Below are 121,896 nucleotides of genomic sequence, written 5' to 3' on the forward strand. Positions count from 1 at the left end.
GTCTAAATCATAGAGCCTAGGACTTGCTGATCAGAAGGTTAGTGGTTCAAATCCCCGCGACGGGGTGAGCTCCAGTTGCTTGGTCCCTGCTCCTGTCAAACTAGCAGTTCGAAAGCACGTCAAGGTGCAAGTAGATAAATAGGTACTGCTCTGGCGGGAAGGTAAATAGCATATCCGTGCACTGTTCTGGTTTGCCAGAAGTGGCTTAGTCATGCTGGCCACATGACCTGGAAGTTGTACGCCGGCTTCCTTGGCCAGTAAAGCAAGATGAGCGCTGCAACCCCAGAGTCGTCCGTGATTGGACCTAATGGTCAGGGCCCCCTTTACCTTTAGGAGAAGGATAGAGAGCACATGGCTCACCTGCCAGTCCCTCCCGCAAGCTACCCACCTCACATATTAACATCACAACAGCACATGAAGAAAAACACTATATGTGGATATTATGGCTTCTCTTAGCTTTCAGGTGACTGCGAAAACTATTTTTTAGAACTACCGTATTTTTGCTCTATAGGACGCACCCGACCATAGGACGCACCTTGTTTTAGAGGGGGAGAACAAGAAAAAAAATTCTTCCCCCCTCTGCTCAGCACCCCTTCAGCGAAGCGGCAGGAGAAATGGAGCCCCTTCCATTTCCTCCTGCCGCTTCGCTGAAGGGGCTCTGCACAGAGAGGAAAAGCTGTGCAGCACCTCTCCAGCGAAACGAAGCCAGGAGAGCAAGAGGGATCGGTGCACACCGATCCCTCTCGCTCTCCTGGCATCAGCGAAGCAACCCGAAGCCTTCGGAGCACAGCGGGAGTTCCCGCTGCGCTCCGGAGGCTTCAGGAGGCTATCCCTGAAGCCTTCGGAGCACAAATTGGGTTGAAGTTGAACAGATGCAAAAAATAAAAATGTGTTTAAATTGTCCTGTGTGGAGTATTCATCTTGTAGCTGTTGTGAAATTCTCCCCGGATAGCTTTTTGCTTCAGATATATTTGAAAAACACTTTAATTGTTATTTTTAATATTAACACCAATTTGCCACTCAAGCTCCTTTTCGGCCAGCCATTCTGTGCTCTTTTCTGTTTGAAAAATTGGGCAGGGACTGGACTCCACTCTTTAACAGAACCCTTTTTAATGTTTCCATGCTTATCACAACATAATATTAACTGAAGTGCAAGAGCTTGGCTGTATGGAATTTTCTCCTTACATGGTGGATGGGAGGCAAGTCAGTCAACCAACAAAGTGTAGACACAACTTGTCTTCATTGGAATCAGTGGGATTTAATGAATGTAACTGCATGTGACACATCCACAGAGAATGACCAGCAATCAGAGACCCTAAAAAAAAAAACCTTGGATAAATATCCTAATATAACTTTCCTGAATGTGAATCTCTTGGGGGTAAACAGCATTATTGTGTCCTGTCCTCAAAATGATTGTGAGCAGTACAGAAATAATATACTTGCAGAAGTATCTAATGCCGTGTGTCAGAACAGTTTATATCGTTTTAATTGTGTGCAACTGAGGTCAATGACAAGACACCCATCACTATAATCGCAGCTGGTTAAATAAACCACCAGATTTGATTGTGATATTAAAGCTGAAGTCAGAACAACCTAGTCAGAACAACTGAATGAGAAGCTTCACATATAAATACATAAAACTATTTCAAAGTATTGTCCATTTTGAAGAAGCAAAAACTGTTACCTTGACGGTCAGGTTAACAAGCGTCAGAGCAGATTGTCCGTTTAGTTTTTATGAGCTGTTAATAATACAACCCTACATTTACACGATATTAAAATTCCCCTCTTTTATGTCTGAATATCATTAAGGGTGTTAATTCATGCAGTCTACTGATTGCATTAATAATAAAACAAACTCCCATAACGAAACAAAAAGAGCACAAACATGTCCAAATTATTTTTTAAACAGCAGCCTTAATAACTTTCAGCATGCGCGTTACAGTATATTTACAGGGGGGAAGAGTTTCCTTGAGTTCCAGTGGGTTGTCTGCGAGCACTCGATGCTGGGATTATTGTTGAAAATAATTACGGATGGACAGGCAAACACCCCTTTCTCTTACTGCATCAGCAAAGTCAAAAGCAAGATGTATGAGTCACACTCTGCACATCCATTGCCAGTGTTTCTGTGTAACATGGCAACCCATGCTCACAAATTTGTATTTTGTAATGTCAGAATGATGCGGAAAGGCTTGTGCGCTGGCCCTGGGCTCTCCCCGTGCACAGCGGGGGCGTAGCAATGCCCCCGTGTCAGAGGGGATTCCTGGCTGTGTCATGCCCCTGGCCGACCAATCCGGTCGCCCGGGGGGGGCGTGGCTTGCTACATTTAAGCAGCTGTGCGACCAGGGATCGCCCTCTTGGTTCCTGCCCCTCCTCTTTAAGGGTATTCCGTTAAAAGGAACCGGGGCTGTGGATCTTGTTCAAAGCCTAGGTATGGAGTAAGGGCCATGCCATGCCCCATCAAGGACCCTGGGGGAGCTCTCAGTTGATGTACATCAGCAGGGTTCCCCCTACTGGTGGTTGACCCTTATTGGACTTCCTGCATGGCGGGCAGGAGTCAGATATAGTCGGTTCAATTCCAGTGCCTAAGTCAATACCACTCACATTCTGTAACCAATAAAGTTGTGGCCTTAATTCACCAATTAACCTAAAATACTGGTGTCCATGTGTTTTATTATTCAACAAATGAGGGAGCTCAGGGCCTTGATGCGCAAGTATATGTTCTGCTGCGGTACACTGATTGGATAATTCCTCCATATCATAATTCATCTTTGCGTTGGAATCACTGACGTTGGACCCAGAAGTAGCCTCAATCTGATATAAACCCCAAGGCTCCTTGCCTACAAACAGCTGCCTCTTATGACTAACATTGTAATTAATTTATATGCATAGAACTCCCATGTTTGCTTAGGTTGTCTTTTAAAAGCTTGGCAACCGTAATTGCCATTTTGATTTAACAATGTTATGTGATAAAAAAAGGGACCATCTAATCACACACAGGTCAGAATCTAATCTCCACTTGACATGTGAGTGTTAAGATTAGAATTGCAAACTTGTGATCCTAACCACAGCCAAATAAAGCCATAATTGCACTGTCTGAATCACTTCTGCATTCATTTGCATAAGATCTCCTCACACTCTGCTGGCGATAGAAAGTTAACTGTGACCCAAAATCATCCCAATGAAAATAGGGGCAAAGTTTGATTGCAATTATCATTACCATTTGACATTATCATTTGTTGTTAATGATTCTTCTAAGTATCTCATTCCCCGCCCCCTTTGCTAGTCCCAAATTTCTGTTCTTTTATAACGTCCTACATTCTCTCGTCACACTATCTGAAGAGACCTCACTAGTGTAGCTTGGGGGTGTGTGCACGCACTGGATGGCCACTTACCACAGCGGCGGCACTTACAGTGGTGCCTGTTGTGCATCTGAGCCACATGTCTCTCCTGGGAGTGACGCGATGGCTTGGGCACCTGCAGGCACCACACTGCCTGAAAAGGCAACGTGGAGCTCATGTCCGGCCACCACATCCCCCTCAGCTGAAAGGTGGCTGAGGGGGAGGCAGGGGACAGATGCGAGCCCCACACTGCCTTTTCGGGCGGTACGGTGCCTGCAATTGAGGGGGAGGCATAGCGGACTGCATGCAGGCCCCGGCTCTGCGCAGCACGCCCTACCCCGGGGCACCCAAGCAGCTAGCTACGCCACTGAGAGTCCTGCTTCCTTAGACTCAGCTCAGGCCAATAAACTTTCCACATCCTCTAGTGTATAAGGGGCACAGGTTGGGAATACTGTACACATAGCTCAGATTTGGGGAGGGGGGCCTTTTGTTTTGCTGTGCGAGATTAATACAGCTAACATGCACTGGCTTCTTGGTGTGAGGAGACAGTGCTCCATAAACAGAGTTGTTGCCTGGCTGAAATGTCTCCTCCAGCTGGTGCATCAACTGTTTAGATTGCTGATTTTTAGTGGTGGAGTTCTGCTCAATGTTTCTCTCTTGCAGAAGCGAGCATTTTTGAAAACAAGCCAGAGAAACAAGAGTGTTTGCACTGAGATACTGATAGGGTTCCACTTGGTTTGAACACACACACATACAGCATTGGAATCACAACTAGTTATGGTGCCACCAGAGAATGGTCTGATCTGGTGATCTTTTACTTTGGCATAAAACAATCCATAAAATGTTTAGACACAGGACTATAGTGTTGGTCTCAAAGAGCCACTATAAAACCAACTGGCTGCTGGCTGCTATTTTAATGAAGCTATCTAAACACAAGCTACCTATTCCAGAAAGTCTACCCACAGAGCCTACAAAATATCAGTATTACAATGTCAAGCTGTGCCATGCTGCCAACTTCACTGCCAAAGCGAGCAGCCCTAGTGAGGTTTTGATGTCTTGTCTAACGTGATAGGTTAATTAACAGCCTGTCTTGGATAAAAGACAACAAGGAAACCTCAAGGCTTTGCTCAAAATGCACAAACTCCTAGCAACGAAACAAAAGCCAAAAGGATGGAAGCTCAAAACTGAAGGATCATAAGGATTTGGGCCAATTTAGGCATCGTTCCAGACGGCCTCCAACATGCAGGCCTTGATCCAAGTAGGATTAGCCAATGATCAGTGAAGAGGGCAAGCAGGGAGGCTAAACCCAGAGAGTAAATTTTGTTTGTTTGTTTACCTTAACTGTTTTCCAGTATGATTGCTCATGAAGCTAAGCGGGTCTGGGTCTCGTCAGTGCTTGGCGCGTTGACTGCTGTGGAACCATGTGCACCCTGCCTTGAATTCCATGATGAAAGAAAAGAGGGATATTAATGTCAGAAAATAAATTCGCCTGAATAAAAATGTCAGATTACAATCTGGGACATGGCTGCACGTTCTGACATCCTAAGGAACCAGCCTCCCCAAGTATACCAATCTCTAGTTCAAACTACACCCTATGTTAAGGGAAGGGTAAGGGTTAAACCACAGAGCCTAGGACTTGCCGATCAGAAGGTCGGCGGTTCTAATCCCTGCGACGGGATGAGCACCCGTTGCTCGGTCCCTGCTCCTGCCAACCTAGCAGTTCAATAGCACGTCAAAGTGCAAGTAGATAAATAGGTACCGCTCTGGCGGGAAGGTAAATGGCGTTTCCGTGCGCTGCTCTGGTTTGCCAGAAGCGGCATAGTCATGATGGCCACATGACCTGGAAGCTGTACGCCGGCTCCCTCGGCCAATAATGCGAGATGAGTGCCGCAACCCCAGAGTCGGTCACAACTGGACCTAATGGTCAGGGGTCCCTTTACCCTTACCTTTTATATTACTCATTGTAATATAATGTCCCTTTACTTTTATCTATGCCACCCATACCACCTGTCTTGTGGTTTTGCCCATTAAAACTTTTAAATATTTCAAAGGTGGTAACAACAACAACAGCTGCATGCATGAGGTCTAGAACTTTGTTGTTGTATTTAATGAATTGATGCTGAATACCCAATTCTCTACTTTTTTTCTGCTAAATCATGAAATATGCAGCGACTCAGTACATTGCAGTGAAGGAAAAGCAATGATAACTGTGTGGTTTTTCCCACCCCACCCTTTTCCTTTTGTGCTGAACTTTCGCTTGCCAGAAATTAAATCTGCCTACAATTCAGTAACCAACAGGAATGTAATTAACAAAATAAATGAAATGTGAAACATCTCTCCTTGTATGGCAATGCCTAGAAATAGATGGAACAACTCAACTGGTATATAGAAAACCGGATTTGATTGTTAATTTTAATCATGCCAGCATGCCTGGAACAATCTTACTGACTGTTTAATTTGTGCGAGTATGCCGGATCCTTCGTCTCATTAATTTATAGTTGCTATAAATTGCACACCACTTACTTGCCATAATGGAATTGCTGTGAGAGTAGATGCTTTGTAAACATTTGAACTCCCGAGCCATCAAGTTGGGGGCATGAAATCAATAATTAGCTGTCTTTTAACCTGATATTGATATGGCTGGGAAATGTAATTTACTTCCTCGTCTTTGCCCGGGAGGGCAGAGGCTGGGATAACTCAAGGACTCCTGACAAAATGAGTCACTTCAAGCAAGATGTCATGATAACATCTGAGACTGCAGCTAGAATGCCAGAGGCAGTGATTCAGCTACCGGTCAGCCACCATGTCAGTGATGGAAACACAAATTTAAAGGGCATACAGGCTTACTGGAGTACACCTAAGATGAATCTGGAAATGGTGTTTGGACGAAAGGGTATCATACAGCTACATTTGCCAGGGAACCATGATTGGCTGGTCTGGGTAAGCACTCAACAGGAAACAGGGATGACACAGAAATCAGAAGGAAACAGTAGAAGGAATTGTTGATATTTCCTTGTAAGTCCCATGTTCAGAATGGAATTCAATCCAGTGAATGCAATCGATATTTGCTGCTGCTGCTCTTGTTTTCAGTCTACAAACAATACGTAATTGATTGTATGCCCTTCACCCCTTTGCTTTGCTTTGCATTGAAATGAATGCAATGTGACGTAATTATTTATGTAAATTCCGCCAATGACACAACTGACCAACAGCCTAAGGGGCAGTTCAAGACAAGAATTTGCACAAAAATGGGATAAATACAAGATATATGTACAAAAATATACCAATGGTTTTTCATCTATGGCAGCATGTGAATAACCCTGGATAAAGAAATATAGGAGAAATAAGATCAACGGTACAAATTGTTGTAAGAATGTATTAGAGAATATATAAAGAATAGATTAATAATGGTAGGTACATTCACTATTAGAATAAAAGCATACAACGGGAATTGACAGGAAGTCCAAAGTTTTTATGATATTTTTTGTTAATAATCTTTGTTAAAAACCGCATAAAAAGTAGCATAAACACAGCTGAAGCTTAAGGTTTATAACTATGTAAGAAAAGACAAGTAGATTTTGTGTGTGAGAGAGTGTGCGTGTATAGGATTGAAATCCCAATTTACTTTACGAGATGTACTATATATATATATGTAATGTATTGTAAGACTATTAATAAAGCTTGTTCCATTGCAAAAAATAAATAAATGTAAATTTCCCCCATGGCAGATAGTGAGACAAATAAGTTTTTTGTCAGAAGCAGAAAAAAATCCAAAGAAGCCTACCCCTTACTCATCTCTCCACCTTTCATGAATAAAAGTGACAGCACACTGAAATCAAGGGCAAAAACTCCTGTTGATTTCAAGCATCTGGTTTGAATATCCTCCTCTCACAATACACAGAGCAATGCCTGTCTTAGAATATTTAGGCCAGTATCCAGAGAAATACTTCTACTAGCACAAGAACTTTTGGGTGTGCAATAGAACTTCCCCTCCCTCTCTTCTTCCAGTGTGCCCCCTTGTGCCCCCCCCCAAATATGATCTGGGTTTACCCCCATCCCATCTGAGGAGAGCATGGGCATGCATGGGGAGAGGAGAGGAAGGGGAAGTCCTGTTGTGCAAAATGTAAATCCTTGAGCTAATGCAACAGTGCAATGTTGAATTCCACCACGTGAGTCTGTACAAAATTAGATGTACAGATGCAAACTGATGTGGGGAGTGAACACTTATTTCTTTTGAGAAGCTACTGAACTTAGATGAAAAACACATTGCAAGGTGCCACCATGCAGTGAGAGCTTCAGTCAAGCTACCATGGAGTAACTTCTGTTATGTGGTGCATACCATAGTTCCTAAGAGTCCAGACTCAGGGTGCTTCCAAGAAGCTGGTTTAAGCTGATATAGCACATTTGACATGCACGACAGACACATGTGACCCCCCCCCATGCTTTTACTCCCAAATCCAAACCAGTCCAGTTTGCTATTCCAATCCCTTGAAAGATGGGGGATTAGTGAGATGGTACAATCCAAACAGGGGGGCGCTGTGGGTTAAACCACAGAGCCCAGGACTTGCTGATCAGAAGGTCGGCGGTTTGAATCCCCGTGACAGGGTGAGCTCCCGTTGCTCGGTCCCTGCTCCTGCCAACCTAGCAGTTTGAAAGCACGAAGTGCAAGTAGATAAATAGGTACCGCTCCGGCGGGAAGGTGAACGGTGTTTCCGGGCGCTGCTCTGGTTCGCCAGAAGCGGCTTAGTCATGCTGGCCACATGACCTGGAAGCTGTACGCCGGCTCCCTTGGCCAATAAAGCGAGATGAGCGCCGCAACCCCAGAGTTGGTCACAACTGGACCTAATGGTCAGGGGTCCCTTTACTTTTACAATCCAAACAATGGATTGGCTAGATGTTGTTGCACAACTTTGCCTTCTATGTTGCTTCTTTCCTACACTTCTTACGCAGTGCAACGTCAACAATGAGCGATGTCTGTTTAGTCTGATTCACTGATATTCCTGCCTTCAAAAACTATAGAGTCCTCTCACTGCTCCTCTTGTTTCTAATGATAAGATCCTTGGAATAAGAATTCCTGTTTTTTCAGTTTTTTTAAAAAAATTGCAAGGTAGCTGAGGCCCCGATCCAACTCTTCTTATGCTTTGTTACATATGTCTAGCAGTCTGAGATGAAAACTGAACATCTCCATTGACATCTGAGGATCTCAGGTTGGCTGGGGAATAGATGTGTCTCTTGGCAGTACATGAAAAGCACCTGTGCATATTGCTAAACAGAGGACGACAATAGCTAAAAATAATTATAAAATTGCTTGTTGATGTTTCTTCGTTCACTGGGCAAACATAACAGCGCAGAAGGAAAAAAGGGGGGTGTTTTAGTAAAGGCAATGAGTTTAATTTGAACCTTCATTCAAACCTTCATTGCTTTAGGGTGCCCTCTACTGACAACTACATTAACTTTAAAGGACTGATTAAAAAAACCAACAACTTTCAAATAGTTGTTGAAGTGAGGTTCACCCTCTGAAGGAACATTTTAAAAAAGGCTTTTTTATGATTATGCTCAGCATTTTTTCCCCTCCCCTTGAAACACTGCTAATTTCCTAACGATCCTGTCAACAGTAATAGTGAGCAGCTGGATCCTGAGCACTGTAGATTATGAGGAAGGCCTTTCGTAGGAAGAGCTGAGCTGCCAGCTTCTTCTGGCAAAGCAGCAGCAGAATTCCACCCATGCAGCAGCTTAGTTTGCTGCCTTTGAAGAGCTTACTAGTGGCGATGGATATGTGCCACCCCACTGAGAGTTATAGTACCCATGAGATCACCACCAGACAGATAATCCAAGCCAGAGCTTCCTTTCACTCTGTGGCAGTCCAAATAGCTATTTCGGATCAGATCCAAAGCAGAAGACCTTATGATGGATAGCCCTGTCTCATTTCCCCAAGGCTGCGAAGGTCACTGATCTGTTTTCTTCAACCTGCCTACTCTCAGAAAAGCATGTTTCCTTGTGACACTTCCATCACAGCAGACCTAAATCATAGGCTGTGTGCACATTACCAGCTTAAAAGGCAGCTGGGTTATTCTTTTCCTCGATTTGGCTCAAACCAAGCCATATGAGGAATGGTTGAAGGAGCTGGAAAAGAGGAGATATAATGTGATGTCACATGGAAGAGGGAAGCTTGATTTCTCCAGCTCTGGAGAGTAGGACTTGAACAAGTTACAGGAAAGGAGATTCTGTCTAAACATCGGGGGAGGGGGACGGGGACTTTCTGACAGCAAGAGCTGTTCAACAGTGGAAAGGACTCCCCCGGGAGGTTTTTAAGCAGACATTGGATGGACATCTGTCAGAGGTGTTCTAGCTGAAATTCCTGCATTGCAGGGGATCTGGACTTGAGGACCCTTGGGGCTGCTTCCAATTCTACAATTCTCTGATTCTGTGATCTATGATTCTATGAACGCTGATTTGTGGGTAAAACAGATCAACATGCAGCATTCCATCAGAAACAACAGGATAGGTACAGTTTGTGGCTAAAGACATGTACACAACGCTTTCCAAACCAGAAGTGAAAGCCCAATGGATGCAGAGCAAACAGGAGCATGTATGATCAGCTTCTGGAGGCAAAGTGTGTTTTGATGCATCACAGGGGAAAGAGAGTTTACCATGCCAACAAAGAACAAGTTCCCTTCTGGAGGGACAGGGCACTTCAGCAGATAAAGGAACAAATAGAGATATGCCTTTGAAGAGGAGTCAGTTACTTGGTTTTTTGTACACCCGGAGGGCCACCACAGGCTCCCCCATTCCCATGTTAAAGTCAGCTCCCTCTGTGTGTGGCAGGGAAGACAATTGAGGTTTTGGCTCTGAGAGTGGGGTCCTCACCCTCCCTTCCACGAAGATTTTTCCAGTTTTAATTCCCAAGCACGCAAATTCCCAAGTTGTTACCTGCCCTATGAAGGAAAATATACAAGCACCAATAAATGTTTGACATCTAATCGCGAACTTGTTTTCTCTCTGAAGGATATTGCCCTGCAGATGGCAAAGCTCTGCTGTGAAAAGAGAAAGAGGCTTGTTGAGAAAGAGGCATAGCCCTAATCACAACCGATCTGTTGCCAAAGCAATCAGAAACGCCACTTGCAAACCTTCTGCAAGTTTTTCAGCCAATGGGAATTTATTTGAACTGTAAATTGAAGCCAAAGTTGCCATGGTGCGCTCTTTGGCCAACAGGCCTGTTGGCTTACGCTAGCAATGTCCATGTGTATACTGTCAGTCACAAAGTTGAAATCAGACAAGCAAAGTAACTTGGCCTGAGGTACCTGCATTGCAGGGGGCTGAACTAGATTACCCTCAGGGACCTTTCCAACTCTGTGATTCTGCGATTCACTATGGCTCTTCAAAGTCCTTTTTCTAAGAAAACGGGTTTGGAACGTCAGTTTCAACCAAGGAGGTATGTAGAACTGTGGATTTTGCAGAAATGTTGTTGGTGACGCTGCTAAAAAACACACACACTGTGAGGTGATGTTCAAAGAAGTAAGATGGAGCCTAGATCTTCCATCGTTAACCTTCCAGTTCTGGTGAAGAAATGGAACGCATGTGGATGGTTCTCACAGTGAAGCTGTCAAAACCATCACCTCTTGAGGGGGTGTTTCTCTATTCCTCAAATGTAGTTCATAGAATTTATTTCTGCCATCTCATGGAGAATAACCATGCCCACATGGATATTCCTGGTGGCTACTGGCAGGGCTTTGGAGAGTCTCCAGCGTTGTCCCACGCTGTATGTGCACTTTAGGTTCCAGCTCGCTGTTTCCACGCAGAATAGTGCCCCAAGTAAGGCTAACCTATGGATCCACTTGGAATAAAAACTTATGGCAGTGTAGCAACACGAAGAGGATTAAGTGAGCAGGTTTCACTTCAGATATTCCTGGTCTATTTGGAAGTGGAGAAATGAATGGCATATTAGGGCTGTCTTCCGAGTTGCACTAAATGTGTTTTCTACATGAAGGCCACAGACATTGCCGGATCCCCCAGCTCCCACCAGTTGCCATCAGATGATTTAGTAAGAGGTCAGGGATGAAGGGAGAGAAGTCCAGCAAGGCTTGGGAGAGCCACAAGTTAGCTACTACTTGCTATAGAGCTATTCCTGCCAAATTCAATGGGGCTGTTGCTGTGGAGGAACTGCTCAGTTTTGTACTAATAGCAACAGAACAGGTAAAATAACTGGTAGAACAGTCCCCAAAGAAGGCAGGACAAATTTCTCTTGCGCAAAGTTTTGCTGACTGGTTGCCAAAGTAAAAGTGTGAGAATAATTACCCCATTTAGACAGTTTTGACTCATAATTTGTGTTTTGAAGAGAAGAATGTTTTTTCTTTTTCTTTAGTTTTAAAAATGGATTTTTATATGGTTGCAAATGTTTTGTTCAGTTTCAATTTGCCATGGATAAGAAAGAGAAATCAAATCAGTGTGGCGGCGGCGGCAGCTTTTTCCCATTGTATACTTTGCCCTATAACACCCTCTTGTGGTTTATATTTGTTTTGTCAGATACATCCCCTCCTGCCTCAGTAAAATAACAGGAAACCCTGCGAATTTCCATTCTGCTTTTGGTATTGGTCTTCACTGACCTTCTGAGGAACCGAATAGCACTGTAAACGCAACATGCTATGTGCATTCAAGCTTCCGCTCATAAATTAGTTCCATTCCGTTTAGTGGTTAACCAAAAAGGTTTTAAGCACTCATTCATAAATCACTGAAAACAAATATCGAAGCCATGATGTTCTTTCCTATAGGACCCATCCATCACCAGCCCTTTGCTGAACCACCTTTGCTGCACCAGAAAACTCATGTTATATGAAATCCCTGATAGCTTCAAACAACAGCCATATAAGGACACCAGATTTAAAAGCAACATACAGAAAGAAGCAAGGAGTTGAATTGGTGCCCCTATCCGGTCCCTTGCACCCTTGGAAATGAGATGTTGGCTGCTCAAAGCAGCACAGGAGTGGTCTGGGGGGTGAGCGAGCTCCTAGCCACTCTGAGCCAGAGTGGAGAGGCGCCACTTTTGTGCCCCCTCCCGGGCTTGCACCCTTGGTGGGGGTCAACCTAGCTAACCCCTAGGTACACCCCTGTAGAAGTGTTAGGGGAGCCATATTTTCAGATGCATTGTCCCTATGCCTTCAGCACCATCTGACCACGCAGAAATCTGGCCAGGTGAAACATCTCCTGGCATGAAGGCAGTGATGGGAAAGGTCTGACCTACTTAACTGCTGTGCATAGGAGTTGGGCCAATAAAATGGGCTGGAGGTTTACGTTGGGTTTATTCAATTTACACCCAAAGTAAAACATACAATAAAAACCTGTGTAAGCATTATTAGAAAATAGACTTTGCAGCACAATATCATATTGCTGTCCAAATGTCCCTGCGGGGGCAGGGGGCGGGAATACCTTTGGCAGACACCAAAATGATGGCAAGGTTAGGAACGTGCAGGACTCCCTAGGAAGAGCACAAACACAAGTAAAACTCACTCTTGTTCAAGAAGATCTGATATTGGTCAAAAAGTAAACACCTTTGCTCTGCATCAGCTTTGCTTTTCGCCTCCAATGGAATAGAGAGGGAAGTATCAAAGACAAGGGGGATTTGCTATGTTTTGTGAAATATACTCAGAGTCGCAAAGTGATTTCATGCTCTTTATTCAGCTCATAGTGGTGAGGAGGAATGAATGAAAGTCCCCTCAAGGTATCTGCTTTATATACATTATTTACACAATGGGCTGCACATGATTGGCTAATTCCGGAATTCTACTGTAAGCCAATCAGGTTGTGGATTCACTTCTATCTGGAGCATGATTGGGTGGTTCCTGCCAACCAATCATATTGCTGCATTGTTCTAGGACCAATCTGACTGCTGCATTCTGAATCCTATTGTTCTAGGACCAATCAGACTGCTGCAGTTTGGATCCTATTCAACTCAGTACATAACACCCCTCCCCTCTAAGTTCCAGTCCTGCCCGGGAGGTCGCATTCATAGTCCTCGAGGTACGCCGGTGGCCTACGTGTGCGTTGCGGCCTGGGGTGTTCCCTGGTCCGGGGTTCAGGTTCTGGCTCATGTTCCAAGGATGCTGGCTGTGATGGGCCTGTCTGGTCAGGTGCAACCGGCTCGCTCAGTCGTGGTTCTGGTTCCGGTGTCCTTTTGGCTTCGCGGGTCCTCTCTGTATTTACTGATTCTGCCTCTCCTGCTGGCCCCTCCTGCTCTATGGGCCTCACTGCCCCTCTGTTCCCTTGGGACTCCTCTGACCTTTCCTCCTCCTGGTTTTCTCCCGGGAATCGTCGCCGTATCTGGTCGCAGTGGCAGCGCCAGCATTGCCCCCCATCTGTTAGCACCTCGTACGACACGGGACCAGTGACCCTGGTGACTGTGGCGGGTACCCATGCTGGGCCTGCCCCAAAATTCTTTGCGTACACTGGGTCCTGGGCCTCGAAGGTCCGGGGGTTCCTGCCTTCCCCCACCACTACCTCATCCTGAGCTCTATCGGGGTGAAGGCGGTCCAATCTGATTGCAAGGCGCCGACCCATTAGTAGTTCAGCGGGGCTCCGGCCAGTCGTTGAGCTGGGGGTGCTGTGTTGTGCTAGGAGGAATGTGGCAAGGCGGTACTCCCAATCCCCTTGCGTCATGCGGCGAAGGGTGTCCTTGGTGGTCCGCACCATGCGTTCTGCTTGGCCATTGGTGGCAGGGTGGAATGGCGCCGAACGGATGTGGCGGATGGCGTTCTGCGCTGTGAAGGTTTGGAATTCTCCTGACGTAAATGCAGTCCCGTTGTCTGAGACGAGAGTGTCAGGGAGCCCGTGGGTTGCAAACAGCCTGCGTAGTACCCGGATGGCTGCGGACGTAGAAGTGGACGGTACCAGTGCGACTTCCAGCCATTTGGTGTAGGAGTCCACCACTATGAAGAATGTTTTCCCCTGAAAGGGGCCAGCGAAGTCCACATGCAGGCGTGACCATGGTGCTCGGGCGGACTCCCAGGACTGGACTGGGGCCCTTGGGGGATCTGGGCGGGATTCTTGGCAGGCCTGGCAGTGTTTGACCCAGGCCTCTATCTCTCCGTCGATCCCCGGCCACCACACATAACTCCTGGCAAGGGCCTTCATTCTTACTACCCCTGGGTGTGTCTCGTGTAGGGCTGTGAGGACCCTTTTGCGGAGGGGCTGGGGAACAACGACCCTGCTTCCCCATAACAGGCACCCCTTGTGGGCCGACAGTTCATGTTTGCGGGTTGTGTAGCCGGCGAATTCTGGCCCGGGGCTGCTGCTGGGCCATCCCCTCCACACCCAGTCCAGGACGCGGGAGATGACCCTATCTTTCTTGGAATGGTGTGCAACTTCTTGTGCCTGAATGGGGCGGTCGGGAAGCAGCTCCAGGCTCATAACCTCTTGTGCAGGTGCTGGGTCGGGGCCTGTTTCCAGTAGTGGTAGCCTGCTGAGGGCGTCCGCATGGCCCATCGCCTTCCCAGGGCGGTGAATCAGTGCATACTGGTAGCTGGCAAGGAAAATTGACCACCTGAGGACACGAGGAGACAGCACTTGGGGGGTCTGCTTTTCGGAGGCAAACAAGCCAAGCAAGGGCTTGTGGTCAGTCACCACGGTGAAGGGCCGCCCGTACAAGAAATCATGGAATTTTTTTACTCCCTTCACGATTGCCAGACCCTCCTTGTCGATTTGCGAGTAGTTCCGCTCGGTTGCGTTGAGTGTCTGGGAAAAGTATGCCACCGGTACCTCTCTTCCATCCGGGAGTTGGTGTCCCAGGACAGCGCCAATGCCATAGGGTGAGGCGTCGCATGCTAGCACCACCGGCAGCCTCTCGTCGAAGTGTGCCAAGACCGAGTTTGAGACAAGCAAGTCCTTGACTGCCTGGAATGCGGCCTCCTGGCGCTGGCCCCACACCCAAGGGGCCCGCTTGTCCAGGAGTCTGTGTAGGGGCTCCGCTACCGCCGCCTTGTGGGGAAGGAAGGAATGGTAAAAGTTCAATAGTCCCAAGAAGGCCTGAAGTTCAGTCTTGTTCTTGGGCGCTGGGGCATCACAAATGGCCCGTACCTTGTCCCCAGTCGGGTGGACCCCTTCTGCGTCCACCATAAATCCCAGAAAGTCCACCTGAGGCACTCCTAGTAGACATTTTTCCCGCTTCACCTTGAGACCCGCCGTCTGGAAACGGTGCAGAACGGTGCGGAGGCGGTCCTCAAACTCCTCTGGTGTGGGCCCGGCAATCAACACATCATCGAAGAAGGGGGTGACGCCAGGAATCCCTTTAAGGAGAGAGTCCATTAGATTCTGGAATATGCCTGGTGCCACGCTGACACCGAATTGCAGCCGCTTTACCCTGAACGCTCCTCTGTGCGTCACAATCGTCTGTGCCTCTGCTGTGGCCTCATCTACTGGCAGTTGTTGATATGCTTGGGCCAAGTCCAGCTTGCCAAAAATTTTCGACCCAGCCAGGGTGGCAAGGACATGGCTGACCACTGGCACTGGGTATGCATGGGCCGTGAGGGCCTTGTTTATGGTACATTTGTAGTCTGCGCAGATGCGGACCGAACCATTCGGCTTGACGGGTGTGACGATTGGGGTTTCCCAGGGGGCATTAGGCACCGGCTCCAGCACGCCTTGCTCCACGAGTCGGTCCAATTCCTCGTCTATACGGGGTTTCAGGGCGAACGGGACCCGGCGGGCCTTGAGCCTGACTGGTCGTACTGCGGGGTCAAGCTGTAGAGCAATGGGGGGGCCCGTATACTGTCCCAATTTCCCATCAAAAACCCCCGGAAATTCCTTGCATATGGCGTCCACGTCCACTTGTAAGCTCGTGTGGTTCACCCCGGTGACGGCTAGCCCCAGTGGTCCAAACCATGCCAATCCCAGTAAGCTAATGTAGGGGCCCTTGACCACAAGCAAGTCCAGTTGCCGCGTCCGCCCTTGGTATTGCACCCTGAAGGTCCCCACCCCCATTGTGGGGACCTTACGTTTCTGGAAGTCCCGGAGGGTGAATGGGGCCGGCCTGAGTTTGGGACCCCCAGTAGGACACAGTTTCCTTAAGGTCCTTGCCGAGATTATGGATAGAGTTGAACCCGTGTCTAGCTCCATGCGGCATGGGGCCCCCTCTATCTGTACCTCTACATAAATTTTCTCTACGTTGGGGTGGGGCAACTGGTATACCTGGAAGTCCGTGAGCTCCGTCGAGTTGCCTTGGTGTGTTGGGCCCCGGGACCTGGGGCTCTTGGATTGGTCATCTGATGCCTGGCGTCGGGTGGGCCGAGCTCGACACACCCGGGCGATGTGTCCCAATTTTCTGCACTGCCTGCACTCTGCGTTGCGGAAACGGCAGGTCCTCCTCTCGTGACTGTCTCCACAGCTTGCGCAGTTCCCTGCTTCTCGTCGAGGCAGCTGTGGTATGTGGGCTGCTTGAGTGCGCTGCTGTACTCGGTGCACCTCCTCCCTGTTGGATCCTGAGTCGTCGGTGAGGTCTTCGTGGTGGACCCTCGGTTGGGACGGCTGGCTCGGCCGTGCCTCTTGCGTCGACCTCTCGGCAGCTTCCGTTGCCAGGGCCTCCTCCAGAGCGACCTGGAACGTTAGGTCCTTCTTAGCGTAGAGGCGTCGTTGCAGCTTCTCATCCTTCAGGCCACCGACGAGGCGGTCACGAAGCATGTTCTCCAGCTCTGAGAAGTTGCAGAACCGGGCAGCTTGGCGGAGAGAGGTCACAAACCCAGTTATGGTTTCCCCAGGGGCTTGCCGCTTTGCATAGAAGGCATTTCGACGAGCCACCACAGAGGGCTGTGGCGAAAAGTGCCCCTTCAGCTGTTCCATTATTGTTTTGTATGGAACAGTAGCGACGTCTTCGGGTGCAAGGAGAGCCCGGGCGATTTCAAACGTCTCCTCTCCGCAGACGCTGAAGAATATCGCCCTCTTCTTGGCGTCTTCTTCATCGGTGACCCCTTTGGCTTCTAGGAGGAAGGTGAAACGGGAGGCATACGCTTCCCAGTCTCCAGATGCTGGGTTGAACGGCGAGAAGCTGCTGTCGGTTGCCATTCTGAGTTCCTTGTGTCCCGGAGCTGAAGCCTGGATACACGGTGCGAGGCAGCGGTGCGGCAGGTGGCGGTGCTGCGGTGCTGTGTGTGGCAGTCAGCTCAGCGGGATCCCACCTTCGTTGCCAGTGAAATATACTCAGAGTCGCAAAGTGATTTCATGCTCTTTATTCAGCTCATAGTGGTGAGGAGGAATGAATGAAAGTCCCCTCAAGGTATCTGCTTTATATACATTATTTACACAATGGGCTGCACATGATTGGCTAATTCCGGAATTCTACTGTAAGCCAATCAGGTTGTGGATTCACTTCTATCTGGAGCATGATTGGGTGGTTCCTGCCAACCAATCATATTGCTGCATTGTTCTAGGACCAATCTGACTGCTGCATTCTGAATCCTATTGTTCTAGGACCAATCAGACTGCTGCAGTTTGGATCCTATTCAACTCAGTACATAACATTTTGTTTCTTAGTTTGATCTTTCTACCTAGTACATCTTTTATACTAGAGGTGGGGAACCTGTGACCCAGATGTCATTGGTCTCCAGTTCCTAACTGCTCTAGTCAGCAAGGCCAATGTTCAAGGATAATGGGAAGTTGGGAGTCCAACACACCTGCAGGGTCACAAGTTCCCCAACGTTGCTTTAGACAAAGCATTTAGCAGTTGCTCATCACTTTGTCCAAAAAGCAGCAAATATACAAATCTCACTTGCCCAAGGCAGAAGATAGTTTGTGCACATGTGTGACCCCAGGACTGATATTTTTGTTTCCAGCCAGGTCTTAAAATACATACCTTTGCAAAACAAACATATAACAGAAGCAGAGGATTGAATACCACTACACTACAGCTAAAAGGGAAATTCCTAACCCACAATCAAATGTCTAGCCAAGCCCTTGAGCAGACAAAAGGTACATGCCCTTTTGTCTGTGATGAATATTCATGACAAAGCCAGTCTGGTTTCCAATGGAGACAGTAAACACACTGGGAAAACCCAAGGCTCTTGGGGTGTTTGGTTTCAGCTGCACCACCAGAACAAAAGCTACCGTAGTACTAAGCTACAACAACAGGCTCTCCTTACACAATCAGTGGGCATTCTGGGGATTCCTGAAGCAATGTGGGTGTTAGAAAGGGCACATCAGTGTGGCTTGAGTTCCAGGAACAAAAGCTTGCTACGGACAACTGATAACTCAGAGCTTCCAACAGCAGCATCTTTAGCTTAGAAAAATATTATCGTATGGAATCTTGCCTCCATGCAGTGCACAGATCTAGCTTCGCAACACAACATTGTTAGGCCATCAAGTAAGTGTGCACAAACCCAAACAGGAAACCTGCAGAACCTCTTCAGACATGTTGCGTGCTGGACACCAGGGTTTTGATTTGTTTTGCTTACCTAATCAAATGCCTAAGGGAAAATGCTGGGTAAGGAAAACTGTGAATGCTTAGGGACTTGCTAGCACTTGCTCAAGCTTCTTGGGGGCTGGTGACCCAGTATTGCTTGGCAGAGAAAAGCTCATACAGGATGGGGAGCAGAGCAAATGGACTCAGGAGGACAACGTCGGCAGGCTTCCGGTCACCGGCTACCAGCCCTGCAGATGTGAATTTAGCCTCATCCTCATCTCCTTCGCTCAGCAGCAGCCAATCTGCAAGGACTCTACTGGCTACCACACAGAGCTCGGTGAAACAATCAAGCAAAAGCCGTGGTGGAGAGGAGCAAGAAGCCCTGAAAGCAGACCAGGTCCGGCAGGACACGGTCTGGAGAGAGTTTGTGGAGGCCGAAAGAAGGGCGACGAAATATTGGTGAGTAACATAATAATAATAATAATAATAATTTATTATTTGTACCCTGCCCATCTGGCTGGGCTTCCCCAGCCACTCTGGGTGGCTTCCAACAAAGATTAAAAATACATTAAAATGTCACGCATTAAAAACTTCCCTGAACAGGGCTGCCTGTATAATAATAATGATGATGATGATGATGATGATGATGATGATGTATTATTTATACCCCGTCCATCTGACTGGGCTTCCCCAGCCACTCTGGGCGGCTTCCAACAAAATATTAAAATACTGTAATGCATCAGACATTAAAAGCTTCCCTAAACTGCCTTCAGATGTCTTCTAAATGTCAGGTAGTTGTTTTTCTCTTTGACATCTAATGGGAGGGCGTTCTACAGGGTGGGCGCCACTACCGAGAAGGCCCTCTGCTAGGTTCCCTGTAACTTGGCTTCTCGCAATGAGGAAACCGCCAGAAGACCCTCAGCGTTGGACCTCAGCGTCCGGGCAGAACAATGGGGGGTGGAGACGCTCCTTCAGGTATACTGGGCCGAGGCTGTTTAGGCACAACCGTACTACCAACTCATGTCTGACCTCGGGCGGGCATCCTGGACTGCCACGACAGATGGGGAGTTCGTCCAGACTTCGGCTCATCCCACAGCTTTCCCCTGGGGAAAACCCACCGTTTGCCGCTGAATCAGAACAAAACATCAATTGGTTTTTCTGCAGATTAATGTTTGCTCTGATTCAGCGGTAAACAGCAGCTTTTCCCCAGGGGAAAGTAGTACAGTGGTACCTCGGGTTAAGTATTTACCGTATTTTTCACTCTATAAGACGCACCAGACCACAAGACGCACCTAGTTTTTGGAGGAGGAAAACAAGAGAAAAAATCTTCTGAATCTCAGAAGCCAGAACAGCAAGAGGGATCGCTGCGCAGTGAAAGCAGCAATCCCTCTTGCTGTTCTGGCTTCTGGGATAGCTGCACAGCTTGCATTCGCTCCATAAGACGCACACACATTTCCCCTTACTTTTTAGGAGGGGAAAAGTGAGTCTTATAGAGCAAAAAATACGGTAATTCGTTCTGGAGGTCCTTTCTTAACCTGAAACTGTTCTTAACCTGAAGCACAACTTTAGCTAATGGGGCCTCCTGCTGCCGCCGTGCCACCGGAGCACGATTTCTGTTCTCATCCTGAAGCAAAGTTCTTAACCCGAGGTACTATTTCTGGGTTAGTGGATTCTGTAACCTGAAGCGTATGTAACCCGAAGTACCACTGTAGTGACAAGGAAAAACACACTCAGAAAGCATGGGATAATTGGGAAATGTCTAGGACTCATGCTTTCTAGGCACAGGACAAGCAGAATTGTGGATGGGTCATTAGGCTGCAGTCCAGCCCCCCTTTGTGCCAGGCAGGGCGTTGGCTTGGGCAGAGGTGCCTCTTTGCCCAGTACAGCCTGTTCGCTGGCCAGCGTGTCTGCAGATGCAGTGATGGCTCAGCTGTTTAGTCACAGCCTCCCACTGCCCAGTTGGCATTTGGACTGTCCTATATTACTCCTTGTGGGTGCCACTGTTATAATCTCCGTCTAGGTGCATTTGCCTGTTGTCTTGTTTCTTAGGGCTGTTGCTTTGCACAAAACATCTTTGCAACGTATCTCTGTAAGAAAGAAAGAAAAAGCAAAGATAGGGGCCAAATGGTTGTATGCACTTTGCCTCATGTGAAGAATATTTTCGTGTTGGGGGAAATGCTTCACAGGAAAGGACCCTTTCATTTGTATCATGAGCACTCTGGTAGAGGAGGCAAAGAGCTTCTTTTTTTCAACAGTACGTTTGCACCAGGGCCAGCAGTATTCTAGGGCTTCGCATGCAATGGCAAATTCAATACTTATTCCATTTCATGGCAAATGAAAGCAGTGGCGTAGCGTGGGGGGTGCAGGGGGGGCCGGCCGCACCGGGTGCAACATCTGGGGGTTAGGGTTAGGGGGCGCAAATCCACGGGTTAGGGGGCACAAATTCATGGGTTAGGGGGCGCAAATTACTTGCCTTGCCCCGGGTGCTGACAACCCACGCTACGCCACTGAATGAAAGCCCTCTGGAAGAAAAAAAACACTTTCTTGTTTTTGCAGGCTTTTAAGAACTGGGGTTACCGATTGTTCCAGCTGCTCAAGCCTTACGCCAATGCTGTGCTGCCTTCAAAAAAAAAAATGCAGTAACAGCATCAGTAATAATAGCATGGTAATAGTTTAATAGAACATAGGCATCTGGGACAGTGGTTTTCCCACCCACCCCTCTTCAAACTCTCCTCTAATTGAAAGGTTTATCCCTGAAAGACAGTGTGACCACAATTACATACATGTTCATGCAATATGAAGAAGAACATCTAAGGCAGGAGAGGGTGGAAAGAAGATTGGGATCCATTAGGAGATGGGTGGATGGTTTTGCAGTAGCTCACCAAGCATTTCTGACTTCCTTGCTTTTTTTTTTAACCAAGTGCAGCAGCAAAAGGACACAACCAAATTGGACTGTATGGCTACCCAATTTGCATCAGATGTAAATGTGTACTTGTATAGCAGGCAATTCCAATGTATGGTCCATGAGGTGCAGCAGGCAACCGGCTCTGCCCCACGAACCACCATTTTGCACCTGTTTCTGGTTAGTAGACCTTGGGGTAGTAGTAAAAAAAAAGCATATTACATAGGCATGCCTTCTAACCGTGCCTATCGTAGAATTAAGGTGAGCAGGTGCAAAAGATGGCAGGGCTCCAGCATCTTTAATATACGTATAGAAGAGGGAATTCCAGCAGGTGCAGCTTGCATGAGACCTGCTGAAATTCCATCTTCTACGCAACCATTAAAGCAGCAGGAGTTCTGTCTTCTTTTGCATCTGCCCACCCTAGGTGTGTGCAGGTTTAGAACACATGGGGGCTGAGATGAGCAGTTTTCAATTCAAGAAGCCAATGGTTGGCCTACTCTCAGCAGCCAGAAACATCATAGTCAGACACTGGAGAGACCTGTCAGGAGTAAGCATGGACCAATGGTACCAAATAGTATGGGAAACAGCCTTATTAGAAAAAACTAATCTATAAGCTGAAACTGACATGGGGACAAATGGAAGAAGATACCTTCACCCCGTTATGGTTCCCCTTTATCACATACACAGCCCAACAAGACAACAACAAGAATCCAAACAGCACATGAATCGATATGGCTAACCCGATTCAAGAACACACACACACCCCACTCACACATGAAAACAAAGTTCACCACAGCCAATCACAAACAAACAACCACACCCTAGGCCAACCCCAACCTCTCTTACCACTAAAGGAGCACAAGCAAATAGCAAAAAGAACCTGCACAAGCAATGCTGATACAAATGTTTAATGTTTAATAGGTTATTGTATTTTAATATTCTGTTGGAAGCCGCCCAGAGTGGATGGGGAAACCCAGCCAAACAGGCGGGGTATAAATATATTATTATTATTATTATATAAAACCCCACACATACATTAAGTAAAATAGAAACATCGCCACCGGACCCCACCCCCACTCACCATGCCCCCCTCCACCTCTTCCCCCCTTTTCTTCCTAATGTAACACTAGTGTCTCAACAAATGAAACTGATCTGTAGAAAATGTAACTTGGAAAAAGAGACACTGCACATACTTTTGTAAACAAAGAAGTCTTTAATAAAAAATACGTTAAAAAAAGAAGAAGCCATTGGTTGGAGCCAGCCCTATAGTTATGTCTTTATTCTAGTCCTTTTAATGCCATCTTTAATTTCGGAACATCTGGCATCGCTATGCTTGGCTAACAAAACTAAAGCACTCTCTCTTTATTATTCCAAAGGTACCGGAACTGGAGTTTCTTAAAGGACTACGATCCATTGGTAAGTCAAAGGCGAACACCCCTGTTACAAAAGGGATGAGGAACTTCAGGGTGGTATAATTAAGATATTCTTGCCTTAATTATGCTTGTTCGTTTCTGTCTTCTGCCCCCGCCACACACACACGCACGCAACAATGGACCCTAGCAGGGGTCCACAAACTTTGGAAGTTTTTGGTAGCCAGGCAAACCTTTGCACACCAATGCTCTTTCCCGCAAAAGGTTGGGGAGTGATATGTTCTCATGCTAAGCTTGGGAGATGCTCCGCCTAAGTGCTGGCAGAGTACAGGAGCAATGCCCACTTCCCAGAAACATGCAGGGATTGCATGCTGAGCACAAGGTCTCAGAGCTTTTCTTGCCTTTCTCTATGCTTGGGTCATGGCTGGAGGACTCACCCAGATCTTTTGTTAGCTTATAGTTCCCAGTCTCCCATCCAAGGAAGATAGGAGGCTGCTTTATAAAATGACAGACCTACTTAGCTTCAGCAGGAAAAAAAACTGCCTACAAGTCTCTATCACTGAGCAATTTTCCTTTCTCTTAAAAAGAGTTTGTTTTACTCTTGTTTGTCTAGGTTTCTTAATTCATACTCATTTTAAATATCATTCAAATTCTATGCAAGGTGCCTTGCTGTCAGAAGAACATCAAAATCTCACTGCTTTCTGAGATGAGGCTGATGAGATTCCTCCACCCTTCTTCCAAGCACAAAAAAAGATATGACTGCAAAGGAAGAATTGTGGTCACGCTTAAGAGGGTGCTACCAATTCTCTCCTTTGCAGCATGGTGACACCAGGTGACTGACAGGTGAGGAGCCCCACTCACACCTGTTCATGTGGCCTGCAGGATGGTGGGGGCAGAAGGAAGAGAATTCTAGATCTGGACCACTAGATGAATTCAGCTGCCCACCCCTGCCTTATTTCTGGGAACTGTAGTACTACAGTATATAGACGCCACGTTAACAGTTATCCAATTTTAGTTCATATGTTGAAAACCACTCTGTAAATACTTGGAAATAAAGGAAGTAAATGCAGTATTTACAGAAGCATTTTCTGTTTGTTTGAGGCAAGCTCACATAACTTGATGTTTCTTTTACCCAGGGCAGGATAAAAGAACCTGAACAGCTTCCTGAATACATGTCAGTTTTCTCAGACAAAATTCCCAACACCAGCGGACATGTTATTGGCAGCAGAATGAACACAGATCTCGGCAAAACACTAGTAAAAATGGATTACTTCCTCAACTATGGCAGAAGAAAAAATAAACTTGGGCAGGAACTCCAGGCTTCCTAGAATCAGAAAAAAGAATTCTACTCCCCTCTTTTAAAAGAGGAACTACTGCTCTAACTACAACCACCTACAACCAAAAACAATAACATGCTTTCTCTGTCTCTCTAGATGCCATATTTCCAAAGGCTAGTTGAAATTCTATCCAAATAAGGCATTTAGTGATTTCAAAGTGGACACCTGAGAACATACGGATCACATTTAATATTTTTAGTTTCAACGTTTTAAGAAGTTTATGGAGCTGAATCACATTCCAAAAGCTTAATCTGTGCAGAGTTATGTTAGAGAACCAAGAGGTCTATCTTTACCAAATCTGTCATATTTTGGCAGCTTATATTTGCTCCACGAAAAACTAAGAGCCGTCTACATTATCTGCCCACAGGCAGTTGCCATCATTATATTATATTCATTGCATCAAAGAGAACCAAAACAACTTTCACAGTGCCATAGTGACCTGTGAAAGGACATGAAATTTAACAGCTATGCAAGTGAGAAATAATTTCATTCAAGGTTACAGTTTGTTCCAAATTTGACCTTGCATTCTGCATAAGTTGTTGTGGGGAACAGAAAGCAGTCGTGACCTCCTAGCAGACAGTGCTGGCCAGAAGGCTGGCTGGCAGCTTCTGAGCAAATTGTTAACAAAGCAATTTGCAACGATTTTGTACAAGATCTTCAGAGCAGGGAGAACCAAAGCTGTCCTTTCGCGATGTTTGCTGGACCGCAAATCCCATCAGCCCCAGGCAGCAAGAATAATGGGAGCTGAAGTCAAACATCATTTGTAGGGGACCCTGATCTAGAGTCCTAGGACATTATTTGAAGGTCCATGAGGCCACCGCTTTGCTGAAGGTAAGCGGATCTGGATCAGCTCAGTGCCTGGATGGGAGACTGATTGGGAAATAAGAGTCATGGAAGATTGGCTGTACAATGAAGGGTGAGTTTCTCTCAAATGAAGACTGCATGGATTGCTTCTACGTATCTGCAGCCTTCAGCACCTATTGACTACAACTTCTCTTTACCCTATAGTTATAGCTCCTTTATGAACTATCACCAGTTCACCATCTTTCTTACGCAAAATGGTCCAGAACATTACATAGCAAAGATCTGGTGGTGCCAAACAGGGGGTGCTTTGAGGGCACAAAGGCAATCCCTCTCACTGAGAAAAAGTTTCAGGACAGGTCTGTGGATGGCCATACCCAATCAAAGACTAGGATAGTCCCTGTTGTGTCCAGTGCTGGAAGTGGGTGTTTAAGACTGAGCTGAAGGCCTGATGTGCAATGGCAGAAGAAACTGACCTGTTGTCCAGATAAGGACAGAAAGTTAAGATCCTGGAATCGATAATGTCAAATTAAGGAGCGTAAGAACTCTGCCCTAAGCAACTTAAAGGAAACTGTGTTGGTCTATGAAGTGGGTGGGGGAATAATACACCATCTTGAAAATGAATCTAAAAGCTGGCCTTATAGCTATAAAACCCAACTTAACTTCTTGTACTTTTTTATTTCTCCTCATCCCTGCCCTGCACTTTGTGTAACGTCTTGACAGATGAAGAGTTCAGGAGAACTTGAAAGCTTGCCGCTATGTTACGGCATTTTGGTTGGTCCCAATGAAGGTAACGCCCAACTGTGGGTTTTGAATTCCATTCTCATTCATCCACTTCTGTTCACACACATGAAAAAGAAGCCTGGGATTCCCCCCTCCCCAAGTATCTAATTGCTGGTAAACTACACAAATTATTGCCTAGGAAACTACTGGAAAGCAGAGGAAAATAGAGAGTCCTAAGGGATCGTTCGGCAGAGGCTTTACGTCCTCCCAGTCCCAGCTGACTAAACTGATTGGACCCACTTGGAAAGAATTGCCACTGGCTTCCTGTTGCTGAAGCCCTTTTGTGGGAACAAATTGTCCCTTATTTAAAATGCTTTTTAAAAGCACACATTTACAGCTGGTCATGTACACTAGAGCTGATAGAATTCAGCATGCGACGGACCATACTTGTCAAAAGAGTAATAGTACAAGAGTGACTCATTCAATTCAAGCTGGATGCTACCATATTGCAACTAGGGAAATCACTGAACTGTTAGGCTGGGGGAACCAGTCTCCTTCTACATCCACCTTTGTAGGTTAGGCTCAAAAGTACACGGTACAGTGGTACCTCGGGTTAAGTATACTTAATTCGTTCTGGAGGTCCATTCTTAACCTGAAGACCGCTTTGGCTAATGGGGCCTCCTGTTGCTGCCGTGCCGCTGCTGCGCGATTTCTGTTCTCATCCTGAAGCAAAGTTCTTAACCCGAGGTAATATTTCTGGGTTAACAGAGTTTGTAACCTGAAGCATATGTAACCTGAAGCGTATGTAACCTGAGGTACCACTGTACTGAGTTAGCACTGAAGGAAAGTCACCATTGTTATTTACAGTGTGTTTCCCATGAAACAGTAAACCTGAATGAAAACCCAGAGCAGATGAACTAAGGTATTTACTCTAGAATAAGCAGGTTGGTGTTTTGTTTTGTTTTGTTAACCAGTGTATTGATGTCTGAATGAAGACATCAAATGGCTTCCTGTGATGAGGAACATCTACATTCGCAATGTGTTGGAAATCCTGGAAACCAGCATTGAAATAAATTTTTCCAGCATCAACTGGCTCTGCCTTCTCTTTATCACTTTGCTGTGGGGTGCAAACCACTTTCCAGTTGCACCTGTGTTGATCACATCATTGGCCTGGGAAGCCAAGTACTGCCTACCTGACTAAGGGTAGCTCTCCAATCTTAGGGAAAATGCCTTTCGCAGCCCTGATAAGCCCTATTACCTGGGGTCCTTGTAAGTGATATGACAGCGGTTGAACCCGTGACTGAAGCTCTGTGCCTCTTATAATGGCTTAATCCCTTTCTGCCAGCCAGGATCTCAGAAAACCCTGAAAACAGTTTTCTATTGGACTCGAAGGCTTGGTGAGACTCTGTGAAGAAAAAGAACAAAACACTTTGGAGGATACGTAATGGTGATGTTTTCTTCCTAATTGGATACAGAATAAATAACACTTTGTTCACAATCCTAAAACCACTTAAGGTAATCACACAGAATTCAGTGATGTTGCTACTGAATGCAGAGACTACAACACAAAATACTTAGCGACCTGCAGATGGCACTCAAGGCTGACTTATTTAAAAATGTAGAGATTTTCTATGTTAAATCGTTTTTATTAATTTTCCAATAAAAAACATCCAGTTAACATATCAACTCATAATCCAATTAAAATAAAAAAACTTAAATAAAAAAGACCAAATTATCATCCAAATTATAATTATAAATTTTTCGGGACTTCCCATAGTCTGGACCTTGAAGCATATCTCCAAATCTTGATCCTGCCTCTCCTTTCCATGCAACACATAGGTAGCAATATAGAGAATGTTCAGGATTTTATTTCTGTTTTCATCTTATAGTCCGGAGGAAATCTATTGTGCTGATAGGTCTTTGAACCTAATCACCTTTGATAACAACACTACTTACTATTTCTGTTCAGTGAACAGGTGCCAAGAAGCATCAAACAAAATTATTCAGAACGTTCTTCTAAGTACCTTTTGGTTCTTCTCCCCACCCCCAAAATAGTTTAAAGAGCAATCCTATATGTGACTTCTCAGAAATAAGTCCCACCGAATGGGGTTTACTCCCAGGTAGACAGGCACAGGACTGCACCCTTAGGCACATTTATAGAGTCAGTTTTTGTTAATATGCAGTTGAATTTGCACCTCTGCACCCCAGTGGGTAAAGCATAACCAGTAACAAGGACCATGAGCTCAAGACTGTAGTTGAAATTAATTGATAGGTTTTCTGACAAAATACAGAACCATCAAATAAATAACAGAACGAACCTGTATTGCCTGTTTCCTACACAGTGAACTTCCTTGACTGGTTTTCCAATATGCTTCTATGCTATCATAATTTAAGTTCAAGTTGTTATTTATTTGATAATTTTGCATTTTTCACTATATGTCCAAAAGCCCATCAATTCATTTCAATATCAATTTATTATGTCAGGCAACAACTCCCCCCCCCCACCATGGCGCTTGGGCCATGCTAGCTAGGGCTGATGGGTCACAGGGTCCACAGGGTCCCCCACCACTATAATAACTTTTTCATGTTAGTCATCTTTTTCTCCTCTTAGTCATCTTTTTCCTAAACTACAAAAAACGGGGCTTCCAACTCTCCCTCATAAGGAAAACAGTTCAGCCTTTGGGTTTCCCTTTTCTGTTAAACTGGGGAAGGTTTTTTATTTCCTTGTTATGGATTAGCAGTCCCTGACCCCTTAAAATACAAAACAATAACCCCCAAACAAACCATCCAAACAACCAACAAACCAAGAGTCATGTTAAGTTGTGGGTGAACATATCAGACGACACAGCGATTCTTCAAACAGCTCGTTTATTCACAGGCCAGAACAGAACTAAACTGAAGGGTTCAGCCAGCCTGCTTATATAGTGCCCCACTAGAATGCAACCGTAACCATTTTCTGTAACTATCCAATCACTGAACGTCACTTTCAATCCCTTATTTGCATATGTGGACCTGAGTGAAAACTATCTACAGTATCCCCCTGCTGGCCCAGGGTGAGAACTTCAGTACATAACAAGTCAGCCACAGGTGGATCTTGCTAGCCTGTTCAGATACAAAATAAGCTATGGAATACGCAGTTGTTAATTTCTTTAGGAAAATAAATGTGACACGTTGGTTATAATTACTGTGCTACACAGGCTGAGGACTGTTCTTGGTAATCTTCCGAAGACAAATGTAAGTGTACCAAACTATTCCATCAGTTATTGGTTTAGGCATTTTTTTAATAAAAGAATAATTTCATTTTAAGTATACTACAGACATGCTCACGCAAACAGGCAATATAAAGCTTGTGGAGAAAGAACAGACTAATCTGAATGAAGATATTTTCATTCCATTCAAAGGATATAGCTCTTAGCTGTAAAGTATTGCGTGGGGGAATCAACAGCAGCAGGAAGTGAAGATTAAATGATGCTAAGGAAAAGCTTTCGCTGCTCTAGCTTTTAAATTACATATAATGTTAGCAGTAATCCAGCTCTGTGACTAATGTGCTTTTAAGTATTGCTAGCTAAAGATCAGCAAGGGAGGAAAAAAAGCACAGAGTACCACCACTGTGCACGTATAGTTTTCCTCAATTGCTATTTGGCCAGTCAAGCTGGGGCTCTGGACCTCGCATGGCTTGTGAGTTGTAAGCTGCTGCATTTTCTTCTTCTTTGACGATCACTCTTAGCCGAGTAAGATTGTCTTCCATGAATATGGTCTTAACAGTGAGTCCGTAAGTGACTGTGGAGGCCAATTCTGGATCCATACATCCTTCCACAGTGGTGACATAGGTTTCCAGGCAGGAGTTGATCATGGTGAGGGTTTGCCAAATGTGCCTTCCTCTTAGCTCATTTCTCCTTTTCGTCCTGAGTTCGTGCTTCTTCAAAGTCCACAACACCTTTTGGTAGAGGCTATTCTCCAATTGGATCGCTTGCAGGCCAATGTTTCCCAGTTGTCGGTATTTATACTACATTTTTAAAGATTTGCCTTGAGAGCACCTTTGGATGATAATAATCAGGCATCTAAACAACATGACCTGCCCAACAAAGTTGATGTTGAAGAATCATGGCTTCAACACTGGCAATCTTTGCTGAACTAGCACATTAGAAACCTGGATGCAGCAGACAGCCATTTGCAATCAAAGGTGGCATCAGGCTGCCCTTCCATTTCAACAAACACATCCATGTCCCAATAGCTGCTTTAGCAAACGTATGTAATCTAAAGCTAAATCTTATGTTTCAAGCCAAGCAAAATGAGATTGGGTAATTGAAACTATGGGAACATCACAACCATGAGTGCTCAGAAGTCCACTAAATTCAATGGGGCTTATTTACAGATCAAGCAGGGTTAGGATCTACAGTCAGATTTGGGGAAAGTGCAGGGCTTACGGTGGGGGCAGTGCAGAGTCACACAATCCTGAGGTTTTGAATTCCAGTCCTAGCACGCGCAAATAAGGGTGGGCTTCTAAGCACGTGAAGTCTACGGTTCTCTCAACCAGCCTCCCCTTGTTTTCCTGAACGTTCCAAACCAGACAGTGAGGATTCCAGACATACTTGAGTCCCAATAAAGCTATGGTGTGTCACTGCAAATTGAAATGTGTCTGGACTGTACTCTAGGGTTGCCAAATAACAAGGTGAAAATACAAGCCCAGTATATTCCCGTCTTCAACAGCAAGGGGGAAGAACCTGTGACCTTTCAGATGTGCTGGTCTATGATTCCAACCATCCTTGACCACGGGCTGTGCTGAGTGGGGCTGATGGGAGTTGTAGTCCACCAACATCTGAAGAACCATAGGATTACCTGGGAAACAAATCAGAGATAGCCAATGTGGCACTCTCTGTAACATTTTTTTGGCCTACAACCCCCATAATTCCTGACCATTAGCTAAGCTGGCTGGCAAGGATGGTAGCTGGAGTCCAACAATATATGGGGGGGCACACCACTGGCTATTTGACAGACAGCGTTAGGTGGAGGCCCTTCACAGCGCAGAAATATAAAACACTGCAAGCCAGCATATACTCATCAAGCTGTTGTTAAACGCTTGAGCTTACAGTGACTAGTTGAGTACAGTGGTACCTCGGGTTAAATACTTAATTCATTCTGGAGGTCCGTTCTTAACCTGAAAAGGTTCTTAACTTGAAGCACCACTTTAGCTAATGGGGCCTCCCGCTGCCGCCACGCCGCTGCTGCGCGATTTCTGTTCTCATCCTGAAGCAAAGTTCTTAACCTGAGGTAATATTTCTGGGTTAGCGGAGTCTGTAACCTGAAGCGTATGTAACCTGAGGTACCACTGTACTCAGTGTTTCTCCTCAGACTTGAGTTGTCTGATCCTATGCAACATGTTCATTTGGGGATTTGAACCCTGAACTCCCAGGTCCTAGTCCGGCACTCTAACCACTACACCACACTGACCTCTTAGAGCACTTCTGCTATGGGCAGCTATATAAATTAAGTAGGTAAACAAATGTGAGAAAAGCAAAATGTCACTTAGAGAAAGATCTGAAATATTTTCCTTGAAGCTTGAATTTGTTTTATTCTGGGTTGTTTTATTTGAAGTTTTAATGTGTTGTAAACCACTTTGAGATTGTTTCTTTAAAATATAAAGTGGTATAGAAATGAAATTATTATTATTATGAATAGTAATAAATGCACATAATAGGCTTGCAACCCAAGTCTGCAACCCCATGCACACTTTCCAAAGCAGTAAGATCACACTGGGACTTCTGCATAAACATACGAATAATTCTGCGAGTTGTGCGTAACTTCCAAAGTTGCCTTCTTTTCCCCCCTCTAGAACTCCTCTGCTGACTGGCAAAAAAGAAAGAAATTCAACAGGTGCAGCTTAACAGGACAATTGGAAAAACATAACCGGTTGGATATTTGATTTGCCGTGAAACACATAAGGGGGGGGGCACGCCCTACCTGTGAGGTGGGGGAAGGAGTAATGCAACTGAAAGAGGGGAAGCCCTGCTTTGCATCAGGTGATGTTGACAACAGTTGTTCCCAGTGCTTTTCTTTATAACGATACTAAGAACGAACCTCTTTTCTTTTGCAACCATTTTGCGCCGCCACGCACGGCGCTTTGATCAAGCACGGCACCTCATTAAAACAACAACAACAAAATGGACTTTAAAAAAATAAATCACTGGGTTTTGCCAACTGAATAACAAACAGCCTGCTTTTTTGCGGCAGGGCGATGCGAAGGAGTTAACTCGTGAGACTTCCCCCCCCTCCTCCTATTGTGGGCGCGGCCTTTGAATCTCGGAATAGGATTTTTCGTTTCCATCTGCGCCCTCGCCAGAATTCATTAAAAACAAAAACTAGGAATACCTCTCGGGGGGAGGGGGAGGTTCACTACTACTGCACTACGATCACTACAACAACTACCACTAGTAATAATAGTGAGGGGGAAAGGGATGGCGGGTGTGTGTGTGTGAGGAATATTAATACCTTTTTGCAAGCGGCGCGCGCCATGCAAGCGGAGAAACAGGCGCCCAGGGCGCGCCGCCTTTCCCCTCATCTCTCCTCCCACTGGGCGTTTTCCTCCCCTCGCTCCAGGGCGGCGGAAGCAGGAGGGAGACGAGCCCGCGGCAGGGGCTGCTGCATCAGCAGCATCCTTTGGGGGGCGGAGGAAAAGGGGCATCGCCATGGGGCCGGAGTCGCTGCTGCTGGACGTGGCCAACTGGAGCACGATCCTGGTTTGCGGGGTGCTCAAAGTGCCGCAGGGAGCCGCCTTGCTGGCTGCCAAGTCCGCCCGGGGAGTCAGCCTGGAGAGTTTGGTGCTGGAGCTGAGTGGGCAAGTAAAGGGATCTTTTAAAGTTCTGGGGCTTCGTTTTTCTCTTGGCTTTCGGAAGAGGGAGAACTCCCGTTTCTTTCTTGAGAGTTTCCTGGCGCTAAAGCACGCGAGGTCTTTCCCAGCTTAGTGTTGGGAGGGGGAAAGCACTCTGAACACGCCCAGAGGCAAGGCACTCCCCGTTATGTTTTCATTTCCTGAGCTGCTTTCAACTCAAGTTGGCATAGGTCGGGTTCCCAGGCGGGTCTCGCCTTCAGGCGCTGTCTACTCTCGGGGTTACTCAACTGCATTCTTGCATTTCACGGGGTCAGACTAGATGACCATTGGTGGACCTTCCAACTCCACAATTCTGGGATTGCTGTATCATGTGTGGCCTGCCTCCTACCAGATGATTCAAAAGTTCCAGGGCTGAGCTCGTTTTTGAAAACGGAAGAGGAATGTGAGCCTTGGCTCCTGTTTTCAAAAGACGTAAACATAGCTTTAATTTGCATGATGGCCTTTTCTTTTCTTTTCCCTTCTTTGGGCAACTTTGAAAAAATAAATAAATGAAGTAACAAGTAGTATCGTTGAGCATATGCAGATTTCATTCCCTGTATCGCAGACTGGCTCCAGGTAGCTTCTTCTATGCAGAATGGGTTGAGCTCCCTGGAGCAGAAGGTGTGGTTTTCCCACAAGCCGTAATGTATGTATTTTATGTACGGTATTTAAAATATATGGTCTGTTTTAATAAATCTCTTCTTTTAAGGTTGGGTGGGTACTTCTAAGGTTGTTTTGCACAGAATAGTCACCTTATTCCAGTGCTGTGGACTTTACAACCACAGCCCTGCTAATAAAACACAGAAAGCAAAAACAGCAATAATAAATCATTAGCTGTGTGTGTGTACACACACTGTACCTATTAACTACATGCGAAACATTCTTCCTCTCAAAGAATTCTGGGTGCTGTAGTTTAAGGGTTGCTGGGAAATAGAACGCTGAAGGTTGGACTACAGTGCCCAGAATTCTTTGAGGGAATGAATGTGCTTTAAAGGTATAGCTTGTACCACATAGCCCTTCTGTGCTCCAGTGCAGTTGTGCTTCGTAACCCACAGATATTACTAGGTTTATTCATGCCCTGTGTTATTAAGGGCTAAGTCATATCTTGCCCTCTGTAACTGACCCCTATCAGAGGTGGATTTAGGAGATCACGAGCGGTTAAGGTGAAAATTGAAATTGTACCTTTCCCTTTCAGCTTCCTCGTATGCCTGCGGTATATGAGTTACTACAATTATCCTCTGCCGACGTATATAGAATATCCTATCATCATTGTTCAAGGTAGTACATTGCTCCTACCCACCAATATTGCAGCATCATTTGTTTCTCTCGCTCACGATCAACTTTTTCGTTTGTTGTGTTTCAGATGTCATTCTTTTGCTATTTGTTCTTCATTACGGTGGCAAAATGAAGCATGCTTTGCCTTACACAGCCATGTATCCTTTTAACTATCTGTTTGCTCATTTCCATTTATATAGCATTTCTGCTGGTTCTTTTTGTATTCCATCTTCTTGAATGAAGCAACTGTTTTCCAGCACACATTCCTGATCTGATGTGCACATTTTCCAGGATCTTATTTAGGTGTTTTCTGGTGGGTTAAGGTGCAGCATTTGCAATTGATTCACTGTAATGGAATATAAGGACTTTGTGGGAAAAGTTCAGGTCCAGCATGAATAGCCTTTATTTTAACTCCTGGGATTCTTTTATTTTTAGCTTATGTGCCATGCTTATAATTAAAATCAAAACTCTGTACCAGGGTAGAGCAACCTGTATACATTGCACATAAGAATATTTACATAATTTGCTTATTTTGCATAAGGGGTAATTAAACCCCATCCCCTCAAATGAGCACCCTGTCCAAATTCCCCTCTGGGTTCTGGCATGATGAGGCATTGCCTATCTTTTACAGCATGATCTCCATCCTTTTTGGGCCTATGGGCACATTGGAATTTTGAGTGTGTTTCGGGGACCAGCGCAAAATGGCTGCCTGGGAGGCGTAGCTCACAAGATGGCTGCCAGAGAGTGGTGTATCCAATCACAAAATTTACAGCCTTGGGGCTAGAAACCCTATGTGGTGATTTTTACAGGCTACCTTTGCAATTTAGTAATTCCTTAATTGGCTTTTAATTCATTCCTTAAGCTACCTTGAGAAGATAGGGTGTAAATGCATTTAACCCAGTGAACTACCAAGTGTCCACCTGATTGCCATCATCCTTATGCAACTTAACCTCAAGATTAGATTTGTGGCAGGATGGTACATGCTAACCCTGCAGAAATGGATAGTGGACCTGGCTATGGTAAGTAGTTGGAAGGAACGCGCCTATTGCCTGGTTTGCACATCACGGTAAGCCAAACTTTGGCTCACCCAGATTGCGTGAATGCGCAGGCTTCCAGAGGAAAGCTTGCAGCCACTTTTGGCTTTTTAAAATCCTGCACCACACTGAGCTAACCCAGGTTGGTTAAGCGCTTTCCTTACTAACCACAAGCTGAATAATAAACAGTGGCTACAGCTCATGGTTAGCAAGGAAAGAGCTGGAACATAAGCCCAGGTTCGGATGACACACTAAGCCAAAGCATGGCACAGCTCAGTGTGGCAGGAAGTAAAAAGAACAGGGAGGGGCAACGTAGCTTTGAATTTCTTGCTGCCAGCCCACAAGTCCTCATGGGCCAGTTGAGTCATAAGCTTGGCATGCACCTCATGCTCAGCAAAGTCTCTTTTGTTTAATGCAGTGTTTCCCAAACTTGGGTCTCCAGCTGTTTTTGGACTACAACTCCCATCATCCCTAGCTAGCAAGACCAGTGGTCGGGGATGATGGGAATTGTAGTCTGAAAACAGACCCCAAATTTGGGAAACAATTGTTGAATGGTTCCAGTTCTTGGTGTAAAGTTTTCATGTGTACTGTGGGAAGGTGGTGGATTGGAAAGCCAGAACCCAGTGACCTGGCTGTTGAATGCCCCTCCCCCCCTTTCACCTGGATTAAGATATACCGTATTTTTCCGTCTATAAGACGTCCCCATGTATAAGATGCCCCCTATTTTGGGGGACTCAAAAATACACAGTCCACCCTCAGCAATATCCGTATATAATATGTCCCTTAATTTTTGACATTATTTTTTAGGGGAAAAACCTAGTCTTATACACGGGAAAATATGGTATATTATAAAACATTTATGCATTGCTGCAGCGTTTCTTACTCCTGAAAATCACTCATAGGCTCATTCTCCTGCTGCTTATGGAAAACGAGGAGGAGCTTAAACTATGACAAGTGAAACCTTTGCTGAGCCAAGCCATTTTAACAAATTCTTTATTCTATTTCTTGCCTCTATGAGTGTTGAAAGAACCATTCAGATTGCAGCTGGCTTTCCTAAATTACCGTATTTTTCGCCCTATAGGACGCACTTTTTCCCCTCCAAAAATGAAGGGGAAATGTGTGTGCGTCCTATGGGGCGAATGCAGGCTTTCGCTGAAGCCTGGAGAGCGAGAGGCGTCGGTGCGCACCGACACCTCTCGCTCTCCAGGCTCCAGGAAGCTATCCGCAAGCCTTGCACGCCCGGGGGGAGTTCCCCCGGGCGCACAAGGCTTGCAGGCGGCAGCCTGCAGCGCGGAGCACGGGGCGCCCTCCGGAGGACGCCCCGTACTTCGCGCAGGTGTCCACAAGCCTTGCGCGCCTGGGGGGAGAAGCAGAGCGCCCTCGAGCCCCACAAGCTCGGGGGACAGCGGGGAGGCGCAGCGCCGCCATCCCACTGTTCCCCGACCTGGTTTTGGGGGGGAAATAAAGGAAAAAATTTTTTCCTTTATTTCCCCCCCAAAAAAGTAGGTGCGTCCTATGGGACGATTTTAAATAAAGAGAGCTGAATCTGTACTACTATAAAGTTATAGGTAGACTTCACAAGATTGGAGAGGGGCTGAGATTGACTATGTTTGTATTTTAAATGTTTGGGATTAAGCAAAATATGCACTCCTGGGTTTGCAATCCTAGCCCCATTTACCTGGGAGTTAGCACCACCGAATTCAGTACAACTTACTTCTGAGTGGATGTGGTTGTGATTGAGCTGTCAAGTCTTCAGAAGTTTAGAGTAGACTTAAATCTCAGCTCAGAGTTAAAACTCTCCAAAGCAGCTGATTTATCCTGAATTGGGGCAGTTTTCCACTACTTTCCACTCTATCCCTTTTCCTTCCCTGCAGAACTTAAGCACTGTAATCAGTGCTGCAAGTAAACTTGTGCAGCTTCGATATCTTTGGCGGACGAGAGATTCCGGGCAAGTGAGTGCCACGACTTGGAGTCTAGCCACATATACCTGTGCAAGTAAGCAGCTTCTCAAACTTTTAGCTTTGTTTACTTAAATACAAATAAAACAAGGATGCCAGCATCAGAACATTTTCTAATGCAAATTACCCAGTGCAAACTCCTGCTTTAGTCCCTGCACACACCGCGCCCCCCAGAAAACACACATCCTTGTTTTGATGGGAGCAGCTCATGCCTGAAATAGAATTGCCTCCAAAAATTGTGTAATGCAAACTTCTGAGTTTCCTGCTCAAAGGAATTCCAAGGGAAATTAAAAGTTTGTCGGCCTAATAACATTTTGGAGACGGTTCCTTATATCCTTATACAGAGAGAAAATGAATGGAAGTTGTGGACGCCATCTGTACTGTGAGTGCCGTCTGCACTGGAAATTCTGCTGGGAGTGGTGTAGAAACTACACACAGTGAAGGAAGTTTGCTTAAACGGGCTGGATTTGCTTGCAGTTTTAATCTGAAACAAAATTTTGAATCGCACATGGAAGGAGAAACATCAGAGGAATGCAGAATTATCAGCGAAACGTCTTGCGTGGGGGGTAAAAGTGGTTCTAAACTGAGCCATTTCACTTATCTTGGGGAAACCACAGGTTTCAAAAGGCCAGTATATTTGCTTGGCGACTCTCCCCTTTTGCCTGTTTAAAGTGTGCTAATATGCTCTCTTTCAATTGCAGCCAGAATATTTACAACAGTAATGACAACAAAGGATGTTACAGGTAATATTGCAATGCCGGGTGATTTGTGTGTGTGTCAATTTAAAATTTGTTTCGCTGAGAACAATAAAATAAGGGGTCCTTAACTGGTCAGCAAATACACTGACACATTTCCATCAATAGCAGTAGTGCAGATGGTTTTATGCTACCTGGCTACATAATTTTTGTTTCACTGGCATATAATAAAACAAAGACATGGTTTTTTTGGGGGGGGGACACAGACTCTTGCAAATATCTGGTTTATGCTGTATCTCTTTAGGGGGAAATGCTTGAATTCTTTTCGACAAGTCAGTCTCTTCAGACCTGTTCTTTGCATTTTAAGCGAAAGGATTAGAAGCATCTACTGTGGGAATTTGACTTAAAATCCTCTGCATATAAATTCTGCAAATGATTTATATTAATACTGTACTTTCAATATTGATATTGACAAGGCAGGTGGAAATGTACATTCCAATCAATCTGCCACTTTGCAGGCGTGGATGGCAACCGTGTGCTTTGCATCCAGCAGTGCATCTCACAGCCGGCACTGCGCATTATGTTGCAGTTAAGGGGATCTGTAGACAGAAGTCTCCTTCCGTGTGTGAATTTTGCCTTGTGGGATGCATGCAAATTAACACAGTTGTCAGGTATTTCAGTAGCTACTGTGAGGTCAGCTTGGCATAGCTGTGATTATACCTGGAAGTTTTCTTTTAGCTTCTGGGCTCAAATATTGGCCTTTTAAAACCTTAAAGCAGGGGTAGTTAACCTGCAGACCTATGTTGCTGAATTAAAACCCGCATCAATCCCAGCCTGTATGGCCCGTGGTCAGGGTAATGATGGGAGTCGTAATTCAGCAGCTTCGAGAAGGCCATGTATTAGCCACACCTGCCCTTAAATGCTTTGGGGCCAGGCTATATGAAAGACTGGCATTTCCCAGGATTGAAGAATTAGCATTCAAAGCCTTGCGCTCTGGTCCACAAGTAAAAGTGGTTAGGTTAGCATCAAGGACAGGGCCTTCTCCATGGTGGCTCTTTATTTCTGGAATGCCCTCTACAGAGAAAATTGTATGGCACAGACCTTTAAGAAAATGCTTTGGGGCTTTAAAAAATATTGTGTGTTGTTGTTGTTGTTTTTAGAACTGTTATCTGTAACTGTTTTTAATACTGACAGTTTTTACTGCTATAAATCGTAGAATGTTAATGTTGTATTCTTACTCATCGATCGTAACCTGTATCGAGAGTGTGTATCCTACGAGAGACTAACTAGAAATATATTAAATATAGTAAATTAAGTTACAGTAAAATGGAGAAAAACAAAGCAATTTTTAACTGAACACTTCCCCCCTCCCACAGTTTTGGTCCGTTTCATAGTCATGATGGCTCTGAATATATGGGTCACAGCAACTATACTGCACTACAGGAAGCCAGCAAAGAAGAGTGATTAAGATGACGTTCTGTCTATTTTGAGTGGTCTGGACCGAAAGAAAGAATGAAACCAATATATGAGACGGTAAATTAGGACCAAAGTTATCACCAAGCTTCAGTAAATCAGCAATCCATTTAATGGGAAACTGCTGATGTTTCACATACTAAAGGAAATTGCCACTATGAATTCAATAAAAGTTTTGATATTTGTTGGCATGCATACACTTTTAAAGTATTTTATAAGAAAATTTTAATGGATTGCCGAATGTGTGCCCATATACAATTATTGAAATACTAAAGCAACTTCTTATGCCTCTCACTCTCCCATCAAATATCTGTTGCCCAACTTAAATGCAGCTGTGGTGTCCCTTTTTGTCAAATTCTAGTTACGTATGATACAAGCATTGTTCCAGGGTATGAGGTTGTAGCACCCTTAAATGTATTAGTTGCTCTTGCATCAGCCCCTTACCATAAAACTTGGTTTTATAGCCGAAGCTTCTGTTTCTTTCTCACACACAACTGGACTCTTAACTCCTCTACTTGCTCAGTAAACCTATTGGTCCTGCCTGCTGCATAGTAAGTTGGTTCTCAAGTTTCATGGACTGCAATAATAGTTTAGAATAGCTAAGTTTCTTTGGATTGGGGTCTTATTTTTTTACACATCCAACTTCCTATTGGTTAGCTGGTTCTCAATATCTAATGGGTGCCTGTAAAAGAAACAACAGCCTACATAAATGCTGTAAGCATTTCCAAAATAACTGCAAGAATGGGTTTGTTTTGGTTGAAATACACATTAAACTCCAGGAATATAAACCCCAATTATCAACTTGCCTAAGCTGGGAAAAACAGCTGCTTAGGCTGGCTACCTAGGATTCAGTGGCATTTTTGAAGGACAGTTGGAAAAGAGCGGCAATGCTTTGTCACAGTTCAGAAAGCATAAATATACAATCCTTTATTTTGAAAGGCACTTTCGGAAATGCTTCCAAATATGTGAAAGCAAGCAGCCATTCTCTACTTCCCTGTGAAGCAAGGAAAAGGCAAAAATGGTGTTTTGAGCTGAATCTGTACAATGCAAATCTATACACCTTTTTGAGCAAGCCAAGCCATGAAAACTTTGTAAGATTAGAACCTATTTTAAGTCATTAAAAGCTTTATATTAAACACAATGCTTCTTACATGGTTTAAATCTATGCTTGGGGAAAATAAACCTTCTATGGCTTTATCTGCTGTAGCAGTTGTACATTACCAAGGAATGAGTAACATCAATTTAGTCTTAGCACAAAGGTAAAGGTACCAGATAGTTAGACGACTCTGGGGTTGTGCGCTCATCTCGCTCTATAGGCTGAGGGAGCTGGCGTTTGTCCTCAGACAGCTTCAAGGTCATGTGGCCATCATGACTAAGCCACTTCTGGTGAACCAGAGCAGCGCACGGAAGCTCCGTTTACCTTCCTGCCAGAGTGGTACCTATTTTATCTACTTGCACTTGACGTGCTTTTGAACTGCTAGATGGGCAGGAGCTGGGACCAAGCAACGGGAGCTCACCCCATGGTGGGGATTCGAACTGCCGAACTTCCAATCAGCAAGCCCTAGGCTCTGTGGTTTAGACCACAGCGCCACCCGCATCCCTTAGCACCAAGGTAGAAGACAGTATTTCAAGGTGTCATTCCTTGGCAAAGTGCCCTGCACTGCATTATGGGGTAAATACTACCTAGGAACTTCTATTGTGTGGAAAGCTTTACAGTGTTTAACATGAAGAGAGAAGACTTACTACAAGCTGGTGTGTGGATGGGGGCTGTTGCCAAGTAGTGCAAATTAAAGAACCGAAGCAATCATAAAACCAATGCATGCTTGCATGATCCAGTCCAAAATGCATACATTATCAATGACTTGTCAATTTGCCTCAAAGGGTTTTCCCAATTATACAGGCAGGGAATCCTCCTGGATTGGTGTAGCAAACAAGCCACTCTGGATATTAAGAGAATTCCCAGCTCTCATCAATTCCTAACTAGCATGGCCAATGGGGATGATACGAGTTGGGAGTCCAGCAATATTTGGAGCTGGTCATTCTTGTTCTGAAGATACTTCAGTACCTCATGCCACATTTCCAGCTAGTTCAAGTGCAAAACCTAGCAGTGCCAATGTTTACTCCCTTGAACCAGGTACAATGTGGAAGTTGCGTCTTAAGCAGCAGCCTGTTCTCAGAACAGTGGGATACAGAAAACTACAAGCTAGGAGCATATATGGCTGTTATCAACTGCATGACAAACTACCTTTTAGTTTGGAGAAAACCGAGCAGAGGGGGACACAAGTGGCATATGAAATTATGCATTGTGTGAAGAAGGCAGACAGATGAGTTGGCAGACTTCCTGTGGCTACTGGATGATGGGCCTTGGGTAGCAGGGGCTCTTAAGGAAGGTATTGCCAGATACCTTCCTATATGAACATCAATCTATTTCTGCCAAACTTGCAGGGAAATTTCCAACGACTTGCTCAATTTGTGGCTTTATCTCCAGAACTATCGGACAGATACTGCATCTCTAAACCAGGAATGGGAAATCTCTGGCCTGGGTAGCCTCACCTTAACCAATGAAGTCTTTAAAAATTTGGAAAATCCAATGGTCTTTCTTTTAAAAAATGCATCCATTCAGGGGACTCCGGTACCATAGGCAGCTTTGGGAAATTAGATTTAAGAATATGGTCCCACTGCTAGAGTCTGAGACTGATTTCCAACTACCATCTTCTGCCAAGAGGGAGCTGGTCCTGGGCCCACCCATTTTCCTTACCTAAGAGTGAGTCCCTGTGAATTAATCAGATCCAAAACGTGATGGTGGCAAAGGATGGTCTACATAGGCAAGAGACAAACAGAACAATCCTGCCAATGTTTACTAAGACCAAAGCTCCATTGTGCTCAATGGGGTTTACTTCCAACAAAATATGCACCAGAATTGTTGTCCAATGCTGTTTTAGGGAACGGATTTGAACTCTTGCTCATGAGGAAATAGGACATGGCCTCCCCTTCTCACCACCACCACCCTTTCCTCAGTGGTCAAATTTGATAGCTGTCCCTTCAACCTTTGGATGTCCCATTATCTTCTGACAGATTGGCTTATACAAACACAAGTCCTGAATGTACCTGCTATTCTTCTGCCAAGCTTCAGTGCTTATGCTATTCTATGGAAAGGACGTGAATTAATGCTTCACTCTCCTTTTAATCAGGCACAGAACATCATCTGATCTTTCAAAAGGTGTTACACAAAGCTACTTTTAAACACAGGGAACATTTTGTCCAGCATTGGTTAGCTGATTCCAAGAACTGTTAAAAATGCATTTCCCTATAAATGTATGTAAGCAACATTTTGTCCTTCAGAATTCTAAAATAACATTTCTATGCAAGATGTTCCATTTGCATACTTCAATTTATAAAAATCAACTTACCAACATCAGGAATTATTTAGACTTACTCAAATAGTTTATTTAAAAATATATATATATTTCTTCCAATTCAGAACTTCCCACAAATAACAATTTTATATAAAATATGTATGCCTTCAGTGAATGGAAACAATTTTTATTGTATACATGTTTTAAAAATAAGTTTTGTATGCAAAATATGCATTTTTAAAAATATGCTATACTCTCACTATTCAAAACAAGCAGGTAAAATGATAAACTCCTGCTGTGCCATTGGGGCTTAAAGATAACTGAAATGATAAAGGTATATTTTAAATTATGGGATGCACAGCTTCTCATACCTAGTGTGTGTATAAACAGTATAACTGAATATATGGTTGGTGAGTCACAGTGGTTTAGTGGAAAGATCTACTTATAGGCCCATGCCAGTGGATCTTCTTTCCATGCGTGACTCAGTAAAACAAATTCTTACTTATTTCAAGGGGGTTTGAATGAGAGAAGATCCCAGTTTGTAGTGAGCTCAAACTTGCTGCATTCTACTGCACAAGCCCTCCTGAAGCAACTGAAAACTAAAGGGGAGTGGGGTCCTGTTTGGTGAATTGTACCTTATGGGTGTCTATTGGGTGGAAATCCAATTTTTTTGGTTGAGATGTTAAATAAATCTTGGTTCTCTCCTTTCAAATATCTACTAAGGAAAACAACCTAGTGAAATGTCTCATTTCCTTCATTCAAATGTTAATTCTGTATTTCATTAGCACTAGCACACAACATATATATGCAAATATATGTAAACATATGAAAAAAAAGAGAGAGAGACCAAGGAGGAGGCTACAATAGTACTTTTTTCTTTTCCTTTTTTTTACTGCCATCATGTTTTAACATTATAGCATACTGTAGTTGTATAAAACATGCATTTTTCTAGATAAATTATGGACATGGCATTAAAAATCTCACATAAATTATATTTTGTACAAAATCAAATTTTTTTATTAAAAAAAATCTGATTAAGTGCCTCTAAGGCCCTTTCCTCACATATGTTCTCAAAAACACACAACTGAAATTATTTTCCTATTCCAAATGCTATGTGCTAAGAGAACAGGATTCAAGAAGTTTAAAATACATCTACAGTATGTTTCAATCGTTAAGGATTGGTGACAGTCCTTAGATATTGTGTGGTGAAAATGTAAAAATAGATAGTATGCAAAAAACAAACAAAGGCAGAACGATGTTTTGCAGCACTTAGTAAGGGTAATATAAAACCAATGACTAATACTGAGGTTTGTACAAAGGGTGGATGGGAAGTTATGCCTAAGCATGAAAGCTATATATTAGTTCTAATACTACCAGATCATTGTTTTTGAAACCATTACTCAACTGACCCCTCCCTCCCCTCCCCTCCCTATTTAGATATACATTCAGAATAGACTGACATTGATATAAACTATTATATTGTAAACATAGTGCACTATATTGTTCTGCCACAAAGCAAAATTGCATCCTAAGAGCTGGCAAACCTCTGCATCCTTTATCTCTCTTAAATATCTAGAATGGGCACAGACTTTAAGGAAATGACATTAATTTAAGGCATTCAAGACTGGTAAAAGAGGACTGCCCATTAAGTAGTAACTGGATATATACTTGGAAGTTATTATTATATGTCGCTGCTGAACACAGACATGCAGCCTTTGATATACAGATAATGAATGGCAAAATTCAACAGTATGGCTTTATACATGTGCATAGTTGCAACTGCAGGTAATGGTATATGAATAATATGTATAAAAAATAAAGTGGAAAGTTTTTTTTTAACCCTCTTGCAGCATTACAGTACAATATACATATTTACACACCAAAACACATACACACACAGTATAATGGTCACTTCTTTAAGATGCTGTCTTCATCAGTGTGTCAGACCCTCCTTATCGCCCTTTTTTCTGGCAAAATTGCTGGTTGCATTTCTCTATAAAAAAAACTGACCAAGAGATGGGTTCATCACGTTTCCCCACTCCTTTTATTCCTCTTGTGACATGTAGTGCGAGTCTTTCCCAGAAAGAATTTGTAGAACAGAATCTGAGAGTATCCTTGTACTATTCACCAACCATTCCTAACTTGCTCAGTCATCCAGAGGGATTACATTAAAAAAACAACACAGGAATTATTAGTATGTTGTATTGCAGCAAAACACACACACACCTCTGTAAACTTCTTATCTATTTATACTTGAACTGTCTTTCAGAAACACCTATATATATATATATTCGTAACCCCAGGAATACGATGGTTCAGTCTTATCGACTCCAATAGTGATAGTATTCATAGGAGGCAGTTAGCTGAAAAAGAATAAAAAATGGATCTGGTCAGTAAAATCTAGAAAACATATTTGAAAACAGTGAAATTAATTCTATGGCCTGCAGGCTCCCCAACAAGATCCAAGCCAAAAGCAGCATTGGGAAATTGCTGGACCTCCCAGCAGCCTGGGACAGCCTAACAAGTCAAGGGTGTCTTCCAACCTGCTTTGAAATCGTTTGATAGGACATCTGTTTGATCTCCTGTTCCCTTCCTGTCTTAGAAGAAGGATGAAGACTCTTTGTTTCTTTCTTCCCTTTAAACAAACAGCAGTGGGCACCAGGCAAAATAAGTTTTCCAAACAGCTCAAGGGCAGCAGGCATACACAGCCCTCCTCTTCCTGGTTTTAAGGTGATTTTGACCACCATTACCCCCTTAAAGGGTTCAAGACGAGACTTCTGTATCTCTTAGTTTTGAGCCCCATTTTGCTTCCAATGTGAATGCAGCTGCTGAGTTGTGGGGAGGGTGTGTCTTTTTTGCTTTTAGCAGTTCCTATTTTCGTATTTAAAAAAACTACTAAAGTAAAGAAAAATACAGGTATTTCACCAAAAAGAAACTCTGGGTTGAAAGTCTTAGCATTTCTTGGCTGACCAGGGTGGAGGAGTGTTCCAACCTCCTCCTCAGGGATGGCCATATTTGCTTTGGGGAAATAGTTTCCAACATGGGTGCTCCAATGCAAAGCAACTTAGAGAGCAATCCTATAGCGAGATCTGCTGGGATGAGTGTGGGTATCCAACTGAGCCAGGAGGTTCTGGATGAAGCCAAGGTATGCCAGCTTAACTTCTTCATATGCGTCTTGGTCAGAAATAAGTTAGCGTATGTCTCTCTTCTTGGCTCAGCTGGGACCCAGCCAGCTAAGCCAAGTCTGGTTGACCGGAAAACAGGTGTAAACCCTGAAATGGGGGGGGGGGTTGTTGTCCCATGGGCATATAGCAGCAGGACCAGAGAGGGGGTACTTTGGCTAGATCATAAAACTCTCCAGCTTGGTCACATGATCTTAGAAGCCAGCATAGGTTAGGCCAGCAAAAAGGGTGATGCAACCCAAACAGTATTTTAAAGGCTTGTTTTCCCTCTGCAAGGCTTGGGGCAGCTTGGCCAGCACTTTACGCTACCTTAACTCACGCTGGGGCTTGCTCTATGCTTGCTCTATGCTAGCTTCTTGTACCGAGGTTTGGTCCCTTCTATCACGAATGAGCTGTTATAAAAATAAAAATGGCACACCGATGCAAAAAAAGCATATCAAGTTCTCACGGCACTACCAAAGAATGCAATACGTATGCAAGTCATCAGCTAAAATAAAAGCTGCACCACACTTCAAAACATATATATGTTGCTGCCCACATTTGAGCCTGGAGCAACATATAAAAAACTTAAACATACATTTTTTAAAATAAAAAAACATTTTTTGCAGAAAGTTAGTAATACACAGTTGAAGAGCATCTTACAACACAGATGGCCATGTGGGTTTTGAGAACTACATTTTCAAAATACTTCAGAAGTTAGATGCATGCATCGTTGAATATTTTTTGCATTTGTCGTAAAATTGTTTTTGGGAGTTTTTAAGCTGGCACACTTTGACTGCTGAGAGAAATCCAAACAGCATGCTTTGTTTTAAGAAAGCCAATCCATTCTCCTACAGATAGGCACCCATTTACCTCTTCAGAACAAACACATCGTTATCATCATCATCGCTATCATCAAGATCGTTATCGTTCCCAGCATCATCAATATTAAAATCAATATCAAAATCAATATCATCAAATGACCAATCCCAGTCTCTACATGCCACATCAATTAATCTGTAAAATGAGGTTTTAAAGTTTGTGAGCCACAGTCCACTAAAAACAATTCTTAATATGGCAATTAGTGCAACTTTCTCCTGATGCAGTAATGGTGACATATTGGCTGCAGTCTAGAATCCATATACACCATTCCTGTGTGCTTTCTTAGCCCTGTCTCATCAATAAAGAATATGCAACTAACAAAGCATAGCTTTGATCTCAAGAATTGCACACACATCCTGGAGTATGTCATGTGGTGCTTTCCCCTCCTAAGAGTGGATTAGTAGTATTCTGACACAATGTAACAATTAGGTGAACAATATTCACCTTAAAACCTGGGCTTTAAGTAAAAACTATGGGCCCTGACCAAGAAAGCCAGACTTAAAACACACACACAATGGATTTATGAGCTCCACGGATTGTAGCTAACTTTATCTAGACTGGATTACAGCAGCTCTTGTACATTTTATATTTGGCATTTCAATAGCCTTTTTGACATGAATATTCCCCATAAAGCTGAAATGTTATTTTATATAGGGCACAGCTGACAAACAAGGCTGAGCATGAAATGCACAAACACTGCATTTCATGCCATTCTAACAAAACAATATTTATTTGTCATTAAATGACTTTTTATTTTTCTGCAAATCAATGCTGTAATGAAATGTGGAATAAAAGATAAAATAGCAGTGTAAACCAATACAAAATCATTTAAATGTTAAGGAAGTGCCTGTTATTGTTTACATCAATTTATTTCCCATACTCCACAAGAAGCTAAATAAATTGTGGGCGGAGTAATAAAATGCTGCCAGGATGTCGTGCTTTAGAGACCGTCAAAGAAAAAACTAAAATTGTCTTATGTGAAGTGTCCAGTGTAGTAATCTAAAAAGCAAGAAGGGAAAACCAAGGATATTAACAATTTCCCACATGCCACTTTTTACCTGGTAGGAAAATCTTTCTTTTCGCTCGGAGGGGAGAGCTGGATTGGTTTAATTGGCCGTCTTAATGATTGGTTTGGCTGTATTTTCATGGAAGTTCTTGGTGATGATCGTGCAAACGGATCTGGTGCTGGAGCCTTTTTGGGAATCTTTTTCCCTAGGCGGCTCACCCATTTCTTCTGTTCCACTGTGGAACTGGCTAACAGTAGTAGATTCTTTGCAGTTGAAATATCATAATTTACTGAAACACATTAAAATCAGCAAAATCAGAATACATACATATGTACTTAAGATCCTCAACTCCCTTGCTGAAATCAGGAGACTCAACTTTGCCTTAACTCTAAAAAGATGAAAAGCTTTGTAGAGCAGTGGTCAAATGAGCGGACAGAGCTAAAGTTCCATCTAGAACAAGTCTAAACACATAGGGCACCTTGTTTGATTCCTTGAAGACAAAGTTTTAAAGCCAAGGGGCACAGAAGTCATGTTAACATTTATCCATGTATTCAGAACATCACAACACATCCTTTTCTCTCAATTATATTTCAGAAGCAAAAGGCTTTGAGTTGTGAAAGACAAAACAGTTCAAAATTACAGAGAAACTTGGTTTATACACAATGCTAAGCCAGTTTAGTAAGATAATTTAATAAGAATAAGAATAACCATGATTCATTTGATCTTCTGAACCCTCCCTAGCCACTTACTATGATTTGTTTAGTATCAACAAATCATAACCTGAGCTCATGGTTTGTTGTTCTTTACAAACCTTGATTTGTTTTAACTATGGTTTCAGTGTTAGGTGAAAACCTAGCACTCTTCTTTAAACCATGGTTTTTTGGTCTTCTCACCCTGGTTGCTCACTAAGCTGCAAAAGACACGAGACAAGAACAACTAGAAAACAAACTGAACTTTGAAGAAACAAGCCATGGTTTGTATGCTCATCTGTGATTTGTTAAACAGACCATAGCTTAGAGTTGTATGTGAACCAGGTCACAAACCATCCACACATCCCAAATGCATAAAGCTGACTAAACTCACTTTTATAAGCAACCTTGTTAGCATTTCACAAGACAGAAGAGTTGCATCTGACTCTTCTAGCAGACCAATCCATTTTATACTATAGTCTTGCTAGGTACCTTTGCAAGGTGCAATAATCTCTTCCTTTTTATCCATGTGATCCTTATGACATTTAATGTGGCAGCGGCGGCATTCCAAAGCAGAAGGAGGCTTGAACATGTGCCATAATGGCTTCATGCATGCTTCACAATTTGTTGGGAAATGATAGAGTGTTGGTATAAATTCATGGCCTTTGTGACAAATATAGTTTGACTTCTCCCCTGCGGAATCCACAGGAAATTCTTGCTCCTTTTTGCTTTCCCCTTCATTATCATACAGGATCTGGAATAAAAAATGGAAAGAACTGTATCAGTAATACTTGGTACACATGCGCCATGTTTTACAAAGGGGAAAAATTGGTTGAACTGCAGCACAAACAAAGACAGCAAAAAACAATGAAAAAGGAAGTGAAATGATGTCAGATGGGCAACACAGTTTGAAGCATCCCGTCTATTATCCACATGGTGGATGTGATGGGCTGAATGCAGAGTGTTCCTTCCGCAAACAGGAGTGCCTGCCTCTACAAGAAGAAGGGACTGAGATCCAGCAGAAGCTCTCACTGGAGGGAGGCATGCTGTGTTCTGGAAGGTCCCAAACCCTCCAGAGAAGCATTTCAAGGGGGGCAGGGAACACGGACGACTGGGTGAAAATCACCTTCCTGATCCTCTCTTCCATGAAAGCATCCTGTTGAGGTAGACATACTCCCCTTTCCAACTTGGGAGCTCACCTGAACCAGCCCAGAGATACATAAACGGGAATGAAATTACAGAAAGGAGCCTCTTGTGGGGCACTCTGATCTCCACCCATTTAGTAATACAAGACTTGAAGAAAAATAGCAACTCCCAATCCCTTTATTTGGTTACACTTCAGAATATATTTCAAGTGAAACCATACCATGTCAGGTGTATTCAGACTATTTAAGGAATGCATGATATCTTCTACTACCCTCTCCCCCCTTTGTTGTTCATAATTTTTAAAAGGCATACCTGGAATATCCTAGGGATATCTTTGGCATCTGCTCTGTATACATCTGTTTGTGTGACAGGCCGAACATGGAACAATTTGCTGTAGAAGCACACATGCAGAAAGTCAGCGGAAATGTAAGTGAGATAGGAAACAGTAATGTAAACAATACTAATCTATGAAAGTCTATGGAAGCTCTCCCTTCAGTAGAGTTCAGTTTGGACATGAAATAAGAATTTAAAATTAAGATGCACCTGTGTTAATAATACAGTATTTTGAAGACTTAGTAGTACAAATTCTACAATCAGTACATTTTTTTAAACTGGCAAACAAATACTACTCCAAGTAATATTTAAACTCTTTGCCTATGTATTCTTTAAACAAACAGCAATCGAGTCAAAATAGGAAGAAATGGATGTCATACTGTATGTATGCCCTCTTTAATTAGAACAAAGGATCGGTTAAGTCTTGACCATTACAAATTTACATAATAAACCTCTGTGATTAGATGGCATAAGGACAGAATTTTATTAATTATTTCTTCATTATAATTATTAAAAAGTCTGCTCTGGCCCACCTTTCTATCACCTGACAGTAAAATGATGTCAGGTGGCCCATTTTTCCTTTGTAGTTATTCAAATTGCAATACAAAGCAAAAAGCAAATCAGGCAGGGCTTGAAGTTTCTGCCCATAGGCAGTGACCAAGCCCTGCTTTGGGCAGGGGTCAGTTGTGCCATAGACTTCCCCATGGGGAACTCTACCATGCAGCCAAGGACCTCTGTAAACCAGCCAACCCTTGTAGGCCTGCTCTATTGCCAATCACTTGACCAGCAGCTACAGGAAGCCTTCCTTGTCAATGAACAACTAGGAGGTCACTTTAAGGGGCAATATTTGGGAGAAATGATCTCATGGGCCAAACTGGGACCCTTGGGGTCTAATTAGGCCCATAGGTATAAAACATTACAAAAAATCAGGGAGGAAAGAATTTTAAAAACACAGCAAAAGCTATGCAATAACCCATAGGAAAGATCTTGTAAAATAGAAGCAAAAAAATAGTGTCACAAAACAATACTTACTCTATGTCCAACACCATGTAAGGATTTGATTGTTCTTTCTCTTGTTCATTGTGATAGAATAGTATTTTCTTGCTGCTCACAATTATATACTGTTTTTTAAATAAATAAAAAATGAAAGTAAACACACAGGTTGGGCAACAAATTTTTACTTTGATATACACATGCCATATTTTTCCCATGACAATACTTTCATAGGATTAAACCACATCACAAAACGAATTACTTAAAAAGTTTGATAACTAAAGCTACTTGCCCAACAAAGTCATCTAACCCTTTAAATGCATTGTTACGATTTATATTGCGATAGTCACATCAAAAACAATGGACAAAACATCATCAAAACTAAATAAGCAAAAGAACAAACTCTTTAAGATATGATGCAGCAAGCATGATAAAAGCTCAACTAAGTTACAGAAACAAAATCCCAATGTACTAAAGCGTCTAGTCTGAGTCAAGTCGTTCATTAGCTTTAAGATTGTAATTGGATTTCATGCTGATGGATAGCCAAAATGTGCATATACAACCCTTCCTCTCTCAACCCACACCCAAATCTGTAGTGGCCTCTACTATATACTAGTGTATGCCTAGTATATAGTACATACCCCCAGTGGAAATTTGTCTTATTGTGAATTTCTGTTTGAGGATCCAGGTGGAAGACATTCTGGAGTGGGGTGACACCTCCTACTGGAGGGATAAGGCAGGGTCCTCTCAAGCCTTTCACCTCTTTTCCAGGGGGGATGACACAGAAGGTCATCCAGTCCACCCCCCTGCAATGCAGGGATCTCAACAGGTGGTCCCCCATCCAATTTGAAACCATACCGGAACCTGCTTAACTCTGCAAATGTGCTTGCAGTTTTATTGCTAAAACACTAGGAGCGGGATAACTCCTCGAGACCAAATCAAATATTGGGCCACTCAACTCACAGGAAGAACATGGGCAACCAAAACGCAAAGAACATAAAACTAAACTGACAGAAGAAAATACAGAACTACCCCTCCCCCCGCCCCAAAGCGACAGGTGATGTCTGAAGATGGGAAAGGAAGCAATCGGGGGCGGGGGCCTAGATTAAGAGGTACTCACCTCAGCAGATGCAACCACAGCCATAGGGAACCAGTCAGCCATGGAGGAACTAGAGTCAGACAGATGTCCACAGAGCAACCACCATGGCACGGAGGCACAGACAGAGGACAGGCCACTATTAAGTCAGCCTCTCCTCACAGGCCCAACAAAAAAGAGAGGGGAGGCCACAGTTGTGCACCAAAGCCCAAAGGCTGTCTGAAGAGGCATGGGGGTCTACCCACACCAATGAAGCTGGGGCTGCATGCTCAAGCCCTCACATGGGCTACAACAAAGCAACAGGAAGGGTGGGGAGCAATGCAGGCAGGTCCCACTGGATGCTTCTTGCACACACACCCCGCCATCAAAGGAAGCAGGACAAGCCACAGCAATGGCTGTGCTCAAGATTAAAAGGTGATTGCATTTATAAGGCTCTTTGTAGGATGTGCCTGGAGCTCTAGCAGTCACCAAGGCCCCCAAACAAAAAGCCCCCACTCCTCCACTGTGAATTCAAGAAAAGGCAGGGAGATACTGGGGGTGGGGAGACGCTGGGGAGGGAACACACAGACTCAACTGAGGAGACTGAAAGAGGGAGGACTCCTCTCCCTGGTGAAGAGGCTAAAGACTTGAAGGGACCCTGCACATTCCTTCCAGTAGGAGGTGTAAGCTCACTCTGGGAATGTCTTCCACCTGGATCTGGCAAATTCCCATTTTCCCTGCTGCTCCTACTTCTAACACTTAAAGGAAAACTATCCACTAAGGAGGAGATATGGGATGATAAGCAGCCAATGACCAATCTTCCACTGTGTGTGTGATTCCTATCCCACTCAGCTTTCTCTTCCTGTTGGTAGAAAAGCCTTCAAAATCCTCAAAAGAAAGTGCTCTTGCATCCCAGACAGGCTCATAATCAATCTCTAGAAAAGCAGCAATGTATCAAAAACTGTAGCGCTCTGTTTTCACGTGCTGAACAGAGCATTAAAATAACTGCATATCACGTCCCAAGTAATAGCTCTAAGAATTGCATGCATTTCTTACCTTTCTAACCCATCCATATTTTTTTGTATTGTTTCGGGCAGGCAATGATAGCCAGCCCTCTAGCCGTGACTCTGAAAAGTATTAAAGTGAGCAAACATCAAAACAATTAATATTGAATAGGTATTGTGCTACTTTTTAAAGTCATGTCAAGTTAAGAAAAATGTTTTCTTGAAAGCTGTGTTCATCTACAAGCAAATACCATATTTCAAAACAGCTGAAATTTAGAAGCAAACACGAGCAAAGCTCTAGTCATAAAATTGTGTCACCACACATTCCTATTAGTAAATGTTTTATGTTCCACAGCAGAAACATATCTAAAGCATTTATTACTATTTAAGGAAATGTCTGTGCCATCCATTCTGATTCCTTTTGGAAAACGTTAACAAAGCACACACAGCAAAGTCTTCTATTTCTAAACCTCCAGAGTATTAAACACAGAAGTTGTACAATGTACTCAGGGGTTCCTGCTCTCGGTGCAGAATTTGGACCCTCTGTACTGCCTTAAACAGCTTCCCTTGTGTAAAGAAATTCTGTTGCTTTAGACTGTGTTTTCATGAGTATTATGTAATGCATTATTTTATTTATATTGTAATGTATGTTGCAATGTGTTTGTTAGGGAGACAGAAGATGAAGAGGACTGTGGAAGAAGAAATGACCTGAAAGGGAGGCAGAGTGGCTTGAAGGTGGAGGTAGCCGAATCACATGGCTTAGGCAAAAGAGATGAGGGAGGCAAGTCAGTATCTAACCCACTAGATTTCACAAAATAGAATGTGAATGTTTGCAAAACTTCTAGCAAGAACAAAAGTTTGAAGTATATTGATGCATAGGGAAAACAAAGATTAACAAAATATGTTTTGTATTGTAGTCTTTACACTGAGACATGCTTTGTTTAACTTTTGGTGGAAAGTCCTTTGAAAAATATAGAAGGATCCCTCTCATTTTCAGTTCCCCTTCCTATAAAATCTAATGTGCTTCCACTGTCAATATCCTGATACACTCTACACACATGCATATGCGTGCGCACACACAAACACACCCTGATTAATTGAACACAGCACTGCAGCAGTTTCTCTATTGTCTTTCCTACTAGCACTGAAAATATATTAGCAGCACCGAGCCACCAATGATTCAACCAACTTCACCTCTTTTAGATTTTAGGGGAAAGGAATGGAGGGAAGATGTATGCTACATTGTATGTCCATATTTCCCTAATAAGAAAATGATACAATGACAAGAACAAATGCCATTTTCCCCTCTATAAACTTCTTATCCTAATATCCTCATTGTTTCAGCAAAAGTCAGTTAATTATTCTTAAGCACTGCAATCTGTGGGATCTGAATACTTCTGAATTCTTCCAGTCCACACACCTGAGTGCCATTTAAATATATTTAGTACAGCTTTCTCAGCTTTGTGTTACCAGTAGTCCCTGCTCTTCCCATAGAAGATATCTGCCTAAGGAAAGTTTTACAAAAAAACAAAACCTAGTCTCTAAATGTCATGTTTCAGATCAGAGTTTTCAGATGTTCAACGTGTAAGGCAGTTGTGACAAGAGGATGGACCAACCCAAAGGTATCTATTACTTTGTTCTCATAATGTTAGAGAATGTATTGTTCCATCACCTCTAGCTGATTACCTTTCTGATTTATTGTACCATTACATGGGAGCTAGGAAGCCCTTGCCTAACATATCATAGAAGAAAGCAGGCTACCGAAACTGAGTGAGAGAAGCAGTGCCAAAGCAGCAGCAAGTACTCAGCTTAGTGTCTTTTGTGTAGAGAGTTGGCAGTGAGACTGTGAATGTATGCTCACATACCTGCACAGTCAGTATGTGAATTTAGAGCAACAGCAAGCCAAAGGTTGGGGCACTGATTTCTGAAATGGGCCTAAGTGACCTAGTTATTTCACTGGCTGATGAGTCATTTTGAATGTGTAACTTAAGATACCTAGATTTGGCATCGTAGATGATCTGGAAGCACACACCCTTTTAAGATCTTCCATATCATTTTTCTTCCTAAATTTAAAAAAAAAATCCAGTGCACTTTCACTAGAGTGGTTAATTCAGGATTGATTCATCATTTGTCTTTTAATAGATAATAATTAAATATAATTGATAACAGTCAATTTCTCAATGTAAGCATCTTCTTTTTTTAGCTTACTGAAGGGAGGAATATATGTGCAATTTGATAAACAGAAGCCACAATTTTCAAAAGTGCAATTTGAGAAACAAAATCCACAAATGAAAAGAATGTCACTCAACTTCCACTTTTAACTAACAATTCCTGTCAATGAATCAACTTAAGTTTGCAAGTGTGGCTTTTGCCTCCTAGGATGGGTCAAGGAAAGGGTTAAAATGGGTGTGATGTGATTGGCCAGTGAGAATGCAAGGGGGGAGTAAAAGATAGAGTGGGAGGTTTTGAAAGTCAGTTGAGGTCTGGGAGTTGGGGTTTGTCAGTTGGGAGTTGAGGCTTGGGTGTTGGAGAAGCAAGAGGAAGGCTTAGGTGTGGGTTGGCAGAGTTGTATTGTGAGAGGGTGAGAGGAATTGTTAGGTTGAGTCAGATAGATGGTTGGGAATAATTCACTTTGAAGTTGTTAGGAACTAAGATTAGGAAACTGACAAGAGAAAAATAAACTGTAACCATACGCTTGTTCCTGCATTTAAAAATAAACTTGATTATTTATGTTCACAACTATCTGGACTCCGTGTGTCCCCATGAGCAGCGGGGTGGTGGCAGCGAAGAAAGCTAACCGCAGTGGTGGCGCAGGGTCAATAGACCATGAAACGTCTGGGGCCCTGTGTGATCACCACAGCAAGCCCTAATTTTCTTAGCAGCAACTTGGAGAAGGGTGGAAGGGGCTGTTGCTAAGGGGAAAGATGCATACTGCATGCATATGCCTCTAGAGTATACTTAATTAGGAATACAATCAGTGGCTACTTTAGATTAAAAGGGCCACTTCATTCTTCACTTAGCAACTTCATTCTTCATGCAACACAACTATATTTGATTTCAACTGCTTGCAATGTTAGTAATGAAAGTTCAGAGGAGCAGCAGCATTCCATCACTAAATGGTTTGCAGGAATGTCACCTGGACTGTCAGGTTCTGAAGGGACTTCTACAGAAGACGCCAATTCCTCCTCTGAGTCAGAATCAGAGTTGATAAACACACGAGAACTGGAAGGCTTAGTGGCAATACTGACAGAGGTAGAAGAGCGTTCGTAGGTAAAAGACATTGACTCCATAGTGTGGGATTGAGTAATATGAACTGAGAACCCAGCATGATAGGGATAAAGTGCACAAAAAGTTAATGACAAAAGAGCTTTAAAAACATTTACTTCTTCAGTTATAATGGAAAGGAATAGCTTTAGGGGGGTAAGAATAACTATATTCTTCACATTTCAGAAGGCGCTAAAAGGTCAAAATGTTAGTGGCAAGAAGATAGGTGAGAAAATTACATTGCTAGCGACTTTTGGAAGCTATGGAAAGGAATCAGTTTAAACACTGGATTTTTTTAACAAAAGATAAGTGTGCTAATGAAGAATGAATCTTACCATCAGCATCTGCTTCCCCTGAGCCACATGGCATACTGGTACTGTCAATGCGTATTGACTGCAGCTGTGAGCGAAGCTGTTCAATGTCACTATCTTTGCTGTCCAGCGCCATCTGCAATTCTATTCGTATCTGGCTCTCTTCCGCTATTTGCTATAAAAGATTCAAGAAGCACAAATCAAACCTCATCTTATTATTAAATATTTCCCACCTTATATAATCTGGCTTACAGGATTTTCTTGGCATGCTTATTGGAAGAGCATTCTTTTAATTTTAATCCCCCTGGATGATGGCAGGGGGAGAATATGTAACCTTATGAAATAGCACATTTGGGCTACAAAAGCTCATGCAATGAGAAGAGCAACAAGAGACTAAGGGCAGTAGGACTGCTGCAAAGGTTTTAGGAATACAAAGGTAGATTCAACGATTGGAAATATTTACAAACTCTACAAGGTCTGTCAACTTTTGAAACATTCTTTCAGATCAAATTCTCTTTCAGCAATTTATTAATCCATTAAGCAATTTATTGTTGCCAGATACATCTGTGTACAGGTACTTACCGCTTGCATCTCATTGATCTCCTTCTGATATTTGATCATCATCTGGGATAAATTTTCACGTTCAGACTTCAGCTCCATGTGCAGTTTCCTGTTCTCCTTTTCTTTTCTTCTAACATCAGTGTCTGCTCCTCGCTGGATAGGATTCTTACGGTTCATCACTTCAGCTAACTTATTTACAGCCTGGTGGAGGGAAATGCACAAGAAGAATAAAAAGTTACCTTAGGATTACAGAATCAGATGTTTCCCCAACCCACAATTACAGCATTTTGTTTGAGTTTTCTGCTTGATCAAAATATAACACATTCTACACTGAGCTTGGAAGCTGTCATTACCAAAAGGTTCAAAGATTTTAAAAATGCTTGTCCTAAGTTTTGATCCACAAAGCCAAATAAACTATAGTTCACCAATAAAGTTTTGAATAGTTTGAACAAGGAAGGGATCAGAGAAATGATATTATATTAGAGTCTAGTGCTATAAACATTTACAGGGCTTATTTTATTTGCATTACCTGTAGTATTTTCTCTCATATATAATGTACAGTGATAACAAAACTCCTTCTCCCACAGTTTTCATACTTTACCTGTGTTTTCATTGTTCGTTCATAAGCTAGCTGTTTCTCATATTGACTCTTAAGCACCCCTATATCATTTTCCTCTGCGTTCATTTGGGACATTCCTGCAAATGAAAACAGACTCACTAATATTTGCAAAGTGAAAAAATAATAGACTCTGATATAAAAGAAGTTACTTAAAAAAAAAACACCCCACAACACTCACGTTCTAGGACTTCTTTAAGCTTGTTGTTAAGTTCTTCTTTTTCATTTGCAAGATTTGCGACATCACTTGTGAGCGTCCTATTTGCCTCTTCAAGCTAAAATGAAGTAGAAATTTGTTACTCTTTGGCTTGAAAAATAAACCAGAAACCTGTTCAATTATGAGTTGATACTGCTGGGATTAGGAGTTTGTAGCTACTAGAAGAGCACATGAAGGAAGTTGCGTAGAAGGAGACAAATATGTTTAAGAATAAAATAGTGAAAAAATCTAGTAAAGGGAGCTTTACACTACAGGAAAAAAAAGGCCAAAAAGCTGCAGAAAGTTTAAAAACAATCAAGGCAAGGTTCAAAAGCAAGACAAATAATAGGTTGGGTTCACAGATGAATACAATTTGCAGTAGTTGAATACTGGTCACCATTCATGAGCCAGAAGAGGAAGAGTATTAGACCAGAAGAATCTTTAAATCTTTAATTCCTATACAATGTAGCTACAATTATGTATTGGGCTACAGAAGAACTGAAAACCAATGTGAGTTGTTTGGTTCAGTTTTTATGTAATGTAAGCCAAAACATTGTACAAACACATGGGCTTCTGAAAGGGAAAATTTGCTCTCCCTCTCATCTTGCTGCTGAGATGGACTTGGTGTTTTGTCCAAACCTGAGCTTATCCTTTTCACACTCTTGATTAACCACAAGCTGTAATCAATGTTTGTTCTATGGGCTTACAGCGGAAAGAACCACATGCCTGGGTTTGGACGGCATGCTAAACCAGGGGTGGGAAACCTTATGCCTCACCATACGGCCTGCAAGGCTGCTTCGGCAAAGCTAATATGGTCAGTTGTGGTGCAGGTAAAAATCTGGCTCAGCCAAAAGGGAGCAACTGTTTTGCAGGCACAAACTGTTCAGCTGATTGCCAAGCACAGCCACAGGGCCAGAGGAAGAACAAATCAACTGCACGTTTGCCCTAAGTCATGTTTTGCTTTAGCGTTACAAGCAAACTGGATCTTATGTAACAAGGTTCAGGACTGCTTATTGCAGCTCATTTTACTATCTTTTATAGCAGCAACCAATACTCCTTAGGAGAGAGAAATCAAGGACCCCAGCTACTGACTAGTCAAATTACACCTTCAAAATATTCAGTACTGAAGTATCCATGATTGCAACATGACAAAATTATACTCTGTGTAATTAGTGGGTACTGTCTGAATAGATTTACTTCTCAGGAGGCTGAAATGAACTGTGGTAACTGCACTTTTCCACCCAGGTGGAAAATCATATTCTGAGAAACATTTTCTCTGAGCAGTAAACATTTGTTATCTTCATTGTGGAACACATATTGCCCAAGAAATATCCAAGTTACTTACTGATGTTTTCTGCATCAACTCAATATGGCTTCGGTTTGCAGGGACTAAATCATCATGCTGAATGAGTTTGTGTCCAAAATCAAGAACCCTTGCGGAAACATCAAACTACTTACGGATAGAAACAACTTACTGATCCTATTGTGGCATCTTTCTCGGCAAGTTCTTGCTTGTGCCTTGCCATCATCTCTTTAATCTCTAACTCTTTCATGATCTTTTCCTTCTCTAAATCAGAGTATTGCTCTTCGGCGATGGAGCGAGCCAACTGTTCTGAGTCAGCTTTCGTTAACGTGATCTCCAGTTGTGCGGCCAAAGAGTCTCTACAAAGAAATGATAAACTATTATTGTGGTTGAAGAAATTATTTCTATCATTTCTGAATGTCAAATAGTGGTATTCTATCGCGCATGGCCAAGAATCAAACAGCCAAATTCTCACCTTTCATCCTGCAAGTCTTGCATTTTTTGTTGTATATCTTTACCAAGTTTGGCCTTCTCCTCGCACTCTTCTTTTAATTCCCGAACTTGCGTTTTATAGAGAGTCTGAAATTTTAAAAAGGGAAACTGATGTAAATACTGTGGGATGGGTTCAGTCGCCTGAACGGAAAAAGTCCCGTTAGAAGGTTCGTTTTGCCTTAACATCTACAGTATTCAAGATGTGGAATCTTGCAAGAACAGGAGCAAGTGTTCACAATGAACAGACACTAATCAGTTGCTGGCATTATCAGGAGTGAGGGCTACGAAAATGCCCTACTCAAACTAGAGCTCTAAATGTAACCAACAAATATTGTAGGTCATATCTCTCTCACATAATTGCCTTGTCACTCCAAGGTAGCAACTCACAATGTGCTATCTCTGCAGTTCACTCAGGGTACAAAGATAAGGCAATTTACTTTGATTCCACAGAAATTGCATAGTGTTAATATGCTACTATGAAGCATATTTAAAATGCAAAACCATGTTAAGTAATAAGAAAACTACCCTCATGGTGGCAAACCTACTAATTTCCATTGGGGAAATATGATATTTACACCTCAGTGAGATGGCTACAAACCCCTAGAAAAATGCCTATGCTACACTTAATGAATGGAATAATAACAATGGCAATGCAGTACATACCGAAAAATATTGTTCTGCTTCAAGTTGATCCTGAAGCTCTTTCATCTGTGCATCCGCATCTTGACGTTCCCTGTTAGAATAACATGTACTTATTTTTAAAATAATATGGTTCTTCTGATTAACGGCGCTCGCACACATGATTAAATTGGATTTTCTACTGCCAGACTGTTCGCCTTTCCTTGTAGTCCAGAATGACAGCAGGGCAGAAGAGAACTGTTAAGAAATCCTGTTTATTTGAATTCAGCTTTAATGATCATTCTGTAATGTGCACTACAACGTATCTGATGTGAGAAGCTTTCTGTCTTATCTACTGAAAGTTGATTTAGTTTTCTTCAGGTTAAGAACAGTTTCAGGTTAAGAACAGACCTCCAGAACAAGTTAAGTTCTTAACCCGAGGTACCACTGTATATATAATACAAGCCAGTAGAAAGCTTGTGTGTACCTTGGATACAGTGTATCCAAAATTGCTCCAAAGGGCATCAAAATTCCCTGGCACTAGTGCACACTCCACCTCAGGTTGGAGGCCATCTTAAATTTGCCTAGCAGCGCTTTTCTACAATTATCTCACTCGCTAATAAAAATACCTAGAAGCAGGAAGAAGCTGGCAGGGAGAAGCAGAAGGGACTAGAGCACAAACCCTGTAGCAAATATCCTTCTCTCAAGAATGAGCTCACTATGAAAAGGTGAAGAGTTCGCAGCAGCTCACCTGTCACTATGGTAATCAGGCCTACCTTCATTTCTTTCTGAAGCCTTTCATCTTTTCCAGAACATTAGAAAATTTATAATTAAAAATAAATTAATTTTCCTTTAGAATGGACAAAATGTTTAAGGCAAGGTGTCCATATATTTATTCCCCCAACATAACTTCCTAAAACTGTTAACAGGAAGATTTTAATGGAAGACTATGTACAGAATTAGCTTATTAGAATTCTTGTACATTGAAGGCTAGCAAGTTCTGAGCTGTACCTTGGGAATACAACTCTCAAACACAAGCGAGATGCATTTCTGCCTCTTGGAAGGCCCTGCCATTGTCACAAGAGAAGCAAGGATTCGGTGCCTTATTTGCTTGTGGCCATCCTCTTGTTGGCAGATCAGCAGAATATAAGTTGTTAGTATTTAAAGTAACAATAACAAGTTAATAGAACATGTACTCATTTAAAGATACAGTACTATTTTAAAGTAATCTGATAAGCCTGTGCCTTTAATGATATTGTAATAACTTAAATACCTTTATTAAATATCTGTATCTGAAGTGGCTTTGTACCACACCTTTACCCCACAGTAACCAGGTGATTAAATTAAAGAGGAGAGATAAAGTGGTACCTCTGGATGCGAATGGGATCCGTTCTGGAGCCCCGTTCGCAACCTGAGCAGAACACAACCCGCATCTGCACGTGAGAAGGTCGCGATTCGCCATTCTGTTCGTGTATGTGACGTCATTTTGAGCGTCTGCGCATGCGCAAGCAGCAAAACCCGGAAGTAACCCGTTCCATTACTTCCTGGTTGCTGCGGGACGCAACCTGAAAAGATTTAACCTGAAGCGTCTTTAACCCGAGGTATGACTGTATGCAAGACTGAATGGTGCAGCGCAGCAGGTTAAGAAGTACCACTGGAGTGGGAGTTGAGTTTTATTATTATAAATACTCTCCCACAAGGACCTTGCTCTATTTCATAAACAATATATCAGGGAGATTATGCCCCATTCATATGCACCCACAGCAGTGTGGCCACTACTGACAACTGCTTTGACAAGGTAAGATCTCCATACTGAAGTGGTTTCTACAGCAACTAAGCTGCTGCATGTACATTCAAAATGGAGAATAAATGAAATGGGGAAAATCTGAATACTAATGCATGTTCTGGTACTTCTTAATCTTTCAGGGTGACCTGAAGAACAGCAAGATTACCTGCCTCCTTGTATCCTCAATTCTTTACCAGCCCTTTGTCAGTTTAGAATCAAGTCTTTGTTACACATTTGATCATGTTATGTGTGGCCCCAAACTCTCCAGTTTAGCCATGTTCATGAAAGTTGTGAATCCTCAGCAACTACAATGGAACAGATCACTAAGATCATCAAGAGGATGACTGTTAGTTGCCTCCCGTGTTTCAGAGGTCTGACTGGTCTCAACTAGAAGTTGGCAGCCATCATTGCTTCTGCAGTTCAGGCATCTCCTGAATGCATTTTTAAGCCACCAAGCCTATGAACCAGCTTAATTTTTCTTCTTTTTTTAATGGCATTTGAACCACCCTGATATTTCATATATTAGTATAGAAATACTCTTATAAATAACATTAAGTAAATATCTGTCTATCTACCTATCTATCTATCTATCTAAAGTGGAAAGAATAAACATTCCAATTGCAGAATTTGCTTACTTTCTAAGTTCATTATTTTGCTTCTCCAAGCTGAGTTTGATTTCCAACAGATGATTGTTTTCCTGCTTTAGTTGTTTTTCCGACATTTTCAGTGCATTGACATTCTGTGTTTGCATCTTCAAGTCATTTTGTGTCAAAGAACGCTTTTGTGTTTCCTGTTCTATTTTTAGTGTCAGGTTTTCAACCTACAAAACAAATGGATTCCTTTTATACATAAGTATGTTTTATGTACAAATATTCATAAAAGTAACAATACCACTTTAAGTGTGTGTTTGAAGGTAAAATGGGGACAAAGTCTGTCTTGCCAAAGCTACTTTGAAGAGCAGGTAAACATTCATTACATGTCACTAGCAGATATTTCTGCATCCACCATGGAAATCACTTTTTAAGACTGACTGAACACCGAAAGATTGAAGAAAAAGAAAATATATATAGCTCAAAACCTTTTCAGAGTAATAACGTCCGGAGAAGGAAGGTATCACCTCTAACACTCTCTCCACAACCAAAGGAAATTAGTTTTGAGAAAATCAACCACACTTAAAAGTTTTCAAAACATCTTGTACAGCCGTAACTTATATTATTAAAAATCATTAAAAGGTTGCTATCCTATGCACACATAACTAGAAATAAGCTCAACTAGACACAGTGGTACTTACTGATGATTAAACATGCATACAATTGGGGCTGTAAGACTACAATTTTAATCACATTCACACGGCAGTAAATTCTACAGGTGAATGGGACTTAACAACGAACACTCTTACTTGTGTCACTGTTTATACCAACACATCTTTACATGGGGTAAATGAGACTGCAATAAATGCCCCATATATATTTCAAGTAACCTACACAGGGGATTAAGAGGTAGATTCAGTACACTTGGTTTGGATAAGGCCAGTGCTTTTCCCCCGAAAAAAATGTTTAGGGGTACTCTCATTTTGACTCAAGAAAATCACCATTTTATAGTTCAAATTGGGAAAAATAAATACAGTAAATGAACAAAAGTATAAAGATTCATGTTTAGGGGTATGCGTACCCGTGTCCCCCCAGAAAAAAGCACTGGATAAGGCGCTTCTAAACATACACTGAGGTGTAAGCCTTCCCGCATCCCTGATTTTTAGTCTTCTCCCAATGCAGCACAACACCTACCCCAGCTTTTCCATGGAGTTCCCTGATCCTCAGGAATGGCTTCTCAGGGCACAATGTTTCATTGGGCAGGAGAGCCAAAGTGAGGGCATATAACGCTGCATGTTAATTATTTGAGTTTAAGCAAGCTATTTGGTTACTATACCTCATCTCACACTTGTTTGTGATAAAGAACTAAGGTAAAGAAGCTAAACAGAAACTTGGTACAAAATACCACTGATGGGTGGGGGAGCCTTATGTAGACCTAACCAGGAACAACACTTAAATATATTGCAAATTTCCTCTTTAATACTTACGTTCTCACTTAATCTATCCTTTTCCTTTAGCAACTCATTTATTTTCTGTTGCGACTGCTTCAAGTCACAATCCAACATGGAGCACCGCTTCTCTACTTCTAATAAGCAGTTTTCCACTTTTAATTTTAAAACTCTTTCTTCCGAAAGCTTCTTTTCCATTTCTGTGAAGCAAAAGAGAAACAAATGTATCACCGCCATTTAATGTAAGAAAGTTAATATACAGCTTGACATTGAAAATACAGCCGACAGTGAAGGACCAGCATAACTGGAATCCTCTAAATTAGACCCCAAAAAAAACACAACAGCTCTGAAGAGCCTATTTGTCAAACACTTTTCAGTTCTACCCAGCCAGCTTGAACAAGAAATTTAAGTTACATAAGCAGATCTCCTCAGCTTCAATTTACTGTCAAATTTCTGCTTCCTACTCAAAGACACGTTCATTTACTGTCTACCCATATTCACTTTTGTGAAAGTGAGATAGACTTTTTGATGCATGACTGCCACCAGTTTTATCTATCTTTTATCTTTGACTAGACAGTTCTGGAAACTTCTGTACATTCCAGTAAAACATCAAATAAATTCATTAGCATTGTTAAGAGCATGAGATTTATTTCTAGCAAAATTTACATGCAAAAAAGTTTTTCCTTTCTTTCCCAAGCTATTCAATTCCTGTCTTAAAAAGTGGCAAGATGACCTAAATTATCTGGGTACGACTGACCTCAATTCTGTCAAAACCGTTTTTAATGCCATCCTTGCTCATTCTTTTGTTGTTATTGTCGTTGTTGACAAAACATAAAACGTCAGACGCATTCAGAGGCACCATTATGCAATTTGTAAGACCCATAACAGCAAATTCTGTGATTGCCTGTTCAGAATTTAAGTCCCATTGGGTCGAATCTGACCAAGTCACTGCATGAGCAAATTACGTCTGCTTGTGCCACAGAACTTCCCTCCCGCTTCTCCACCCACACCTACCTATCTGCCCCAGAGGGTTGGAGGAATCCAGAGAGGAAGTTCTATTGTGCAGGCGTTAGCTGTCCCACGCACACAATGATTTCACGGGATACAACCCGTTGGGATCAATGGAGGTTAGTCTCAGGGATGTGATCACAGAAGTGCACACTAAGACGTATGGATTGCTGAACATATGCACAGTGGTACCTCCAGTTATGAACTTAATTCGTTCCGGAGGTCCGTTCTTAACCCGGAACCGTTGTTAACCCGAGGCACACTTTCGTTAATGGGACCTTCTGCTGCTGCCGCGCCGCAGGCGTGCGACTTCCGCTCGCATCCCGGGGCAAAGTTTGCAACCAGGAGCACCTACTTCCAGGTTAGCAGAGCTCACTACCCGAAGGGTTCGTAAGAAGGACGGTACGTAACCTGAAGTTCCACTGTAAATATGACAGCCACAGTGCCCATGTTGTCCCTGCCTCTGACCAAACCCCCATCACCAAATAGAGTTCTGAAGCTAAACTGTCTTGGTTTATACTATGCCAACAAAACTAACTTGTGCTAATAAAGTTTTAAATTCAGATTAGCCATTGTGGATGGTGGCTAGAGAATTGGACTTATACGGGAAAAATCCAGTTCCATCTCCACTCAAGTATGAAGCTGGCTGGGTAATTATCTCTCACTCTAAGCCACAGTACAGAATTACTGTGAGGCGAAAATGCTGCTGTGATTTCCTTGAAGAAAGGATGTGATATGAATATAATAAATAAATGAAGTTATGAGTGTGTGACATTAAATGCTTACCTTTCATGGCTTCAGATTTGGCTTCCTCAATGGACTTATAGCTATTATTTTTGTCTGCTAGTCGGGCTTTAGTTGCCTTATGTTCATTTTCTTCCTGCTCCAAGTTCTGCTGCATGACCTTAAGCTTGTACGTCATATCTATCTCCATGTTGCTCTTCTCCTGTTAAGTAAACACACAAAAATGTAATTGCTTGACTATAATCCCACTAGTGCCATAAACCAAAAATATGCAATCTGATTGGAATGCCTGTTCAGTCATTACAAGAAAAATATAAGCTTCGATTCACATTTCTGACTTTGTCTTGGTCTTCGCCCAATAAAAGACTAACCTTATGGCACACATTCATTTGGAAACAGGATGTTTATTAGAAGTGCTGTACATCACCCACCCCATCACAGACCAATAGAAACTAGTGTTGCAGCATGAGGAAGATCTTTTGAGATAAAAACTTTCTGATTCTTCAGCATCACTAACTGGCTAGCAAGATTAGCTGACATTCTTGGAACAGAAGCAACATGACAATCTCAACACTCTTCAAACATCCCCAACTCCATATCCCCCATTCCCTCCATTTCTCAGCTTTACATAAAATATATCACAGCTGCCCTAACCTAAAGTTATCATCAACTATTACCACTAGAAGACAAAAGCTGCAAGAGATGGTCCTTAGTAATTGCTTCAGACTTAAAGCCAGCATAGAGGTCACAAACTAAACAGGATATGGTGAAAACAGGGCATGATACATTCACAGAAAAACACTGCCCCACTCTCACTGGGGAAACCCAGCCAGATGGGCGGGTTATAAAGAATGAATTATTACTATTATTACTACTATTGCTGCTGCTGCTATAAAAGGAATTATGAAGATCAGAATGCCACAAGTACTATATTTGCTGCATTAAATCAATAAACAACATTCAAATATCTGAGTTGTTTACCTTTTCCAGATCTGTGAATCTGTCTTGTAATTGTCTTTTCTCAGTCTCCATTTTAGTTAATATAGTCTTTCCATTTTTTACTTCTTCCTCCAAACTAGATACTCGGCCTAAAAAATGTTGGAAGAGGTCAACAAGAAAAAGAACGTTAGCCATGTGTGGCATTAAAATGCAAGGTTTTATGAACTGTGATTTAAACAAGAAAATCTATCTTCCAGATGCTTTGATGGTGTCAGAATAATTAACAAGAAAATGTTACCACTTCTTCATCAATTAAATGGAGGGACAATAGTAATTTTTACTGAGCATGTCAATGAAACCCGAATTAAAACAAGGGCAGTTATGCAACACTGAATATTTCTAGCACACTGGTTCTCATACCCTGTAGATCACTGATAATCTCCGAGCCATGTGTTCGGTCTCTTCTTTCAGATTCTAGAGCTGACTGGAGATTGAGGAAGTCCTTCTCAAGTCTCAGCTTAGTATTCTCCAGCACACAGTTCTTATCCTGCAAATCTCTGTTATTAGCTTCCAGCTGCTGAATCTGCTTTGTACTTTCGGTCTGGTTTTTTCTCAGCCTGGCTGCTGTGTCAGACTCCGTGCGTAGCAAAGCATTGGCTTCATCCAGCTATTGAACCATGAAGAAATTTCAGAGTTAATTCACCAACCATAAACGGTCAGCTTTTAAGCATGTTCAAGATGCAGTATTACTGCAGCAAAGCATTTCATCATCAATTTTTTAAAAAAATAAATATGACAATTATTAATTAATCCCTCAGATTTTGGGCTTAACTTACAAATAGAAATGTAATTTACCTGTCTTTGTAGTTGAATGATTTTTTCATTGGATATTTGAGAGTTCTGATTCCTCTTTTTCAAATCTTCAAGTTGATCCTTTAAACTGTTAACTGTAATAAAGACAGTAAGTAAGTTAAACACAAAACCCTTTTACAAATTCCAAGCACCAATAACACAGTGTTGTTCAACACTGTTCAGCAATGACTCTTCAAGATTCTGGTTCACATACCATCATTTTCTAGATTACGTTTTTTATCTGCCTCATGTTCTGCTTTCCGCTGATATTCTGCATTCTTGTGTTGGAGAAGAGCTCTCTCTCTTTCCAACTGTCTTAAGGCAGATTCTAGGTTTTTTCTTGAGGTTACCTGGTAAGAATAGATGGAATATTTCTCTTTTAAGAAATTGGCTGAAGGATGAAGGCACTTTTCTGAAGTTACAACACAGAGCCTATCAAATCTAATTAATGCTCTAACAACTCAAAATGTTTCTCATTTGGCTACAGTAAATATGCTACATAATGTTCAGCAGATGGGCACACAAATTCACTAACAACCACAAAATTTCCAAACAGCAAAACAGTCATGCAGTTTTGGATCTACAGTGTGGATCCAAAGGCCCTTCAGGCAATCAGAAGGGAACTATCCACAGTAGCCTCTACTGTGGATGGATGTAGCCTCTACATCCATACCATTTCATGGATGGCACAGTGAGCTAAAATGGGGGAAAGGGACTGGGAAAGCCCAACTCTACTGTTACAACTCCATGCTTCAAAACTCTAGTACAAAGTCCCTAAGGAGTCCAAATTTAAAATGCAATTCATATCATATTGAAACCAGCAACAAAATTCCCAAGTCTCATGGATACAAATTAAGGTTTGGTATAGGCCCCTTTATACATGAATTAGATATAACTGATTACCAGAAATTAAGAGCTACACTGCGGGTCACATTACTTCTTCAGTACCCCCATTCCCCAATGTCCACACATTAAGCATAGATTTCTGCAAGCTGGTGGAAATACACATCCTCCAGGAATAAATGGATACTCCTCTGAGACTGGAGATAATATTTATACTGGTTGAATGCACATCCACTCCAAATGAATTGTGATTTCAGACCTCCCCAAAATGCGTATCAGACTCTGAGAAGCACCAAAATGGACTTGTGTGTTGTACTGGCAAGGCTGTTGGGTTCATATGTTGGAAACGTGAGTTCAAACTCCCACTCAGCCATGAAGCTCCGTAAAAGGCCTTAGGGAAAACACTCTTCTTTCAGTATAAGTAACCTCAAAGGTAAGGCATGAAAACCCCATGTAAGCTGCACTAAGTTCCTTAGAGGAAGTGTAAGATATAAATATAGTGAACACAAAAAGCACAACTCTATTCATATCCTCTGGAAACTATTTGCAATGTAATACAAAAACTGATTACATATTAAACCGCTTATTAATATAGCATATGGGTGCGAGAAATGTTATCTCCTATTTTATTCTACTAAATACTGTTGGGGTAGCAACTGCCACCTCTATAGCACAATTCCACTAATTTGTTCAATGGAATACCTTCATCACCTAACATAAAAGATTGGCTAAAACATTCAGAGACACAATGGAAAAATATAAAATAGACAATACTTTACCTCCTCATCCAATTCCTTCATTATCTTCTCTACACGATTAGTAATAGCTCTGGGAAAGTGTTAAAATAAATATTAAGTGGAAAGCACAGAATAATTGACATGAAACAGAATAATTTCCCATTTGCTACTGTAAATCTTCTATATAGGAAAGGTATTCCACCAGTGAGATTGTATGTAACTTAACAGCAACCAGCAAAGTCAAAATTATATATTCTCCTGGTGCCTCCAAAATTTCACATTGACCTGCTTCATTTACAAGGTTAAGCCATGATTTATTAAACCATGGTTTTATTGCCTGAGCCCTGGCCAGTGGTTTAACTATGGTTTGCTTATTGATAACAAATCATACTGAAGTTTTTGCTTCTTATTAGCTTATGTATCTTGGTTTCTTTTAACTATGCCTAGGTGCTACATGCAAATCTTTCCTTAACCATGGTTTGTTTGTCCATCCTATTCCAGTCTTTTGCCAAAGACAAAGGCATAAGGAGGTAGACTGTGGAACATTTCATTTGTTAAAACAAACCATGGCATAGTATTATATGTGGATGATGCCACTAGATTAATAAACTATGGGACATGGTAGTCATGCAAAAACTAACCAGGCAAGGTCAGGTAGCAAGAGGCCTACAAAATAACAGCTGCTTTTTGGTATACGTTTATACAACCATTCAGCCAGAACTATATAAATGAACATGTGTTATAAAACAAAGTGGGGGAAAGACCAAAAAGAACCAATGCATGGTGTGATTCATTTTGTTAGTTTTTTTGTTAAATTGAAAGGATTAGGGTGGCTAGCTGTTGATATGGAAGGCAACCACAGCCCTCACCCTGCCCCCGCAAACAGGGATCTGCTGGGCCCTATGGGAATCCTGCACCCTGCAAGCGAACTGAGCCCTCAGAAATACCAAAGTACCAGGATAAATTAAATGTGTTAGATACAGACTGCTTTTTGATATTATGGTTCTTTATACAAATAATACTCTTCAAACTGATTTCCCATTAACATTTTTGAAGACCATATTTCTGCATAAAACGGGGTGGGATTCTACCTGTATTTCTGCTCAAGTTCATCTTTGGCTTGTATTTCATTACGAATTCGATCTTCCAATTTGTTTACTTTTTCCTGAAATTGTGCAAACTGAAAGGAAAAAAACCCTGGTCTTTAAATGTACACAACTTGAAAAAATAGCTCACGTAAGTAAATATTGAAAGCACCATCGGCCATTTGATTGGACACCAGTTGTTTATTTACTGTGACATACCCACAGCTGGAACTAAACTGTGATTATGAAGATACTCAGTAGTTCATGGAAATATCTAGAGAGCCGCTCTTCATTATGGGAAAAGTAAATTCAACTATCTGTGATGCATTTAATAAAACAAAATCTACAGAAACCTCATAATCGTGATCTTAACACACCCTCCTATCTTACACTGCACATTTCAAAATCTAACTTCAGCAATTGCAAATTTCACAAATATTGTAAGTTGCCATAACAATTTCCAACATGTGAAGTTTCATATTCTAGATGTAAAAACTGCAGCCCATAGGTAAACTGTGCAAATTCAAATTAGCTCATCACAGTCCACACTTTTAGGATTTTCTCTGTAGCTGAAGTTCTGGACTGCCCAACTTACTGGGAAGTGGGGGTAGACACCCTCCAAGTTTTCGAAGTGCCCTGTAAGTGTAAACATATTCTCTATAGTCTTATGTCTACAAACAAAGGCTGCTAAGTGGCACCCAGGATACCCATGGCAAGGGAAAATAACCATCTATCACAGTTATTTTCATGCACTCACATTTTTAAAAAATCAAATAAAAATGACTGGCCATTCACAGAACATTTCTTATCTAATGGGGCTCCCTTCACCATGGACATATGAAATAAATTTATTCTCATCTGTAGCCGACTAACTGGATAATTAATGACACATTCAATCAATGATAGCTACTGCCTAAAAAACTATAACTTTTTTTGAAATATTACCTATTGAAAGAAAAACAATTTAAAATAATGTACTTACCTCTTCACTGTCCTGTAAAAACAAACAAAAAAAATCCAATATAGCTTTTTTAAAAAACAAGCCTCTCCCGTCTGTATTTTCCAACAGTCTCTAAAGCTTCACTATCTTCATTTTAAATAGTTACTTTAATTTTCCTTTTAACAACTCTTGCTTTAAAGCATAAACCATGTATTTTAGTCAACTGCTCTTTTCACAAAAGCAAGACTACTCACAAGTAGTTTCAGATGTGTGCAATTAACGCTAACTACTGAAAAGCAAGTCTACATCGCAAGTATTATTTATCATGCATAACAAACACTTTACATATGTTTAGCCCTTATTAAAAAGAAGAGTACTTGCCTCATTTTTCTTTGCCTCTTTTTTCCTTGCCCCATTGTTCTTGCAGGGTTCAACTTCCCTACAGAGCTCAGAAAAGTCACTTAGCAACCTGTTGAAAACAACTCAAGTTTTCAAAAACTCCACAACTATGCCAATCAACTCATTTTAATCAATTCTCTCAAGTCTTAATCCCCACTAGACTGCTCTCAGAATGAAGGCAGCTTTATTCAGCACCACTTCTCTTCCTTTTAATTTTAATTGACTCAAAGGCGGAAAAGATGGGGTGCTTTTCTCAAACCCATACAAATGTTCTAATTTTTCAAGTACCTATGCAAGTTAAATATATTTATGTGCAGTAATATATTGGTATGCAGAAACTTATTGCAATACCCTAAGATTATTCAGATTCTGCATGTACTGTTTGCTGCCTACCCACCCTGCAAAGAGCCTGTGCTGAATACAGTATTGATGGATACTAGAAAATGCACAGTACAATGCTTAACTTTGAAAACGAATTAAACAATTCTATTATGAAAAGAAGCAAGCATTATTGTTATGTATATCATTAAAAGCATATTACATACAGGTTCTCTCTAAAGTAAGTAAATCCTATGAAAGGCAACTGGTTTCCAACAAAGGCTTTGGGGACTGGAAAGGTTTCAACATCCCCTTTGTCATCTTCGATATCGTCAAAATTGCTGCTGTCTATGTCACTACTCAGCTCAGGTACAACCGGTGCTGCAGCTTAAAAAAAAAGGAAAATAGTTATTTAAATCAAAATTCTTTTTTTCCACTTCCACAAAAGCAATTTGCATGGTATAATTTACTAGCTATCTTCTGCAATGAGCCAGGGTCTTGAAAAGCCCTGTTTTACAAGTCTTGAGAAACAAAAACACAGAAGCTTAGCTTCTGAGAACTGCAAGTGAAAGGGAACTGCCTCTTTGCTAAAGCTTCTCTGGAAGGCTGGGGGATGCTCCTGAACAGCGTGAGCTGGGGCATTACCCAAAGATGAGAAGTAGCTTGCAAAAGCAGAGCTGCAGGAAGGCTTTTCAGGAAGTGCAGGGGACTGCTTGAAAGGGCAGAGAAAGAGATTCTCTTTTGTGAGCTTCATTCTGCTCCCCGTACTTAGGATCCAAGCTAGGGAGTTTGGTGGACAACAACGCAGAGTTGCACTGATGTTTTTTAATAAGCTGGTTGTTTATAAATAAGTAATATCCCAAATAAGAATTTTCAAGAATATTTTCCCAACCGCAGAAAGATTTTTCTCAGATGGAAGCAGAACCAGAGCCATTATTTATACATTTCTATTGAACCAAAACATAATTCAGGCTGCATATTTAGAGTAGTTTGACTAAACAAGCATGATGTGATAGGTGTTAGCAAAACAGAATGAAATTTTTACCCATTCACACTCAATAAAGTAGTGCAGTTGAAAAAAAATTAACTATTGTAAAAGCCTAGACACTTACAGAAAAATGTAACTTACAAATATAAATGCCCATAGAAACCATTTTAGAACCCCTGCATTTTAAATTCGACACTAACCCAAAGTAAGTTTTTTTAAGTAAGAAAGAACATATTTTTCATATTTTAAAAATGATACTTACTGTCTCGAATATTATCCCAATCCCATTGGTCATGCTTAAAGAACGGATGAGATTTAATTTCCTCTACTCCACTCCTTCCAAGACGTACCTCCCTAAACATAGCAATTAAATCAATTCTTGTATTATCATCGATAATTACAAGCTAAAAAATACATTAAGTGCCAAAGATACCTAAACATTCTTGGCATTTCCTCCCATTATAATTAAATGCAATTTGAATCCTCCCATTTTGTAAGCTGTTAGGTTTCTCAGCACTCTCAACATATGCAGAATGAAATGGTTAGAAATCTCAGCCTGCCATGTGTGGAATAAAACATATTTCCAACTGGACTGTGTAGAAAAGGAATGCAGGAAAAAGTTCTTTAAAAAAAAAAAAAGCAAACCTACGAAGTTTGCCAAACCACTGTACAAACATTTGGACGTAAATGACGGAAGACCTGGTTTCCAAACACAGAACAGTTATTCAAACCCTGCTGAAATGAATATTTCAAAAACTGTATCCTTTGCCTCCAATTTAAAAACACCCGCACACATATGCACATTTTTTCCTAAAATGTATAATGAAGCCACTATATACAAAGCAAACTCATTTCTTTTCAAAACAATTTTTGTGTTGTTAAAGGCTCACGTAAGAACATACTTTCGTACGAGAACTAATAAGGCACAGGATAGATACTTGCCCCTTGTCACTTTAAGTGCTTCAGTGGCAATTGTATATATAATAAGATGCTCTGTTTTAAATAAATACACTGAGCACCATGTTTAATATGAACAGGGAAGCACACACAAAAATTGGGGTGGAGGAGAAAAGAAAGCCAGAGTATTCTTAAATAATCCAAAAGCTCTTCTTATATGCCGTATTTTTCGCCCTATAGGACACACTTTTCCCCCTCCAAAAATGAAGGGGAAATGTGTGTGCGTCCTATGGGGCGAATGCAGGCTTTCGCTGAAGCCTGGAGAGCGAGAGGGGTCGGTGCGCATGGACCCCTCTCGCTCTCCAGGCTTCAGGAAGCTATCCGCAAGCCTTGGGAGCTCCGCGGGAGTTCCCGTCAGGCTCCCCAGGCTTGCGGATAGCAGCCTGCATCCTGAAGCCTGGGGTGCGTTGCACAGCGCGCCCTGGGCTTCGTGCAGATATCGGGCAGCCCCACAAGCTCAGGGGACAGCGGGGAGGCGGAGCGCTGCCATCCCGCTATTCCCCGACAAGCTTCTCCCCACCGCCAGCCCCACAAGCTCGGGGGACAGCGGGGCAAGCCGCTGCCCCACGGAGGCTAGGGAGGCTGTCCCTGAAGGCAGAAGAGGGAGACGGAGCGCTCAGTCTCCCTCTTCTAGCTTGGAGATGGCTGCGCAAAGCCTCTGCAGGGCAGCGGGGTGCTTTTTTTCTCCTCTAAAAACTACGGTAGGTGCGTTTTTTAAAGCTCAGGCTTCCCCTGCCCCAGCCCCGCGGCTGGGGGGGGGGGAATAAATCCCCCCCTTGATTTCTCCCCAAAAAAACCAGGTGCGCCCTATGGGCCGGTGCGCCCTATGGGGCGAAAAATACTGTATATCCTTTCCCAATCTTTGGCTTTTCCTTGCATTTAAAGCAGGGGGGAAACTAATGTACCCCCACCCACCCAAATCCTCTTGAGCTGCCTGCGTGATTACTCAGTAGATGGAATCCTTTTTGGAATACTGCTGAGGCCAATAGACAGATATTTATTTCTCTTCTATTTCATTTTGTGTTTTTTTTGTGTTTTGTTTTTTACATCTCTTACGATTTAAGCGAATTACAAGGTGCAAATAATTAAATTTAATATTGACTTGACTGTCAAGAATAGTCCAGAAGAGGGCAACAGAAAGTGAGTTTGTTTGGTTTTCAAATTTTGCATCTTGGTCTGCTTCTGCATGAATGCCTAATAATGCAAACTGGTTGGCCAGAAGGGGAAAGGGAAACTAACTTTCCCAACAGGGGAAAGAAAGCCATAAAGAACAGCCACAGTGATCTCCTCCTGACCCTCCCCTAATTTAACAGGCCACAGAAAGCAGCTGTGGCCAAGGTATGGTGGGCTGATCTGATCAGCCTTCAGCAAATAATGCTTAGGGAACTGTAGAATCAGAGTAATAAGAGAAGCCAAAGGTCACCTAGTCCAACTCCCTGCCGATTCAGGAAATTTATGACTACAGCTTTCCTAGCCAGCCAGCCTCTGCTTAAAAATTTCACATGTAGTACAGTCCACCACCTTCTGAGATAAACAGTGGGACAGAATAATACCTCATACAATCAAGAAATTCTTCATCATGTTGAGTCTAAATCCTTTTTCTTATAGAGTTGCATCCCATGTCTTTGGTCCTAATCCCTGGGAGCAACCGAAAACAAACCCAAGCCAAGCTATCGCCTTCTCCAACCCCCTGCAAAAGCCAGGCAATGTGATGGAGAACGGCAGAGATTATGGCACAAATTTGTTTTCTGTTAGAAAGTGGGGGGTAGCTTACTATACTCACCTGAATGCTGCTACCAAACCTAGTTTAAGGACTTTACTCCCAACACTATGCCACCCATTTCTTTAAATAAGCAAATGAAGGAGGGAAGAACAGATATTCCTCCCTCTCCCCAGCCCTTGAGAGATATGGGGAAGGGATGTGTGGATTCCACTGATCTGTCCCTTTCAAAAGGAAGGGGGGCAAGAGAATTATGATCATGGGGTGTAGGGGAGATATAAGATGCTCAGTAACCCCAATACAATTTCTCAGAGCTTGTATGTGTATGCTAGGCAATAGGTGACTTGCTAAGGTCAAGGATACAGAACATGCTCCCACACTTCACAAAATGTCAAAGATTTCTTCTCTTCAAGGGACAGCAGCGTTCGAAACTCCCATTGTTCTAGGTGCATCTTGTGACAGGGAATTTCATTAGTGCGAGCAGTTTATGAGCTCTGGGCACAGTACTGCATCTAAGATTTCAGTTAAAAACTTCAGTGGAAGGAAAGAGGACCTTTTTCTGCCTCCCCACTTCCAGCTGCTTTCTTAAGACTGGAGAAGAAACACTCCTAGGAATATTAGGGCGGTGGGCAGGGGAAGGACTAGACCATGTGAAAAATGAACATAATATTCAAGCTGTAGTTCATTCATTTTCGGCTTTGTATTCTTGTTATAAAAAAGTGTGCCTAGACACTCTGTTGTTGCACCCATAACCTAGGTTTAAGGTGCCATTTAGCTCCTAGTTTTCATATCTCTGTTTCTAACACTGAGGGACAGAGAAACCTTCAATATAACTGACCAAGAAAAGTCATGAGCTCTATCTGCTATACATCAGTGGTCAATGCTGAGGGTGAAAGGAGAACAGTCCTGAAAAGGAAGGAACATTCTAGCCCTGTAAGAACCAAAAAAGCAGGGAAGCACTTGCAACCCATCTGTCTTTAAACTATCTGAATCCCATGCAGGTCTTTCAGACAGGAAGGCCCTCTATTGAAGAGCAGCTTTATGTTTATGATTCATTTAATGCTCTATGTATATGGTAAAGGATAATGGACCCCTGAACAGTTAAGCCCAGTCGACTTTTGACTATGGGGTGTGGCACTCATCTCCGCATTCATGCTGAAGGAAATGCATTTGTTTGCAGACAGCTTTTCCAGGTCGTGAAGCCAGCATGACTAAACTGCTTCTGGTGCAACAGGACACTGTGACAGAAGATGAGAGCATGAAAACGTCGTTTACATCCCTGCCACGGGAATATGTATGTATATGATTTATGATTATCTCCTCACTCAAAATTTGGCTATGGAAGTTGAATATAGTAAGTGCTGCTTGAACTTCAGAAATTTTTGTTTTTAACATTTTAGTCTGACTTTGTGTGAGGCATGAAATCAGATTGGTTGCACTCACTGTACTGGACCTCAACAAAATTCTCCTGAAAACATATTCTGTTACAGTAATTTAGGGAAAGGATTTTATGGCGAGAAAAATCAATGTTTACATACCTGTCTGTTAAAAAGGCACAAATAAGGTCCTTTGCTTGCTTTGAGATTTCAACATCTTCTGGGAAATGTAATGAATTCTTGTGATCCATTATTTTACTATATGTTCCCACCAATGAATCAGCATAAAATGGAGTATCTCCTGAAATTAAATATGCATAAACATTAGCTAATCCAAGTTGATTACTAAAGGCAAAAACAGTTAAATAAAAATAACTTGAGACAAAAACAGAGACTCCTATGTACAAAGGTTCAAAACAAACACCTACAGCCACACTAAAACTATGGTTTAGAATTATAGGCTCATGTGCTCCAACCCTCCCCACACAAGAGGAGACTGCTTTTGCTTTTAAATGAAGCAGAGTTCCCTGTCAAAGTCTGAAATCAGAACAACTCTGTATACTCTTTTGTTAGTTCAAACAAGCCAAACTCAACCTATGACATATGATACTGGCTTGTTCACCAACCATAACTTCCCTGAGTTTGGGCACAAGAAGGAACCCTGATTAATGTAAAAGCAGAAAATGTGATTCTATTTTTGTTCTCACAGCTGCAGAAAAGAAGGGGAGGGGAGGGAGAAGAGTAAGTTCAAGGTTCATGCAATGCTTTTGCATATAATGCTAACCATAATTTAGTGTTTTGTGCAAAGGAATGTTCTTATTTATTCCTGACAAGCACAAAATATATCGCCTGGTTCTACAGCTTTCTGTACATACAAAATATAAATACAAACTCAACACACCCAACACATAAAAAATTATATCAAGTATTTGATGGGTCTTTCTTCAATTGCACATAGAACTTAATTTTTGTTCTCAGAAACATGTGATTTTTGTTAGAGGTGGGCCTGCTATACAGAAATGGCTCCAGAGCATGTCCTTCACTGTAATTATGCTTCTTAACCCAAGGAAAGAATATATGTGGGGCATAGCTATGAATATTCCCATCATTCAATATCCCTCAAGAAATATAACAACCGGGATGGTAAATGGCTGACCATGTTACCACAACTGATTTGGGGAGCAGCATCACTTTCCATTGCAATAGCAGTTACAAAACTGGAAAGTTGGAAGCCAGGTAGTCTCCATAGCAACTCCCCATGTCTTCCATGGGAGGCCCACCTCATGTTGTGGGAACTCAGGCTCCGATATGAGAAGTGTAACCAGAACTAGATTCACTCAGGGGCCACCGAGCTCTTATTGAATCAATAACCTACATGGTGATGCACAAACTTTTGAAATCAAGGTACTAGAGGGAATACAAGAGGAAATCACTACTTACCAACTAGCATTTCATAGAGAAAAACTCCTACAGACCACCAGTCGCATTCTCTTCCATAATAACCATCACCACCTTGTGATTTTAATACTTCAGGTGATATGTAGTCTGGCGTTCCGACAGCTGTATCACAGCGCACCATCCCTGTCTACATAACCAGATAAAATGCAACAATTAAACAGAACAGCCGCTAGATTTAGGCAAGAATGCTAACTTAATCTATTTTTAAAATATTGTTCTTAAGTAGCTATGAATTTAAGGCTGCTAACTGCACTTACTCTACAACACTGTCATTACCCCTTTATAAGTTCTCTTATGAAATTCATGCCACAAGTATAAAGAAAGCTTGTTAAGGGAGCTGAAGGAGTTAATCTTGGAGCCAGACAAAGTAAGCAAAAGCTGGGAATGTATGTTATGTCCGATTCATGGGCACAGAACCTACTGGAAGTCTCTGCAATAAATTGCAAGAGAGATTTGGAGCTGGTCCTAAATCAGCAGAAGACAATATATAGGCACACCTCTGTTTAGACTGAATAACATAGTCCAGTTTTTATTGCTTTTTCTGTGCTCCAGCAAAGCAGGTCTTAGAAGTTCGCAAGATAAACTATGCAGCAAATACAGAACTTGAAAGCAAGCATGTATTTCTATATGATTTAATACTTCAGTAATATTTCTGTTCAATGCTACTGTAATGTAGTGGCTAAGAGCTTCAGTTGTGAACCAGATATCCTGGGTTTAGTTCTTACCTCTGCCATCAACTCAGCATCTCTCAGCTTCAGCCCCACATATGCAATGGGTATTTTTTTTAAATTACTAGCCCACCTTGGAAAGATTTTTCTAATATTTTCTGATAATAATATCTTCAAATACTAGAAACAAAGTGTTTTGGAACTGTGATATAAATTCTAATTAACAGCACTACAAGGTATTTGCATATTCATCAAAGTTAAACTTCATGGATCTTCCCCACTTCCAGTCTCCTTATGCTCTTTACCCCCTATATTGGCCTAGTTCAGATGCAGCACCAAACCAGGAATCTCCAATCTTTTTTGGAGGTGAATGTCATAGAGACTGCACTGGCCTCCTCAAAATACCAATTTCACGGCAGAAAAACTTGCAATGCTCCAAAATACCCCCACTCCCAAACTACAGGCAACACTCACCCTCACACCCCAAAATGAAAGATAAGCAAAACAAACATTCAGCACGCCTCTAAAAACAGGCAACAAAACTCACACATACCCAAAAAACAACCACTAAACACAAGCAAAGACACACACATCCCAAACAAAAACAACAGGCAAAAGAAGGCAAACAATAAGCTATGCTTCATCAATATGGGCACAAATTTGTGCAAGCTTCAGGCTCCTGTGCTAACACCTTCTCTTATCCTCCAGTATATTTGCAAGAGGAGAGTGCAAGCTTTTGCTTCTGTTTTCAATTAACCACAGCAAGTAGAAGCAGCATTAAGTAATTTGCAAAGCATAGGGAAGAAAGGATTCCTGGGAACACAGGAGGTTCGCACACACCATTCTCCCACATGTAGGTATCATCATGCTGCCCGTATATACCCGCAAGTGGAGAGAGTGAGGAACAGGTGAAGAAAATGAGGAAGCACGATCTTCTGAGCAATGCAAGTGGATTGTGCTCATACTAATTTTATGAAATGCTGTTCTGTTCATAATTGCTAATACTAATACACAGCAAAAGCTCACTTAATTGCCCCAGGGGTAGCAAATAATGAAGTTCTTTACTGTTTAGCGTTTGAGGAGATCTGGGTCATACACAGTGGTGTAGCGTGGGGGGTGCAGGGGGGGCCGGCCGCACCGGGCACAACATCTGGGGGTTAGGGTTAGGGGGCGCAAATCCACGGGTTAGGGGGCGCAAATTACTTGCCTTGCCCCGGGTGCTGACAACCCACGCTACGCCACTGGTCATACAAACAGTGCTATCTTAAGAAATGGGTAGGGAACTTGTCATTCTGCAGATACTGCTGGACTGTAATTTCCATCATCCCTAACCACTGGCCAAGTTGGTTGGAAATGATTTTGTTCAAACCCAGCAATGTCTGAAGGGTCAAAAGTGTGATTCCAATCTGAAGAAAAATGGGAAAATCCACCTTTCAACAGCCTTAGCTCCTTATTTTTTAGTACCACACTTTGTAGAGAGAGTAAAGCATTTAATTTAAGGTTCTAATTCTTTACTTATTTTTCCTCCCAGTTCCTCAGTCAATCTGAACTCCCTACACCTAAGCATGTAAAGTTAGACACCTCCTGGTTCTAGAATTCTTTACTAGAGTCAGCCATGTTTCATGTTACACTATATAGCAGGATGACTTATTACAAGATGGTTAAGCGGCTACACTGGGACAAAAACTTATAGGGCAACCCAGCAAGTAGATCCATGTACTGAAACCTAATACAAATACTCACCAGGTGGTTCAGTAAGATATTCCCTTAGTTATGCAACCCTCAAAATAAAGGGTGCTATGTTGGCGTTGTGTAACTCAAGTAAGTTGTTCTCACAAAATGGCTTATCATGTTGCCCTCCACTGATATGGTTACACTTATTTATTTATTAAATTTCTATACTGCCCTTCATCCGAGAATCACAGGGTGGTTTACAAAACATTAGGAATGGCCATCTACTTGTGAGGCTGCAACTATGAAGCAGGCTCAATGTAAGGGTGTATGAGTGAAATCAAGGGTTTCAAAGGTTTGCTGACCAATAACACAATGTAAGAGCAAATATGCAGTAGTCAAAATTTGTTTTTGAACTGCAGTAACCACTAGAGGTGCTGTTTTTTATTCTTTTATCAGATGGATCATTTTGGGCAAGAAAATAAATGTATTTAAGATGTCAGTGATAAAGGCATACTAATAAGTAACATGTAGTTACAAAAATAATAGACACTAAAAAGAATGCTTTATGGGGAACATCCCATCAAAAGTATTGTATTTACACAGCTGTGATACTTCCCTGTTGTTCAAGAAAACTACACATGATCTGGAGGTGCTCCAGATTCTTACTAGCAGGGTGTCCAATTCTATGCAAAACAAAGTAATTGAATAGGCTGAATTGCTACATCAATTGCATCTTTAGAAGTCATCAATAATGGGATTACAAAATTGGCATCCCACTGTTAACTATGTGTAATTAAGTTTCTTTTCCATATTTAACCCAAGAAAAACAAAATTTGAACACTCCAGACACAGATTCAGAGAAAGAGGTGTGATGCTGTAGTGCAGACAAAGGGTTTGGTGTGTCTCCATCAAGGTTGTGAGTCTACCCAGTTGACAGATTGATCACAGATTTTGTACCATAAGAAATGCAAAGTAAGCTAGTTTTTGCACCGTTAGAAGCAAAGCGATGCCTGGAACCATAGGCCATCTAATGTTTAGCCTAATTTTACCAAGATAGTTGGTAAACAGTTCTTTTATTTAAGTATCATGTTGATTATCATCAAGATTTACCAAAGCAACCATTTTATGCATATATTATTGACATTTATTGCTATAATGTCATTTATTGCTATAATGTCATTTATTGCTATAATGTCATTAAAGAGATATGAGGCTTGAATTATTACACTGAAACAATGGAATAAAGGAACCATCATGTAGTTATGGTTCTCAGAAAAGCCCAGAGTATGCCACATGACATAGTTATATTGCTGGTGCTGAGCAGGGGTGGCTCAGGAAACTGATTCAATAGGAGGCTGCCTGAAAAACATATATAAACCACTCTGAGCAATTCTACAGAAGAACAGGGCATAGGTCTAATTAAGCAGAGGCTGTATGCCCATCTGTTTTGGATGCTTTAGATGAGTTTCCTGCATAGCAAATGGTTGGACTAGATGACCCTTGGGGTTCCTTCCAACTCTACAGTTCTGTGATTCTATAACTTTCCACACTGCAAGAACAGTAGTAAAACTCAAAAATTACAGGGGTGGGAGTAGGGTGGGTGCAAGACCCACTTAGCATCACAAATACTGGTACTGGCCTAATCCACAGATCCAAGTAGACAGTGATTGTTTGCTTTTTCCATCTACACCAGTACCTCATCCCACAATAAGCCAAAATGTCAACTGTATTTTAGATAGACATAAGGAATTTTCACAGAACTTTGTGGACTGCGTGTGGACTGCTAAAGTGCATTAGTAAGTAAAAAATATCTTGTTTGCATGTTAAGAAATCTGTTGTGTCTATTAGCTTTATCCGTACTTTAAAAATATTTATTTGGTGCATTAGTCATAAAAGCATTGCCCTAGCCCACATCTACATTTTTAGAACTGGCTCAAATTTTGCAAATGCCGTTTTGTCAGATTTTTCTCCCCTACTAGCCTTTTGTTGATGATTGCTAATGTCTGATTAAGGACACAGCTGAATAGCATGAAATAAGTAGAATATATTTCGAAATTTATTCCAAATTAGAATCAATGGGAATACACTGGAATAAGCGTGTAAGTGCTTACAAATTAAATGGTGAAAGTGTTTTATTTCAAATAAGTATGCTTGATTTATTTGATCTTAAATTTTAAAGTAAGTCATCTGAAGACCACTAGAGGATGCTATGGGTTTGATAATTATAAGCAGTAAATACATGCAAGTTATTGTGCTCATTAGGAAGCAAACATTAACACAAGAGATAGACACTGAACTCAGGTGCTATCTCGGTTGCTCAATTTTGTACATGTTTGCTATTGAGTTCACACCCACCCTAATAGGCACACTTATTTAGAAGTTAGGTTCCACTATAAAAAAGCTCATTTCCAAATCAAGCACTTAAAATTCAATTGTAACCTGACTCCATACAGCAAGAATAATAAAATATTTTCCATTTCACTAGATAAACAGATCACTCTGCTGAAACATTTTCCTTTTCTTTCACCAGCAACAGTTTTAATCCATTCATGGTCACTATTAAAGCACTAATAGTTAATGAATGAAAATTTATTTCAAAGTAGTTAGCAGGGCTTTAATTGTAAGCATTCCTGAACCTGTAACTCATGAAGTAGAGCAAACTGTAGAGAGGTACTTTCTACTCCATTCTATGTGGTGCTGTAGAACTTGAAAGAGTGCTTTTTCCTGCACTGACCTGTTCATCTACTTAGATCAGAAAATTAGTCCCTCCTAATGGTTCCAGCACTGGTTGATACACAAGGAGTGCCTTAGGAGTGTTAGGATGTTGCTGCTGTTGTAATTTTAATTTGGTATAATTTTTATTATAAGTTTGTTTTCTTTATTTATGTGCACCCCCTGTGATGTAGTCAAATAAATATGCTTCCTTGCAGCCTCTCCAGGTGGCTACCCCTAACTATGTTCTATTAAGGAGATGTCTTGTTCATGCATTTAAAAACCACCAACTCACAAAGATTAGCAAAGCAGCCAGGGAAAGAGAAAAAGAAAAGCTGAAGCAGCAATTGTTTGCAAAGAGGGCAGGCAAGCAAAACAAGAGATTGCTGCTTCTAAAACGGGGTGGGTGGGAAAAAGGAGTGCCTATTATGAAAAGCATCCTATTCTCCTTTCTATACAACTCACACATAGAAGGAAGAATTCCCTGTGTGTAGTTTGTACCATAACTGTGATGGTAAAGAGCTGCACATTGTGAGAGTTTCTAATGCACAATTACTCAGAAATTTATATACCACTTAACACCATTGTTTCTAAAAAGTGCCCAATGAGATTACAAAAGAGATACCAGAGATAAAATCTGTTAAAATTAACAGATTTTTCTGAAAAGCCATGACCTATGTAAGACAACCTGTTGGAAAGATAGGTGCCACATCCACATAATCCCTTACTTTCCCTAAGCCAGTCTCTGGGCTTGTCATCAGACAGCCTTCTATTTTGTAATTAATGTTCCCTAAGGTATTATGAAAACTATCAGCAAATGGTAAAGCAATAGGTCTTTCCTCACAAAGAGTCATTTATAATTTTCTTGCCTTTCTTAAAAAGAGATGGAGGTTTAGACCTGGAGTTCAAACCTGAAAAATAAAACCATATCCTGAATGTGCACACCAACATGCCTTCTTTCTCAATCTTCAAGGTAGATACTACTGAGAGATAGTAGCTTGGCTGAGGTTACCTTGTGAGTTGACAGCAAAGGTTAAGAACTAAACAGGAGACTCGGCACAAATTATCTTAGCCACAGCACCATGCTGTGTCTGTGTCTATGGCACAGTTAAAATTACCTCGATATAGTGCATATTACTTTAGAAGCACACATAATGAACCACATACTTACTTCATCCATTTTCATACAAGTACCAAAATCTGCAAGCTTCAGGTGTCCATATTTATCCAAAAGCATGTTGTCAGGTTTCACGTCTCTATGTATCAAGCCCATGGAATGAATTGCATCAAGAGCAAGGACGACTTCAGCAGTGTAAAATTTGGCCCACTTCTCAGGCACATCGTAATTGCTCATGAGGTTGACAAGATCTCCACCTGGCATGTATTCCATGACCATGTAAAGGTATCGGTCATCTTGAAAGGCACTAAAAAGCTGCACCCAGAAAGATGGACAGATATAAAGACTTCACAAAACCGGGCAACTTGCCACAATCTGTTGAATTCCAGTGAATTTATGGCAACTAGAGCAGCTTTTCCCCCTGCCTTTTAAGAATAGTTTTGGTATGATACAATAATTGTAGCAGATCTTTAAGGAGTTCCAGAATAATTCAGTTTACCCATCATGTGACTGATGAAACACATCTCTTATGGCTCACCGCAACATTTCAAGAGAAAGTCAAGTACAGTACTGTTGAGAAACAAGTAAGTCTCCTTCCTCTGACAAGGCAGCATCAGAACTGACATCTATTCACAGGCACATTAGGAAAGGGCCAGCACCATACTTGCAACTCTTTGGTTCACATACAAGATTTTCTTTTCCACAAGCCCAATTCCCATCCTCCTCCTCCTCCACTTCCATTTCCCACTGCCTCCACTACGTTGGTAGATACAACAGCAAATCCATACAGCAGGAGGGAGAATGCAAGCAATAGTACTCCCTCAAGTTTACCTTCTGACTGCCTCCAATAGTGTAATAATACAAAATGTATGATTGGACAAATATGTTTCTCTAACTCCAAAAACAATCAGAGGTAATTTATGGAGTTGCGGCCTTTGGGTACACTAATTGCTGATAAAACCCTACCGTAAAAGATGTGCAAAGTGCACCCACTATTGGAGAGTGTAGGAAGCTTTGCAAGCTCTCCATGCAACTTATATGGCAAGTGCTGATTAAAATCACAAAGACACTTCAATCCTTATAATAAGCAAAACTGTAACATCACTGAGACTTGATTGTAGTTTACATGCTTTGTTTTGACAATAAACAAGAGAAGCTTCATATGATAGTCTGCCGGTTGTACTATGACTCATTACAAAGGCTTGATTTTTTAAAATTACACTTCCTAATAATATACAGTGGTACCTTTGAAGTCAAATGGAATCCATTCCAGAAGTCCGTTCAACTTCCAAAACGTTCGGAAACCAAGGCGCAGCTTCCGATTGGCTGCAGGAAGCTCCTGCAGCCAATCGGAAGCAGCGGAAGCAGCGTTGGACGTTCGGGTTCCAAAGAACATTCACAGACTGGAACACTCACTTCCAGATTTGCGGCATTCGGGAGCCAAGGTACGACTGTATACCATTTAGTTAGCCTCAAGTGAAGAGAAAGCAGAACCCATTTCCATGGAAGTAGCAAGAGCACTGAGGCTCAAGCACCTGGGCAGAGCCTTCTTTTGCCCAGCAAAAAGTTGCTAATGCCAGTAATTGAATTATATTCCTGAAACCACAACTTTTTCTGTGTAGTAGCCTGTTGATACCAATGGGTGCTTTACTTCCCCAGAGAAAACTGTTAAATGGTACTCTTCCTGCACACCCACTGAAGGTCAATGGTATATACACTGTTGTAACAAAAATTGCCCCTTCCAGATTAAATTTATACCTTCTAACAACTTCACATCTGTAACTACAAGCCAATTTCATATATTCCTGTCAGCTTCTACACAACAAAAACACATATAAGCAATTTTACACTGTGCTGCACATATGACAGAATTAAACTTTCTGATGGGAGGGTGAACCATTTTCAACGAACATAATTTGTTTGAACATCACATTGAACACTGATAGTAGCAGGTATGTTTAAAATCAAAATCAAGTACAGTGGAACCTCAGGTTGCAAATGTGATCTGTGCGGGAGGCACATTCACAACCTGCAGCATTCGCAACCCACAGCATCTGTGCACGTGTGGGTCGCAATTTGGTGCTTCTGCACATGCACGAGCGCCAAAACCCAGAAGTAACCCGTTCCGGTACTTCTGGGTTCAGCACGGTACGCAACCTGAAAACGCGTAACTTGAAGCGTCTGTAACCCGAGGTACCACTGTAATTAAATCTGAAAGAGTCTCGCATTAGCAGTTAATCTTTAAGATGGAGAAAAGAATAAAGTTCTTAAGATTCTAAACTACAAATCCAAAATGTGAAATCAACATAAAGGACACAACACTACCAATTTAAAACTTCTATGCTTATTTAAACGTCACCTCAAACTACCACAGAATTTTAATCACAAAAAACCTTACCTGAACTACCCATGGACTGTTGGCAAAGGCCATTATATCTCTCTCCTCCCAGAAAAAGGCTGAATCTGATCTTTTGAGCATTTCAAATTTACTAAGAAGTTTCATTGCATAAGCCTTCTGAGTTACTTTATGGCGAACCTGTTGATCAAAGAAAAAGAAGTTACTTACTTTATCAAGACCTTACAGGATTTAAATGAAATCCTTTGTATTTTTGTCTGTGTGACTTGGTATCCATAATATAGAAATCTGAATCCACTTCGATCAATAATAAAAATCAGAGTATAGCTATTTCTACTTCTTTGACCATTTATTTCATATATGAGTTGCCTAATAGAAACATTTCACTAAGCAGCATACAAAAATTTTAAAAACAACTATCAGCAATATATTCTGGCTGCATTTGCACCCTGGTTACCATAATGTGCTCAAGCAGGAAAGAGCCATAGTGAGCCACACAGGATGAAGGGAGTCAGAATCTTACTGCAAAGATCAAATCCATTATATTTATTTTAAAATGCTAAAACGCATCTCTTTGCACTGTAACCATGGCAGCTCATATTATATAGGACTGCAATTTTCTGATTTACCATGGCTGCTTTTTAAAAATAGAGGTCTCTGCCTTACAACCCTTTGCTAAGGCACTGGTTTTAAGTTGTAAGTTGCATTAAGACATTGGGATGAATGCTATCTGCCCTGGTGACTTGAGACAGGGGTCACTCCCAGCCTTACTTGGAGATGTGGGGGATTTTCTGCACGGAAAGCAGATGCTCTGTCACTGAGCTATGGTCCTTCCCCTTGCCCTGGTGACTTACCACCTCCTTTTGACAAAGGCAAGTAGTAAGAGGAAGTTTTGAAAAAGACCTCAAACTCACTGCCCAAAAATTAATGGCTGAGGTACAGCTCTCTCTCTCTCTCTCTCCAACCTTTTCTGCTAGTGAAAAATGATGTAAGGGTTATTAGTTTATCAATTAGTTCTTCATACTCCTCTTTGCTTGGCTTGCTGTAGGCTTTATGTTTGTTAAAGACTTTTTATTTGTTTATTAATTTCAGCAAAAATGTTCCCTTTAAAGGGATTTTTTTTTCCTTGCCTTTTACAGCCTCCTTGTTTTTAAGACCCTTTTGGACTTTTCCACATCTTTTCTCATGCATGATATACATGAAACACATTGCAAAGAAAGTTCGCAGGGACATTTTGCTGAGAATTGTATGGGATTGCAATCTAATCATGTAGAACCAACATAGATACTAGGTGAAGCTCTCTTTTGCACTGTTGAAGTCTGAATTAAACCTTTCTGGAAAACCAGAACTGGTCCCTTGAGATGAACTGATTAAATAAAAACCCTGAAGTAGTTTCCATTCACATGCATCATCCAATATTCAGTCGCTTGATTAAGTAGTTGATTGATTCATCAATAACACTCTACGCAAAAAGGAAATGACATTAATTCATTTCATGAAAGCAGCCTAGTTGACTGTGATAGCATTTTTTAAGGTATTACAAGGCAAGTGGCCAAGAGTGTGAATAATGTTTGTTAAGTGCTTTGAACAAGTGAAATGCTGCTATCTGGTGATGATAATTATGATTTATTAAACTCTCCTAGGAAGCAACTTATACTGGGAAGAAGCCCCACTGAAAACAAACAGGATTATGCTGTTAATATCCACAAGTGCTTTCTGCACTATTAATGGAAGTTTCAATTCATGCAATATGTTAAAATAACACTTCATTTTTAAGTGAAAGGGCAAATTTTTTACAAAGCACATATGAGATGTTAACTGGTTCTAGAGTGCCTATTCTGCTGTACCATTAAGTATTGTACTTAAACAAGTTAGAAGCTCTTGCTCAAATGGGATAGAAGAACTCTTTAAAGTTCTTCCACCAGCTTTTTTAAAAGCTTGTTCTCCCCTTCCAACAACCCATCCTGTTCCATGCCAGATCACTCCTATAAAATTAATTACAAAGTCACCTCAAATGGAAATAATGGTTAATTGCTTACTGATTCCTACCCCACACATACAAACAAGTAATACAGACTGACAGAACTTCAAAGCTGCACAATGCTATGAAGATGCTATACGAGCCACAAATCCCTACAGATCATCTCCACATCTCCACTATCACTCCTGGAATATTCACAGTGACAACTATATTAATATTGTTGCAAAGTGTCAAAAATTAGATTAATTGCTTAACTGGTTGGCATTAGGCAAGCCACTGTCTTTCAGCTAAATCTACCTAAGTGGGTGATTGTGCTAAAAATGCCACTTTGCACCTGTTTGGAAGAAGGCAGGATATGAAAATAACTATTCTCATGGGGGATAATCAATTTTCAATGTTTTTCATTTATTTCCCACCCCCTTCCGATTGCAATGAAACCAAATTGGTGTTTGATGACACTAGTACAAGAGTGGGGAAGCTTGTTGTTCCAGTGGATGAAATAGTTATCTTTCCCCACCCTACTGGCCAACTCTTGACAGGTGAGAAGGACAACCCACCTGTCAATTACCTGATCTCATTATTATGTCACACCCAACTGTCAAAGTCCCAAGCACCTGACAGCCAACTAGTTACCAGGCACTTGGGAATTGTAGCACTGAGCAATGGGCTTTGCTTGTCCCATTACTAGTGATTAGTAAATTCTAATTATCGTAGACAATTGTTATTGCGGACACATTCAGAATAAATACAGTGGTACCTCGGGTTAAGTACTTAATTCGTTCCGGAGGCCTGTTCTTAACCTGAAACTGTTCTTAACCTGAAGCACCACTTTAGCTAATGGGGCCTCCTGCTGCTGCCACGCCACCGGAGCACGATTTCTGTTCTCATCCTGAAGCAAATTTCTTAACCTGAAGCACTATTTCTGGGTTAGCGGAGTTTGTAACCTGAAGCGTATGTAACCTGAAGCGTATGTAACCTGAGGTACCACTGTATTCTAGATGGGTGGCAACTAAGAATTGTTCCTCAGTTGCAGCTTAAGCAGCCTTGTATATTGGAAAAGACAAACTGCTAAATATCTTACAAAAGACATACACTGAGAAATATACTATAGATAAGAGATTGTTTTAAGTTTTTCAACATTAGATATATATGGATTAAAGCATATTGTAACCTAACCAGGAAAGGACCAATACCTTTGCAATTTGTTTGTTTAACCTTCTCCTGAAGGCGTATTTCCTCATTTGTTTACCTGCAGAGAGGCATTGCTCAGCTACAGCATTGTACAACTGTATAAGCAACAAGGTATTATAACCATGTACACTGCACAGAAGAAGAAGAAAAGATCTGCACCTCAGAAGCTGATGTGTGAGTAACTGGGCAAACTTGCTCAATTTACATTAAGCAGCAATCACCAAGTTTTTGAAGACTTTGGGTTATTTTGGAAAGCTTATCAAGTAAAAAGAAGAAGAGAGGCACAGTCTTGCATGGTCAGTGGTCTGCTAGCAGGGCAGTGGAAGTACTTGCAACAAATATATTGGCAGTTCTTAACGAGGAGGAGGAATATGCAAGAGTAACACACATGTTCATTTCTTTAAACTGTTTCAATTTCAATTAACTTGTTTCTTAGTAAACACTTTTGAGATTATACAAAGGACCTTCACTGCATAGTTTTCAAGAAAATGTTTGACTTTCCCCTCACATGACTAGTCGGATGTTAACTTTGAATATTCAACAGAGAGGCATACCCAGACAACAGTAAAATAAAAATGCTATTTTTTTGAACCAGTTAAAAGGGCTTTTTTTTAGATTTTCCTACTACACTAATGGAACAACTGGTGAAACAAAATGTGGGGAGAATCACAAAATTGCATGGGTATCAGTGAGCAGCTTTTGCCATGTACAGTGGTACCTCAGGTTAAGTACTTAATGCGTTCCAGAGGTTCATTCTTAACCTGAAACTGTACTTAACCTGAAGCACCACTTTAGCTAATGAGGCCTCCTGCTGCCGCTGCGCCACCGGAGCACAATTTCTGTTCTCATCCTGAAGCAAAGTTCTTAACCTGAAGCACTATTTCTTGGTTAGCGGAGTCTGTAACCTGAAGCGTATGTAACCTGAGGCACCACTGTACAGGGCAATCCTGTGCACACCTACTGAGAAGTAAGCCTCACTGAGTTAAATGGGACATTCCCATGCTTGTACATCATTGGAGACTGTTCAATAATTGTCCCACACCAGCTAGTGCCCATATGCAAGAGTTCATTTCCTAGCCTCCTTTTAAAAATGCTACTTTGCCTAACATGCTCTTGGCTGCAACAACCCTGTATACAAGGAAAAGGTACTCATGTAGCCAACTTGTGAAGATGCCAGCATACATTTGCTGATTTGGAAGCACTGCTGGATTGAGAGGGTGATCTGGGGAAAGACATCTTGCAGATGTACATTTGTTAGGTCTTAATATAAGTCAAAATTTTAAGTAGGACTCAAGATTAATGGTGACACACCTTGTATACACAGGGTCACTTAATACTGTTTATATTATTAAGGCTACAACTTTCAGATGATTAGTTAGACTGACTGAGACTGTGGGAAGCTCTTAGTTTATTATTATTCTCCACGAAGTTAAAACAAACAAGCTATTACAACTAAGTAAATGCCCAAGAATGGGTGGGGTTTACCCCCTACTATCAAGAGACAATGACATATCATTTACCGTATTTTTCCCTCTATTACACGCAGATTTTTTCTCCTAAAAAGTAAGGGGAAATGTCTGTGCGTGTTATTGAGCGAATGTGTGGTCCCTGGAGCTGACAAGCGCGAGTGAAGGCAAAAATCAGGCAAATATCAAATCGTCCGGAGAAGGGAGGAAAGGAGGAAGCTGCTGCTTTCCTGCATTCTGCCTCAGGGTCTTACTGATCACCCGCTTCTGTTTCCTTACTGTGTTTGCTCAAACGGAACAAAGAGCAGAGAAAACCCCTCCCCTCCAGGCAAGCAGAGCGTCCTTCCTTCTAATTCCTCTCCGTGCGTCTGGGACTCGAAGGCAACATGCAGGTTGGGGGGGGGGGAGAGAGAGAGCTGGTTGGCTTGTGGGGGGGGGGACTTTTGCCTTCCTTTCCTCCCTCGGTAAAACCCCTCTCCTGCATTCTTAGCCAGCTGCTTCTCTGCACACCCCTCTCCTTGTCGCTTCTATGTTTTTCCTTCCCTCCCTACTTAAAACGTGGTTCCAATCACGGATCCACATGGATCCTCAGGATCTTTGCATTGAGTCACCCCAAATTCACCATCAGATCACATAGCATGTCCATGGCTACAGCCTGCACCAAAAAAATCACGCACCCACTGTTGCCTGGGGCTGCAATGGTACAAAAACGTGGTTACAAAGCATGGATCCACATGGATCCTCAGGATCTTTGCATTGGGTCACCCCAAATTCACCATCAGATCACATAGCATGTCCATGGCTACAGCCTGCACCAAAAAAATCACGCACCCACTGTTGCCTGGGGCTGCAATGGTACAAAAACGTGGTTACAAAGCATGGATCCACATGGATCCTCAGGATCTTTGCATTGGGTCACCCCAAATTCACCAACAGATCACATAGCATGTCCATGGCTACAGCCTGCACCAAAAAAATCATGCACCCACTGTTGCCTGGGGCTGCAATGGTGCAAAAACGTGGTTACAAAGCATGGATCCACATGGATCCTCAGCATCTTTGCATTGGGCTACCCCAAACTCACCATCAAATCACATGTCTGTGGCCGCAGCATGAAGCACAAAAATGATACATCCACTGTTTCATTCAGAATTTTTTTTTCTTGTTTTCCTCCTCTAAAAACTATGTGCGTGTTATGGTCAGGTGCGTGTTATCGAGCGAAAAATACGGTAACTAATATCTGGGATTGGATTAGATTGTCTGGTCTTGGGTGTGGGTGGGTGGGTATCCCACTTCATGCTTTTGAAAAGAACATTCTCCACTTCCTTTCTTGACGAACCCTGGGGAATTATATATATGTATCCAAATATCATGGTTTCATATCAAAGAAGACCAACATTTAAGAAAAATACAGTTGTCCAGGCAACCCACCAACCCAAACTGGATAAAATGTAAGAGAATATGAAGGACAGCAACACTTCCATGATGCAATGATAATGAACCAATTTGTAAGAGCGAGAGAGATTGGGGGACCTGACTCCTTAGGCTAAAGAAAGGGATGCATAATTGCAATGTTTTTATACTGTAAGCCCATAACTTACTTTATGGTTATTTTCCATGGATCATGCCTAGAACCAAAAACACATACTCAAAATTCACTAGGTTCAATGGCGGATGGGACTGCCAACGTCATTTTCCCTGGAACCCCACCGCCTTTCTAATTTGTATTTATTTATTGCCACACACATAAAGTTGAATGTGCACAAGTTAAATGCACATAACCTGAAGGGCCATTGAGACATATGAACAAGCAATAGTTGTTCAAGTTGACAGCATACACCCTTAAACTTTCTATTGGATACACCTTGGTTGCCCTTGCATAGAAGGAAACTGAGTGAAATAGAAGCACTTTTACTATCGCTGTCCAGTGAAATTATTAGTGAGTAAATTGTGGAAATTTTTGCTGAATATCTTTTTAATATTGATTCCTGGTAACGTATATGATATTGAAATAAATAATTCAAATAAAATAAAATAAAGCAGTTAATTATTCAACTCCCTCATCATGTCCATACAGTTGGGCAGGGGGGATAGGACTTTGAGCTACCAATAAACAGGATGCAAAAGCCCTGTCATTTGATCACTGGAAATCCACTCACCATGCAAACAGAAGCTAGAGTGAGGGGGGGGGGAGAATATCAGGAAGCCAGAATCTGCACACAAAAAATCATATTGTATACTATATGACACCTGTAGTTGAACAAAACATGTTCTTAAATGGTGTGTTCAATAAATATAAAGGAGATTGAGCCTAACTATACCGGGTATTTCAAACAAGTTAAACTTGAACGCAAATTCAAAGGTCTTATAAGGACTGTAAATTCTTACCAGCTGTACTTCACCAAATGCACCTCTTCCAATCACTTTAACAACATCGTAATCTTCTGCTTTCATTTGAAGACCACGGATATTTTCCACAACTTTCTCATCTAACAATTTTAAAGAAGGCATTACAGTGCACACCAACAGTTTATACAAATACAATCAGTCATGTGTTTTGAAAAAGCTGACAAAAGGTTCTGTCCATTTTAAGCCTTTTGTACAGAATAATTACAGGATTCTAGTCAGCTAACTTTTACTTAGAGCAGACCCACTGAAATTGATGAACCTAAGTTAATCATAGTTATTAACCTCCAGAACAATTTTCAGAGGGCACTGGGGGCTGCCAGGGACAATGGAAATCAGCCACCCCCCATCCACAAACAGACACTGTCCACCAGATAACCAAGTGGATATCATCCTCTCTCTCCTCCCCTCTGTCTACATGAAATAGGAAGTATCTGCATGGGTTGTATCCAGTGCTGCAGTCTCATTTGCACAACATACTTCTGTATGCCCAACAGAGTTCTTCCTTCTCCTCTGCCACCTGCAGCCTCTTGCATGCCCTCAAAATTTGCTCCAGAGGGTTGGAAAGCACTCTAGAGCAGATGGAGGGCACAAGGGGGAGGAAAGGGAAGGGAAGTCCAGTTGAGCAAGTGGCAATCCAATTGCTCAGTGTTGGATACAACCTAGATGATATCTATCTAAAATATAAAACTGTTAAGAATGTCATGACACTGCAGGTTGTGTGGCCACAGACTGGTGGTACTAGAAATTTATTGGGTGGCAATAAACTAGTGGTACTAGAAATTTATTGGGTGGCCGACTGGGCAGTAGAGGCCAATGAGGGAGAGAGCAGGTGGCCAGGTAACAGAGGTCAGCACTGGAGAGGCTGGCAGAGGCCACAATGACTGGCAAGAGTTTGGCAGAGTGGGCAGTGCAGCCAGCAAGAGAGTGGTGGGGTGGAAGACTTGCAAAGCACAACCGCTCTCTGAACCAGCATCTGCCCCCTCTTTAAGCATCGCTGGAGTGATGTTAAGGGGGGTGGGGCAGGCACCATTTCAGAGAGCAGTTTGGCTGGAATCTCCCCTGCTGTTGCTGCCACCAGTGCTGTCGTTTTCAGAAGTGGCAATGGTGGCAGAGTTGGGCTGGGGAGAGGAACAAAGCAGAGAGAAAGTTTTCAACACTTCTGAGCACTTTCTGAATGAGAAACATGAGGTGGGGGCATTTGATGGCACACTCCCACCCTATCAACTGAAGGGCACACCTTTCTCAAGGCTTTCAAAAGCTTCAAAGGTCCTGCTCCTAGATGTGCAGGAAGAGGAGAGGGAGAGTACAGTGAATCTAAGACTCAGTGCACCTCATTCATGTTTGTGTGGGTTATACTAAACTATAATTTGGTAAATTGAAGTTGGCAGATTGTATTGTCAAATATGGTTAACAGCACAACTCCTGTTTCAAAATTTTAATATAGCTTGGGCAGACAGGTGAATAAAAAACAGTTTCACCTAACATTAAAAAACAATGACAAGTATTGTATATAAGGGAAACTTACATCTGTTTAAGAAGTTGTCTATGTTCTTGTTCTTCCTCAATGCTGGGTAATCCAAATCAAGAACTAAGGAATTCAAACTATCCTATAAAAAAACACACACATACACATATATAAGGTTAATTGTAATTATATTTTAGAGTAGTTATCCTTTTCCACTCCACACTTACTTGAACAGATATAGCATCATGGAATGTCAAGTACATACTACAAATAGACCTGAATAAATTATACATAAATTTTTGCAGCATCTACATTGCAAATATAACCTCCTTGGGGCAAAGACATCTCACACTTTTCAAAAGCAGACCAGGATATGTAATAATAACTCCTAATTTTACAAGTCATTTAAAAACAAAACTGCAAAGCCAGACAGAGAATGGAAAAGTGAACATAAAATTAAATAATCTTTGGATCAATTTGTAATATTCCTAACAGGACTACACCAGATTAAGCATACGCTGAAACACCATCTAAGTGGAAGAACCACTCTGGCAAAATTGAAACAGGGATGGCATGTTCTTTTGTTTTTCAGTATTGCTAACTGATTACCTCTGAATTGGGAGAGATGGCTGATCTTTATATTTGAATACGATAAATATTTATCTTTACAAGGTAGGTATCAAAAAGTCCCTATAGATGAGCTGAATTGGAGTAATAAACACTTTACACCCTACTTCTGACCATAGAGAAATTGCAGAATTCTGTATTAGGTGCAGCTGTCAATAAAAGGCAGCCCTGCCTGCAACCCAGTGTAGAAGCCTAGATGTGAAGCTGCCAACACAGTCTGATATACGGTTGATTCAGGTTTCACAATGCAATTCATAATGTAACACCACACAGTTAACATGAGGTGACTAAACGGAGCCTTCACATAAAAGGAGCAACATGGTTCTGAATAAAAGTTACTGGGAACACGACATGGGAATAAAAAAGACAGAGGAACAGTAAAGTGACTATAAGCTCCTCTCTGGGGTCCCACACATTTGCTTGTTCTCTCTATTATGTCATACTTAAATTCTATTTAAATACATACTGCCATAAATATTGCACATATGTGTTAACATTAATTTTTTAAAAATCCAATGTTAACTATTGATGTGATATTCTTGTCTTCTGTTGTACAGGGGGAAATTAGGGCTTGAAAAATTAAATTATTTCAGATGTAGGTCCCAAAGTTTTGAGTAAATATATATACTGGCCTCATTTCAAAACATTTGAGGAGCATGGCTTCAGCCATATAACTCTTGCTGAGGAATCTCCAAATAAACACATCCACATCTCAATCCTAAACGTATTTATTTAAAGGTCACAGATTTAAGCAGCCAATTAGCAAGCAAAGATTTTTAAAATTACTCGCTGCTTCTGTACTATAGATATAAACCCTGATGAATGTTTGGGGGGGTCAAGAGATTATGTAGTACAGCAGGCCATCTATACTAAAGATAAGTAATCCAGGAAATGACATATCCTCTGTCTAGGCCTCATAGATTAAAAAAAAAAACCCACTTCAAACAGGAAGTATGTTATTATAGTGATTTCACTGTTCACTTCCGATCTTCCCTTTTTGTCAAAGTTTGAAGTCAACCAAACTAAAAATAGCATTATCTAACAAAACACACCCAAGGCAAAAGCAAGTACAGCACAACTATATGTACAAATATGCATTCATAATAGTTTTCTTTTTTCAATAATTTCTGAACTAGAGTTTCTACTCCTTACTACGGTTGTACTTCTCTCTGGATTTGGAAGGGACATTTTCCAGGCTGATACATTAATGGAAGCCAGTTACACCAATTTAATTGTCTTCACTATTGACATAACAAAACAGGTGGATGACCTAGCTTAGCCATCAAGGCATCCTCAGCAAAAGTCCATCGTTACTCAGAAAGCTCAGCTAGAAATCAGCCAGAAGTCCTGAACCAGCTTTCTAGCAAGCTCTCTCAGGATGTAAGTAAAGAATAATAATATGGAAGCATTACTGATCTCTGGCATGTTGTGAATTTTACAAATATGCTATTAATTAGTAAGTTTATGAAAAATGTGAATTTTGGGTTAAATGGGATGTGACAAGAGACAAGAGATCTGAAATCTCAATCATTGTCAATTAAAAATGTTAATATCCAAATATCTCATTTAGAGAATAATCATTTCAGAACCTGATCTCTTAGAGACAGAAAAGCTAGAAGTTTAAAACCATATTTTAATATTTTTGTTTATAGCAAATTGAACTCGTCAAGTTCTTTTTTAAAAATCAGATTCTTATAAAAGAACTAAGTTACTAATGAAGACTCAAACTTTGCATGTAAGCAGAAATAGTTTCCAACTTTTCATTTTTCTTCATTTGTCACTTCCCACACAGTTCATCTGCTGCTTTTTTCTTCTCACAGTCAAGGAGCGTATCACAAAATCCTCTATTTCTGTTGTGGCACTGTAGTCACGAAGACTCAATTATCTAATGTAATATGTTCTGAGCAGATGCCAATATTCACTTATGGATTCTTCAGCTGGTTTTAGTTTTGAGTTAGCTTACAAGTCAGAAATTGAGGAAAGGAATAAATCCCAAAAGAAAACCACCAACAGTATCCTGAAGTTTAGAATTCGGTAAATTCAACAACACAGATAATAGAAATTCATTATGCTGTTTATGGAGGGTTTGGGCTCTCAGATATTTATTAAGTCTCAAGAGATAACACAAACATCACTCTACTCCCCCCACTGTCAAGGCACATCTCCACAAGGATGTATTTCCTGGTACTCTGGAGCTCTATCTTTAGTAAGATAGAAAAGTAAGACAGTAAAGAAAGTCCTGTATAGATCATGTTTGCACTCCCTCCTTCAATAAAGCAAGATGGACCAAGTGGTTAAGACCCTGGAATAAGGGGGAAATGTGAAACCAACCCAATATTGATGGTTTTCTGCCTATCGTTAGGTGAAGGAGTAGAGATGTTTGGGAGAAAATCCCATGTATACTCTGTATCATCATATCCTCTCTATAGGAGATGTGCTAAAGTGATTTTACACCCCTGCTTTTGAGCTGAACTTAATTCCCACAGGTTCATTCATTCCCTTTCATTTTCTGAGAACACATCTAAAAGCACTTTGTTAATTTTAGCTTCAAGGTTTCCCTCAACATTTGAAGCTTATTCCCATTCCCATCAGCAGGTCAATACCGGGAAAGGTACTTCTTTAAAAAAATAGAATTGCTGCTTCATAACTTGCTTCATAACTTGTAACCTTCCATTACTATTACTATAAATAAGGAACACAAAATAAACATAAAGAAGACTGAATATGCTTTGAAGAGGTTATGTATTTATGAAACATTTGGAGAGGAATAGCAGAGCGCATGATACCTCTGAGAGGGCTGCATCATTTTCCTCACACCTTACCAAGATGGGAAATGCAGTCCTACAATATCTGAGGAGCCACACGTTCCCCAGACCCGTATTGAATAGTGAGACAAGTTACTCACAGGCTTTCATAGTTGTCGGTGATGAACTACAAGAAGAGTTAGGAGGGAGAAAATGAGCTATATAATAATACAGTAGATGCTAAAATATCTAATGCACACCCCTAAATAGAATAGAAAATGACAGTGCTGCCAACTTAAATACTATGACTAATCACCACTTTTATAAATGGCTTGACGTAGTCCTAATTTTAAAATATCACTCCAAGCAGGGACCTACAAGGCAGTCATTGGGAGGTGGGAGGAAGGACAGGGATATTATTACAAATTCCTCTTGTTTCAGGTAAGGAGACACTAAGGCAAAGGAAAAAGGTAATGGGCTGAAAAGCAGGAACCCAAGGAAGCAAATGGAGATAGAATATGACTACTGGGAACTGTGGGCCAGGAATCCAATGGGATTTAGAGTTGAAGAGAGAGAGAAAAAGAGTCAGAGAAGTCCAACAATATCTCCACTATGCTTTTCTCACTCAGTTGTCACTTTATTTTAAGGAAAGTAAATAATTCAAGAAATGAAGGAACACAGAGAGAGCTTGTGTATGAGAACATGGCTACAGTTCATTTGAAAGGTTGTGGAAGCGGCATCATTGTATACTTTAAGCATTCTGGGCACGAGGATGAAGGCATCTGCATTGTCAGCCAGAAACATATCTATGCTTGCAGAATTAAAATAGAGTTTACTACTATATATAAAGTTAATGTACTCATCATTAGCTAAAAATATAAGAGCTGGTACCTTGCAGCATACCTTGATGCTTGAGAGGTCACAGCATATATAGCTGCATTACTTCCAGCTAAGTACGTATTCAATCCTGCATGTTTGACCTAACTGGAAATCCTTTCACTGGATACTTAAATAGGATTTCTAGAAATATTAATCTTTCTTTGAATTGACTCATGATCTGAAAATACAACCCACGCTGCTTTGTGTGCACATATCCATCTCTATCACAGTTGGTCATGGTTGAAGACTTTGATTCTGATGAAGCATAAAGGAGCAGAATATATTTAACACATACACCTCCCATATCTCCAGCTATCAAAATATATAAGGCAATAGTAATATCTAAAGGAGTTCCACCAAATTTGCCAATAATAAGCAATGTACTTGTTATATATTCTTATGGAGTTATTTTGAAGAACAAATATTGCTATATTCTACCATATAAATGCTCCAATCAATTCTAAAGAGGTCCCCAAACTGGCGTCCCTGGGTGTCATAGTACCCATGAAGGCTTCCAGTGGTGCCCCTGGGCAGGTGCCCCAGACTCTGAGTCTTCATGGTTACCAGAAGACTGAAGTATCCTCAAGAGCAGATGATGGGGTTGTGCAGGGGAGTGAAGGGAGATGCGAGAAAGGAGAATCCCCATGGGGCAAGTAATTTTCTGTTGTGAAAGTCTGAATAGCAACACACAAGAACAGCACACAAATATGATGCTATCCTTCCACAAGATTGCTGTCCTATCTGGGTAGACAGCTGCTTGCCCCATCACTCTTTCAAAGTATGCAAGTCATGCATTCTGACCTCCTGGAGATTTGGTGGCGGAGAAAACACCACTGGTAAGGTAAGCATTAAAAACCACCTAATGAAGAAAATCCAGGTCTGGACACAAGGTAACCTTATACAAAGAATGGGACATTATACCACAAAGCACAAAACTCACAATAATGCCTGCCAGGACCTTATGCTAGAGAGGCCATTATGAATAATAATGAATAGGTTGTCATGAGCTTGCACACTAAAGCAGACAGTGTCATAAAAAAGTTGCACAAACAGACCTGAGGCTTTATGGAAGTGTATATAGAGAACTAAATGAGACAACACTTGACATACCCCTTGATACATGCACATATGCTCCATGTCTCTCTCTCTCTCTCCCCTTTTTAGTTGTTTTTAAAGATTTTCTCCATGTCTCTTATTAAAGGAGTTTATAAACACCAACTTTCTGGCTAGAGTTCTACAACATGGGTCTTCAGTTGGTAGATTAAGTTCAGGACCCATTACTGGACTGCTGTCTGACATAAGGCTGGTTGCAACAGCAACAGTAACATCATACAAACATGTAGTAAAAGATTAAGAAGTAGATCCTCAAAATGCATGTTTGAGCTAAAGGTGGGTTCTGGATTGTAAAAAGCTAAAGTTCTATAATATTCCTAAAGCAGGAAGACAAACGCAGAATGGATACCCGGGACTGGACAAGGACCCCAAAAAGGAGCCCTATGCTAAACATATTGCTGCTTATGGCAAAGCAATGGAGTTTACTTTTTAGCACTTTTCCTTATGAGCAAATAAGAAAAGGAGAGTGTGTATGCATGCGGTTACATGCTAATTTGAAGTTATTATTACAGCATCTTGGGAATCTACAAATTAGATCCTGCAGTGTGTGAGAAGAAGCTTGCTCTTGCAATGGGTCTATTGTCATCATAGATAGATCAATTGGTAGAGCATGAGACTCTTAATCTCAGGGAAGTGGGTTCAAGCCCAACGTTGGGCAAAAGATTCATTGATGAAGCCACTGGACTATGTGGGATGAAAAACAGAGAGCTGCAGTAAGAGGTGAACTCACAGAACCAAAGAAAAGCTATGCTGGATCTGACCAGCAAAGGTCGATTTAGTTCAGAATCCTCTTTTCTGCAGTGGCAAATCAGATGCCTTTTGTGAAACTCACTCTCCTGCTGTTATTCCCCAGCAACTGGAATTTAGGGAAATGCTGCCTCTGATAATGGAGGTAACATATAGCAATCATGATTACTAGCCATTGATAGCTTGGGGAAGGGTCACTTTGCAAAAAAAAAAAAATTCAAAAGCAAGCTTGCTGGTATATACTTGCTCAGGAATGAACCGTTAGCATGCCAAGTAAAAACGTCTGATGCAAGAATCTCACATACAATGAGATCTTAAAATTAAAAAAATTCAAACATGTAACCCTGCATGTGAATCTCTGGTGTTTTACAATGCTATCAAGAATAGCATGTGCCCTATTGAACATCTGCATCAGCTCTCAGAACCTAGTCTTCAAAAAAAAAAGTCTAGGGGAGGTCAACTGACATATTTGCAAATAATCACTGAAAACTTTTCTGAACAGAAGGTCTTTTCCCGGGGAAGAGATAGCATGGTGATTATTGCTTTCATTAGTAAATGTTTCCTTTATTTTAGACATAGTAAGTGATATCACTCTTTTATTTATTTGTTAATGTGTATCCCTCCTTTCTGTACATGCTTAAAACTTGAGGCAGCATATAAAACTAAAACACAGTGCAAAAATTAAATACAAATTCCTAAAACATTCAGCAACGAACAGCGGAAATAAAAGCACATAATCGTCAACATAATGGAAGAGGGTGGAGCTCTAGCCTTGAGTGTGCTGAAGGCGGTAGTGATAGGAATATTAGGATTGCTCAATGTTTTCTTTATTCAAAACATTTTACCACCCTTCATCCTGTTTAGTACTTCAGGGCAGTGTACAATCAATTCTTTCACAGTGCAAATACAAAGACAGAATAGATAAAAATCTTTAAGACAACTAAAATTACAAGCTAAAATGAAAAAGACCACTTTTGCCTAGTGCCAATATAGACTGTAATTTTGAAGTGAGGTGATCCACTTTAGGGAGGGCATTCCATAACCAAATTTCCATTGCCAGGAATCCCCCCCTTTTTGCCCTTTCTTATTCAATAATACACCTCTGAAAAAAGAGACAACTGGAGAGGGCCTCACCAGATCATAAAGCCCCAGATTTATTTTCTTGGCTTTTAACTTGATGGATTTTAAACTTGTTGCAAAGGAAGGGGTGCTCTGGGCACATAGGTATGACAAGATGAGATCCCTCAGGTATTTGGGTCCCAAGCCATTTAGAGCTTCAAAGTTAAATACCAGCAGCGTAACTTCCTTCTGGAAGTTATTTTAAAATTGGCAAGATATACATAAATCCAGCTATACCAGTTAAGATTCTGGTTGCTTCCAAATCACCTTCAGGAACAGTCCCACATAAAACGCACCAGAGCTTTAATCACTGTAGTCGAACTGTCCCTGTCCAGAAATGACCACAACTAGTAAATCAGCTGGTGCTTTGTGCCAACAAGGGCAGGTGGGCCTCTAGAAACAAAGCTGGATCTAAGACTATTCTACATGCCCATCGCCTTTTTCAGGGGAAGGAAGAGCAGCCACATCCAAAACAGATCAAATGCCAATTCCTCAGCCCAAAAACCACCTACCCACACCACTGTATTATTAATATTCATTTTCAGTTAACTGCTGAATTCAAATGGCAGCAGTCAGGCTTGATATCATACTGCTTACCTCTGTAGAAAAATATGACCCCTGGAATGAATATTTTAAGAAGCGGCTTAAGATATTATTTTTAAAGTCTAGACAACACCTCCATCTATGGAGAGAACTTGAACTCAAGATCCATGTCTTAAGAGGCTTTAAAATTTACAAAAATATGGTGTGGAAGCACAGAGAGGGGGACTATGAGGGTTTATCTGTTAAACCAGCTTTGCAATTCATCTCACAACAAAAGCTCTTTGCTCCAATCTCTCTAGGACCAAAACAAATTAGGATCCACTCTGGAGTCTTTATAGCACATTCTTAAGATAAAATGTAGCATCTATCAGCAATGTGACAGCAGATGAACATTTTCAGAATCTTCAGAATAAATATTTTTCTGAATAATGCTTTTAATATCCACTTTCAGAAATGGAATCATATATGGAGCGCCTTTAAAGAACTAAACTACCAACTGTTTTCAAAGTCAAGGCAACGATGAATTCCCCCACCTCCCCCCCCCAAAAAAAAGTACTTTAGTGGGAATCAAGTTTGAAGTTCTCTGCTTTTCAGTAATAGATGTAATGGAAAATATTTTTTGAATTAGACACTGAACAAAGTGAACTCATGCTCCAAATTCCAAAAAGGAAGTTTGTCATACCAACACTTTTGACACAAGTTAATAGTTTTGTTTTTTTTAAGAGGCAAACTAATCCTTTTCCATCTTGTTGTTTTTACAGTTACATTTGTGGTTGTGAAAATAAACTCTCTAAGCTTTCATGCTAAGTCTTCAAAAGCCTACATTCAAATCCTAACTAGTATTCTCTGAATTCTGCCTCAATGACTCCAATGGCTCTTTCTATCAAGGATATATGTTTATAACAGCATTTAACTTCCTTACAGCATATATACACAATAAACCCATACCTTTTTCTTGTTCTAGAGCTGCCTTCTCCAGCCTGGTGCCCTCCCCGATAATCACAACTCTCCTCCCCTAACCCCTTCAAATCTAGGAGTTACCCCAACCCCCTAGAGGAGAATTTGGAGACAGGGCATGGGGGGCGGATTCTGCTATGCTCCTGGAAGTTTTTCCATATGCACAGTTATTTAGTTGAATACAATATTTAACTTTTTAAAAAGCAACTCCTAAGAGATTTTATCTACACTGATATTAGTCTACCAACCTGAGATAAAATTCCTTGCAACAAATACAAATGAAAGGGGGGATTCTCTACAAAATATTCTACAGTGCTGAGCTGTGTAATTACGTAGTTTGCACAAAAGTCCTTCACGGCATAGTATTGCATTTCCTGACTAGGCTCAAACTGAAAAGGGTTACATAAACATTGTATTGCTTTTCAACTGGCTTGCTGTCTGTGTCATCCACTCAGCAAAAATTTACATGCAACCCAGGAACCTCTTTAGCTACCTATTAACAGAACATGCAAAGCACTGTTGAAATCTCACAACACAAGAATTTGATCCCTGTCTTGCAGCCTGTGTATATCAATAAAATGCTAGTCATTTCACTATGGGAATGCTGACAATATCAGTACTATCTCCTATTTCCAAGCCAAAGAATACTAACTGATGTTTTGTGGCCATTGCTAACTTAACAAAGCTATGAGTTTGCTATTAAAATGAAGAGGCCCATTTTATCCAGCTTCTAAATTAAACAGTCAGGGAGGTCCAGCCATCAAGATATGTGTCAAAAGCATTAAGTACCTCCATGAAAAGTGCTATGGGAAGTGTCTTCAGGCACAGGATGTCAGAAACAAGGACTGAACATAGGACCACAATTCCCCAGAACTGTTATACATTAAGACAGCCTTTTTACTCTCCATTCATTCAATATTATCATGAAAGCAGATGTTAATACATCTACTATAGAAAAATGACTCCATTTACCTATAGTTTGTGTTCCATATAAACATCCCCCTTAATCACTGGCCAAAACTTCTGCCAAATACAGAAGTAAAGGGGGCAATGTCAAACTCATATACACTGTGAAGGAGACACACTGCAGGTGCAAAAGCGAGAGAGAGAGATAGCCAGAATATTCCTTGCTTTTATGTAGCCCAGCCTACTGTGGAGACAGAACTAGAGGAAATGGAGTAGCTTAAAAAAGGAACTAAAATGTATCTCTGTATTTCCACAATGTTCATTCATAAAATTAAACAGTCTCCCTAAACACAGTAAAGTTGTAAACTATTTTCTTTTTAAACTCTGAACCTTGCAACATATTCACACTCCATGTTAAGTTTGGCAAAACCTGGTGCTTTATGGGAGTGTCCATTACTATTCAATAACTGGTCCCAACTACCTAGGATAAATAGCCCTCTGAACCAGTCCTGCTTTCTGTTTATTTGAACAAACATTTCTAACTCATAGTGCAAACTAACAAACTAATTAGACTTTGAGCCCATATTTTCCCCCAAATGCACACAGAAGAATGCAACTGCAGAGAAGAACTCAACAGCATGATCATGGCAGCCAACCTGCCCACATACCTCCAGTTCACACAATGCTTCTCTAGGGTAACTGCATGCAGGGCTGGGGGAGGGGAGTCAAAAGAATGTCTGAGAACTGGCCTTTAGACAAGAACAAACGTATACCCCTAACTTGGAATCTCAATTTATAGTACAAACTGCAACACAAATTTGATACTGCTTTTAAATGAACTGCATATTTTAAATAGCCCAGAACTGAAAATTATTTTCACTAAAACTGTCACATATTTTCAGTATACATCTCAAGTAACAATCTAGTATCACTAGAAGTGGTATTATTGTCTCATATAAACGTAGCATAATTTGCTGAGTTGCTTAAAAAGAATTCATACAGCATCACCATCACATATCAATAGTTGAGTTTACATAAATTCAAGGGTTATTTTTTTTCCATGGGGAAACAGACTGCAAGAAGTTTATTTTTGTATTTTCCTGCCATAAGAATCAGGAACAAGCACAAGGGAGAGAGAAAGGGCGGGGAGTCACATCCTGATGCAGAATGAACAAATAAGGCTTTCTGGTCCTCTCAGACTTCCTCAGATCACAACTGGAAACAGTCCCATAGTTTGCACATAATCTTAAAGCCAATATCCTTTCCCACACAACACAGCCAGAGTTAACTGGAATAAACAGATGCTTAATTTATACATTTTTTATTGGGGAGGAATCAATACTCTGTATTTAACTTAAAAGAAACATCTAATTTACCTAATGCTAAGGACTGCATCACACAAGACATTTTGCAGTACTGTACATGCAAAACAGTCATTCCACATTGCTTGCACAGACAACTATTACATGTGAATCTGCTAATCAGAGTTAACAGCAGTGATTTCTGCAATCATAGCAGCACTTTTTCAAACTACCACAACACTCATTGAAATTCTTGCCAGTTATATTCATGATTGATTTACACCTTGCAATGACCACAAAATGTATTCTTAAGGCAGTAGAGACCACTTGTATGGGGAGAAAGAGAATCTGGGAACTGATTTAACCAATACTGCTTGAAGTTGACAGTAAACCTTTAAGACAAATATGCAATAAACAGTTTGACTAGGTAATTCAGTCAAGAACTGCAAAACTAAGGTGGACCTAGAGTTTCTGAATATGTGAGTTCTCAGTTTGTATTCTGAGACAAGAGCTATTTGCTAAGTTGTGCAGCAACATCGTCCATTAAAATAAGGATAAATCCCTTCAAAAGTGGAATAGCTGTTAATCATAGACTTCTCTCAACAACCTATGGCTTCTTTAGAAAAATTAACTTTTTGCAGTGTTTTTTTAAAAACATAAATAAAAGCATCCAAACACAATAAAACTGTAGCCACAATTAAACTGGTTAATGAAAAGTGAAAAATTGACAGGACACTTCAAAATTAAGGCCCTACACATTAACACTTCCTACAGAAGGTGGCATTTGTGACATTTAACTATATATTAATTTTAACGTGTGAGCTGTCAAAGTGCCAGTGTTCAAGAAAGTGAGTAACCATGTTCCTTGTGACTCCCTACAAGTATGGTGTGTTTTCAAGTGTACGGAACACTGGTGAGGGTATAGCTCAAACTTTATGTTTCATAATCACCCATAGTTCCCAGGAGAAAAGAAGCAGCATGAGCTATTTAAATAACCACATCAAGATGATACAAGAACAAACTGTCAGCACCTCTCTGCTTTCACAGGAGAATATATGTTATTTTCATTCACCCATTGCACAAACAGTAGGAGAGAAAGAGTCAATAAATTACAAATCTTGTTGATGTGTGAGCAAACCATACTATAACATTGCTTTAGTTAACTAAGTCAGTGTACTGGAAGAAGCGAAGATCACCAGTTTCGAAGCAATGATTCTTCAACATCAACTCTGTTGGACTGTCATGTTGTTCAGATGCCTGATTGTAATAGAAAGTATTCTATTCCCAACTTAAGAATGGAAAGTGAAATATTGATGGACAACAAAGGAAGATCAAAGGCTCTCTCAATGCAAATCTTAAAAAATGTAGTATAAAAACTGATAACTGGGAAACACTGGCCTGTGTGCTCCAATTGGAGAACAGCCTTTACCAAAGGCATTCTGGACTTTGAAGAAGCACAAACTCGGCAAAAAGTAGAAACGAGCTAAGAGGAAGGCACATTTGGCAAACCCTCACCGTGATCAACTCTCACCCAGAAACCTATGTCCCGACTGTGGAAGGATGTGTGAATTCAGAATTGGCCTCCAGTCACTTACAGACTCACCGTTAAGACCATATTCAAGGAAGACAATCTTATCCGGCTACAAGTGATCGCCAAAGTCAGTTAACAATTGACTGCAACAGTGCACCATCAAGTTAACCCTGTTTCAGAATCGGTGCCCAATAACACTTTCCCTTAAATCAAAACACGACCAAATAGTCTCTTACCTAGTACTTACAAAAAAGCACAACATTAAGAAAGCAATACTGGGCAAATTGGGTTTGGCAGAAGAGAACAGCAAGTGGAAGGGGTAGCTCAAGACCCTAACTGGTTGGCAGAGAGGAACACATTGAAGAGGGCAAAGTTGCTGTCCGAAAAGCTGTTTAAAAATGTGATTTTGCATCAAGGATTTATTTTGTGTGCATCTGCTGAAGGATGTAAGCTGTATTTCTGAACAGAGACAGAGAAATGTGAAGTGTAAATCAAACAGATAACACAAAGGAACCACCTGCAAGCAGTCAATTATGCATTTTATATGTATGTTATCTGCTTGATTGTTTCGCAACTTTTTTGTGGGGGGTTTATTGGTTTGCACAGCACAAGGATATTTATGGAAGCATTTTTTTTGCATACTGCTTTTAATCACTAGAGAAGATGGTTCTTTAATAACACACTAACTACAAGGAGACAGGTGAATTAATAGAGGTTATTATCATACTGTATTCCTAGCTCAAGGCAAGATCATTCTCCTTTGGCAGCATAGAGTGCAACTGAATCTCAACTTACCACAAGTTATATCTTCATCAGAATCTAGTGGAAAAGTTGTACTCCACACTACAGATAAGGAATCTTTCAACTCTTTCCCACAAAAAATAAACTTCCCTACATGTTGAAAACTAAGTATCAGAGAGAAATAACCAGCTACTGTAGTTTCTTCCAAATTTGCTACTTGTTTTCAGGGTGGTGGTGTGGCTGTTTTGTATGCAACTAAATTTTACTCAAAACAGATCCAGTGAAATTAATAGATCAATGTTACATCATGTCTATTCATTTAAATGGGTGTACTCTATGACTAACATTGGATACAACTCATAGGTGCTGTTGAATGAATGACAGCTCCACAATTTTTAAATTACAAGGCCAAAGACACTTTGAGACCAATTAAAGCATTTGTCTGGATATGTGAGGGTTTAAATCTGAAGGCAGCCCTGTTTAGGGAAGCGTTTAATGTTTAACAGACTATTGTATTTTTAATATTTTGTTGGAAGCCGCCCAGAGTGGCTGGGGAAACCCAGCCAGTTGGGCGGGGTATAAATTGTTGTTGTTGTGTAGTGGAAATCTCACCTCAACTTCCCCAAGTGTGTAGGTTTCCTTTCAGACCTTTCTGTGTTTAGCATGAAGATCTGAAGGTTTCTATGGGATTTCAGTGAACATGCTTAGAAAACATCCCATAATCAGGAGCCCAGATAAGACAAACCTGTTAAGGTCTGAAGAGCAGTCTGTGCAATCAAGGATCCTTGGGGTGGGAGAGCACTTTTAAAGCCTTCTCACATCTTGATAAAAATCTGAATACAGCTTTGTACAAAACAGAATCTGGATGACAGAAATGCCTTTCATTCTAGCCCTATTTGGGCAATCTGCTCAGCTGCAAACCTACACACAACTAGGAAGAATGAGGGCAAGCCCACTTAAGGCCCTTGACTTATGGAGGTTAAAGGTATGATTTTGAAGCCTTCTTTACTCGTGGAGGCTCCCTGTTTCAGACTCTTGCTCTACATGCATTGGAAGGAGACAAAGCTGGCCGGGGGAAGCAGAGCTTAACACACCCATCCATGCTTCCATGTAAATTTACACATGAGCAGAACACCCAAACAGCATGTAGACTACATGTAAATGTAACAGCCAAGTAGGACTTCTGTTATAGTGACACACCTGACGCTAGATGTGTAGCTTCTGGGCAACAATACATTGAGAAGCCAGAATTCTCTAACTCAGTCTTTCTATATATAGTCACCAGCTCTCACCTCAGGGAGCAACTGTCTCCAAGCAAATATCCAAATGAGAAATGGTATTTGCCCAAGTTTCAGGAAGAGAACCATGTGTATTGCTTCCACGTTATGCTGTATTTACAACAGACACAAACTCTTAAAGTCGAATATGCGGCATTTCTCCATACAGCAGATTGCAACATGTGCAATCACCACATTGCAACTCCGTATTTTGCATTGGAAGGCTGTACACAGAGCACTCTCTCCTGCAGAATTAAACAGCTACTAATCCTGTCGGGGAAAGTGGAAGCTACACTGGGGGACCTACGCCAACAACAGCCTCATCCACGACTGCTGCCTGTCCTGACTGAAGTTTGGATACTATGGAATTCTGAGCAGCACTATGATTAGCAGGACAGCTTTGTAGCACGGACAGTATTTGGGTGGCCTGGGCAAGTCTTAGGCGCAACACCTGAGGATGGGAGAAGAGTAAGACATTGGGCCAATTAATTACTACCACTGTTTGCCTCAGCTTCAGAGAAAAGCCACCTGGATGCACTTCACCTGTGATGTTCTCTTCTCAACCAGTAGCATATCAGATTTCCATTTTTTCTATAGCCAGGATAGGTAGTAGAAGGGGAAGAGTGAGGAGTCATCCTTCAACCTGTCTCCCATACAGCAGTATGAGAGATTCAGCCCCCAGAGTCCCTATTAGCAATAAACTCGGTGTTGCACTGAGTGTTGCTGTCTTTCTTGCCGCTATCCTGGCATTAAAGGATCGTGGCTAGTCAGTGGAGAGTGAGAAGAAGAGAAAAAATGCTTGTGCATTCTAGCTTTAAAAGCTCATAATGAGGAGAAAATGAAGGTTTATCAGAGCAATGGATAGATATGGATCGCTAGCCAATGGATTATTAGACCAAGCTTGTACACCAGTGGTTTTCAACCAGTGTGCCGTGTCATCCTGGGGTGCCTTGAATGGGCAGGGGTGCAGTGGGCAACACTGGCCTCTGTCCCTCTTTCCTTCTCTCCCTCCTCTGATGCCCTCTCATGTCTCTGCCTCCCAAAGGCTTATGTGGCTGTTTGTTGCAGCAGTCCTAGCTACAAGCTACCCAGGCGAATGGTGCCTCGGGCTGGCGAGAGAGGAGGCAGCTCTCACTGGGGTGGGGGGAGGCAGCTCAAGAGACCAGGGCAGTGGTGACCAGGCGAGAGGAGAGGAGGCTGAGGACACACTCCACTACGGAGGGTGTTCAAAAAGGGGTGCGGGGCTGCCGGCTCTGCAGGCAAGGGGTGACATAGCTTGGCTTCTGAGGCTTAGAGCATGTTTCCCCACAGGGGAAGCCGTGGACTCAAAAAGGTTGAAAACCTCTGTTGTACACTATTGTCGCATTTGTTCTTAGCTAATCCTTAATCAAATCAATTCTATTCAGAGTGGCTTTTATGAAAATGTCTACTTGCCTTACTCTCCGTCAGCTCAAGAGATTGTGACGGGACTATAGGCCCTTTACTCTCAAATCCATACAGATGAACCTTCAACAAAAGGTAAATGCACTTATTACCTCCAATCTGCATACGAAAAAACTTTGTGTTACTAAACCTCACCTAATTTCTGTGGCACACGCTATGCAGATTTCCCACTCTATTGGCAACACCCTCAATTTCTTTAATACATTCTTACTATTACCATCATTTGCATTAGCCCATGTTCTCCTTATATTTTATTTAATAAGTTACCTCTGCTCCAGCCATGAGAGGGAAAGGAAGAATTCCCACCTCTCAATGCAGCTGCATTCCATTCTCATAAGCACCAAGGGGCTTTCTGAACCCCAATCTAAGGCCTTGCATACCAGTGATATTAAATGTAAATATTTGTAGATTCCCAAGTAATATAAAAATATGTCAGGAAGTTACCAATCACGATTTCTGTGAGTTTTGTTTGAGTGCCAAGTTTTATGAGCTGGGTCCTTCAATCTTCTCAACAGGAAGTACATGGAAGGCATATAGAAATTCACAGAGTGGACTTAGGCTTGTGCTCTTATTTCATAGACACCATGCTCTTGGGCATGTTACTCTCTCACCCTTGGCCTGTCTGCACAATAGGAGTAGGGATTCCTATTATCTTTCATAAAGAGATAACTTTTTTCTATTAAAAATAATAATCAGATCCAGAATAGTATTTGTTGAGTATCAGTTTGGGAGTGCATTTCCCCATCTACCACAACAAATAATGCCTTTAGATCAAACCCTATCGTCAAGAGGAGGCATTGTGCAGCAGGTCAGACCTTGCATTAAATTCCCCTGGCACCAGGAGCATTTTGTGACTGGCACAGGTCTAACTGTGGCCCCGTGGAGATCTCCAAATGCCAGGTTGGTGACTGACATTTCCACCTGGCTAGCCCCTCCAGCTTTTTAAAGCAGGAAAGCAGAAGAGCTTATTTATTGCATTTATATCCCACCTTTTCCTCCAAGGAGTACATGATTAATCCCCCTCCTCAATTAATCCCTACAACAACCCTGTAAGGTAGGTTAAGAAGCTGTGACTGACTCAAGGTCACCCAGTGAGCTTCGTGACTGAGTGGGGCTTTGAACCCTGATTTCCCAGGTCTTAATCAGACACTTTAACCACTACACTACACTGGCTTCCTAGAGTACTTCTGCTATGGAGTAGCTATATTAAATTAATATTAGAGAAGGATCTGAAATATTTTCCTTGAAGCTTGAATTTGTTTTCTTCTGGATTGTTTTCTTAGATGTTTTAATGTGTTGTAAACCGCTTTGAGTTTTTTCCTTTAAAATATAAGAGTATAGAAATGAAATTAATAACAATAATGGTGATAAATGTCACTGCAAAAAAGGTGCCTAGACTGCCCATGGCAACTAGAACAAGACTTCTTTCCCCTTATACTTAGCCAAAGTGCAATAAAAAACTTAGAAAGGTATGAACTTCGTTAAGATCAAGCTGGCGGTATACCGTAACATCTTGTGTGGCACTGGCTATAAAAATTCCTATAAAAGGGGGTTACAACTCTTGTACAAGTCTTTGCTTTTCCTGAGTATTACAGTTTATATTGAGAATTAATACACCTTGAAAATGCAACCTCTCCACACAAATAGCACAGTTGGGACTTTATTCATTTGCTAAATACGTCAAAGTCTCGACCATAGATATCAACAAACAATGCCATACACAGAAAAAGGCTATACTGACAAATTACATATAAGGAAACACACAACCATCCTTTCTACTACTAGAGTTACTAGATGAAAACTGACACAGGTGCAGATGAAAAGCAACTATACATGTACAAACAAATGGCAATTTATGAATGTACATGTATGAAGAAAGTTTACTTGAAATGTCTTACTTTGATTATATAAGGTCCCACTCATACAACAATCCAACAGTTAACAACTGTAAAAGATTGAATTGCTGAGGAGGGAAGGAAGAGTCATCCCAAAATTAAGTATTTATTTGAAATTTATGTTATCTACTCTCATAACTGCTTCTGCTTCTGTAGCCAGAAGGCTCACTAAATGAAGAGGAAAATAAGCACATGGAGACTGGATGCTGAGAAGCAGCATTCTTTGCTGAACACAAGCATAGCCTACTGAAACATTCTGCAATACTTTTCAAGTGTCATGAATACCATCAGTACACCCTGAAGTGGTCTGTAACAAGCATAGATCCCTACTGCCTCCGGCATAGACAGACACACACAAAGTTTAGTCAGTTCCTGTACTTTGGCCAAGCAGGACTGAGTCATTTTTGCAAATGACTCCAGCTGCTTCTCCCTGCCCCCCCCCCCAAAAAAATGTCTGCAGAGAGAAACTCTTGGAACAGAAACAAAAATCCCATTCCTCTTTCTCCAAGAGGAGGGATAAAGTATGTGATATCCCAAAAGCTATTTTCTTATATAGGGAACTTGCTTATTGTACCACCACATGTTTAGAAATGGAAAAAATCTCAGACCTATATTTCTTCCTTAATGGGCTTTCCAATGGAAAGGAAAGGGTTTTGTTTTTTGCAAAAACATAAGGCTAAAGAGAAATGCTTATGTTTATGTAGCTAATGAAGTTAATAGCTCCTACTAAACAACCTTCCCAAAATAGATATTCCCAAAGTACGTCCATAATTTTTTGAGTACTCTGCACAGTCCTTGGAAGCAGAATGTCAACACTGGTTTCCCATTAACAAAGTTTATTGGAAAGCCAAAGACAAAGGGATCAAAGATGACACTGACATGAAACATGGACTAACATCTCAACACAGGCAGATTTACACCAAACTATTTGCAAATCATTGAATGAAACATCCAACATGAAAGTTTAGGATCAAAGTGGACCCCTGCATCCCTAACCAACACTGAGAAGCAAGCTCAGCTGCGACTTCACCCTCCAAATAAATACTGTACATTCAGGAATGATGTGAGAATCATTCCTAACCACACCAGACTGAGTAAACAAAAAGTTACTCTGCGACACATAAATGTTTCTCTCCCCACAACCCTTGCCTGCACCCTCAATGGCATGTTTCTTCTTTACTTCTCTCCCACCCATCCCCCTTCCCAGCTTTCAAAGGTGGGGGGAAAAGAGCTTTCATCAGGCCAAACTGAACGCGACTGCCAGCACCCTTCCCCGCCTTCACTCCTCCCTGAAGAAGAAAAGAATGTTCATTAGAACTGCACCGTCCATCCAATCAAGTATCTCAACCAAAAATCCCTCACTGCCGCTAGATTTTGGGGTGTGTGGAGAGGGGCGGGAGGAAGAGGACAGAGACAGCGATTATTAACCCTTGCTTTATCTAAACAGGACCCTTTCCCAGACCAGCCCGTAGCGAAAAAGCTGTGCCTCTTTACATCCTCTCTCCCCCACCCAACTCTTCCCTTCCAAAGCAAAAGTGGGATCCAGGCTCCCATACACCCAAGGCGGCCAGCCTCTTTCTTCAGTCACTTAAAACGCGGGGGTCGAACTCAAGGCACCCCCACCAAATAAAATCCTCTCCTTTCCCCCCCCCCAAACAACAACAACCCAACCCACAAGTTTCTCTCCCATCCCTGCCCTTCCCTCCAATATGAAGCTACCCCTCCAAAACCTCGCATCTCTTGCTCCCGCCGGCGAACTCACCAACAAACTTTCCACATTGACTGGAGACCTGGGGTCCCGGATCATGGACTCCAGCTTCCTCTGGCGCCCCGAGATCCCTCCTCCGGATTCGGGCGGCGGCGGCGAAGCGGACATTTTCACCGCTTGCTGCTGGTGGTTCATTCTCCCGCTCCCCGAGGGTCCCTCGTTGCCGCCGCCTTCTTTCTCCTCTCCCTCCCCGGGCGCCTAGGGAAGCCCGGCGACGGCTGTCCGGCAGCGGGAAGAGAGGGCGGCGGCGGCGGCGGCAGCAGCAAGCGAGGAGCGCCTTCCGCCGCCAGCGCCGCCGATAGGTATCTGCTTCGGGGCCTAAGGAGCGGCCCAAGGGGACCCGGCGGGGCCGCTCAGTCCCGGCCCGCTCCGGCCAGGCCTGCCTGCCTCAGGAGCAACAGAGAGCGGGGCGCCCGCGGCCACCCTCGCCCTCCTCCACCAGCACCGCCGCCGCCTCCTCGTCGTCCCCCGATTGGGGCGGGCGCTGCCGCCGCTGCTCCACCCGCCCGCTTGGCGTCCCCCGCCGCCACCTCCGCTTCCCAGGCATGAACGGCCCGCGGAGGGGGGAAGGTGGGCGGCGGAGGGGAGGGGAGGGCCGGTTCCCGCGGGAAACTGCCGCCGCCTCCCTCGCCCCCCGACTAGGCGGGAAAACCAGTCACGGCCGGGCCCCCCACGCCGCCTCGGCCATTTTGCACCAGGTCAATACCCGACGGGGAGAAGGCGGGAGGGTAGGAGGGAAAGAGGGAAGCCAGCAGCAGAGGAGCCCGGCTTCCTCCCCCCTCCTCCTCCGTTGGAGGGAGGGAGGGCTAGGCCCGCCTCGCTGGGATCGGGCTCCTCTCTTTCTCTCCGCTTCTGTCACTCAAGGGGTCCCCCACACACTCCCTTTCCAAGTTCCTGCCCCTTCACTGGAGCCACCGCGCCACCATTTCCCTCCTTTCCCCGCTCCCGCCTCAGGGAACTTATTCCTATCGCTGCTCCGGCTATGGCCTCCTCGTTACCCACAAGCCTCCGCTCCTCGCCCGAGCCCCGCTCGCAGGCAGGCAGGCAGGCAGGCGAGCGAACGAGGGAGGCGAGGAAATGGCCAGGAGGGGTTTCCCACCCACCCTCCTCCTCCTCCTCCTCCTCCTCCTCCTCCCTCGCCCTTCGCATAGCTGGGCAGCCAGTCACTGGCTCTAACTATGGACTTTTTACCTCAGGCGGGGAAATGGGGTGGGGGTGGGGGGGTCGGTTGGCGGCGAGGGAGGGAGGGGGCGGGAGAAATCTGAGGGGATGCTGACGCGCATCTTGCCCCCGCCGCGCAAAAGGGGCTGGGGATGCGCGCCCGGCTGAGGCGCAGGCATGGGGGGGGGGAGGAAGCAGCAAACGTGCCCTCAGGCGATCCGAAATAGCAGGGTGACTCCCTTGCCTGCCTGCCTGACTCAATCAACTCAGCAAAACCACCTCCGCTCCCCAACTCACTGCCCGGTGTGGGAGCGAAAGGACATACACACGCGCAACGGGACGGAACGCGCAACTTGTACACGCAAAACGCGATAGCGTGGGTAGCGCAAGAGCGGTGAGCCTCCGGGAGGCGGCCCCTCGCGCGACGGCGGCACGCAAGACCATATAAAGCTCCCGAGGGCGAGGAGGGAGGGGGCAGAAATTGAATCCGCCGGCCGCTCTCGCGCCCGCCAACGATTTGCCCCGCTTTGCCCAACGGCCAAGCGAAATTTCTCCAGCTGCCGGGTTAAAGCGAGGCGGCTCTCCTCAGACGAGGCTGGTCTAGAGTGTCGTGAGAGGGCGGCAAGCGGCTGTTCGGTTTCGTTCCTAGAAGGTGGTTCTGGTGGGGTTTTTCTGCATCAGCAGGTGCCAAAATAACGGGGTCAGACTAGGCACCTTGATTTGAGGGGGGGGAGGAGGGTCACCAAGCCTCAGATTGCGGGGTGAGGCCTAGGACTACTGTCTTAAATCCAATAAATAATAATAATAAATACAATTTATAATTTCAATACTTCTTCTTAGAGGTTTTATGACAACCAGGAGGTACTTAAATTTATTAAATAAATACAGCGGTGGGCAGATAAGAAGTTGTAAATAAATCAAGCTACCTCTGGTGATCGCAAGCGTTAGATCTCAAAGACAGGGCAAGGTGCTGACGGGTTTGGATCTGCTGGGTTCAAAGCCCTGCATCTCTCTCAAGGGGCCTCATCACACAGTAAAAAAAGGAAATAATGAATGTCCCCACCCAATTTCTACACTGGCCAGTACAAGCGATTAGAGCTTGGGATGCAGTGGTAAATCCACAATGCCGCTCCACTGTGGCCCCTCATTAGGATTGCCTTTTAGGACTCAGCTCTGGTATTGGAAGGAAAATTCTGCTCAGCTCTGGCACAAATTCAGACTTGCCCATAGGAAAGCTCAACAAATGGGGTCTTAAAAGAATTCCTAGTTGCATTAAAGTAGATTCAATAATAATGATGATGATGATGATGTGTAGGAACTGCAGGACTAAATCGGCAAAGGGTACTAAGAGATAGCTTGCTAATTCCTAAATCTCTAATAGGTTGCATTGGTTTCCCATTGAGCACCCAGACCCGCTAATTACTATTCCACCACCCATGTAGCACCAAAATGATATTGCTGTTTAAGCATAAGTTTCTTCCATTATTTCATTTATTAATATTTTTATTATAGCAGATTCTGTGGGCAAGCTTACCTCTAGTGAACACAACTTCTAATGTTACTTTATATACATAGGCTGAAATGTTCCGATATAATCCTGAGCACACTTACTTTCAAGTAAGTCCCCGTGAAGTTAATAAACTCACTGTGAAGTATTTGTGTTTATTAGGTTATTCTTCTACTTTCTCCTGTAGCTATCACAGCATCTCCAGAATCCCAACTCTGCTCAAAGCCTCACATGCACCCTCTCAGCACATCTAGTTGCCTCAAGTGCCTGAAGAAGAGGTGGGGGGTGGGGGCCAATGAACAACAGGACAAGAGCTGAGAATATCTTTGATATCTCTGGATCATCCCTATACCTGGTGTGCATGTATTTGCATTACTATGTTAAAAGCTTACCAGAGCTTGTAATTCTGCAGAGCAGCAAGGCGTCTCTGGATAGAACATGTAGCATTCTTCTTTATTTTCTGAGGAAACAAAAAAAAAAGTCTTCAGAGATATGCTTTCATCTACTTACCTTTGCCCTGGAATTTCTTTATCAATCCCTGGATGAAGATCTGTCACACACAATGAAAAAGACAGCTATAAGTATATAGATAGAACCTCTGATATTTCTAATAACTGAGTCTTGGGACAAACTGGCTTGCTCCGTTGATGGGAAGCCTGTCTTTTACCATATGCTGCTGAAAGCAGCTGGGGAGCGCGGGCCGCCAACCAGCTGGGAGGTGGACGTGCAGCTCCCCCAGCCACCGCCAAGACTGGAAAGGTTTCAACATCCCCTTTATCATCTTCACTGTCATCAAAAACACTGTGTCACTACTCAGCTCAGGTACAACTGGTAACTGGTGCTGCAGCTTAGAAAAATGCAAAAATAGTTATTTTAGATCAAAATTCTTCTTTTCCACTTCCACAAAACCAATTTGCACAGTATATGCTTGGCAGTGGCTGGGGGAGCTGCACGCTCGCACCCCAGCTGGTTGGTGGCCCGCGCTCTCCAGCCGCTTTCAGCAACATATGGTAAAAAGTTGCAAATATAAGCCGCACTTTAACTTTTCAGGGTCTGAAATTGGGAAGGGGGGTGCAGGTTATATTTGGGCCAATATGGTAGTAGACCCCTTCTCCGTGAATTTGTGTTATTCTCTTTTTAAAGTCATCCAAGTTGGTGGCCATCTCTGCCGCTTGTGGAAGCAAGTTCCATAGTTTAACCATGTGCTGCGTAAGGAAGTGCTTCCTTTTATTTGTCTCTTACCTTAAAGAGGACTTTCACCAGATAATTAATTAAACCTACAATCATTTTTATAAAACTAAAATCCTAAACCTAAACTAACTAGAATTAATTAACTAATAAGCAGATAAAACAGATCCTTAGCCAATAGTGTTGCAGGCAAAAATGCCTTAATTCCTTGGTCTTGCCAATTAAAAAAAAACCCTCAGGAGCTGGTTGGCGGCCTGCACTCCCCAGCCACTTTCAGCAGCATATGGTAAAAGGTCGTGAATATAAGCCACGCTAACTTTTCAGGGTCTGAAACTGGAAAAAAGTGTGGCGTATATTTGGGAGTAGTTCCTTTGTCTCTTACCTTAAGGAGGGCTATCGGCATAGAAAAGATAAAAATAAGGAAGGCGACGGTCATTTTTATAACGTTGATACTGGTACCCTCAAGCATCAGTAGTCAACTGCCGGTTGTCATCTGTTGAGCAAGCTTCAAATCATAAGAGAACAGAGAGAAGAAAGGTGATTGGCTGAGTAGATGATGATGCCATAGGTGGGTTCCGTTGAGTCATTGTATATTCATATCTCAACATCTGCTTCTTCAGAAATTGTAGTTTGAAAAGTCAGGGTTGCCAACTGACCATATCTTGGCCTCCTTTTGTGCCTTTCAAAAAGGACCAGCCTGTGGAGATGTACCAGTGAAATACGTTATTTGCATGGATTTAAACATGATCATGTACTCATTACTGGAGATCAAAATACTGTTAAGAGTTATAACTATGTACAAGGCCCCTAGTTCAAAATATGGCAACCCTAGGAACGGTTCTTTGTAACTACTGTACATACCACATTGTGAATTTTGGCCCTAATAAAGTTTTTCTCTACTGTGGTGACTGCCTCCTATTTTTGGTTTTGGTTTCTATGCCTCAAACACATGCATGAAATACAGAAATGCAAAAAAGAAGCTTTTTCCAAGCATCAGGTGAATGAAGAAGCTGTATCTGTTGAATTTCTTGGGGTTGTTTTTTCTCCCCTTCTTTCCTGAAACATTCCAATACAGTGCCACAAGGGGAGATTTTAAACCTCCTGTTATGTGTTCCTTCAATTTGCAATCCTCATCTCCAGAATACAATAAACGGAGGCTCAAACAATCTCATTTTCTCCACCTTTGTACAGCAGAAGCCACTTCTGACTTTGAATTACGTATGTACAATGTTAGAGTTAATTGCTTTTTGTTTCATTCCACCCTGTGTACTGAGTAGAAAACTTGCCAAAATGGTTTGAGGCATATGTACATCCATGTGTACATACTCGGATCTCATGTCATTGTGTGGAGATTCTCACATAATGTGTGATGCAGTCGACTGCTACATGCAAGAATCTTCCGTTTTAAGATGATTAAATATTAAAAGGTATTGACATGAAGGGCAGACATTAAATAGTTGATTTCTTTACATAGTTGTTGCTGGCCACAAAGAATATCCCCAGTGCCTTTTTATGTTCTCACAGCAGTGAATCATTTCTCCCCTATGTTTCAGGGTTCCTGGCCCATAATTTGAACCCCTGGGCATTAATCTTCTTTTCAAGCAATCATGCAATTTAGTTGTGCTTTGTAGCAATCACAGTAACTTCACAGTTTGTAATGTGACCCTGGAGAGGTCATTTCAGTACTGCTAACACACGGTTTGAGTTTATCCCTGGAGGTGCATTCCATTGTCTCTCAAGACAGACAGATGCCAACAGCATTCGTTGTCAGTTAGTAGTAGAATCATAGAACTGCAGAGATGGAAGGGACGGCGAGGGTCATCTAAGTCCATCCCCTTGCAATGCAGGAATCTTTTGCCCAACACGAGGCTCTAACCCACAACCATGAGTTTACCTCTCCTAGTATTGTATGGGTTTAGCTTGGCAGTTAATTTTATTATTTACTTTTTATTATTTACTTATTTAAAGCATTTATACCCTGGTCTTCGTTTAGAAAAGTTCCCACAGCAACTCACAAACCAATAAAAATAACATAGTCCCTATCTTCAGGTTTACAATCAAAAGGACATGCAAGAAAAAAAAAAGAATGGGGAAGGAAAAGGAAAACTGTATTGGAAGACACAAGATTTACCCACCCGGGAAGAATGGCAGATGAAGTTGATGGACTATATGGAACCGGCGGAAATGACTGGCAGAATCCGAGACCAGGGAGAAGAGTCGGTAGAAGAAGATTGGGAAAAATTTAAAGATTATTTACAGAAACACTGTAAAATTAATGAATGTTAGAAGGATGCTGGAATGAAGATATATGGCTTTAGCAGAAATGTTATAAAGAATTAAGTAAAAATATACTGTTAATGGGCCAAAGGGGAAAAAATAAGGTTAGACTGTGTTAAAATAAATTATAGGACAAAAACTGAGAAAGATGGAAAGGATTTGCTGAAATAGCTAACTGAAATAGAATACAAAGAAGGGAGGTGTGAGGAGGTCGTCGAAACAAGTAAATGAAAGATAAGATATGGAAATACTGGATGTGTTTTTAATTGTTTCTGATTTTGTTTTTGTTTTTGTTTTGTTAAGGTAAGTAGTGTTTTTTTGTTTTTTATGTATTGTATTGTTTTGCTTTGTTTAACTTTTTTTCTTCTTTTTGTAATCTTTAAACTCTTAATAAATATTACTTTAAAAAAAAGGAAAAGGAAAACAATAATACTTAGGCACAACATTCTAATTTATAAAGAATTTATAATGACCACCTTTGATGGAAATGGGCTGATCACATATTTTTTTTAAACACACCCACAAATAGGGCTTATCAGCCTGAGAAAAAATCATGGTGACATAGCTCCTGGAACTGCTGTAATACAGCCAGTTGTTGTTGCACTTACAGAGCATGTCTGAGACCTAGGCAGAATCTGCCACTTTGTTGTGGCAGGTAGGCTAATGTGGCCCAAATTGATACCATCAAACCCAAAGCAAATGGGGTTCTTCCTCACAAGGCAGTTGGTAATAATTGTCTCCAGAAGAGGGGCCTATCCCAAATGTTGAAAGTAGCCGTGAGGGGA

The 121,896-nt window shown here is 41.9% G+C and overlaps 3 protein-coding genes and 1 long non-coding RNA gene across 20 annotated transcripts; 2 read left to right on the forward strand and 2 right to left on the reverse strand.

Annotated features, from left to right (window-relative positions):
• Positions 1 to 10,329: 10,329 nt before the first annotated feature.
• On the forward strand, positions 10,330 to 26,939 carry CIMIP5 (ciliary microtubule inner protein 5). 3 transcript variants are annotated; one of them, XR_014546492.1, is made up of 5 exons: positions 10,330 to 10,770; positions 19,012 to 19,176; positions 22,996 to 23,035; positions 24,126 to 26,340; positions 26,871 to 26,939. XR_014546492.1 is itself a non-coding variant. In XM_083607475.1 (3 exons), the coding sequence occupies exons 1-3, from the start codon at positions 18,815 to 18,817 to the stop codon at positions 24,315 to 24,317; spliced, it is 594 nt and encodes a 197-aa protein (XP_083463601.1). In that variant the 5' UTR covers positions 18,324 to 18,814; the 3' UTR covers positions 24,318 to 26,458. The 3 variants fall into 3 exon arrangements, 1 of the variants encoding a protein (XP_083463601.1); XR_014546493.1 differs by lacking the exon at positions 10,330 to 10,770 and having other exon boundaries at positions 18,324 to 19,176; XM_083607475.1 differs by lacking the exons at positions 10,330 to 10,770; positions 26,871 to 26,939 and having other exon boundaries at positions 18,324 to 19,176; positions 24,126 to 26,458.
• A 2,532-nt stretch (positions 26,940 to 29,471) lies between these two features.
• LOC310759827 lies at positions 29,472 to 32,458 on the reverse strand. The gene is made up of 3 exons (XR_014546539.1): positions 32,340 to 32,458; positions 31,611 to 31,697; positions 29,472 to 30,689 (listed from the first exon to the last, which is right to left on the reverse strand). It is a non-coding gene; the product is annotated as an uncharacterized lncRNA (long non-coding RNA).
• Positions 32,428 to 40,294, forward strand: SLC66A3 (solute carrier family 66 member 3). 2 transcript variants are annotated; one of them, XM_083607468.1, is made up of 7 exons: positions 32,428 to 32,685; positions 33,914 to 33,996; positions 34,082 to 34,151; positions 34,955 to 35,012; positions 36,902 to 37,022; positions 37,687 to 37,728; positions 39,057 to 40,294. In XM_083607468.1, exons 1-7 carry the CDS (start codon positions 32,537 to 32,539, stop codon positions 39,146 to 39,148), a joined length of 615 nt encoding a protein of 204 aa, XP_083463594.1. In that variant the 5' UTR covers positions 32,428 to 32,536; the 3' UTR covers positions 39,149 to 40,294. The 2 variants fall into 2 exon arrangements, with proteins under 2 accessions (XP_083463594.1, XP_083463595.1); XM_083607469.1 differs by lacking the exon at positions 32,428 to 32,685 and adding an exon at positions 32,810 to 32,988.
• A 2,281-nt stretch (positions 40,295 to 42,575) lies between these two features.
• On the reverse strand, positions 42,576 to 116,095 carry ROCK2 (Rho associated coiled-coil containing protein kinase 2). 14 transcript variants are annotated; one of them, XM_083607041.1, is made up of 36 exons: positions 114,973 to 116,094; positions 111,307 to 111,378; positions 95,448 to 95,529; positions 93,902 to 94,002; positions 86,918 to 87,055; positions 84,574 to 84,834; positions 78,331 to 78,475; positions 77,053 to 77,191; positions 73,100 to 73,191; positions 72,077 to 72,236; positions 71,514 to 71,601; positions 71,175 to 71,186; positions 70,199 to 70,287; positions 69,150 to 69,198; positions 67,742 to 67,877; positions 67,531 to 67,622; positions 67,096 to 67,342; positions 66,718 to 66,824; positions 65,779 to 65,938; positions 64,024 to 64,184; positions 62,582 to 62,766; positions 60,206 to 60,275; positions 59,526 to 59,629; positions 59,223 to 59,409; positions 57,733 to 57,826; positions 57,537 to 57,631; positions 56,957 to 57,136; positions 56,399 to 56,549; positions 55,936 to 56,112; positions 52,852 to 52,922; positions 50,760 to 50,848; positions 49,707 to 49,785; positions 48,741 to 49,002; positions 47,611 to 47,848; positions 46,001 to 46,083; positions 42,576 to 44,872 (listed from the first exon to the last, which is right to left on the reverse strand). In XM_083607041.1, the coding sequence occupies exons 1-35, from the start codon at positions 115,111 to 115,113 to the stop codon at positions 46,035 to 46,037; spliced, it is 4,503 nt and encodes a 1,500-aa protein (XP_083463167.1). In that variant the 5' UTR covers positions 115,114 to 116,094; the 3' UTR covers positions 42,576 to 44,872; positions 46,001 to 46,034. The 14 variants fall into 14 exon arrangements, with proteins under 14 accessions (XP_083463167.1, XP_083463158.1, XP_083463171.1 ...); XM_083607032.1 differs by lacking the exon at positions 46,001 to 46,083 and adding an exon at positions 46,544 to 46,687; XM_083607045.1 differs by lacking the exons at positions 46,001 to 46,083; positions 84,574 to 84,834 and adding an exon at positions 46,544 to 46,687 and having other exon boundaries at positions 114,973 to 116,095.
• Positions 116,096 to 121,896: the final 5,801 nt, after the last annotated feature.

Source organism: Podarcis filfolensis (assembly GCF_964270895.1).
Source record: "Podarcis filfolensis genome assembly, chromosome: 3".
In the NCBI taxonomy this organism is placed as follows: Eukaryota; Metazoa; Chordata; class Lepidosauria; order Squamata; family Lacertidae; genus Podarcis; species Podarcis filfolensis.

What these genes read in the sequence shown, in the direction of transcription:
- CIMIP5 (XM_083607475.1), top strand. Translation starts at nt 18,815, where the DNA reads ATGCTTAGGGACTTGCTAGCACTTGCTCAAGCTTCTTGGGGGCTGGTG. An exon ending in AGAAGGGCGACGAAATATTG is followed by an intron (nt 19,177 to 22,995) that starts GTGAGTAACATA and finishes ATTATTCCAAAG; the next exon opens with GTACCGGAACTGGAGTTTCT. An exon ending in TAAAGGACTACGATCCATTG is followed by an intron (nt 23,036 to 24,125) that starts GTAAGTCAAAGG and finishes TCTTTTACCCAG; the next exon opens with GGCAGGATAAAAGAACCTGA.
- SLC66A3 (XM_083607468.1), top strand. Translation starts at nt 32,537, where the DNA reads ATGGGGCCGGAGTCGCTGCTGCTGGACGTGGCCAACTGGAGCACGATC. An exon ending in GCTTTGCCTTACACAGCCAT is followed by an intron (nt 34,152 to 34,954) that starts GTATCCTTTTAA and finishes CCTCAAGATTAG; the next exon opens with ATTTGTGGCAGGATGGTACA. An exon ending in AGCCACATATACCTGTGCAA is followed by an intron (nt 37,023 to 37,686) that starts GTAAGCAGCTTC and finishes TTTCAATTGCAG; the next exon opens with CCAGAATATTTACAACAGTA.
- ROCK2 (XM_083607032.1), bottom strand. Translation starts at nt 115,113, where the DNA reads ATGAACCACCAGCAGCAAGCGGTGAAAATGTCCGCTTCGCCGCCGCCG. An exon ending in ACTTACTTTAGAGAGAACCT is followed by an intron (nt 71,602 to 72,076) that starts GTATGTAATATG and finishes TGTTTTCAACAG; the next exon opens with GTTGCTAAGTGACTTTTCTG. An exon ending in TACATGGTGTTGGACATAGA is followed by an intron (nt 49,786 to 50,759) that starts GTAAGTATTGTT and finishes GTGCTTCTACAG; the next exon opens with CAAATTGTTCCATGTTCGGC.